The sequence below is a fragment of the Schistocerca nitens genome, chromosome 9 (assembly GCF_023898315.1).
Source record: "Schistocerca nitens isolate TAMUIC-IGC-003100 chromosome 9, iqSchNite1.1, whole genome shotgun sequence".
Lineage (NCBI taxonomy): Eukaryota > Metazoa > Arthropoda > Insecta > Orthoptera > Acrididae > Schistocerca > Schistocerca nitens.
In genome coordinates this window covers 390,780,843-390,925,021 of record NC_064622.1, presented here as the reverse complement: position 1 = coordinate 390,925,021, position 144,179 = coordinate 390,780,843, and the positions used below count along the sequence as shown (strand labels likewise).

The 144,179-nt window shown below is 42.1% G+C and overlaps 2 protein-coding genes across 2 annotated transcripts; both read left to right on the top strand.

The window, feature by feature from the left end:
* Nucleotides 1-7,076: 7,076 nt before the first annotated feature.
* On the top strand, nt 7,077-18,380 carry LOC126203772 (prisilkin-39-like). The gene is made up of 3 exons (XM_049938140.1): nt 7,077-7,186; nt 14,104-14,284; nt 18,200-18,380. Exons 1-3 carry the CDS (start codon nt 7,154-7,156, stop codon nt 18,250-18,252), a joined length of 267 nt encoding a protein of 88 aa, XP_049794097.1. The 5' UTR covers nt 7,077-7,153; the 3' UTR covers nt 18,253-18,380.
* Nucleotides 18,381-75,787: 57,407 nt separating this feature from the next.
* On the top strand, nt 75,788-104,047 carry LOC126204259 (spore coat protein YeeK-like). Its single transcript, XM_049938649.1, has 3 exons — nt 75,788-75,844; nt 91,260-91,461; nt 103,890-104,047. The coding sequence occupies exons 1-3, from the start codon at nt 75,827-75,829 to the stop codon at nt 104,045-104,047; spliced, it is 378 nt and encodes a 125-aa protein (XP_049794606.1). The 5' UTR covers nt 75,788-75,826.
* Nucleotides 104,048-144,179: the final 40,132 nt, after the last annotated feature.

Sequence of the window (144,179 nt, the reverse complement as noted above, 5' to 3'; positions counted from 1 at the left end):
TTTTAGAGATGTCCATTCCTCTTGAACTGCACTACCTGCTGAGCTATTCCTCGTTGCTATATCTATAGCCTTAGAGAACTTGTATCGCACTTCTCTGTGTCTTGATCCTTCTTGTGGAGTCTCTTGAACTTCAGCATACTGTTCATCACTACTACGTTGTGATTTTAGTCTATATCTGCTTTCGCCTTACAATCCAGTATCTGATTTCGGAATCTCAGTCTGACCATCATGTAATATAACTGAGATCTTTCCTGCCGGCCGAAGTGGCCGTGCGGTTAAAGGCGCTGCAGTCTGGAACCGCAAGACCGCTACGGTCGCAGGTTCGAATCCTGCCTCGGGCATGGATGTTTGTGATGTCCTTAAGTTAGTTAGGTTTAACTAGTTCTAAGTTCTAGGGGACTAATGACCTCAGCAGTTGAGTCCCATAGTGCTCAGAGCCATTTTTTTTTTTTTTTTGAGATCTTTCCTTATCTCTAGGACTATTCCAAATACAATCCCTCTCTCGTGATTCTCGAACAAGTGTAATCGCTATTAGTAGCTGAAATTTATTATAGAACTAAAATAGTCTTCCTCCTCTCTCATTCCTATCACCAAGCCTATAATCGCTCGTAACCCTACCTTATAGTCCTTCGTCTAAAAGCGCATTCCAGTCCCCTATGACTATTCGATTTTCAGCACCCTTTACTTGTTACCTGTTCAGTATTCTCATATACTTTCTGTGTATTTTCATCTTCAGCTTGCGACTACATGTACACCTGAACTGTCGTTGTCGATATTGATTCATTGTCTCTCCTGATGAAACCAACGCTATCACAGAACTGCTCACAGTAACATACTTTCCGCTCTACTTTCCTATTCATAATAATTCATAATGCATACCATTTACTGCTGTTGTTGATATAACCGTATACTCATCCGACGAGCAATTCTCCTCTTCTTCCCATTTCACTTCACTGACAGCCCTTATATCTAGTCTGAGGCTTTGTGTTTCCCTTTTCAGATTTTCTAGCTTCAGTGCCACTTTCAAAATAAATATAATTATAATGAAACTTTAAATTGAAAGTATTTTTCCCGGTGGTTACTTTTATGATTTGTATCACTTCTTCTGCGGTGGTTTTTGGAATTTCTGGATCCCTCTTCAGTAGTTCTTTCATGATGTTAAATGTATCACCAAGTGGGATGGAAGTGTCAATGTCGTTACCATCAAGGGATATCAGTTTTGCAGTTGGTTGGGTTGGTTCAAAATGGTTCAAATGGCTCTGAGCACTATGGGACTTAACAGCTATGGTCATCAGTCCCCTAGAACTTAGAACTACTTAAACCTAACTAACTTAAGGACATCACACAACACCCAGTCATCACGAGGCAGAGAAAATCCCTGACCCCGCCGGGAATCGAACCCGGGAACCCGGGCGTGGGAAGCGAGAACGCTACCGCACGACCACGAGCTGCGGAACGGTTGGGTTGGTGTATCTTTTATTTGTTAGATTATACAAACATCTAATAAAATAAAATCATCATTATCCTGGGATAAAGATATATACACTATGTGATCTAAAGTATCTGTACACCCCCAAAAACATACGTTTTTCATATTAGGTACATTGTTCTGCCACCTACCGCCAGGTACTCCATATTAGCGGCCTCAGTAGCCATTAGATATCGTGAGACATCAGAATGGGGCGCTCCGCGGAACTCATGGACTCCGAACGTGGTCAGGTGATTGTGTGTCACCTGTGTCATATGTCTGATGAGACAGTGAAGTGGAAACGTGAAGGGACACGTACAGCACAAAAGCGTACACGCCGACCTCGTCTCTTGACTCACTGAGGCCTCTGACAGTTGAAGAGGGTCGTAATGTGGAAAGGCAGATATCAATCCAGACCATCACACAGGAATTCCAAACTACATCAGAATCCACTGCAAGTACTATGACAGTTAGTCGGAAAGTGAGAAAACTTGAATTTGATGGTCGAGCGGCTGCTCATAAACCACATATCACGCCGGTAAATGCCAAACGACGCCTCGCTTGGTGTAAGGAGTGTAAACATCGGACGATGAACAGTGGAAAAATGTTGTGTGGAGTGACGAATAGCAGTGCACAATGTCGCGATCCGATGACAGGGTGTTTGTATGGCGAATACCCGGTGAACGTCATCTGCTAGCGTGTGTAGTGGCAACAGTAAAATTCGGAGACAGTGTGTGTTATGGTGTGATCGTGCTTTTCATGGAGGGGCTTGCACCCCTTGTTGTTTTGCGTGTGACTATCATAGCACAGGCCTACATTGATGTTGTAAGCGCGTTCTTGCTTTCCACTGTTGAAGAGCAATTCGGGGATGGCGATTGCATCTTTCAACACGATCGAGCACCTGTTCACAATGCACGGCCTGTGGCGGAGTGGTTACACGACAATAACATCCCTGTAATGGGCTGGCCTGAACAGAGCCCTGACCTGAATCCTATAGAACACCTTGGGGAAAGTCTGGAACGCCGACTTCGTGCCAGGCCTCACCAACCCACGTTGAGACCTCTCCTCAGTGCAGCACTCCGTGAAGAAGAGCTGTTTGAACATATGCCTGGAAGAGTGGAAGTTGTTATCAAGGCTAATGTGGTTCAAATGGCTCTGAGCACTATGGGACTTAACATCTATGGTCATCAGTCAACTAGAACTTAGAACTACTTAAACCTAACTAACCTAAGGACATCACACAACACCCGGTCATCACGAGGTAGAGAAAATCCATGACCCCGCCGGGAATCGAACCCGGGAACCCGGGCGCGGGAAGCGAGAACGCTACCGCACGACCACGAGCTGCCGACGGCTAATGTGGGCCAACGCCATACTGAATTCCAGCATTACCAATGGAGGGCGCCACCAACTTGTAAGTCACTTTCAGCCAGGTGTCCGGATCCTTTTGATCACATAGTGTATGACATTCTAATGCCACAACAACAAGGTAATGGGAATGTTCTGTCTGTAGGAAGAATGTTTCATGCACAACGCCACAAGTAAAATTAAAAATATGCTAAATGACATGAAAATCAACAGCAGAAGGACAATGTTCTCACTGATTCATAAGTTACCGTAAACACACACACACACACACACACACAGTACCGAATCACCCAACCTCCCTCCAGCCGCAGTCCAATACCCAACCCTATTCTCACTCTCTGGTGGTGGCAAAATTCACAGTAACTCATACAGAATTTGAACAAGATTATGTACAGTGTCAACTGGAAAGCAGTGAAACCTTTAAATATGACTTATCAATTGTAAACCTGTAGTATGTGCACTTAGTGCCCACAGAGCAACGCATGGTTTCGTGAAAATGACATAAAAATGAAAGATATTGTATAGAGTCACAACCACTTATTTGTAAATAGGTAGATGATTTAAATGATACACCAAGCATCACTAAAAATAACAAAAAGTATAATTGTGTAATGTTCTTTATTTTATAAATCACTGAAGATGTCCAGCATGTATAGGCGAAGTGTATTTGGCAGAAGCAAAAAAAAAAAAAAAAATATTTAGTTGCAAAAGGCGGATTTTTTATGTATGCGATTATGCATAACTGAAGTAACTATTGCGGAAAACGGCTGCAAATACTGTATTAACAATAGTCAGTGAAATAGACTGGGATTCGGAGGAGAAGGTTAGTAACAGCAATTTAGTGAACAAGTATCGCCGTTACGAATAGAGTCTTAAGTATACATTTCTCCCCTACAAGCAGCTCATCACGTCCGTGTCACCCTCTCCCCTATTTTGTGATAATACAAGACGAGCTGCCTTTTTTGTACCTTTTCGATGTCCGCTATCAATCCTATATGCCAAGGATATGCTACTGTGTAGAAATACTGCAGAAGACAACGGAGAAGCTTAGAGTGGGTAGAAATATTTGAATATTTTTTCCACCTTCTGTTCTGCCAATTCAACGCAGTCTTCGGTTCAGTTCCCTCGCAAAATTTTCCATAATTCTAATTTAAATTTTTCATGTTTTTAAACTCTATGTGTTTGGTTGAACGCTCATGTGTAAAAATTCAAGAGTCTTATTGTTCAACGTCAACGGACACTTTTCACACCCTGCAGGTATCTTGTCTGAATCATTCTGCAATTTGTTTTGATTAAAACTTACAGACAGAAAACCACGAATCCCGTTGTACAGCTGACTTACTCCATAAGCACGCTGTTCAGTTAGAATCGCTTGTGAGGAAGTGTGTCAACAGCCCTCTGGAGGTACAGCAATACAGAATTACTTTCATATCACTTGTTGTTAGCACTCATTACTTCGTGTGGATTCCCATCCTGGGAATATGTCATTAAACCCTTACCTTCGAAGTGTTTCATAATCTTCGAGGAGAGTATATGTTCCAAAATCCTACTACAAATTGACGCTGATGGTATGGATCGATAAATCAGCAGACGACTTTTACTTCCTTTCTCGTGTACTGGTGTGACCTTCGCAGCTTTAGACACTGATGTTTCGTCGAGCGAACAGTTGTGTATGATTGCTATAAATTGAAATATTTCATCAGCGTACTCTGATTGGAACCTAAGAAGTATACATTCAGGACCAGAGAACTTGTCTTTGACTCAAGTTGCTTTACTACACAGAGGGTATCTACTTCCAAATGAGTCAAGACGACAGCTGTTCTTGAATCGAATTCTGGAATACTGTACATGCTTCCAAATTACTCATGCTGGCAGCTGCTCTTGGTTCTAAATCCGGAATATGGCAATCAAATAACTCTCAAATTAAATCACTCGAATCATAAGTTTACACATACTCATGAACACATTTCTGTCGCTGGAGTCCAGTACTGCTGCAAGTACCTTATGTCATAATACTCAATTATGGACATTCCGCCACCTATATACTATGGGTATGGCAAACCCTATACGTAGATTACAGAATCATGATTCCCTCTAAAACGCGACAGCTGAATGTCTTTGGAGGAATAGCTTCCGATCCTTCGCCAAGAGCAGAAACCAGAGAAGGTAGTGATGTTGGGATTTGGGGTCCAGAGGGAAGTCGACGTTCTAAGTCATCTCAAAGGCTTTTTATTGGGTGCAGGTCGAGACTATGGGCCATACAGTGTATTTCAGAAATGTTGCTGTCCACAAACAATAGCGTCACAGATGCTACTTTATGTGAGGGTGCATTGTCATGCTGACAGTCACCGTCTGCTGACTGTTCCACTACTGTACGCAGTACACAATACTGTAAAATATGTTAATGTCTTTCTGTATTTAGTGTTTTCTTAAGCAAAAACGACGAAAATCAGTACTGTAACGGAACACCACCTTCTCCGTCGATCACTTTTCGCACTACACATGACGGCGGGTAACATTCGCCATAAATTCGTCAAACTCAAACGCACCCACCAAACTGCTGCACGGTGCGTGATTCATCACTCCAACGCTTCCAGTCGTCCACCGTCGGCCCCTGATAGCAGAGTGGTTATTGTGACAGAATGTCTATACTAAGGGCCCGGGTTCGATTCCCGGCTGGGTCGGAGATTTTCTCCGCTCAGGGACAGGTTGTTGTGTTGTCGTAATCATCATCATTTCACCCCCATCGATGTGCAATTCACCGAAATGGTGTCAAATCGAAAGACTTGCACCCGGCGGACGGTCTGCTCGAGGGGAGGCCCTAGTCACATGACGACAACGACAACAACAACAATTGTCAACTGAGTGGCAGCTTAGCATTGACTACTGAAATGGGTGCCTTATGACGATCTGCTCGACCGTTGTGCGCACTGGTTAGCTTACTGGACTCTAATTCGGGAGGACTGCGGTTCGAATCCGCTTTGCATTCTCTAAATCACTTAAGTGGAATGCTGGTATCATCCCTTTGAAAGAGCGCGGCCAATTTGCTTCTCCTTACTTAACCAATGTGATCTCGTGTTCTGCCTCGAATGCCCTCGTTGTCGACGGTAGGTTGAACACCCATCTTCCTTCACTCCTTTTGCAACTACTGTACCCCAGGCTTTGTACCTCCCTATGCACATTGTGCTAGCTGGACTGCTGGTTGCGCTTTAGAATTCACAAGTGACTCTCACAGCTGATTTGGTTCAAATGGCTCTGAGCACTATGGGACTTAACATCTATGGTCATCAGTCCCCTAGAACTTAGAACTACTTAAACCTAACTAACCTAAGGACAGCACACAACACCCAGCCATCACGAGGCAGAGAAAATCCCTGACCCCGCCGGGAATCGAACCCGGGAACCCGGGCGTGGGAAGCGAGAACGCTACCGCACGACCACGAGATGCGGGCCCCAGCTGATTTCCGAGCTCTATTGGACTTAACGTCTGAGGTCATCAGCCCCGTAGAACTTAGAACTACTTAAACCTAACTAACCTAAGCACATCACACACATCCATGACCGAGGCAGGTTTCGAACCTGCGACCGTAGCAGTCGCGCGTTTCCAGACTGCAGCGCCTAGAACCGCTCGGCCACAGCGGCCGGCTCCACTTCACAATCATATCACCAGTAACCGACCTCGGCAGCTTTAGAAGAGTTGGAAAGTCCTGGATGTCTTGATTAGTCAGATGACTTCCAACGACTAGTCCAAGTTGAAAGTCGCTGAGCTCTTATCAGAGACCCATTCTGCTCCTACCGCTCGTCTACTGACGACACAATACACCGGCGGGACCGTTTACGTAGGGCTGTCCGAATACTTATGATCCGATGTCACAGGTCTTCCTCAGCATGCCGACGTCCCGCCGCACACGCAAGATTCATGTGCACCTGCTTCGCGATTTCTCCGGATCGCAGCGAGCGCCGCCTGTCATCTGCAGAGCCGGGCCATATCACTGTCAGCGGACTGCGCAACCGAGGCGGCACGCATGCAAAGCGGCTTCCTCCCCGTTCGCCGGCCCGGTAGAACAATGCGTGACGGCACACCACACCCACAGCCGCAGGGCCACAGGCGCGTGACGGGGACACGGACGCCGTCGCCGTAATTAGGAGAGGAGGGACGCGGCCGGCGCCGGCAGCGGCGTCCACCGCGTTGCGGCGTCCTTGTCCGGTCCGCCGGCGCGGCTATATAGCGGGCCGCCCTCTGTCGGGAGCCACACGCCAGCCGGGACGCCGCGGACCTGCCAGCTACCTGCTACTTGCTACCTGCTGCCCGCAGCCATGGTTACTGTCGTCGCCGCACTCCGACGCGCCGTGAGTACACACACACGATACTGTCTGGCTGTCCAATGATCACTTGTGTCATCCTCATGTGCAGTATTTTGGAGAAACTTACAGTTTACGGTTTTCAAGTTACACTGAGTTACGACATACTCTCCCTGCGTAACTGACACATATGCGAGCGTCTTGTGAAGTGGAAATTTTTCTTCGAGAAACGTCTACACTGCCGGAATGAAAAAAAAAAAAAAATGAACACCCTCAAGGACAAGATCATCCTATTGACAAGTGAGGTGACAGCTAGTTCATCATTATAGGAGTATACTGAGGTGACAAATGTCATAGGTTAGCAATATGCACATATACAGACGGCGGATTTACAGCGTACATAATGCGTAAATGAGCAGTGCATCGACGGAGCTGTCATTTGTACTCAGGTGACAAACAGACTTTGAACACGGAATGGTTGTTGGAGATAGGAGGACATTCCATTTCGGAAAGAGTTAGGGAATTTATTTCTCCGAGACTTCTTAAGTAATAGAACCCAGTACGTTGTCCTCGGTGGTGAGTGTTCATCGGAGGTGAGGGTATCATCTGGAGTGCCCCAGGGAAGTGTGGTAAGTCCGCTGTCCTTTTCTATCTACATAAATGATCTTTCGGATAGGGTGGATAGGAATTTGCGGCTGTTTGCTGGTGATGCTGTGGTGTACGGGAAGGTGTTGTCGTTGAGTGACTGTAGGAGGATACAAGAGGACTTGGACAGGATTTTTGATTGGTGTAAGGAATGGCAGCTCACTCTAAATATAGATAAATGTAAATTAATGCAGATGAATAGGAAAAAGAATCCCGTAATGTTTGAATACTCCATTAGTAGTGTACCGCTTCACACAGTCACGTCGATTAAATACTTGGGCGTAACATTGCAGAGCGATATGAAGTGGGACAAGCATGTAATGGCATTTGTGGGGAAGGCGGACAATCGTCTTTTGGGAAGATGTGGTTCATCTGTAAAGGATACCGCTTATAAAACACTAATACGACCTATTCTTGAGTACTGCTCGAGCGTTTGGGATCCCTATCAGGTCGGACTCAGGGAGGACATAGAAGCAATTCAGAGGCGGGCTGCTAGATTTGTTACTGGTAGGTTTGATCATCGCGCGAGTGTTGCGGAAATGCTTCAGGAACTCGTGTGGGAGTCTCTGGAGGAGAGGAGGCGTTCTTTTCGTGAATCGCTACTGAGTAAATTTAGAGAACCAGCATTTGAGGCTGACTGCAGTACAATTTTACTGCCGCAAACTTATATTTCGCGGAAAGGCCACAAAGATAAGAGAGATTAGGGCACGTACAGAGGCATATAGGCAGTCATTTTTCCCTCGTTCTGTTTGGGAGTGGAACAGGGAGAGAAGATGCTAGTTGTGGTATGAGGTACCCTCTGCCACGCACCGTATGGTGGATTGCGACGTATGTAGATGTAGATGTAGAGATCCACAGTATCAAGAGCGTGCCAAGGATACGAAATTTCAGCATTACCTCCCGCCACGGACAACGCAGTATCCGAGCGCCTTCATTTAACGACAGGGAGCAGCGACGTTTGCGTGTAGCTGTCAGTGCTAACACACACGCAGTACTGCTTGAAACGACCGCACAAGTCGTACATACAGCGAACGTATCCGTTTGGATAGTGCGGCAAAATCTGGTGTTAATGGACTGTGGGACAGTCGACCGTCGCGACTGCCTTTACTAACAGCACGACATCGCCTGCAGCACCTTTTCTGGGCTCGTCACCGTGTCGGTAGGACCCTAGACGACTGGAAAACCGCGACGTGGTCAGATCAGTCCCTGTTTCAGTCGGTAACAGCTGATGTTAGGGTTCGAGACCGACACAGATCCCACGAATCCATGTACCCAGGCTGTCAACGAGACACTGTGCAAGCTGGTGGTGGCTGCACAATGCTACGGACTGTGTTACACGAAATAGACTGTGCCTCTGTTCTAACTGAAGTGATCATTGGCTGAAAATGATTATATTCAGCTGCTCTGAGACCATTTGCAGTCATTCGTGGGCTTCATAGTCCCAAACGATGCAATTCTTATAAATGACAATTTCATATGTCACTGGGCCAAAACTGTTCGCGATTTGTTTGAAAATATTCTGGACAATTCGACCAAATTATTTGGCCACCCAGATCGTACGACGCGAATCCCAATGACCATTTATAGGACATAATCGAGAGGTCACTTCTACACGAAGTCCTGCTCCGGCAACACTTCTGCAGTTACGGACAGCTAAAGAGACAGCATGCACAGTATTTCCGCAGGAGACTTCCAACGACTTTTCGAGTCCGTACCACGTCGAGGTGCTGCGCTACGCCGGGCAAAAGGATGCCAATTTGATATTTGGATGTATCCTTTGACTTTTGTCTCCTCAGTGTAAAGTGGACCTTTCCTTTAGAGAAACACCTTGTTTATCGATTTTGAGTTCAGTAGTTCATTTCATATGCTACAGATATGATGCAACGGATCATGTTACACATCCGCGTCCGACCATCCTGATTTAGGCTAATTTCCCTAAATTGCTTCAGACAAATACCGGCATGATTCCTTTGAAATCGCACGGCCGATTTTCTTCCCATCCTTCCCTAATGCTATGGAACCAATGACGTCACTGTTTGCTCCCCTCCCCCAAATCAACCAACCAACGAACCATGTTACACAGCTCGTGTAGCTCTCATGATGATATCTTCTGAGTTGGGACAAGTTACGTTTGGCGTTCCACAGGGCTCGATTCAGGGACCACACCTTTTTTATAATCAGTATGACTTTCGCAACGGATTTGTTGCACAAAAGTTTTTTAGGGCACTTGTCGCGTTAACTTTCAGCGAAAATCCATTAGTTCGCCAAAGAACCTGCACTGTTGTCAGGTAAGCAACGAGTGTCGAAGAAGTAACGGAATCACACAGATCCAACAGATGAGGTAGAGCCCAATCCGAGCAGAGATTAGACTGTCGCCTTTAAATCCAACTGCATTCATTTCGTTCCATTATATGATAAACATTCAAAATATGTGCGTTTTGTAGTTGTAATCCAGGAAGGCTACATAGATTGCTTTCTTGGGAAATTTTAATCAAACAGAAATGAAAGAGACATTGGCTTTTCTCAAATCCTCGTGTGTCTCTGGTGAAGTGGTTGCAACTCAGTAATCGCTCTTCATTGTTTCCCATCACAATTTTTCAATCATTTCAATAACATTCTAACGCTGAATAAAGAAACTGTCAATAACCGCGCAGATTCTTTATGAGTCTTCTCTCTTACGTCCGTTAATTAAAGTTAGTAGTGGAAGCAAAACGTCGAATAATAATAAACAAACTGTAGAACGAGAGTTCTATAAGTCACATATCTTTGGGATTCTTATAGCAGTCTCTTCTTTACTCCAACCTTCACAAGGCAAGATTTATACGATCGCTCAGTTTAAAATTGGTTCAGACAGATGTTCCAAGATATGTTTGTTGGTTGTGACTGACTTTAGTGCACGTGTAGTATTCGCATTTTCATCTGTTTTCGTGCACGAAATTACATTTACGGGGGTTGTGATTGTGTTGAGTGTTAGTTACCACTGTTTTCATCAAGATCTGGTCATCTTAAAGTCATCCTGCAACTTTTAACAGCACGTGACCTCCCTTTACACAACAAATTCGTATGCGAGTAGCCTCTGAGATTTAAAAACGTTGTTAACATACCGTTTATAATATTGTCAACAGCAAGGGCCAACCACATTTTCTTGAGGTGTTCCGGAGACTACTTTCGCTTCTGTCGAAGTCTCTCTTTTCACAAGATGTTCAGGACTCAATTTTTTGTTTTTTTTTTTCTCTCTCTCTCTCTCTCCTTTTTATTTATTTATTTATTTATTTAATGTTACACCCGTTCCGATATTCCTTAAGTACATATTTTGTTTATTAGATGGCGATGCGAAGCAGTGTAAAAGGCATTTAGGAAGTCAAGGAACACGGAATTAACCTGTACTCCAGATATTCCGGAAGAGCCAGATTACACCAAGAGTCAAACATCTGGTGGTTACTGATTCTTGTTCATTCCCACAGAGTAGCCTACAGAAAGATGTAGGCACGGGCATACTACGTTACATGATTTTTTAATAGAGCTAACATCTTTTTTGTCAGATGTTCATTTTTCCAAACACCTAAGTCTGATTGTCACTAGGGTACACCTGAAGTCCAAAGATCTCCGTCGGGTGCCTTCAAATGGTTATCAGTTTCACACAAAGTGTTTTTTACGTGTGTTTCTTTGGCAGACGTACTAGGTTCAGACACTGAGACTGCGCTGTGATCAGCGATGCAATTCCGGAAGGTACAAACGTTGTATCAACTACCGGTTTATCACCTTTTGTACCGGTACCGTCATGAAGCAAATGCATAGACGATTTTCATCAAGTGATTTCACTAAACTTGTTAAGGTAAATGTAGGGGTGGCGAGTTTGAAAAGGACACGGCTGACTTCCTTTCTCATCGCTCTCCAGTCGATGTTTGCGTTCTGTCTCTAATAATTTCGTCACCGTTGGGACGTTAAGCCCTAATCTGCCTTCCTTCTTTTCCGATTCAGATCCGCTGACCCATTGTACGTATGTTTTAGAGAACAGTTATGAACTTTCTTAATTCAGCCCTTATCCTTATGCTTGTGTCCGCTCTGTACATCATTCATTATTAGCAATGTGACAGATTCATTTGAAGGTGGTAGGTAGTTGTCTGCGTATAACGACGGCTTGATGAAGACAAATGCCTCCGAATTTTTTGTGTTAAAAACCTTACACCTTTTTCAATAACATCATCTCACGTTCAATGTCGGATAATTCGCGACGTGGTTGTTAGTTTGTTAAACACCTGTCTGTAACACAAGCTGTTCGGATATCTTGTCTACATTCGAGCCATACCCAACAAAATGGTTCAAATGGCTCTGAGCACTATGGGACTCAACTGCTGAGGTCATTAGTCCCCTAGAACTTAGAACTAGTTAAACCGAACTAACCTAAGGACATCACAAACATCCATGCCCGAGGCAGGATTCGAACCTGCGACCGTAGCGGTCTTGCGGTTCCAGACTGCAGCGCCTTTAACCGCACGGCCACTTCGGCCGGCCATACCCAACATTCGGGCGTTCGAACACCTTGAAGTGAATGAACCCTCATCGCGACTTTTGATCACTCAGTTTATTATTATTCTTACTGAACCACAGATCTCCGTAAATTTTTTGTTTAGTAACAAGCGATTCGATTTTTGGAGAGTTTATATATTGTATCTACCAAAACGTATAGTTTTTGTTTTCTCCTCTGTAGCGCTTTTCGTCCTCCTGAACCGTTGCCAACGTTCTACACACATCAACAAAAATTCTGCATCACCCTGATATGTCGTGCATGTGTGCTTCTGTTTTCACAGTTTCTGTACAGATCGGAAAGTCACCCCTGGGGTTGTTTGTAAACTTACACACTGAGATACCGTGACGCTATACATGCTTGTAGAACGCCGCTCTCGAATGGACTGAAGCACTTCAGTTGAAACAAAAGCACCAGTAGGCATGCATTAGAGGCGTCTGTGGAACAGCAGAGTGAACATCCATCATGCGATGACGGACAATCGCAACCAATAACTGGCTCTGCGTCATCATATTACGCGCAGAGGACTTGTCAACTAAGGGTATTGCTAGAAGTGTGCCCCAGAGTCAAAATGATGTGGTGCAGACATGGAGTCGGTTCCAACAGACAGGCTACGTTGAGGACTTACACCGCACATACCATCCACATTCGATACGGATTATCGATATATACGACTTTTGACTATACGGGACACTGGGTTTAGTGCTGAAGAACTGAAGCCGGCATCCGAAGAAGCTGCAGAATGTCACGAATCGTATCAAACTGTTAGCAGACGATTTAATATGCGATTCTCAATGCGCTGCTATCATGATGACCATCAAGCAGTACACAATACCATGGACTCCGTTACAAATGGGCAAGTAACCATGCAAAATGGACCCCCCCGTATGGCGCCAGATGTTGTTTATGGACGAAACTTGGATCTGTTTACAGTCTGCTAACTGCAGACACCGTGTTTGGAGGCAATCAGGTGATATCGAAAGACTTCAACACTATGTGCAGCATGTTCAACAAACGGATAGTGCAGTAATGTTCTGGGGTGCAACTTCATGGGGCCACCGTACAATTCTCGTGCCTGTTGAGGATTATCTCATTGCTCTGTGGTACAGAGACGAGACTAAGCTACCAATAATGTGGCTGCATCATCAACACACTTTGTGTAAAATTTCATCTTGGTAGATAATAACTCCGGTTCTCAACATGCGGTTCTCATGTACATGTTCCTTCGGCGTGCTAGGATCACCAGAACAGAGTGCCTTACCTGTACCTTGGACATGAACCCAAACGAACATTTGTGAGAACCATTTAAATACGTTGTTTTTTGGCACAGACAATGATCACATACTCTGTGCGACTTACGCAGAATAGCCATTGAAGAGTGCGGCAATCTGGACCAGGAGTGACTTGATGATCTCATCGGTGGTATGCTAAGACGGACTCAGGCCTCCATCCGAACAACGGGAAGCTCCACCACGTACTGACTTTGCTCAGGAATGCTATAGAGCCCCCGTCGTCCCACCCCCCTCCGCCTCACCCTTGCCCAAAGGTAAACAGATGATTTTGTTAATACTTCTTTTTTATAGTGATCTGGGCACATTCATTGCAGATTAATGTATACGCAGGCCTGACAGCCAGCTTTTGTTTTGCTACGCGATTAATTTCGGAACAAATGCGTGATGCAAAACTTTTGTTGATGTATGTTCGTCTTGTTTTTTGAATCTGTAATTCCTTGTGCCCATCCATTTGTGTACTCTCTTGTGTCAGTTATGATGACTCCTCCTGCCTGTTGCAGGTGCTGGCCGTGGCGGTGCTGTGGCTGGTGTCGGTAGCGTACGCCGCCCCCGCTCCCGCCCCCGCAGCCAAGGGCGACCTGCAGACGGACAGCTCGTACGGCTTCGGCTACTACGGGTATCCTGGCTTCTATGGTTACGGATACGGCTTTCCCTACCGTTACGGATACGGTTACGGATACGGTAAGTTCAGCGAGAGTTAACAGCAAGCAAAATGTGAGCCACCTCCTACTGTGTATTTTACGACCTCAGGTAGCGATCATCGAGAGAAGTAACATGATCCCAAATAGTTTTTATAGGCAACATTCTACCTCAGGTGATTTGACGGTGTGTTAATAAACTAAGAAGGTGCTCCGCAGGAAATTAAACACACCGACTGGGTGACTGTAATGTGTGTGTCTGCGCTTTTGTGTTACCTTTATGTTGATATGGATTAGCGTGCAGTACAAGAAACGGTGAGAGCGATATCAGTTGCCAAAACACTGAAAATTCCTTTCAAACAGCAAGAAGGGAGCTGCCGGTCATCAACATCCAGTGGATCCATGAGTGGCAACAATATCACATACCTCAATCTTATGAAGTTGTGCAGTGTTTAGGATTGAACCTAGGACATTGCAGCAACATCTTGTGATATTCTCCTTTCTATTTCCTGTAAATGCCACTACGATCGCATAACCGTATATTACAAGTGATCACACAGACACCCACACACGCAAGCACACACACAGAGTCAAGTTTTTAAGCCATATGAGTCAGTAATTCCTAAACATAACTCTTCCTTCTCCTACTACTAAAACGATAAAAGTGAATATTTCACGTAACAGTTTCGTAATAGTCACATCGATAAGAGACTAATAATTGGAATTGATTTACCGTATTATTCGCAACTCGAGTTCTTATTAACCCAATAGAAAGCAAATACGTTGATGTGATAGCAACTACAAAAACCTTACGTAAACGGATTAAAATAAAATTTACCGAAGTAACTTTGCTCTTGTCTGGCACGTTACGTTTAAATTCATGCAGACGTATGAGGTCTCATTGCTTAGTGTAAATCAACAAACGATAACGAAAACGTGATGCATAAATCCGAGTGAGACGTAGAACAGCAACAGAACCTGTCGCACTGAACACTGCCCACGCTTTGACGAACACTAGGGAGCGGTGTCGGACGTTGTGCTAGTCTCGGAATCCCCAGCAGAACGTCTAAATGCTACTTATGTGCCCGTGGACACATAAATATGTAATCCCAACCCTGTAGCAGAGATTCCAACCGTAAATCAACGAAGTATGATAGTCTAAGTGAGGTAATTCTAATAACTGATGCCCGAAAGATGACGTAGCTTTAATTAATGCTGTGCCTCTGTCGAGTTGTTGTTATCATTTTATGCCCATTTTTTCGACGACCGACCTAGGTGTTGCGAGGTTTGCTGTTAATGTGTGCTCGTCGCAGAGACTCCGAGCAGACGTCTGGTTCGGTAGTCGAAATTTTGTTCGTAAGGTAAAAAGTAACTCTGCAGCACCTGGGAGCACAGTGTTAACCAATCGCGCCAAGGAAACATGACCGACTGTGTAACAATGGTTTCAAGGAGGCAGGAGTGGGAACGACAAGGCTTGACCAATATTTATTGCATCTCTTTGTAGTGAAATCAGAAATCGCGATAACAAGTCTTTTCACGGAATTATCTGAGCGTGATCTCAACCTATGGATACGAGGGTAATTAGCCAGCTTCACTGACATTTTTCCTGTCAACATTAGCCAACTGAGGGAATCGAATGAACTCGAATCAAGCATGACTGTATGGGTCTACATGATAGATTATTCCGTCAGATGGATGTAGAAGGACTCACATGCACTCACGTCAACTTTGAGCGATTTTGTGTGAAGTACAGACGTCAGGGAAACATTTCAACCAATTATCCCTCAGAAAGGGGCAAGAAACTAACTTACAGGGAGAACCTAGTTTTTTCCGGTCGTGGAATCTTGTTGCAGCATTGTCCTAGGCACCACTGGTCAAATAATCTCTTTAGTGGCGACATGACACGCTCATTATGGTCGTGCTACTGTGCAGAAGACACACAAAAAACTAACTTTTCGATCTCTTTAATACTAGTAAAAAAACTCCTGAGTTCGCCTATGGATATATTGGACGCGATATTGTCGAGTACTGGATGTGACAGCCGCAAGGGTTTGAGATAACGTGCGGTGGTGGTGGTAGTGTTTATCTGTTAGTGTTGCGAAGACGATAAAATTCGGTGGAGATGGTGTAACGCTCTAGAAATAATTTTTCTGCTCCAAATTTTTCTGTATGTAGACGGTGGAAATAGTTAGTGGTAAATATTTCTATTGCGTACCAAAATAACTGTAAGATGTGTACACTCTACTAGAAACTCTCGTTACTATCTTTTGTGTAATGGATGATTCATTTATAAGTGAAAAGATATCTTAAAATGTGTACTTACGTAAAACGTCAATGCAAGGCTCATGGAAAATATGTTAAGCTACTGGTTTCTGTGTCCCAAAAGTAGGCTGTAATTCTCAAGGCAAATTTTAGCTGGACTTGCATGGGTTTTTCCGGTGCACATTTTCATCATTACATAGGATGAACTGTAAAACAAACGATAAAATTTCGAAAGTTCTTCAGCGATATTTTCTGAGTATTTTGATAAGAAGTTACTATGATTTCCGAAAGGCCTTGCAGCATTGGTAACACCGGTTTCGGTCAGATAACCGACGTCAAGCGCCGTCGGGCTTGGCTAGCCCCTGGATGGGTGACCGTACTAGTGTGCCGAGCTCTTTTGGCAATTGGGGAGCACTCAGCCCTTGTAAGGCCAGTTTAGGAGGTACTTCTTCGAGAAGCAGCTACTCTGGTCACGAAAAATGAGAACGGCCGGGAGAGACATCTGTTGACCACATGCCCCTCCCTATCCGCATCCAGTGACGCGCCATCGGGTAAAGATGACACCGTGGTCGCTCGATGCTATTGGCCCTTCCGAGGCTTGTTCGGATGGAGTAGACTTGATTCCGGTGTGTCTCTACAGAGTAATTGTAGTTCGCTTCGTTTCTTTATATTCGTATAACTATTGCATGGAAACCGTCTGTAGAACAGTAGAAACTTCGACAATATAGACTGCGTGCCTTGATTGGAAATAAGCTTGTTCCATTCACTCACTGACTTGCTTTTAGGACTGTAATGCCTACAATTTTCGTCTTCAAACCTGCACTTATTACTGCTAGCTTCTGTCTGGGATTTCGTTTCTGCAGCAGTATTACCTTTGCGTTAGCAGTGATACACAGCCGTCCGGATGGATTTGCTGATCAAGAGGCGACCCATATTCGTCTCGTGCATTGTTTCACTGAATGCAGTGAAAGACCGGTAAGAAGATGCTGCGCTGGTGTGTCTCCGCAGCGACGATAGCCACAGCACAACACTTCTACATCCGAGGGTTGTTGCACTGCTCTGTGTAATTGTGTTGCACTTTTCGGTTATTATTCGATATTACAGAGATTTTACTGTTGAAACGGTAGTTTCGTCGAAGCAAAGGTTACTCGGCTAACGCCGCTAGCCTCTTATCAATCGGAAGACTGGATTGAACGCTATTGAGTTCTACTAGGCACGATTCTGTTGCAGACGGTACAAGCCGAATAAATCATTACTAATCGCTCCGTAACAAGTCACCGGCGACCATGGATATCTCATACCAAAATACCCAGAGGAAATCCCTGAAGATTATCCAAAACTTTGTTTGTGGCGCTTGGGTTCACCCTGACTAAAATCAAGAGTTTACGGTTCACTACCGTCTTCACTGTTGGTTACTCGCATACTAGATGAGTTTATTTTCTTGAGAGCTTTAAAGCAAGCCAATCTGAGTAAAACCAGTTGTTAATAACATTCACAGTGTCATTATTTTTATGCTTCCACATGTTGACGACTCTTGTGTAACGAATAGCGATTGAGCCACATAATTATACCAAGTAAATGTGTAGAAGGTACTTGTGACACGTTCGGCGTTTCGTACGCCGATGCAAGGATCGGCTAACAGCGTTACTCTTTGCAGTGTTTAATATGACAGCTAATTGCACTTTTTATTTTGCAGGCTTCCCCTACTACGGTGGTTACTACGGATTTTATGGACATCCCTTCTTCTAATTGTCCTGACTTCAAGTTGGTGTCATTCCAAGCAGCGAGTGTCTCGTATGCACGTGACGTGTCAAATAAGTTAATGTAAATCTACAACAATGTACAAACGTATTTATAATTAAAAATCTCTAAATTAATGTCAGATTTGTCCTGCTTTATGGTTCAGAAATATTCCCTTATGAATTTTCAACTGTCTTCATTGATCGTGGATATATAGAAAATTATAAAGTCCAGCCACATTAATGTGAGCATCGCCTTTGCTAGACAACAACGAGCATCAGCCACTCACAGATGGAAGGTGGTAGCACTAACAGTGGATGGTATATTAAGCATGTCAGGGGTTGCGGAAAACAGTGTAACCGTTGACGCAAAGTTATCTGACGTCCGAAAGAGCATGATCATTGACTTTCGTGTCAAGTAGGGAAGTGTTTTCTAAATGACTACGTTTATGAACTGTTCGCCTGCCACCGTGGTTAAAGTTTACCTTCCATGGAAAAATGACGAAACCGTCGTGAAGGCAACTGTGGTGCAACACAGGTCATAGATCAACTGGATTAACGTCGACTGCGGAGATGTGCACAGGCGAATAGACGTGTTTGGAACTGTTCAGCAAATGACCACCCATATGAACCAGGGGGCTACCAACAGTGTCCCCTCAACAACCGGCCAGCGAACGTTGCTGCGTGTGAGCCTCCGCATTGGCTTCGTTCATCCATGCTGACCGCTGCTCGTCGGCAGCGAAGGTTGGAATTTGTACAACTGGACATTTACTGAATGGTGAGAAGTGGCCTTTCCAGATGAATCACGTTTTATGCTCCATTGGACAGATGGTCGTTGGCGTGTATGGTCCTGCAACAATCGTCCTATGGATCCACGCAGGAGCAGAGAGCATTATGGTCTGGGGGTATGTTTTCGTGGCATTCCCTGGGTGATCTCGCGTTTCCTAAAGTCACAGTGGATCAACACAAATATGGCTCTATTCCTGCGGGCCATGTCCACTCCTACATGCAGTTTGATTTCTCCTGGGCACAACTGCATCTACCAGCAGGACAAAGCAATGTGTCACACAGCTTGTAGTGGACGTGCATGTTTTAAAGAGCAGCAGGAGGAGTTTACCGTACTCTCCTGACCCCAAAAAACCTCTTATTTAACCCCAATCGAGGATTTGTATGACCCCCTCGATCGGGATGTTTGCATGATGGATCCTGAACCGAGAAACCTAGCACAACTGGAACGGGACTGGAGTCGTCATGGCTCCACAGCTCCGTCAGAAAGTTTCAGACCCTCACTGACTCTCTTCCTGTACGTTCGAGCTGGGAAAGGTTGTTACTGAGACTTTTGACAGACGGTCACATTAATAGGACAGGACGGTGTGTTAGAGAAATTTTATATATATAAGGCACACCGGCCATTTGACCATCTTCTTCTTTGCGGATGCACAAACAGTGCCCGAACTCTTACGGGGATCGGCAAAAAGCCGCGAGTAATGATTATAATGGGCAGGGCCATTATGAATATAGTGCGGGACAATAATTTGGGAATGTGGGTCTCACGGGAGGCGTGCCAGAGATAAGTCCCTGCAGTCGCATTATCCTCTGTGTCCTCGGTGGCTCAGCTGGATCAGCTGGCACGATAGCTCAGACTGTTCGGTCAGAGAGATGGTTGGCCTCTGTAGTAAAAAACTGAGTGAAAGTATCAACAACGAACTTGAACGGATATCACGTGACGTCCGCAACGGCCAAACACAACGATCAACAACGAACAAAATTATAAAAGGAAAGATGGATAGAGCGTCTGCCATGTAAGCAGGAGATCGCGGGTTCGAGTCCCGGTCGGGGCACACATTTTCAACTGTCCCCGTTGACTTATATCAACGCCTTTATGCAGCTAGGGGTATTCATTTCATCGTAATTTTTTTTCTCTAACGGAACGGCTATCTCGGAAACAACACCAAGGCAGGCGGCACAATTGTAAGACGCTGGACTCAGAGAGGGTGTTGGTTCAAACGCACTTTCCGCCATCCCGATTTAGGTTTCTCGTGAAATCGTTAAATGTCTTATGGTGGATTCCGGGATGTTTCGTTTGAAAGGACACGACCGATTTCCTCCTCCATTCTTCTCCAATTAGAGCTTATGCTCCGTTTCTAATGACCTCGTCGTCGACGGAACGTTGGATCTTAATCACACTTCTTCTCCAGAAAAAAATAAAAATAAAAAGTAACTACGTTTCCTCAGTTCTGATCGGTTCGATGTAAACACAATAACTAGTGGTAGCATTTAGCAAGTTGATGGGAACGCAAGAGAGAGAGAGAGAGTGAAAACTGACTGAGAAGAGACAGAGAGAGAGGAATCTGCAACGTGAGAACGGAGGGAAACATGGAGTTAAGGAAAGAGATCCGTCTCTTCGCCGCTTGAACAATCGAACTTTTCAGAACATGTTCCAGGCCAAATTTACCAGACGGTCTGCATAGATGGCTATTTGCGGTGTCGAGGCACGTGAAACTGATGCAAGAGGATAGGAGGCGAAACCTTCAACGACATTTGTTCTTCATAAACTGCGACAACAGTCACAGTGACCCGTTCAGTATCCGAATTAAGAGTCTTTCCTGATAGCCTACCAGAACATGGAAATTACTTGGTACGTGAAAAAAAAAACTGTAGAGAAATACACGTAATATAAAATATTTACAAGAACCAAGAGGGAAAAATGAAAATCGATGATCAAGAGAGAAGTACTGTGATTACCTAAGTGGTAATGCATGGATCCATTATTTCAGCCTTACTGTTCACTCTGTACATCGAAGAAGGAACGACGAAAATAAAATAAAGGTCGTGGGGTGAGATTAACATTCAGGTTGAAGGGACATCACTGAAAATATTCGCTGATGACATTGCTTTCCTCGTGGAAAGTGAGGAAGAATTACAGGATCTGTTGAAGAGAATGGAACAATCTATTAGCATATTCTATACAGGGCGTAACTAAATTCTGTGTACAGACATAGGGGGCTTGCAGTGGGAGCCAAGACAGTTAAATTCAGCGTAGGAACGTTTGACTGGAAACGTGTCGTATTCTGGTGCCAGCAGAGACAATTTGGACCAATGATTTGGGCGAAATTGGATTTCTTGACCAGTCCGATTGCTTCACCAGTACATTCTCCGGACATGTACCTGCTAGACTGCTACCTATGGGGTACACGAAATCCTTGATTTACGAGCCCCCTGCGGTATTGGAGGAAGACGTGCTGTCGCGGGTTGTGGCTGCGGCGGATGATGCAGGACCAGGGACTGGAGAGCGTGTGAGCCGGACCATGGTACGGAGGCGCCGTATCGGTGCTGATGTAGGTTGGTCGTCAGATCGTGCCCTGTTTATGAGTGGACCCAGACGACAAATAGCAGAAATCAGAGGGCAACTTGTGTTGTGGTATTCTGCATATAGTAGGCAAACAGTACTCGTAAGTTACTGTGCTAAAGTTAACCGTCTTGGTCCCCACTTCAAATCCCCAACGCCTGTGAACGGAATTTAGTTACAACTTGTAGATTTAGAGTAAACCGTAAATAATGAGAAGTAGCAAAAATGAGATTAGCGATAAAATTAACTTCAGAATTAGGAACTTCGAATCAGAAGAAGGAATTCTGCTACCTTAAAAGCAGAATAACAAATTACAGCCGGCCGGGGTGGCCGAGCGGTTCTAGACGCTACAGTCTGGAACCGCGCGACCTCTACGGTCGCAGGTTCGAATCCTGCCTCGGGCATGGATGTGTGTGATGTCCTTAGGTTAGTTAGGTTTAAGTAATTCCAAGCTGTAGGGGACTGATGAACTCAGAAGTTAAGTCCCACAGTGCTCAGAGCCATTTGAACCATTTTTTAACAAATTACAGATAAGGCAACGAGGGTATAGGAACAGGGTAACACAGGCGAAGGGGGGCATTCCTCGAGAAAAGGAGTCTACTGACATCAAACATAGGTCTTAAATTTGTGAGAAAATACTCCTGGAGCGAGTCAATGTATGAAAATGAAACATGTGCTATGGGAGAACCGGCCAAGGAGAAAATCGGAGCGTTTGACATTATGTGATACAGACAGATGATTAAAATTAAGTGAACTGGTCAGATAATAAATGCGATGGGCCTATGCAGAATCAGTGGGGGCAGAATATGTGTAATAACTGACCACACGAAGGTACAGGTGAAGGTACATTTGTTACATGAAGGACTAATTTCGTTGATACTACAAAACCTGTAGGGAACAAAAACTGTAGAGAAATACAGAGACTGGACTATATCCAACAAATACTCGATGTCCGCCTGTCCAGTAAGGAGCTCGGCGCGGACTACGAATTGTTCAAATGGCTCTGAGCACTATGGGACATAACATCTGAGGTTATCAGTCCCCTAGAACTTAGAACTACATAAACCTAACTAACCTAACGACATCACACACAGCCATGCCCGTGGCAGGATTCGAACCTGCGACCGTAGCGATCGCGCGGTTCCAGACTGAAGCGCCTAGAACCGCTCGGCCACAGCGGCCGGCGGCGCTGACTACGGCTGCTTGTCTGCTGCCCGACTCAGCGCTAGTGTGGCGCGATCTACATTTCCCGTATTGTCTTTTCACTCGTCATCTTAATATCTAATATGTCCTGCATCGCAGGTTGTTTAGGAAGGAGGTGATAGCTTGGAACGGCATCCCAAAAACGGCAGCTTCCGCCTGAGTGTCACTGCAGTAGTGTGGTCTTAAACCTACAAAATGTGTCGATAATTCCGACGAGTACTGCCGTTCACCGCTGTATCACAGTTGCATCGTTTTAAAAGTGGCTGAACACTTTAGCTCATTACAGGTCAGCCAGCCTATGTGTACAAAAAGGCAACGGCCTTGCCGCAGAGGATACACCGGTTCCCGTGAGATAACCGCAGTTAAGCGCTGTCGGGCGTGGTCTGCACTTTGATGGGTGACCATCCAGGCCGCCATGCGGTTTTGCCATTTTTCGGGGTGCACTCAGCCCAGTGATGCCAATTGAGGAGCTACTCGACCGAATAGTAGCGGCTTCGGTCAAGAATACCATCATAACGACCGAGAGAGCGGTGTGCTGACCCCATGCCCCACCTATCCGCATCCTCTGAGGATGACACGGCGGTCGGATGGTCCCGGTAGGCCACTCGTGGCCTGAAGAAGGAGTGCTATTTGTACAAAATATTTATTTACATACTGTCTGCCACGTGAGACAATATTGGCTCACAGTTACACGGGTTGTGACGCCACGTGGGCCATATTTGGTTGACCTATACAGTGTACTGTGGGCCGCCTGAGCCATAACTTGCTCACATGCAGAGTTGTGTTTAGAGGCCTCGTGAGCCTCATAGGGCTCACAGATAATGCCTTTCAACTACAGGTTTAAAAATGGTGGCTCCGCTGAATACTCTCTTGTTCGTAGCACTCAAATATTTTTGCAGTTGGTAGCCAAGGTGATCCCTAACTGCAACCGTCGGAGATATGCTTAACAACGACTCAGTGCATCATTGACTACAGAACTAATCAGTACCTGTACCCACCGTGTTGGCACTCATGCTACGGTCGCAGGTTCGAATCCTGCCTCGGGCATGGATGTGTGTGATGTCCTTAGGTTAGTTAGGTTTAACTAGTTCTAAGTTCTAGGGGACTGATGACCACAGATGTTAAGTCCCATAGTGCTCAGAGCCATTTGAACCATTTTTTTTGGCACTCATAGCAGTAACAGAAAATGTAACCCACAAACTGTAATATCTGCAAAACTGAAAAAAGGGCAAACAGTAGGTTCACAGAGCAACACAAAAATCTCTGTGATCAAATGGAAAGATAAACTGGATGTTTTGATGATTTCTATCAAACATAACGATGATATCGCTCCTGTAAAACGTAAAAATGGCTTAGAAGTTTTGATATCCAAAGCAGTCGTGGACTGCAATGCCGCCAAGTCATTTATTCATGTATCCGATCAGATGAGCTCATACTCAACGACACTTCGGCGTACAGCTAAGTGGTACACAAAGATCGTGTCTGAAGTCCTTTTTGAAACATCTGTTGTAAATCCTCAAGTGCTGTACAAGTTTTCAAACAAGGGATCCAAGTCTCGCATACAAATAATTCCTTTTAGGCAGCGCTTGACTATTGCTATTGAATGCCATAGATACACAACCACGACCAAGGCTATAACCGTTCCACGAACATTAACAGTCATCGTCTTGTGACAGTAGAGGGACCAAAGCAGAGCAGTCGAAGAAGCTGTTCGGGCTGATGTAAGGGCCTGCGAAGAACAGAAAATGAGTGTTTAATGACATTCATAATGCTGTGTCGAAGAAGTAGAATATTCTAAGATCTTTATTAATGAACATTGTCAGAGCAAGTAAAAAAATTGTAAATACTATTATATGTAGATAATAAAATCAAATAAACTGAGTGTTTAAATCATGTCTTGAAAAACGAGCCGGCCGTTGTGGCCGAGCGGTTCTAGTCGCTACAGTCTGGAACCGCGCAACCGCAACGCTCGCAGGTTCGAATCCTGCCAAGGGCATGGATGTGTGTGCTGTCTTTAGGTTAGTTAGGTTTAAGTAGTTCTAAGTTTTAGGGGACTGATGACCTCAAAAGTTAAGTCCCATAGTGCTCAGAGCCATTTGAACCATTTGAAAAAATGTTTTTTTTAGATCCATTGTGGCCACAGATCATAACTGTGTTAAAATGTTACTATGTCGCGTGAGCCATATATGGCTCAAGCTTATTATCAGTCCAGATCAGACATAAATTGACATTTTATCAAGTGCCTTAATTCTACATGTTCGAAAGAAGATATCTGATGCAAAAAATCGATTTGGCTTCAGACGTAATACTCGTGATTTCAAAATGGCATAGCAACACGTGGTCTAAATTTTATCACGGCAGTCAATATTTTAATTATTGTTTCAAAAATGACCGGTATATTTGAAACGGCAATAAAAACTAAACGAGCAGCGATAGAAATACACCGTTTGTTGCAATATTCTTGGGACAACAGTACATTTTCAGGCAGACAAACTTTCGAAATTACAGTAGTTACAATTTTCAACAACGGATGGCGCTGCGGTCTGGGAAACTCTATAGTACGATATTTTCCACATATCCACCATGCGTAGCAATAATATGGCGTAGTCTCTGAATGAAATTACCCGAAACCTTTGACAACGTGTCTGGCGGAATGGCTTCACATGCAGATGTGATGTACTGCTTCAGCTGTTCAATTGTTTCTGGATTCTGGCGGTACACCTGGTCTTTCAAGTGTCCCCACAGAAAGAAGTCACAGGGTTTCATGTCTGGCGAATAGGGAGGCCAATCCACGCCGCCTCCTGTATGTTTCGCATAGCCCAAAGCAATCACACGATCATCGAAATATTCATTCAGGAAATTAAAGACGTCGGCCGTGCGATGTGGCCGGGCACCATCTTGCATAAACCACGAGGTGTTCGCAGTGTCGTCTAAGGCAGTTTGTACCGCCACAAATTCACGAAGAATGTCCAGATAGCGTGATGCAGTAATCATTTCGGATCTGAAAAATGGGCCAATGATTCCTTTGGAAGAAATGGCGGCCCAGACCAGTACTTTTTGAGGATGCAGGGACGATGGGACTGCAACATGGGGCTTTTCGGTTCCCCATATGCGCCAGTTCTGTTTATTGACGAAGCCGTCCAGGTAAAAATAAGCTTCGTCAGTAAACCAAATGCTGCCCACATGCATATCGCCGTCATCAATCCTGTGCACTATATCGTTACCGAAGGTCTCTCGTGCAGCAATGGTAGCGGCGCTGAGGGGTTGCCGCGTTTGAATTTTGTATGGATAGAGGTGTAAACTCTGGCGCATGAGACGATACGTGGACGTTGGCGTCATTTGGACCGCAGCTGCAAAACGGCAAACGGAAACCCGAGGCCGCTGTTGGATCACCTGCTGCACTAGCTGCGCGTTGCCCTCTGTGGTTGCCGTACGCGCTCGCCCTACCTTTCTAGCACGTTCATCCGTCACGTTCCCAGTCCGTTGAAATTTTTCGAACAGATCCTTTATTGTACCGCTTTTCGGTCCTTTGGTTACATTAAACCTCCGTTGAAAACTTCGTCTTGTTGCAACAACACTGTGTTCTAGGCGGTGGAATTCCAACACCAGAAAAATCCTCTGTTCTAAGGAATAAACCATGTTGTCTACAGCACACTTGCACGTTGTAAACAGCACACGCTTACAGCAGAAAGACGACGTACAGAATGGCGCACCCACAGACTGCGTTGTCTTCTATATCTTTCACATCACTTGCAGCGCCATCTGTTGTTGAAAATTGTAACTACTGTAATTTCGAAAGTTTGTCCGCCTGAAAATGTACAGTTGTCCCAAGCATATTGCAACAAACGGTGTATTTCTATCGCTGCTCGTTTAGTTTTTATTGCCGTTTCAAATATACCGGTCATTTTTGAAACACCCTGTATGTACGCGCTCTGCTGGTAAAGCTCTTTTACAAGAACAATGATTACGCACCAACAGCCTTGCAGAAATTCCGGACATTCAACGGTATGAAAAAGGGCATAGGTCCCATGTCTGCTAAGGGTCTGGATAAAAGGACAGGTTCTTTTGAAGTGCAATGCGACAGTGGGAGAAGAGCAATTGGTCTGACGTCTGTCAAAGATGTGGACATAGCATTGTAGGAGGGGTCGAGCTGTAGTGTGCAAACATGCAGTGTGCGGGGAATTGCCTGAACACTGGGCATGCCTGTGTGCAGGGTGTATAAAATCCTACGAAACATCCTGCTTTGCCATCCTTAGGAAATCATCCATGTTCAAGAGTTGCATCCTACTGACCTGCCAGCAAGACAATCGTTCGCTCTGGAAATGGACAATAAATGGTCATCGAACATTCGCTCTGGAAATGGATAACGAATGTCCATGGAACATTCAGTTGACAGGCGAAGTCCATTCCCGTTTTCAAGGACATGTCAATACGCAGAATTGCAGAATATGGACAACGGCAAAATTGCATGGCATCGTTTATTGAAGGGGCGTGGATTTTCAAGGAGGTGAGTCCTATGGGCCCTGTTACCTGTATCGCCACTGGTAAACGCTATGAGAGCCTTTCGCTCACCAACGTCATTCCAACCCTTCAATAGCGTGGATGTGTGGGTAGGATCACTTTTATGCAAGACGGCTTTCCTCCACACATTGAACAGCCAGTGAAGCGGCAGCTGCAGAAACATCTCCGAAATGCTATAGCTATCAGCCGTTTTCCCCACAGCCTGTCCATCCAGATCACCTGATATTAATCCGTGTGTTACGTTAAGACGATTACGGTGCTATATATCGACAAAATTTCCGTTACTGTTTTTTCGTGACGTCCCCACTGCGTCCATAATATGTTGTTCGAATCTGACGTCATTCTGAGCAGTGGTTCTCTTTCTACAGAGTTTTGAAACTGGACACCCTGCATCTATTCTCTATATGACTAATCTTTGCCGGCCGTGGTGGCAGAGCGGTTCTAGGCGCTACAGTCTGGAACCGCGCGACCGCTACGGTCGCAGGTTCGAATCCTGCCTCGGGCATGGATGTATGTGATGTCCTTAGGTTAGTTAGGTTTAAGTAGTTCTAAGTTCTAGGGGACTGATGACCTCAGAAGTTAAGTCCCATAGTGATCAGAGCAATTTTTTTTAAGTAACCCTTTATGAGGTTCACTAAGTCTCGTGCCAGCACAATCCTGTACGGTTTTCTGACATTTAATACTATAGTTATAATTACAAAATTATTTCGAGCAGTTAGTTCATGAACCCACGCGAATAGTAAACGGTTGTGAAAACACTCTTGACCTCTTAGCAACAAATAATCCTGAGCTAATAGCGAGCATCAAAACGGATACTGGGAACACAGGGTTGTCGTAGCGAGACTGCATATTGTAACCCTAAAATCCGCCAAAAATAAACGAAAAATACACCTGTTCAAAAAAGCAGATAAAAATGCACTTGACACCGTCCTGAGAGACAATCTCCACTCCTTCTAAATTAACGATATAAGTGTAGACAAGATGTGGCTTGAATTGAAAGAAATAGTATCGGCAGAAATTGATTTATACCAAATAAATTAACAAACAACGGAGCTGATCCTCCTTGGTACACAAAACGGGTCGGAACACTGTTGCAGAAACAACGAAGAAAAACATGCCCAATATAAACGGACTCAAAATCTCCAATATTGGCGATCTTTTACAGAAGCTCGAAATTTAGCTCGGACTTCAATGCGAGATGCTAACAGTAGTTTCCACAGTGTAACCTTGTCTCGAAAACTGGCAGAAAATCCAAAGAAATTCTCCTCCTATGTAAAGTTTCCCAGCGGCAATCAGTGCCTTCTCTGTGCGATAGCAATGGAGATACTGTCGACGACAGTGCTGCCAAAGCAGACACAGTCTATCGAAATTCTCCCACCAAAGAAGACTAAATATTCCAGAATTCGAATCAAGAACAGGTCCCAACATGAGTAGCGTAGGAGTAGATATCCTTGGAGTAGTGAAGCAACTTAAATCACTTAACAAAAGCAAGTCTTCCGGTCCAGACGGTATACCAATTACATTCCTTTCAGAGTATTCTGATGCAATAGCTCCATACAAACGTTCGCTCGACGAAAGATCCGTACCCAAAGACTGGAAAGCTGCACAGGGCACACCAATATCTGAGAAAGGTAGTAGTAGTAATCCACTAAATTACAAGTCCATATCATTAACGTTGATATGCAGCAGGATTTTGGAATGTATATTGTGTTCGAACATTATGAATTATCTCGAAAAAACTGTCTATTGACACACAGTCAACACGGATTTAGAAAACATCGTTCTTGTAAAACACAACTAGCTCTTTACCCACACGAAGTGTTGAGTGCTATTGCCAAGAGATTTCAAATTGATTCCGTATTTATGAATTTACGGAAGGCTTTTGACAGTGTGCCACACCAGCGGCTTGTAGTGAAATTGCGTGCTTATGGAATATCGTCTCAGTTATGTGACGGGAGTCCTGATTTCCGGTCAGAGAGGTCACAGTTCATAGCAACTGTCGGAAAGTCATCGAGTAAAATAGAATTGATTTCAGACGTTCCCCAAGGTAGTGTTATCGACCTTTTCTGTTCCTCACTTATATGAACGATTTAGGAGACAGTCTGATCAGCGGTCTTAGATTTTTTGCAGATGACAGTGTCGTTTATCGATTAGTAAAGTCATCAGAAGATTAAAATGAATTGCACAACTATTTGGAAAAGATACCTGTATGGTATGCAATTTCGCAATTGACCTTGAATAACGAAAAATGTTACGTCATCCACATGAGTTCTAAAAGAAATCCATTAAACTTCGGTTACACGATAAATCATTCAAATCTAAGGTCCGTAAATTCAACTAAATATCCAGGAATTACAGTTACGAACAACAGAAATTGGAAGGAAGACGTAGAAAATGTTGTGGGGAAGTCTAACCAAAGACTGCGTTTTATTGGCAGGACACTTAGAAATTGTAACAGATCTACTAAAGAGACTGCCTACACTGCTCGGTGTGGGATTCTTACCAGATAGGATTAACGGAGTACATCGAGAAAGTTTAAAGAAGGGCAGCACGTTTCGCATTATTGCCAAATAGGGGAGAGAATGTCACTGAAATGATACAGGATGTGGGGTGAACATCATAAAAACAAGGCGTTTTTTCGTTACAGCGGAATCTTCTCACGAAATTTAAATCATCAACTTCCTCTTCCGAATGCGAAAATTTTTTGTTGACGCCGAAATACATAGGCAGAAACGATCACCGTAGTACAATACGGGATATCAGAGCTCGCACCGGAAGATGTAGGTGCTCGTTTTTACCGCGCGCTGTACGAAATTGGAATAATACTGAACTCCTTTTAAATTATCGAAACATCAAAATTCTTTGCAGCTAAACATACTCTTTTGTAATGACTTACTAAATTATTTGTATTAAATGAAATAAATTGTAATGACGTATGCTACTATAAAGCAAGCACAACGCTTCACTCAACTCAGAGGGCATTTACGCTACTTCTTAAATTATATTTTCAAGTATTTTTTTCATGATGACTCTTTTACCTGCATATCACATTGCGACACTCATTCTCTCTCGGTCGGCAATACTGACATCTATTCACACTAAATTTGATAATGTCAGGCCTGTATTTCTGTCTGTAATACTTACTCTGAACTTGTTTAGTTCTTTCCTAGATATATTGTTTGTTACAAGGCTCAGTAGCTTAAATGAGTTTCAGATTAACAATGATGATAATAATAATAAGCCTGAACAATAACCGAACCGGATTTCAGTTCTGTATCCACGCTATTCTCATGCGCATCGCCACTAATCGGGCCTACCAAAAATACCTCCGCTTCGAAGTATATGTCCGCTTCTTCTTTCTTCACAAACATTACAGTCTAGCCCCCTTAATGCTGCGAAATTAGCACATCTGAGGGAAAGAATATAGTGAGGATTTTGACTTATTCACAGCTTTAAAGTCGTTTCTGAGTTTAGTTCTTTACTGAATGCATTTTTCCCTCTGCGGTGGAGAATTCTTTGTTTCCAAACTTAATGTCAAATTAAAGTAGTGAGCTCTGCAGTAGAATCTGGGAACTAGGGAAGAGGTACTGAAAAAAATGAGGCTATGAGGGAGTGTTGTGAGTCGTGCTTGTGTAGCTCAGCCTGTGGGAGTCTTTCCCGCGAAAGACTAGATTCCGGGTTCGATGGTGAGGACGCTGGTATCAGGATGCTTAACGACATGCTTACCACTGTCCTTGTAGAAACGAATGTGCACCTCTTGTGAGACTAGCAAAGTCTTTTCTCGTAATCTGTCTGCTTGGGGCCATGGCCATGGCCACATATTTCTCAGTTAAAAGACAATAAGTGACAACACACACAATAGCTGCTCACCGGATTAGATTAAATTATATTCAGTTTTCGTTCCAAATATCCAAAAATGAGATTATGCTCGTTGGTGTGGAACATGTCAGAAAGTATAACATAAGAAATTCACAATATTTGAATATAATACTCACTTATCTGGTCGTTTGTCAGGTGATTGTCAAGATAGTGATTATATTACATTAACGTGGAACTGCTAATATTTACAGAATTAATACACAGACAGAATGAAACATATGTACGCACTTTTAATAAATTAATCATACACAAAATACCTAATCTTGACTGTTGTGACCAACTGCTATCAAAACTGAAACCTAACAGATATATTTTCCTACGCTGCGTAATGGGCACTAAGATATTCATCTATAGAGCAGAAGGACTTGCCTACCAAAATGTCTTCCAAACTCTGTTTAAACAGTGCTTTATCTGAAACCAAGTTTTTAATGATTGCTGGAAATTTATTGAAAATGTGTCTTCCTGAATATTGGACCGCTATTTGTACCAAGGTAAGTGGTTTTAGGCCTTTATGTGGATTGTTCTTGTTCCAAGTACTGGTACTATGTAATGAGTTATTGGTTGGAAATAAAGCCATATCATTTGGAAAAAATTTCATGAAGCAGTAAATGCACTGGCAATGGAAACTCCACGTCTCATCCCTTTCAGATTTAGTGGTGACATGGCCCATAGAATAGCCCGTCAAAAACTGAACACAGATCAAGCACGGAAACAGAAAGAAGGTGCACTGAACTGTGAAAAAAAAGATGCAAATTCGAAATAATGAACGGGCCAAACTCAAGATGTGCAACACCAATCGTATTTCACGAGTTACGGCTTCGTGGTTGTGTGGTCACGGTGTTGGTCTACTAAATAGAAGGTCCGTGTTCAAATCCCCCCAGTTTTTTTTCCACAAAATTATGAACTTTCCGTCCGGTCATTGACGTGTCTGTTCTCCTTCTGTAGTCTTGGCGATTATCGTACTATACACAGTTATAGAATATGTAACTGTCGCAGGTCATTTATTACTAGCGATGCATTTCGGAACCTTAGCCGGCCAGAGTGGCCGAGCGGTTCTGGGCGCTACAGTCTGGAACCGCGCGACCGCTGGGGTCGCAGGTTTGAATCCTGCCTCGGGCATGGACGTGTGTGATGTCCTTAGGCTAGTTAGGTTTAAGTAGTTCTAAGTTCTAGGGGACTGGTGACGTCAGATGTTAAGTCCCATAGTGCTCAGAGCCATTTGAAGTATTATCTAAATAAAGCTGTATAAAACTCGGGGCTTAATAATTTTGGAAATTTGTGGTAAGTTCCTATGGAACAAACCTGTTATTTCGCTGGCAAGCCGGCCAAGGTGGCCGAGCGGTTCTAGGGGCTTCAGTCCGGAACCGCGTGACCGCTACGGTCGCAGGTTCGAATCCTGCCTCGGGCATGGATGTGTGTGATGTCCTTAGGTTAGCTGGGTTTAAGTAGTTCTAAATTCTAGGGGACTGATGACCTCAGAAGTTAAGTACCATAGTGCCTACAGCCATTTTCGGAACCTTACACTTATTTACGTGTAACGCAGTATAAGTAAGTCTTTCTAACACTGTACTTAGAAATTACCCAGCGGAGACCGTGAGACCGCTTACCTCATTATATACACATTATTGTCTAACAAAATGCAAAAAATACTGCCGACCAGACGCAAGACTCGAGCTCTGAGCCTGACGAGCTCAACTCGTGCAAATTTGATTCTAAATTTAAACTCAACGTTACACTCGATTATGAACGTGTTTTTATTTACAAACTTTTTTAGTATATATAATATATAAAAAATGTAGTATATAGAAGGGAAACGTTATCACCGAAAACCTCGAAAAGTTGTTGACCGATTTCCTTCAAAACTTTCACACAATTTTCAAATGAAAATTCAAGTGGATGTGGGCTATATATTTTAACATATATAATATATAGCTGTATAAAGTAAATGATTGTGAAACGTAGATAGCAAGCAGGTAAGCTGTAGTTTTGGTTTATTGGCTTATACTCTGAATACTATAAAAGAATCTGAATTAGCAATAACAATAAAAAAGACTCAAACCAAAAAGAGAAGGGAAGAGGAGATAGACAGAGGGGTGAGTGGGAATGGGTATAAAAAGCGGAAAAGAGGAGATGGACAGAGAGAGGGAGTAGGAGGAGATAGAGAGGGTGAGAAGAAGTTGCATGTGGGAAGTGGTAGACAGAGGGAGGAAGAGACAAAGGGAGTAGGAGGAGATGGATAGAGAGACGGGGAGGAGGTCATGGACAAAGAGATGGGGAAAGAGAGGGATAGGAGGAGATGGAGGAGGGGGTGGATAAGGTATACAGAGAGGGGGGAGGACGTGACGGACACAGACGGGGAAGGAGGGGACATGGGCAAAGAGAGGGGGAGGAGGAGATGGACAGAGACAGGGGAGATCAGGAGATTAGAAAGTACATCCAATTCTCACACGTATAAGAAACGTGTGCTTTCTCTTTTCTCTCTTTTCCATTTAACCAGACTGAGCCACAGCAATGCCTGCCCCGGCACAACTAGTATATGATGAGACCCAATCTACTTTCCAAATATTTCAATTCACATTTAACGTTAAACTCGGACGTTTCTCTGTTTGAAAGTCGACAGGAAAACAATGTTCCGCTATGTAGAGTATGAGTTATTAAGGAATCTGTTCAAAATATTTCCAGGATATCGCACATGTGGAAAAATAGAACAGCATACGACATTTCACAATAAAAATCTGCCCAACTTCCTTATATCTTTTAACATATGATGTATTTATGTTGTCATAGTTTTTTAGGCATTACATGAGATTTACGACCGTCAACTAACACTGTTCAACGTCGAAGTCACAGTTACAAATAATTAACGCTCCATTCTTGACTATCGACGAGTTCCGTAGATCGTATGACTTCCAGGTACGTAAAATAAATGATAGCATGCATTAACATGGAAAGGCTATAAGAAACAAATTCGGAACTCTGTACTACCAATGAAATATCACTAAACTGCTATACACTATTTGTGTCTGCGTAGTTTGATAAGAATGAGGTACGAACAGAATGAAAGCAGCTACTTTGTCAAAAGCTCTTGTGTCCGCAGTTAAATCAAGCAGTTACCACTTATCTAGTAGTACAAGTAATACGTAAATCACTGATATTTATCGAGGAATAACAACTGTCTACATGGCGTAGAACAGTTACCTATTTCGTGCGGTAGCGTTCTCGCTTCCCACGCCCGGTTTCCCGGGTTCGATTCCCGGCGGGGCCAGGGATTTTCTCTGCCTCGTGATGACTGGGTGTTGTGTGATGTCCTTAGGGTAGTTAGGTTTAAGTAGTTCTAAGTTCTAGGGGACTGATGACCACAGCTGTTAAGTCCCATAGTGCTCAGAGCCATATGAACCATCTTTTTCTTGAGTTACCTATTTATTACGCACGCTGTTAGTAGCCGTGCTTTCCAGAGCAGTTTCTATTCTTCACCTATATTCAATATGACTAACAGTTTCGTGATTTCGATATGCACTTTAACCAAATCCCTTATAACATCAGCGATTCCGTTAAAGGATCTACTGAGCTACGAAGCTAGCACGTTCTGTCAGAAACTGCATCTTTTTTATGTATTTTGGTGCTTTCCCAGCCTTCACATACAATTTCATTTCGCAGGTATTTGTTTTGCTCTCACATAATAAACACTAAATACAGATTTCGGTAATTTCCAAGAATGAAGTCTTGGGGTCCAAACGATAAATATCGAACGTGCGATCGTAAATCGATCATGCGACTCTGGCGGGCGTTGAGTATGTTTACGTTGGTCACTACAGCAACGACAAAAGAAGAGAGTTACAAAAATACTTGTAATTGCAAAGGAGTCGACTTACCTTACTCGTCGTCGGTGTTGTCGTCATGTGAAAGTCCATTACGGTGGTGTGGATGGATAATTTGGAAGAGACGAACCATGTATTCTTCCTGATACTCGTTCGTTTTTCGCACTGTCCGCAATGAAATTGTAACGGTTTTTCAGCGTCGAAACTGTTCTTATGATGTTTTACGTATTTCGCATCACCACTGTCTATACAGTCCCTTCTTTCCTCCTCCGGTAGTACTCCATATTTGCTACAAAAAGTCAAACAATTTTCTACGCTGCATAATCGTGGAATTAGATTCTTCCATGTGAGAGAATCCGCCGAGGAAACATCAAGAACACCAGACATCCTACTCACAAATAATTCGCGGAGGTATGTAATTTAGAGCAAGTAAGGGAACAACGGAAAACAGATGGAAATGACGATCACAACGCCCGCCACCAGGGGTCACATGATCGAATTCGATCGCACGTTCGATATGTATCGTTTGGACCCCTCGACTTCGATAGGCAATCATTCTTGGACATTACCCAGATTTCCATCACTCATTACAGCAGCAAGGTTGACATTAAATGTACGTAAATCTTTTAACCAACTTAAAGACAGCTAACTTTCCATTTGCTTCACTATAAGAATGCATAGATGATCACGCCATTGGCGTAACGCGGTGAACTAAAAAAATTACAGGTGTTGAAACTCAGTCTGTGTTGGAAAGAAAACAACGCGAACTTGTTTTCCTCGATTTAACTTTTTAAAATTCTATTCAATTCTCTAAGATTATGTTCCCTGGAATAGCGGCGAACGGAGTAGAGTCATTTGTTTTAGTTTCAACATACATACCATACTATTTTATGATGTTTCTCGTCACTGATTTAAAAAACACCATAATAATGATATTACTTGTGACAAGTAAAAAATGTTTGCGACTCTAAGTAGATCAAAATCTCTTACGAAACAATATGAAGACGTACTTACGTTTAATCCGCGACTGCTGTTCCTGAAAGACGTAACGCAGGTCATTGCTAAGCAACGAACTTACTTCCAAACATTTGGTGGCGGATGCGACAACCATTGTTGCAGATAACGGCTCACACAGCTTAGTTACACTGCGTACGTTAACATCTAAGACATCCACAAACAAACTGAAATCAAACGATTTTCATTCGCTCGATTGTACCATGTTAATGAAATGCGGACAAACGGGAGGTGGTTAAACAGATTTCTAGGCTTGATATTGCCTATGGAATTTTTTTATCTGTCTTTGGATTACAGTTTAGAACAAAGTTCTCTTTCATGTGTGACAAATATCGAACTTGCACTGTACTAGAAACTTTTAAATTAATTTCGTTCTAGGCCTTACGTAAATAATAAAGAAATGAAATTAAAGAAGAAAAGATAAACCATACATTTCGTTACTTACACCTCTGCTGATTAATCATTGCTTGGAACAAGATCGGTAAGATGAGGACCCAGGGATGGGAGGGTTTGAATTTGATACAACAAGAGTGTTTCACCCTCCATATGGGTTTTTCTTTCATACATATACCGCGGCTTCTTCCGCAGTGATGTGTGTATCTGGTGATGCTGTTGGAATAAACTCCAAGCAACGTCGTTAAAACGAAGTACTACTGAACCACTTGGACGACACACAGAAAAATTTCGGTACTTCGTTATTTACACATAGTGTGTCATTTCTGTAGGATACGTGACTATAAAGAGACTAATAAAGAACAGTAAACCAATTTGCAGCCGTATGATGCTTGTTGGACGCTGTAATGTTTTCTAAAAGCTTGCACATTTTTACCTCTGCTGAAAGTAACCAGTCTGCTACGAAGGAGAGTCGAATAAAAATCGGAAACATTATTTTGAAATATTTTTAGCGTGAACATGTTACACAAAGCTGTCTCACTTTCTGACATAATATTCCTCAAGCTCAATCCACGAACATCGGAGTTCACGAGGTGTCTGAATCCCATAGAAATGAATTCTCTTGGATGTCTACATAGCCACTCTTGCGCCGGGGGAGCCCCTTTATAACAGCGGAACGTCTTGCCGCGTTCTGATGTGTGTAGTGGAACCGGCAGAAGTTCTGAAGTCAGGTCCATGGTCGTCTGAGCTGTTGTTCGAACCATGTGAGTCATACATGCTCATACTGAACACCTATAGACATCAGTTCACGTCTCTTAGATATAATTGTACACCGAAGACGATGTTATTGGTCTGAGTATGATCCGCTAAGTGTCGCTCTCCATGATGAGTTCTCTTTTCGGCCAGAAAGAGAGTCAGCATAAGCGCCCTTAATGATGGCTGTATTCGGAGATACTCATGTTTAACGTGTTATACTCAAGTGTTTCAGTCTGCTGGACAGTGTAAACCGCTATTTCGCATATATATTTGTAACAATAATTAGCCTACGGTATACAGATCATTTTTGTTTTTGTATGCCGGTTGACGACGCAGTGCAGCAAAACTCCATATAATCACAAGAATAGCGGAGAAATGTAATAAAAATTATAAGTTTTTTATGACTCTCTTTGTAACCGTGCAGAAACAATTGACAAAACTACTAGAAGAGCAAACTAACACAACAGAAAAGGTTCTAGATCGTGGAAGTCCACGCCTATTTAAAGCGTTGGAATAACAAAGGATAGAGCAGTGAATGATGTTTTTATATGTTGAACTATAGTTAATGCTTCCATGTATTTAAGAGAAAATTAGACCAGAAAATAAGACCGTTTCAGTCATGTCACGAATTGCTGTCTCTCCACCAACTGTTGTTCCACAGCACCTAGAAACTTTAGCAAGTAAACTCAAACAAATGTTGGTAATAAAATACAGAACGAGAATGGCATAAACGTATTAATCCATTGAGAACGACCAGACTGCATATTTTGAACAGCAAATACTGTTTCTGTTATTTCATCACTGTACTTAAACCACATAATGGGTTGGTTCAAATGGCTCTGAGCACTATGGGACTCAACTGCTGAGGTCATTAGTCCCCTAGAACTTAGAACTAGTTAAACCTAACTAACCTAAGGACATCACAAACATCCATGCCCGAGGCAGGATTCGAACCTGCGACCGCAGCGGTCTTGCCACATAATGGGTCTTACAAAGATGAATAATATTATGCCACTAACCACCAGCGTTCCAACAGCGATTACTAGCGATAATGAGTTTGGTTAAAAGCACTAAAGTATTCATTCACAACATATAACTAGGCGTCCTAAAGGAACTGGTCTTCACAAAGTTACTTTTTTTCACATATCTGTGCCCTCCTACTGCATACATTTCACAACAAGAGATCGCCATTTCGCGTCCGTTTCTCTCTCTTGTCCTCTCATTGTCCATAAACATAGTCTGCTGGTGACAGATTGCTACCGACTTGTAATTATGGCACTGCATTGCGCTTCAGCGATACTATTACAGCGACCTTCGCGTTCACCTAATGAACTCAATACCAGTTATCGCAAATACCACACTGTTACATCACGTAAGTAGCGGACCAGGGGGTTTAGTTTAAAAATGTTCAAATGTGTGTGAAATCTTATGGGACTTAACTGCTAAGGTCATCAGTCCCTAAGCTTACACACTACTTAACCTAAATTATCCTAAGGACAAACACACACACCCATGCCCGAGGGAGGACTCGAACCTCCGCCGGGATCAGCCGCTCAGTCCATGACTACAGCGCCATAGACCACTCGGCTAATCCCGCGCGGCGGGGGTTTAGTGACACAGCGCATGCCTGCAGATCGAAAGGTCGCGGTGTGGAATTCCAGTTGGTCAGAGGAATATTTCAGCCTGCCATTAACCAAGGCTGTACCTTCAATGATCTGAAGATTCGCCAGGAGTACCACGTCTCCTTTCTCCTGTAGTATTACTGAGATGTGTTATGGACACGCAACTCGTAGATCCGGAGTCCAATTTAAAGACTTACGTCAGGTAGTTAGGTCAAACGGAATTATTCTTGCAGTATCAGATAAGTATTAGAGACGTCATATTGAAAGCTCTGTATTATAAAAATAATTTTAATAGAAAATATTATAATATTACGCAAACTTGTTTCATTCGTAGTACAGTGTGTCTCAAAAGGTACGGTACAACTTTAATGTGTTACAGCTTCCAAACTAATTAAGATATTCACATCATGTCTGGCTTACGTGACACACTATCTGACAGAGTTTCTACGCCATTCAATCAGTTTCGATATGTGCACCTTTTAGTGGCAAGCACAACGTCCAGTCTGCATTCAAGATGTATCCACACTCGGAGCAACATGTCCGCATCAGCTGCGGCAATGGAAGCAGTGATTCGGTTCCTTAAGTCACTGATGTTGTTCAAGGGCTGACCTTGACATTCATCCTAGAAAGCAGTGCAGTGCAGTGTCAGGCGCAGTAGGAGGCCAGGGAACAGGACCAGCCCTGCCAATGCAGCGATCCGGAACCACCTAGTCTAAAACACTTAGCACAATCTGAGCCCAACGTGGCCGTGGACCATCTTGTTGGAACACACAGAAAAAAATCTTTGTGAGTTTTTCTGTCACATAAGGTGAACGTGGCGTGAATATCTTAATTACTTTGAGTGCTATAACAGACTGAAGTTGTACCGTACATGCTGAGACACTGTGCCTTTACTCCTGCCATGCGAACGAGTCTGTATTGGTTTGCGACGCACATTCAGTTTAAATAAAGCGTAATATTTGTGTCTCAAAAGTAGGAAAAAAATAGTCTAACATTGGTCATCGAACTATGTTACTACAGGTTTGCTGTTGTACAGGGTGCGGCGCGGGAACTTTCTTATTTAAAAAAAAATCATAAATCAGAAAGTATTAGACACATCGATTTAATTCTTTTTTCTTTACAAAGAGTAACACTTTTTCCAACATTTTTCTGTCGACGTTGGTAGTAGCAACACGAATATTATTCCGTAGCTCAGCCAGGTTCTGCGGACGACTGGTATACACCAAGGATTTGAGATACCCCATAAGAGAAAGTCGCATGGCGCTAAATCTGGCGAGCGTGCTAGCTTCTCAAAGAGATGTGACAATCGGGGAAGTGTTTGCGCAACATGGTCATCGATGTTTGTACCGTGTGAGCTGTGGCGCCATCTTGTTGGAACCAGACATCTCCCACATTCATTTCTTCAAGTTCTGGCAGAAAAAAACTGTTCAGTCATCTGAACATAACGCTCAGAAGTGACCGTCACTGCCTTATCGTTCTTTTCGAAAAACCATGGAGGAATAATTCCGACTTTATGTAGTGCACACCAGTCACACGTTCTGTATGCAAGGCCTGCTCATGAAGTTCTCGGTGATTCGTGCCACTCCAGTACCGCAACTTTGTTTATTCACGCAGCCAGACAAATCACAACGTGCATCGTCGCTGAAGAACACAAAGACGTCGTGAGGCAGCTCATCGATCAAGGCTTCAAAGCATTTTTTTTCGTGAACCAAAATCACGTGGATGAAGTGTGTGCACCACTGATAGATTATATGGATGAAATTCGAACTCTTCATGAGGAATTCGTCTGACTGTGCGTTCAGAAATTGCAAGGCCAGCTGCATGTTTGCGTGCAGATCGCTTGGGGAAATTCAAAATCGACATCCTTACCCTCTCAATGTTTTCAGGCGTTCTGGTGGTTCTTGGAGATCCAGGTTTCTTTTTATGCACACTTCCAGTATCAATAAAGGTGTCTACACACATAACAATTGATTTCCCATCAGGCACATGAGCTGCAGGAGCGATGTTGAAGTGTTTCCTGAATGCACGCTGAGTTCCGATGACCGAAAGTCCATTCGGAAAGAAAGCCACGCGCGCTCCTCTCTTGCCCACTGCATGATTGCTACTAAACTAACCTCAAAAACCTCTCGCACTTTTGATTGCACTAAAACCCCGGCAACAATGAGTAACAGCCGCCGTGTGCCGCGAGTTTCAAATAAGGAAGTTTCCACCCCGCATCATGTACTTCCCAGCTGAAGGTTTGTCACACAGTTAAAGCAACACATATGTACAGCACCATGAATGTAGGTGTCCACAGTACGTATGCAAAATCTGAATGCAGACCACCGAAATTAAACAAAATAATTTTAATGAAAGTCAAAACAGTCTCTTACCCAGGGAATGAGTGTAGTGGAGCAGATGCAGGAATCCTGTACCGCCGTTCTAGCAGGTGGTCTGCCATTGCCTTCCTCTGAGTTGTTACGAAGTGTCAGCTGTGTATCTGTGTCGTGTGGATGAATGTGGTGAGTGGAGTGCTTGTGTGGTGTTCTGTGGGGTTTCTGTTTTTATAGACCAAAGAAAGAGAGAGAGTGAAACCAGGTGGGGGACATATTGCCTATTCCTGTCGAATAGTGCCAAGGGTGGGGGCAGGGGGAGGGGGCAGGTCAACGAGCTTAACGTCTCCACCTGACGGACGGATCACTATCAACTGCTCCACATGCCCTACTTGATGAGATACTGAGGAGAGGTTTGGAGTTTAATCTAGGGTATTGGCGCAAAGACGGGTGATCAACAACAATACGCCACCACTCCTGTTTCACTTGCCAGCCAAATAGTGGAAGTGAAAATTTTGTAGCAGTGGGAATTGAAACAGCTTACCTCCAAGTAGAGCGCCACCGCATAAGCGTGCGTTAGTGACCTCGGCTATTGAGGGGGCCAAATAACAATAATATAATAACAAATATACAGTAAGAGAATACGTTTCCAATGGTTCCAAGGAAATAAGGAACGACATAGCTGAAGAAATAAAAATAATCCACGGAGAGAGAATGAGAACAATATGTAAGATGGTAAAATCGAATCCTCAAAACACCTAGTGATCCCACGGAGTACACACACAAATAATATTAATAATAACAGGGCAATAATGATAGTGGTAGGAAAAGATACAAAATGTGTTGATATGTTTACGAAAGTGATATTTTCTGACATAGCGAATTCTGAGAAAAAGGAATTTATTTCGATCGCAACAGTTATGGGCACTGAGAAACGTAGATGGTATGAAGCGTACTTAGCTGGGGTACGAGTATGTACAGGAACAAAGGCAGATTATTGTTGCTTTAGTAGATACGCCATTAACAGTCTCTTGGAGCTATGGACGTTATTAGTTCTGTGATATAATGACGGACTTCATTCCAGAGTCAGGTTGCTGGTAGGGGCTGTACACGTTGATATGACGGTAGAAGAGACAGAGTGTATAGACAGGCAGGGTTGTTGTTGTTGTTGTGGTCTTCAGTCCTGAGACTGGTTTGATGCAGCTCTCCATGCTACTCTATCCTGTGCAAGCTTCTTCATCTCCCAGTACCTACTGCAACCTACATCCTTCTGAATCTGCTTAGTGTATTCATCTCTTGCTCTCCCTCTACGATTTTTACCCTCCACGCTGCCCTCCAATGCTAAATTTGTGATCCCTTGATGCCTCAAAACATGTCCTACCAACCGATACCTTCTTCTAGTCAAGTTGTACCACAAACTTCTCTTCTACCCAATCCTATTCAATACCTCCTCATTAGTTACGTGATCTACCCACCTTATCTTCAGCATTCTTCTGTAGCACCACATTTCGAAAGCTTCTATTCTCTTCTTGTCCAAACTAGTTATAGTCCATGTTTCATATCCATACATGGCTACACTCCATACAAATACTTTCAGAAACGACTTCCTGACACTTAAATCTATACTCGACGTTAACAAATTTCTCTTCTTCAGAAACGATTTCCTTGCCATTGCCAGTCTACATTTTATATCCTCTCTACTTCGACCATCATCAGTTATTTTACTCCCTAAATATCAAAACTCCTTTACTACTTTAAGTGTCTCATTTCGTAATTTAATTCCCTCAGCATCACCCGATTTAATTCGACTACATTACATTATCCTCGTTTTGCTGTTGTTGAAGTTCATCTTATATCCTCCTTTCAAGACACTGTCATTCCGTTCAACTGCTCTTCCAAGTCCTTTGATGTCTCTGACAGAATTACAATGTCATCGGCGAACCTCAAAGTTTTTACTTCTTCTCCATGAATTTTAATACCTACTCCAAATTTTTCTCTTGTTTCCTTTACTGCTTGCTCAATATACAGATTGAATAACATCGGGGAGAGGCTACAACCCTGTCTAACTCCTTTCCCAACCACTGCTTCCCTTTCATGCCCCTCGACTCTTATAACTGCCACCTGGTTTCTGTACAAATTGTAAATAGCCTTTCGCTGCCTGTATTTTCCCCCTGCCACCTTCAGAATCTGAAAGAGAGTATTCCAGTTAACATTGTCAAAAGCTTTCTATAAGTCTACAAATGCTAGAAACGTAGGTTTGGCTTTTCTTAATCTTTCTTCTAAGATAAGTCGTAAGGTTAGTATTGCTTCAACAGGCAGGGTAACTGATCATAAATGTTATAAAAAAGCCGAATGTCAAAGGTGTACCGTATGTTGGCCTTCATAACCAGTTCAACGATTCTTGAGCTATGCAGAGAAAGACTTTGCAGGATAACGTCTCTGTAATTAACAACTGAATATGCATATGAATTGCTTGTCATATTTCAGTAGTACATGAAGAGATGCTGTTGCCATCTTGCATATTGCTCCTTTGTGCTCACGACAGTTTAAGTATTCCGCTATTATTATTCCTGGATTTTTGCTGAGGAGAGAAAGTTAGGTTTGTCCCGTTTAGATGGCAACGATTCCCGATATTTCGTAGATAATGAGACCGTCGGTATTTTAAGGAAAAGTTAAGCAAGAAAATAGCTACATCGGGGGTTTCTTCAGATGTGCGGTAGATTCATGAAGAGAAGACGGACTACGTCGTGTTAAGTAAAAAAAACTTGAACAACTGAATTGATGATGGAATACTGTAAAAACTGTTCCTGAAAACGCAACAGTTAGGTGAGAAGAACCTAGTAATGCTCAACAAACAAACGGAAAATATTCTCACAAAGGAAGGAGGGGATAATGCAGTAAACTTTTGGCAGACAATGATGAGAAAGAGTCTGCAGTCTCGCCAGTGTGGACACCGCACGAGGCAGAACGCTGCTTCCGGACCTCCGACGGTTACGCAAGACGGCTACTGGCGCGTGACGCGTGCCAGGTTTCGGCTTGCGTGGCGAGGCATCTTCCGTTCTGCACAGGAATCCGTGCAGTCAGCAGTCTGCTGTGTGGCGTGTTTCTGGCTCTTCGAGGTCGATGCCCAGCGACCATCGGCTTAGCCGTTGGCGCGGCTCTGCAAATATCACTGGGGGGTCCAGAGTAGCCGCTGGCCCTCAAGACTGGAAAAGTTGGAACTTCAATTATTGATTATTTTAACTTTCGGTCTGTGTCTTATGTCAAGTGTTTCTTAACCATGGCAACCAGCGTTGGATAAGCTATTAACCATTAGTGCCTGTATTACTTTTCATTAACTTTTTTACATGTGTTACCTTTACATTGTTTGTTAAACTGGAAAAGAAACATTTGAGGTAAAAAAGGCATTTTTACCTTTCTCCTTTTCATACAGAGTGTACATAAAGTCCGGGAACACATTCAGTTATTTATTGCACAGGAACCAAACATTGTGCAGATATCTTACATACGTCATTTTGAAGAGAAACCCTGAAAGTTTCTTTTCATGTATACCACCACAGCGTAGTTTGGTAATTTGCAGATAGTCAGCGCTAGTCGCAAACGTGGCGAGTTCAGGTGCTGTAACGTCTCTCAGCAAAACACATATTATATGTGGTAAAAAAGGAGAAAAGAATAACTGAACTGGATGATTGTAATTGCGTGGAGAAAGATTGTGTGAACTTTATGTAATAAAGAGAAACCATTATGTGCCATATTTCATACTTGTTTAGAATTATGTACCGATTTTTTTTAAGGATAATATCTGTGTCAACGAGTACTGAAACCGCCACAGACGATGCTTATTAAATATCAAACAAAGATGAGAATATATCACAACGAGTATAAATAGTAGTAACCGAGCATTACTTTCTCTGTCGTCTTCTTGGAGTTACGTGAGTAGGAAGAGCCTGTGACGTTATATTGTATGCTTGTGTAGTACTCTTTTGTCAAGAATGAGAGAAGGACGCCATTAGGTACTGATTTGCAAAGTTGTGTAATAATTTAATCTGTCTAAATGTTTTGAATAGAGTTACCGTGTGAAAACTTGCATTATGATTTGTAATAAGCTTCCCTGGTATTTTATCCCATCCTTTTATGACGTTTTCAGCTATTTAAATATTATTCGTGGTGCAGAGATGCGCTACGAACGAACGAGCCGCTGCCGCGGCGCATTCAAATTGCATTAAATGAAACCAATCATACCGCAAAAAAACGGACAGGTAATAGTGAACTAAAATGATTTCTTTCAGCTTTCGGAATTGCAGGGCACAGCAGCAGATTTTATGATGTGTTTTACAGGTGGACGCGGGCTGCGGGTGATATATTATTTACGCGCCGCTCTATCCCTTGTATCAGTCCTAACTAGTAAGGATCCTAGATAGTTGAACAACACTCAACAATCGGTTGAACAATGGCCTTGCAAGCCACCTCCTTCGTGGACGAGTTACATTTCCTTGAAATTCTTAGTACGAATCTCTGTTTGGCATCTGCATTTCCTACTAATTACTGTATGTTGTAATGGCACTTAAGGTCGCTCAGGATAGTTATTACTACGTGTTTTACTGTAGATGCTGTTTTCAGCAGTTTTTCATCCATAGTGTAGTTGTATAGTAGTGGATTTCTTCCCTACGTATGCGCAATATGCTACATTTATTTACGTTCAAGGTCAACTGACAGAGCCAGCACCATTCATCTGTCTGCAGGTCATTCTGCAAATCGATAGTGTCTTCCGGAGTTTCTGCTTTGTTACAGACAACCGCATCATCTCTGAACAACATTAGACAGCTTCCGACGTTTTCTACTAGATCGTTTACACACATTGTGAACAGTAACGGTCCTTGGGGTACTCCGGAAATTATATTCACATCTGTCGATTTTTTTTTCCGTTAAGAGCTACGTGTTAAGTTCTATCTGCAAGGAAATCTTTAATCCAGTAGCAAATGTAGCCCGATACTCTGTAAGGTAGCATTTTTTCGCTAATCGTCAGTGCTGTACTGTGTCAAATGCCTTCGTGAAGTCAAGCAACACGGTATGAACCTGGCCCCGTTGTCTATAGCGCTATGGATCTCACGGAGCAAAGAAGCGAGTTGAGCTTCGGCAGATCTCTGCGGAATCCATATGGATTTTTATACTGGACAAATGGTTCAAATGGCTCTGAGCACTATGGGACTCAACTGCTGTGGTTATAAGTCCCCTAGAACCTAGAACTACTTAAACCTAACTAACCTAAGGACAGCACACAACACCCAGCCATCATGAGGCAGAGAAAATCCCTGACCCCGCCGGGAATCGAACCCGGGAACCCGGCCGTGGGAAGCGAGAACGCTACCGCACGACCACGAGATGCGGGCTATACTGGACATTTTCGTTCTTTAAAAACTTCACAATTCTTGAGCATAAAACATGTTCTATAATTCTTCAACATACTGACGTTAACGATATGGTCCTATAGTTATGTGAAAGTCGTATAATTATGATCATCCGTCCTACGACCCTTCTTGAAATCGGGAATGACCTCCTCGTTTCTCCAATCGCTAGGTACCCTTCGTTGCGCCAGCGATGTACGATAAACTGCTACTAGGACAGCGAGTTCGTTCGCATTTATTAACAAGGGTGTGAGAGAGCAGATCTTCTACAGGAATAACAAGATAATAGAATTTCATAGTTATCCAAAAAACTATTTCAAATGTTCAAATGTGTGTGAAATCCTAAGGGTCCAAACTGCTGAGGTCATCGGTCCCTGCACTTACACACTACTTAACCTAACTTACGCTACGAACAACACACACACCCCTGCCCGAGGGAGGACTCGAACCTCCGGCGAGAGGCAAAAAACTAGTACAAGGCTAGTCGTGTCAGGTATACCGTTAATGTAAAGCTGGGCAATAAAGAACTGTATAATATAGGGGGCAACCCCGAATACCAACGACAAAATTTCAGAGTATTTTGGTATTGGGGATCCGGGGTCTCCTGTGTCTACAGAGAGATATAGGTGTTCATTCTTTCCACGCGCTATACGAGATTAGAATAATAGAGAATTGAGAAGGTGGTTCGAGGAACCCTCTGCCAGGCACTTGAATGTGATTTGCAGAGTATCCATGTAGATGTAGATGTAGATGTAACAGATGAACTGCATTTTGTTTAATTTCTTTATCCCATTTCTCTTTCAAATTCTGAAGGTGGCAGGGGGAAAATACAGGCAGCGAAAGGCTATTTACAATTTGTACAGAAACCAGATGGCAGTTATAAGAGTCGAGGGGCATGAAAGGGAAGCAGTGGTTGGGAAAGGAGTGAGACAGGGTTGTAGCCTCTCCCCGATGTTATTCAATCTGTATATTGAGCAAGCAGTAAAGGAAACAAAAGAAAAATTCGGAGTAGGTATTAAAATCCATGGAGAAGAAATAAAAACTTTGAGGTTCGCCGATGACATTGTAATTCTGTCAGAGACAGCAAAGGACTTGGAAGAGCAGTTGAATGGAATGGACAGTGTCTTGAAAGGAGGATATAAGATGAACATCAACAAAAGCAAAACGAGGATAATGGAATGTAGTCAAATTAAATCAGGTGATGCTGAGGGGATTAGATTAGGAAATGAGACACTTAAAGTAGTAAAGGTGTTTTGCTATTTAGGGAGTAAAATAACTGATGATGGTCGAAGTAGAGAGGATATAAAATGTAGACTGGCAATGGCAAGGAAATCGTTTCTGAAGAAGAGAAATTTGTTAACGTCGAGTATAGATTTAAGTGTCAGGAAGTCGTTTCTGAAAGTATTTGTATGGAGTGTAGCCATGTATGGAAGTGAAACATGGACGATAACCAGTTTGGACAAGAAGAGAATAGAAGCTTTCGAAATGTGGTGCTACAGAAGAATGCTGAAGATAAGGTGGGTAGATCACGTAACTAATGAGGAGGTATTGAATAGGATTGGGGAGAAGAGAAGTTTGTGGTACAACTTGACTAGAAGAAGGGATCGGTTGGTAGGACATGTTTTGAGGCATCAAGGGATCACAAATTTAGCATTGGAGGGTAGCGTGGAGGGTAAAAATCGTAGAGGGAGACCAAGAGATCAATACACTAAGCAGTTTCAGAAGGATGTAGGTTGCAGTAGGTACTGGGAGATGAAGAAGCTCGCACCGGATAGAGTAGCATGGAGAGCTGCATCAAACCAGTCTCAGGACTGAAGACCACAACAACAACAACCCCATTTATCATTACATCTGTGTTATAACGAAAGTTCCTACACAACGGCGCATATTTCGACAGTATGTACCATGTGTTTGTTGTCTGGGAATGTAACTGTTTCATTCACTAACGGTACTTGCTGTTGATAACTGTAATAACCACATATCTCTTCGCTGTCAATCTTCCATTCCCTTCTGCTGCGCGGTTCTGCCATGGGTTTGTTTTTCCGGAAGTTTTAGTTTAATTTAGGAGTAACACACAGTAGTATGGATAAGTTTGCTGATGAAAAGTTGGCTGTTATGCCTCACGTTTTTGGGTTCACTGAACGGAATGGAGGATCGGCACTACAGGTGCTGAGCGGTTTCTCCAGCTGTGCCAACCACATCATAGTACTTTGGCATCTAACGGTCGTTGCATTACTTTGTGTTTTGTGTTGTACGTTTCCCTGGTTTCCTATTACAGATTTTTCGCTACTGTGAAGATATTTTCACAAAAATGAAGGTAATTGGCGTAACCAACAGTATTACATAATAACTCAGTAACGATCCACCGAAAGCTAAACGTAACTTAAACTAAAGTAGAAAATCTGACTAAATACGCTGCTGAGCGGAAATTAAGCACAAAAGCAACTTTCGCGTGATGTGTCGCGGCCAAATATGACGAGAGGTGTGAAAACATAATGCACCCAGGAACAATGTTTAAAATGATGGTTTAGGTGGTTCAGGTGTTACGGTGTGGGGAGGCATAATGGTGCAAGGGCGCGCACTGCCGTCTACATCTTGGAACACGTTACACTCTCTTAAGGTCTTGTGACACTGCGCTCTTCCCCATGTGCGTCTTTTAAGGGGCGCGTTCGACCGTGACTTCACTTTTATGGATGACAATGCGCGACCATATCAAACAGCGCAGGTGGGCAGGTAGAGGCGCTCTTATGAGAGGATATTCGGCGTATGGACTAAGTTGCCAGTACCTCAGATTTAATCCCGATCGAGGATCTGTGGAATACCTTCGGGAGACGAACTGCAGTCCACATGCACTAACGACAATACAGCAATAATGATCGAAGGAGACGAAATCAATTAATGTTTGTGCTGGAGCCGGGAGTCAAACTCGAGTCTTCTTGCTTGCTAGGCAGAAATGCTAAGCAATACACAGCACGATGGTCAACATTGCTGCACGAAATACCTAACCTGAGTGCCCACCCAAACACAAACTTCAATTCATTTTTCCCTTATATATTGTCAATGCTGCCAGTGCTCTCCTATATTGACAAGCACCCCAGCATTGGACGTAGTGACAATATATAAGGGAAAAATGAATGGAAGTTTGTGTTAGGGAGGCGACTCAGCTTAAATAGTTCGTGCAGCAATGTTAACAGTTATGGTGTCGTAGTGTAATGGTTAGCATTTCCGCCTAGTTGGCTAGAAGACCCGGGTTCGAGTCCCGGCTGCAGCACAAATTTTAATTCATTTCGTCTGCTTAAATATCTCAGGGAAACATTTAATTATAAGACAATACAGCAGTTGTTAACCCCACTGGTGTAGGAATGGAACGCCCTACCAGAAGAACTGTTTGCCAACCATATGGCAGCACGCTGCAGAGCACGCACTGTAGCGAAGGATTAACCGACTAGCCGGCCAGAGTGGCCGAGCGGTTCTAGGCGCTTCAGTGTGGAACCGCGCGACCGCTACGGTCGCAGGTTCGAATCCTGCCTCGGTCATGGATGTGTGTGATGTCCTGAGGTTAGTTAGGTTTAAGTAGTTGTCAGTTCTAGGGGACCCATTGTGCTCAGAGCCATTTGAACCATTTGATTAACCGACTAGCTATAACGACCGATTGGTCTGTCAATTGTTCTTTCCTTCAGTCGGCATTATCAGTCGAATGAAACCAATCTCTACGGCCACGTCAGCCATGTGAATCTTTGCCACTCACTCTCAGGGTTTGCGTGATTTCACTTACATACTTTTTCGAATTTTCAGTTATACAAGAACCATGGCTACGGATGCCAACTTTTGGGAAGATAAATAACGTACGTTGTTTCAAAGAGAGGTGAATAAAAAGTATATTTCTAAATGTGAAATATTTTCGAAAGTTACGCATTTATTTACTTAAATACGAACTTTTTGTATTTCCGCATTAAATGTGAATTTTTTTAATGTTGATATCTGGTGCTACATAATGGCTTTAAGTTTAAATAAATGAACAATCACTTTTTCCATTCAGATTTACTGCAGATCTGTTTCTGTCTTTTTTCTGGGAAATGATGAAACGACATGAACAGAAAGCATATAAGATACAACTGTTTGGTGACTTAAATCACTTGGTTCTTAAGGATATGCTGTCACTTACCGGAAGTACCTTTTTCGCGAGGAATATTTGTCGTCATTCGTTAATTTCTCTGTATTTCTTTTATTAACACAGTTTCACAATTTGAATCATTCTTGCAGATACAGTATATTGTATTGAATTTATCTTGAGATCCACTTGTTATTGAGCTAAATGATTCCTCACAACTGAACATTTCAGCATTATGATAGAGACACTGTTAAGTAGTCTCCTATATATAGATCTCGACGGAAAACTCGACTAAAAGCTACTAGTTGCCACTCAATGAAAGTCAAATGAAGGAACAGTAGTATCAGTAACGACAGGCTATAACGGAGTGTAGTCAACAATAAAAATCTAACAATGCTAAAACGACGGAATGTTTTCCTTCGGTTGCTCCCACAGACTGATTTCAGTCTAAATAACTAATGAATAATTCAATCAATACATAGAACTACAACCGAATGAGTCGATTGTTTACTTTCGATTGTTCCCATCACTAATGCACTGCTGTGCGTGGTGATTAGACATCCTATTAAGAAACATGTCCCGTCTTTAGTAATGTTCATGAATCGCGGGGACTTCATGTAACTGTTGTCTTTGGATAAAAGCGTCATTTCTGTTCGTCTCTATGCGTATTTCTTTCAGATGCCTTCCATACTATACAGTAGCATTTTTTTCTATGTACGACTGAAAATTCACCGAGCTACGTTATTTCGGGGTGATATGTCACATGGAATTTACTTTCGTCCAGCGCACCCTCCGAAACTTTCTCGCTGGTGGTTGGACTGACTCTGTGTGCAGATTGAAGTAGTTAGGGCAGACCATCTCAAATATGTCCAGAACAAGTAAATATATCGATTTGTGGTTTTCGTTAACTTATACCGGACAATGTCTCATATTTTCTAATGAACGAAACAAATTTGTAACGTTCATAGTCGATTCTGTTTTATAAAAAACTTGTTTCATGGAAAACAGACTTTTTGTCGTGCAGAGGAATAAAAAAACTTGAGAACTGTATGTATCACAAGGAACCGTTCACCAGTCAGCCATGAACTAAATACAGAACGGAGAATTGAGCTGAATGACCACCTTGATTAGAAGTTACTGAGAGTACTCTTGATTTAGTTTCAACTGATCGGTACTAACAGTCCTTGAGAAACTAAGAACTGATGCAGCATATGTTAAGATCCTGAAGAATTTGTACATTAGAGCTACAATTTCCATTACACTTCCCAACTACACTTAACAAAACCAGAGTTTAGGGAAGAATCAATGAAAAACATTGGCTAGAGGAAATACTGAGATACATCAATTGCAAAAAAGGAGAATGAATGGAACATACCTCAACCACCTTCGTTTAGATACTGACACTGCTCGACTGTGCCGTTTGTGTAGATAAACTTCAACAAGTAATGGTAGAAATTAATAGACAAAGTATCGAAACATCACCACAGATCAATTATAAACTGTCGAAAATAATCTAATAACAACACACAGAGAATAAAACATTACTAATTAACTTATATGCCCTAAAAACATTTTATGGGTTTGTGTATTTAAGTCAATTGAAGACAACGGTTCGAGGGATAGCAGAAGATTAAACAGAAGAGTAGGAACGTAGTGGAGTGGTATACCCGAGAGAGGCAAAATAGTGTGAACAGTGGTGGTACTGGGATGGTTGTGTTTGACGGGCAATAACGCAGGTAAGACACGTGCACTGTGCGTGTTCAGTGCGGACTAGGCATCAGCGCAGGTTCTTTACAAATAGTGCACACCCCATATCTGCGTTCAGAGGCTGAGGTCGACGTAACTAACAGAGTTACAAAGAGGGCAGATTTTGGGGGGCTGATCAGCTGGAGCATCAGTAACCAAGACAGCAAACTTATTCAATATATCAAAGGAAAATTTGGAAATTTGTGGTAAGAGACTATGGAACCAAACTGCTGAGTTCATCGGTCCATAGCCTTACTCACTACTCAATCTGACAACAAGGACAACACACACACCCATGCCCGAGGGAGGACGAACATCCGACGCGCGGAGCCGCCTGAACCACGGCAAGGCGCCTCACACCGTACGGCTGCTTCCTGCGCAGCGAAGGTTTCAAGAGCAACTTTTTCAACAGTCAGCCAGCCTACACAAAACATGGAAAGACATCACTGTGTAAACGTGATAGTGAGCCCAAATCAAAATTAAATGACAGAGATCGTCGAACGCTAACATGAATAGTGTCAAAACAACACAAAATTACAGTGGCTAAAGTGACTGCACAGTTCAATAGCCATCTTCGAGATCCCGTACCTATCGATACTGTATGCCGAGAACTCAATAAAGCGAATTTTCATGGACGAGCTGCTGTACCGAAACCATTAGTGACGACAACCAACGTAAAGAAGCGTAAACCATAGTTTCAGAAGCATAAATCATGGACGGCTGGTCAGTGGAAACACGTCATATGGTCTGACGAGTCAACGTTTTCGTTATTTCCAACATAGGGCCGGGACTACGTCTGGAGAACCAAAAAGAAGCCTACAGTCCTGATTACTTGATTCCAACAGTTAAGCATGGAGGTGAAAGTGTGATGGTGTGAGCAGCCATATCATAGCATTTTGCTGGTCCCATCATTACCTTCAAATATCGTATCACAGTCAACGATTATGTGAACATTTTAGGTGATCAGCTGCACTCCATGATTTAAATGTTGTTTCCAAAAATGATGTCACATTTCAGGACGATATTGCACCCATTCACACAGTCAGGACAATGCAGTCGTGCAAGAGGAGCATTCCACTGAACTGCTGCGTCTATCCTGGCCGGCACCGTCCCCGGACTTCTACATTATAGAACTCTTGTGGGCGGTATTGTAACGCAGATTCCAGAGCAGATTTCGGCCTCCCCCGTCACTACAGGAGCTGGAAGACGTTCCGATAAAAGAGTGGCATAACATTTCACCGGACACTATACAATCACTATATGCTAGCATTCCAAGAAGAATCGCAGCTGTACTACAGGCAAATGGGGGTCCAACCCATTATTAATAAACCCAAGTAAGTAAAGCTCTTCACATTATTTTGCCTTCCCCTGTACGTTATTATGACGAGTGTAATCGTAGTTAAATGGATACGGGCGAGGCGTATAGCAGGTCGAATTGATAATGGATTTGCAGGAGATTTATATAGACCGACATATTGTACTAGCAGGTAGGTAAATGATGTCACAAAAGTTGGTTGTGTCTAACTGACCACACTAGTGCTCCTAATGATAATGATTCTTTGTAATATGACATGCTTGAAACTGGTTCAGTAACTGGCACCGTTCAAGAATATAATGTATTTTTTACTCTAGAACAGAGTCATTGGCAATGCCTTAAACCAACTAACGAAGGCAGTCAGTTGCATTCTATAAAAGTCAGTGAAACGCACTGTGCGTTCGGTAATCGTTAGATATAAAGTGCAAAATTGAGATAAGCTTAAATGCTGGATTGTAAAGGTCATATTTAAATACGAACAGTATAATTCATGAATAAACGTGAGTTACCAATAAGATTTGAAAGGTACTGAATTTCCTATTTAACGGAAGAATATAATAAAAAATGTTTGCATAGCATTTCTGACAGAGAGTCCCCTTCTGATAAGATAAGCTGTGGGTGCATATCTTTTGATTTTATGCCACTTGGTGACTTGTGAGAATATAATAGGGAAGTTTAAGTCGGAAACTAAATGTAATTCAATAAATATGGAAATACCACCCATCTGTTTTCACCTATAACGTCATCAAAATACGTAACATACATCATTCACCGAAGCCCAATGTGCGTAAAACGTAACTCTACCTTTCCTCACGATATGATATGTCTTGGCTTCGCCTACTTCCAACCAAACTGTCACTTGGACGATTGATAAATCTGTCACCACAACTGAAACTGCAAGCCTGTCGTAACTGTGACTCCTAAACGCTGTGAAACATTGTTTCCTGTATGGAAGCCTCTACTAAGTACTGGAATTTTTCTAAACCACACATCAGTTGGAACACCAGTGTTATGCAATAATATGTCACAAATTACGGTGCTAGTGACCACTCTGCCATGGTATTTCTTCCCTCCCCTCTCTCTGTCAGTTACGAGTTCCTTTACTTCGAAGATGTGGTCGGATGCACTGATATATGGGATAGGTAAGTGTCTGTTGTGCCCCTCTCTTGCTTCCATGAATAACAAAGATCTGTCTTGCTTTAACATCAAAGATGCAGTGGGATAAATTGAAATCGAGGATAAATAAGTGTCCATCGTACATTGCACTTTCTTTATGAGGTGTACATATTCATTTTGTTGGAGGCTTCGGTGCGTTGAACTCCAGAGAAACTTCACAGAAGCTTAACGTCGAAAATCAGCCATTTTCCTGGACGTACACTGTGTATGGGTTAACGCAAAGGGTTTCGAAAAGAGTGCCACTGAATGAATGGGTATTCAGACTAGGTAAATCCAGCACTGGACTCGTGGAACGTTCAGATGACACCGCCTCGATACAAAAGCCAGGTTATAATATATTCTATTCTGACACACCACAGGGACAAGAGGCGGCACTTGCCGTCTATGCCCCTCCTCCCCCCCCCCCCCCGCCCGCCTCCCTCCCTTTCGAAATCTTGAGTACAGAAATTCTCGTACACTCGTAGCGGTGATTTCATAGATTCCGCCAAACCTCCCATTTAGCCAATTGTAGCATTACGTCGCTGCTCACAGTGAGACAGTGCTATGGCTTTATCAGCTGCTGCATGATGTGTCATTCAATGGCAATTTTAGAGTCTTTCTCCCGCCCCCATCCCAGGACATTACAATTGACTACTGCCGACGCCCTTGGCGACGCAACTCCTGAAAGACGAAAATCGGATTTTGAAAATCGATTTCTATGGCGAGTTTACGTTAGCGCTAAATTAATTTTACTAACTCGATCGAATATCAGTGTGAATTATTTTAAGTGAATTGTGCCTGTCAGCTGCTCCGTTTTTCTCAACACGATGAAGTTAGGTGTTAAGGAGGAAGTAGAGAAGGTTATTCGAGATCAGATGTTTAAAAATCTTATCCACACCTTCTAGTGTGTGCGAGACTGATGTACAGCTTCATTCAAAAAGTGAGAACAGCTTTCAGATGTTTGCTATACGAAGGCTACGAAAGACAGAAACACATTGCGCATGTCATTGGATTTAGGAACCTTGCAAGTTGCATGTTCGCACAAACACTGTACTATGCTCTCAACATGTGCACCATGCGTTGCTCGAGAAATATCGAAGCGGTAGTCCGTTTCATTCCACATACGAAGTAACAGGTCCGTGATTATTAAACCGACAGCTTGAAAAATTCAGTTTCTCAGCTCTTGAAGAGTAGCTGCTATAGGTGGGAGAAAGACTCTGTCTTTTGTGTACTCCCACTGAAAAAAAAATCCCTAGATGTGAGGTCTGGTGTCACGGGAGGTCAAAGCAGTGAACAAGATCTTGTTGTCCACCTCTTGCATTCCAGCGTTGTGGAATGGCGTTGTTAAGATAACACCGCATCTCAAAGTGCAAGTGAGACGGGGTGGCGTAATGGGTAAAAATGAAATCACAGGAACCTCCGTGAAGTCGAGAAAACAACCAATGTCCAGGTGTGACATTTCTGTCACAATCCGCAAAAAAACAAAGGTCCATAAACTTTGTAACAGAAACGGCACTAAACACATCCAGTTTCAGTGAGTCTCTTTCGACGACAATGCCAGGATTTTGTGACCTCTAAATTCTTACATTATGACGGTTTAGTTTACTTGATAGATGACACATCGATCCGTCCGAAAACATGAATCGTTCGGAGAAAATGTCCCCTGACATATCCTGGAAAACTGAAATGCAAAATTCGTACATTCTGTTAGAGTCGCCTGGACGCAGTTGCTGCAGTAACTGCAACTTGTAATGCTCCATATGCAGGCGTCGTTTCAGAACATGCCATGCCGTTGTTTTGAGAAAGTTGAAGTTCCTGGCCTGGCCGTCTTGTGGACTTCCGAGAATTTCCTGTGAACACATTTCGCATACATTTTCATCATACGTGCGTGGCCGACGAGTGCTGTTCCCTTTGCATATGCAACTGACTTCTAAGAATTTTTTCTTCCAGTCGCCGGCCGCGGTGGTCTAGCGGTTCTAGGCGCTCAGTCAGGAACCGCGCGACTGCTACGGTCGCAGGTTCGAATCCTGCCTCGGGCATGGATGTGTGTGATGTCCTTAGGTTAGTTAGGTTTAAGTAGTTCTAAGTTCTAGGGGACTTATGTTCACAGATGTTGAGTCCCATAGTGCTCAGAGCCATTTGAACCATTTCTTCCAGTCATAAATCTGCTTGTGCAAGAGTGACTTCTTGCTGAATCGATGGCGGAATGCACGTTGCACTTGGACAATGGATTGACTTCTCTTGTGGTGTAGTCGCCATGATGCTACAAAGAAACAACAGTGCACCTATGTGAAAACTGTGAACCTTCCTCTGTCCGTTGACATGCCAAAATTCTTCTACCTTTATTGTCTGTAATAAATAAATGAATGAAATCTGTTCTTTCTTTTTCGATCACCCGATATTAGACCCCCCTAGATCTCACGTGGTGTCGAAATGGTGTGAAGTGAACACTGGTGTAATGTATTGATTCCAAGACTTGGAGCACTTTGAATGGCCAGAAAAATTTGCGATGAGGAAAACTTGTTAATACAGCTGAGGAGAGTGTTGGCTTAGCAGGCTAAAAATAAAAGTTGATAATGAAATTAAAATTAAATCAATACACTTAATTGCATACAGATGTTGATACACGTCAACGGGGACAGGTGAAAATGTGTGTCCCGACCGAGACTCGAACGCAGGATCTCCTGCTTGCATGGCAGACACTCTACCCATCTGAGCCACCGATGGTCACCGAGGATAGTGCAACTGCAGGGACTTATCTCTGACACGCCTCCCGTGAGACCCACATTTTCAACTTACCGTCCCGCACTGTATATAGTGCTCGCCGCTTTTTGCCGATTCCCGTAAGAGTTCGGGCACTATTTGTGCATCCGCACAGAAGAAGATTGTCAAATGGACGTTGAACCTTAACTATATAATTTTAATTTCATTCTAAAACAATGGGCTGTATGGTCACCGAATGTATCTGTTCTTTCGGACATGTCCGAAAGAACAGATGCCATCTTCATATAAGGCTCACCGGCCATTTGACCATCTACTTATGTGCGGACGCACAAATAGTTCCCGAACTCTTACGGAAATCGGCATAAAGCAGCGAGTAATGAGTATAATGGGCAGAGGCACTATGAATATAGTGTGGGATAATAAGTTGAGAACGTGTCTCACTGGAGGCTTTCCAGAGATATGTCACTGCAGTCGCACTATATTCCGTGTCCTCGGTGACTCAGATGGAAAGAGCGTCTGCCATGTAAGCAGGAGATCCCGGGTTCGAGTCCCGGTCGAGGCACAGATTTTCACCCTTCCCCGTTGACATATATCAACGCCTTTATGCAGCTAAGCTTAGTGATTTAATTGTAATTTCATTCTAAAACAATCGGCTGTAAGGTCACAAGTCCGAAAGAACAGAAACCATCTTCATATATATGAAGTTAGTAAGTAAATAACCTACTGGTGAGGGCAGCACTTATTTTCATTCACCTCAAAGAAAATCACTTCGTTCACAGTAACCAATATTTCAAAATGCAGGTAGCATCTTGATAATTCAGTCACGGCTCAAATCCGTAGAAGATTTAGAGGGAACGAAAGCCGATTGTGTATAAGCTTCCAATACCTCCCTCTATAATTCGACCTTTATTACTGGTCGCAAATTTAATTAAAACCAATTCGCTGTCGCTTGGTTTGAAGGAAGAACTCTCATACACGGAAGTAAGACAGGGTTAAGAACTATGAGCGTGTGCTGCCTAGTACCAACTCCGACTTCGTATTTCGACTGTAACACGGCTAGATGATTTTTGCAGTTTCATAAATGGTAGGATGAACACGGTTTGCATTCAGTACATCTGGTGTTGTTTGCTCGTTACACAACAATTTCAATCTAAGAGTACTTCAGTCTGCCCTCGCACTCAGTATTACGAGGAGCATTCAGATTAATGCAAGACATTTTTCTCCGTCAATTTCGGTTGAAAGAATGAAGAATTTTTTGTGAGCTATTAGGGAATGTTCTTGCTTCAGCCCCTATAGTTTCACGGATTTCCGATAGGTGGTTTCACGGATTTGCGTAGGTGGCGGCGGCCTACGTTGCTTTCAAAATGGCATCTGTAACGGAGAAGCGTCACAAGCAAAGAGCTGTCATTGAGTTTCTTTTGGCGGGAAACAAGAGCATCACAGATATTCCTAAGAGCCTACAGAAAGTCTACGGAGACCTGGCAGTGAACAAAAGCACGTTGAGCCGTTGGGCGAGACGTCTGCCCTCATCGCATCAAGGTAGCACAAAACTCTCCATCTCCCCTGTGTCGGCCGGCCGTACACAGCTTCGGATCCTGCAATGTTGTAACGTGCGTATACTCTTATTTGAGATGATCAACGAATCACAATCAAATACCTCGCTGCTCAACTGGACGTCTTTGTCAGTAGTTGTGACACACTCGCCCACCTGTTGGGGCACTCAAAAGTGGGTGGCGGCTGTGTTCCTCTTCACCTAACAGAGGGCCATAAAGAACAACAAAGGACCATCTGTGAGGAATTGCTTGCGCCTTACGAAACTTATCGAGACCATTTTTTTCTCGAACATCATCACAGACGATGAAACATGGGACATCACTTCGAACAGGAAACAAAGCGGCAATCCGTAGAATGGCGCTGCATCACATTTCTTCCGAAGACAAATTTCAAAGCGACACACTCAGCTGGTAAAGTCTGGTGACGGTCTTCTGGGACTCTGCGTAACGGCGCAAGCAAGGCCTCACGCAAATCTGTGCGCTCGCGAGGAACTCAGGATACATCACTGGACTGTCCTTCCTCATAAACCTTTCAGCCCTGATCTCGACCTTCCGACTGCCATCTTTTGGCCCAATGAAGGATGCACTGTACGAGAATCAGTACGTGGATGATGGGAAGCTTATTGATGCAGTGAGATGTTCTCTCCGACGTCGTCCAGTACGGTGGTACCATTAGGGCATACAGGGCGTCCCAGTTACGTCGCATAATGCCGTCACGTTGGAGATTATGTTGAGGAATACAGTATTATAATCAAAAGTGTGGTAATAATACGATGTATTGGAATCCACAATAAAACCAATCTGCTTTACAAAAGTTTTTTATTACTTATTGAAAGCCTCTCGTCCTTTTACAAAACTACTGTTTCATTTATCTTGGCGCCATTATGGACATTTCCTCGTCAAAATTATTAAGGCTTATATCGAAGCACGTGTAGAATCGTTACTGCTCATGAGATTCTTAAACACCTGCACGACTTAAATCCAAAGGAAAACTTTGAAAGATGCCTCTTTACGCAGCAATTTCATTTAGTCTTTTTGAGAACCGGGATGCTTATATTTACTATGTCCAATGAGAACTTGCTCTAAACAGTTTCGATCTTCGATCGTTTTCAACCTCTTTGCTTGATCCCTCTCACAAACTTAAGTCTTTACCGAGTCGATTAGCTTTCGACCAACACTATCCCTTCGCGGATATTTGCATGTGCAGTCATTTTCGTTTAAAAGTAGTACGCCATAATTTTTTGTCACTTGTTCAGACTTGGTATGGGAAGCTGAATAGGCACTTTTCGCTGTGTTCTTATTTGAGAAGTAAGTTGCCTGGGTCTGGCCAAGGTCCAAGCTGTTGAGCAGACATTTCAATGCGTAAGGAATCGCAAATACTAGAAAAACTTCGCACGATAACTCTGACTACGAAACGAAAGCCCAAACGTCAAATATTGATTCGATTTATTAACCTCAAAATAACAAAGCGGCGTTGGACTTCACAGTCAGGTAGCTTGTAAGTAGGCTGTTTAGGTTTTTATGTTGGTAACGCCACATAGCCCTCTATATGAAAATCATTGACAGCGCTGTGTGAAGTCTGTGGCTGGTCTGCATTGTTGCAATAATGCTATTGTAGTGTTGGGCAGTTGGATGTGAACAGCGCGTAGCGTTGCGCAGTTGAAGGTGAGCCGCCAGCAGTGGTGGATGTGGGGAGAGAGATGGCGGAGTTTTGAGAGCGGATGATCTTGACGTGTGTTCATCAGAGAGTGAATTTGTAATACTGGATATCATGAACTGATATATATATGATGACTTTTGAACATTATTAAGGTAAATACATTGTTTGTTCTCTATCAAAATCTTTCATTTGCTAACTATACCTATTAGTAGTTAGTGCCTTCAGTAGTTAGAATCTTTTACTTAGCTGGCAGTAGTGGCGCCCGCTGTATTGCAGTAGTTCGAGTAACGAAGATTTTTGTGAGGTAAGTGATTCATGAAAGGTATAGGTTATTGTTAGCCAGGGCCATTCTTTTGTAGGGATTATTGAAAGTCAGACTGCGTTGCGCTAAAAATATTGTGTGTCTTTAGTGTTGATCAGAATAAGTAAAGAGAGAAATGTCTGAGTACGGTCAGTTCTTCTTAGCTGTTTGAAAATCAAATAACGTAAGAGGTTTGTCAGCACAGTAATTCATTAAATTTCTAAAGGGGTTTTTCAAGCTTTGTACAGAATTCCACTGTAGACCGTCTTATATCTTGGGATTTACGTCAAACACGTGTCGACTATTGTTGGGAAGCCCAAACCACTGGGCACCACATTGTCAGGGGCTCCATGCCGAGGCGGTCGGAGTTGCAGACTCTAAGGAAGTACTGGTGATGACGAAATCACGTCGAATGAAGACCTTGTGTCGCAGCAGGACGCCCATGGAATACATCAAACACAAAAAGTACATCTAACCGAAACCAGAATCTTACACTAATTCAAGTAACTTCATTTTTGGGAACCCTAATTTGAACTGATCCTTTTTGCTCTGTTACAAAATCCGTTTTGGGTACTAATGAGACTCAAACTGTCGTTCATTTCAAATAATACCCTTTTACCCCCACATCTGCCGCCACTGTAACAGAGGAACCGTGAGAATTCTTAAACTATTTACTAACATAAATAACTTGAAAGTATGCTGTTTTTGTTTTATTCGCCATGACAATTTTCAGGTAGTTTTGGCCATAAATGTGAATGAAACAGTGAATTTGATAAATTACACAACATCCGTAGTTTCAATATAATCATATTTTTGTAAGTCTCTTCCTGAGAACACAGATCATGGTCAGAGTAGCATTCAGTGTGTGTTAGATAGTCTGGTCATGTACTTGCTTTGAGAAGGATGGAATCTGGCCTGCTTGTTGTAGAGACAGCATTATTTGTAAAGCAACTTGTCTTCATTTATTCTGGGGAACAATTTTGTGGAACTGAGACGATATGAATGGAAGAATGTCAGAAGGTAAGTTTTCTAAGGCAAGCTATTTTATATATATGTATGAGCCATGCACAGCTCGTGTTCATGCCCTTTAGTGCTTATCATCTTGCATTTAGGGTACTGCCGCCTCGTTTCTTATTCGATTTACTGGCGTCACTAAGTTGCTGGCTTGCCTGCCCATGAGTGGCTGCAGCAGCACTTATCGATAAGAGCACTGTCGTATTATCTTTGGAGTGACAGCAAGTATTTCCGGGTCATCGTGTGTCGGGAGTTGAGTCGGGACGGAGCTGCAGTGAAGTCCAGACAGCCATGACTCGCCTGACTGTTGTAGACACACATGACTTGTGTGGGGACGACCTGGGTTGGGCGTTCGGTCGGTCGTCTCATCTGCTTCTGGGTTCTCCGTGTGTGTCGACTTGTGATTCATCCTTAGTTCCAGTCACTGATTTTAGTATTGTTCGAGTTGTTTGTGGAAGTGTTTCGGGGATCGTGTGTAGCTTGTGTGGTTTTGATTGAGCAGCTATTTTAATGTCATCTGCATGCTGCATGTGGGAGTCGTTGGTTGGGACAGAGAAGCAAGGAGGTCTCCACAGCGTGAGGTCGGGCCGGGACAGCTGGCGGCGATGGGATTGTGAGGCGCTAGCTGTGAGAGCTACGAAGTTCGTTGCCCACTGAACCTGGACACTGAAGTTGAGTGATCAGTTAACCTGTTATTAAACCTCAACTGCTGTGACATCTCTTCATTAATTGCCGGTTCTTGCTTCCTGGTCCATTCTGGCTAGCAGCAACATATGGTGTGTTGGAGTCGGCGAAATTTTGAAAGCGTCTTCCTGTATGGTCCTTAACTATTAAATAGGTTGTTACTTACCAGTGAAATTTCATTTTACTTGCAATGTGCTATGCATGAGCCTATCTTATAACTTTTCCTAAACATGCCTCTTCAGTACACAACTCGTGATGTGCAATGCCAGTATACAAGACACGTTCATACTTGTAAAGACTGGAAGATGAGGAACTAAACATAACGACTAATAAATGAGAACAAAGACTCCAAGTATAACGATACATCCTTTCATAAGTTTCTCACAACTAGACAAGTTAGCATAAATCTTTCTCAATAATTTTCATATGAGACTTATTTCAATTATAAGACAAATCCATGTGCTTCACTATAAGACCTCTTACAGTAAACTTTGACCATACACAATGTTCTAACAATAAGAAACTGTAAATTACAAAAAACTAGATTACATTCTTGATTTTATATCATTTCAGTTCCACAAAACATTTCCTCAGAATAAATTAATACAAAATGCTTTTTAAACAATGCTGCCTCCCAAATGCAGCAGCGGAAGCTTCCACCCTTCTCAAATAAAGTTCATAGCCAGACTGTCTAACTCACATTGAATGCTACTCTAAGTAAAACTAACCTCTCTGACCAAGATCTGTGGTCGCAAAACAGACGTACAAAGAATATGGTTATATCGATACAACGAAGGTTGAGTAATTTATCAAATTCACAATTTCATTCACATTTATGTGAAAATTGCGATGCCAAATAAACCGTCGCAGTGATGGTGCGACAAAGAAATTGCTTCGCGATTGAAAACTACAGGCCCATCAGGAGACCTCTCCAAGAGTGTAAAACTGCTGCAGTGGCCGCACGGAACCTATCCTGGGATTCCAGTAGCTCGTATCCGATGCACCACTGCACGTTTATTGTAACCCTCGCATCGTCCCAATGAGGATGCGACACGTAAATTGCGTCACGAATGAAAATTACAAGTTCCATGCCAATTACTCTCTAAGAGACTAAAACGGCTACCGTCGCCCCAAGGACCCTCTCCTCGGACTCCAGTAGCTATTATCCGATGCACCACTGCCTGTTTACTGTAACTCTGGCACTCTCCCATTGAAGATGCGACAGAAATCGCGCTGCGATTGAAAACTACAGAATCCATGCCGATTACTCTCCAATAGACTGAAACGGTTGGGGCTGCCGGACGGAAGCTCTCCTGGGAGTCCAGTAGCCTGAATCCGATAGCACTGTCAGTTTACTGCAACCCTCGCCCCCTCCCATTGATGATGCGACACAGAAATTGCGTCCTGATTGAATCCTACAGGCTCCATGCCGACTTGTTTCCGATAGACTAACACGGCTTCAGTCGCCGCATTAAAACTCTCATAGGAGCAAAGAAGTTTGAATTCCTTACACGACTGCCCATTTACTGTAACCCTCGCACCCTTTCAGTGACGATGAACCCCCGGAATTCCGTCGCGATTGAAAACTACAGGATCCATTCCGACTTCCCTCCAAGAGACTAACAAGACTGCGTTCGCCCTATGTAACCTCTCCTCGGAGAGCAGTAGGTTGAATCATATGCACCACTGCCCGTTTAATGTAACCCTCGCACATTCTCGTTGCCGATGCGATAGAGAAATTGTGTCGCCATTGAAAACAACAGTCTCCATGCCGACTTCACTCCAAGAGTCTACCACAGCCGCGCGGTCGCCCCATGGATCCTCTCCTGGGAGCGAAGCAGCTTGAATCCGATGCACCACTTCCCATTTACTGTAACCCTCGCACACTCCCATTGAAGATGCGACACAGAAATTCCATTGCGATTGGAAACTAAACGTTCCATGTCGACTTCTCTCCAAGAGACAATCACATCTGTGTTCCCCGCGTGCATCCTCTCCATGGAGTCCATCAGCTGGAATCCGAAGCACAAATGCCCATTTACTGTAAACGTCGCGCCATCCCAGTGAGGATGTGACACGGTAATTGCATCGTTATTGAAAACTGGTGCTCCATGCCGTCTTCTCTCCAAAAGACTTAACGCGGGTGTGGTCCCCGCATGGAACCTCCCCTGGGAGTCCAGTAGCTTGTATCCGATGCACCACTGTTCGTTGGCTGTAACCCTCAGTACCTCCCATTGACTATGCGACAGAGAAGTTTCGTCGTCATTGAAAACTACAAGCTCCATGCCCATTGTTCTGCAACAGACAAACACGATAGCTGTCACGACATCTAAAATCCCCTAGGAGTGTAGTAGATGTACTTGATGAACCACTGCAAGTTACTGTAACAATCGCACCCTCCTAGTGAGGATGCGACACAGAAATTGGGTCGCAAGTGCAACTACTGGCTCGATGCCGACTTCAAGAGACAAACACGATAGCGGATACCGCGTCGAAAATCCCATAAGAGTCCAGTAGATGTACCCGATGCGCCACTTCTCGTTTACTGTAACCGTAGCATTCCCCTAGTGACGATGCGACAGAGAAATTACGTTGTGATTGAAAACTTCAAGTTCTATGACGACTTCTCTCCAAGAGACAAATACGGCTGCGGTTGCGGCATGGGACCTCTCCTAGGTGTCCAGTAGCTTGTATGCGAAGCACCAATGGCCGTTTACTGTAACCCTCGCACCCTTCAAGTGCGGAAACGACGCAGAAATTTGGTCGCGAGTGAAAACTACAGGCTCCATGCTGACTTTTTTCAAGAGGCTACCACGGATGCGATCGCCGCATGGAACTTTTAATGGGGGTCCAGTAGCTTGTATCCGATGCTCCACGGCCCGTTTACTGTAACTCTTTTCATTACCTCTCCCCTAGTAAACAAGAATATTTCAGAGTGGTTTCTGCTGATATAATAGCAGGAAGCACTCAAAAAATTCTCCGAAAGAAACAATCATAAAAGCATGGTATAAAATGTGTGGTTACGAATTCCTGAAGTAGGTGACAATGTATACAATATGTCAGTGAGACAAGTACGGTACGTAACTTGAAATACAAATAACAGTACATACATGCAAACAATTCTACATGGGTTCCCGTAATAAGTCACCGTACATATTTGTCATGATACAGAAGACATATCATAACAAGATGGCAAATCAGTAATTTAGTGCACCCAAATACAGAGGCGTAAATACATTCAGTAATGTGCTAACTTGCGAATTTTAAGCAGTTTTATTACACAGTGCAATGCGTTAACTTTTATCTTCATTTGCTCTGTAATTACGATAGCAATTATGGTGTTGTAGTTGTTTAAAAGATTAAGAGAAGCACTAGCCATTATCAGGACCAACGTTTTAATTGGGATCATTTTGTTTTGCGGTCAGATAGCGTATGTAAATTCTACTGAAAATGGATTTCTGTCTCGAAAGTGAATTGTTTGTTGCACTGGCTATCGATGATTTCTCATAGTGTAACGCGTATTTCACAAACTTTCTTTCAGAATTTAACTTTAACACTGTTCTGTTGCGCTGCACTAAGATTTACGCAATTTACGCATATATATATATATATATATATATATATATATATATATATATATATATATATATATATATAACAAGGTAAGTTTTCTCAGGTACCAACCAGACACGTACAAAGACGAGATTAGGAAAACTTGCTTCAAGAACAGGAGATTATAGTGTTTTACGTACTCGACGAAGACTTTAATACCCTCTCACAGTTTGTTGTAAATCCTTAACTAGTAGGTGTCATTCACATTTTATACTCTTACGTTACTTGAACTCCGTTTTATGAGAACTCGACGTGCACTATAGCATTACAGTTTAATAACAAGAAGAAGGGAGAAGATGATATGACTCTGTTAAGATATCAGGGAATGACGTCTATGATTCTAAAGGGGCTACAGAGGATAAAAGCTCTAGGGGAAGACAGAGACTGGAATTCATCCAACAAAAAGTTGACGACGTAGGTTGCAAGTGCTATTATGGAATGAAGAAGTTTTCCAGGAGTCGAATTCATGGCAGGCCAAATGAAAACAATGTGAAGCCCTTCTAAAATTTAGGTATCGTTTTCTTTCAGTTTACCGGTAAATACTACTGCATTAAGTTTTTAGTGTTCGAATTTGCCAGTCACAGTTGTTGGTATACACTACCCTGGATGATGTTATCACAACACTTATTATATAATATATAACGCTTCCTGTGTGTCATTTATGGTCTACTAATAGATACACTTAAGTAATTCATCCAGGGCAATATTTAGTCAGAGACAAATATGTAGTGTTCTTTGCTTGATAAAGAGGCCAAATCTTTCTCTCTCCCTCTTAGCTATGAATGTTAGACAACTTACTGTTTCAATGACAGGCAAGCGTAAGCTAGCTGCAAACGTTCATTAACATTACATTAGCATTTATGTACTATTCACTACACTAACACTGTCGAAACCTTTTTTGGATCGGTACTGCCTCGGACAATCCCGAGAAATCAGTTTAAGATAAACAGAGGAAAAAGAAGGGCTCTCACAATGGAACTCTTGAATAATGGACAGAGAGAAAGATAGATCAATACCCCTCGCAGGAAAAGTAAAAAAAGAAAAGGAGGTTAGGAAAGTTAAGACGAAGAAAAAGACAACAGCCCAATATACAGCTACCCTTATGATTCTCCACCCCAATGTCCCACATTCGGAGGTAGGACACTAAACTGGTGGACTGGTGAACAGTGATGACCGTCAATTCTATAGAACGGATCCCAACAGAACCACCCCCACAGACCCTGGAAAGGTTGGTCCTAGCACCCTAAAATGGAGAGTCCATGGAGATTATAGTGAACAGTCCTAGAACTTCCGACAGTTTATGAGTTTCCTACTGGGACTCTTCTGATTTTGTTGATGCTTCAAAAAAATTTGAAGATGAATTGCCAGTTGCTGTTTAATACCAACAAATATAACCAACTATTCTACGTGTAACTATCTTCCCGTAGAAAAATCATGCAACCCGAAACCCAGAAACCAAACTTCTTCAAAGAGGCAGGAACTATTCACCCCATAATGAATAACTTACTACTATAGAAATAACAGCTGTAGTTCTTTTCTATACATTATTGCTACTGCTTTGTTACAACCGCCACTGAAATTTTGTTAGCAGATTTCAGCACAAGTTCAAACATGACTCTCATAGTGGACGTTCAATCCAGTACTGTAAAACTTATCAACATGTAGAGCCGTAAGTACAAATAATTGTGGCTGTTCCACAGCAAAATTCTAACTAGGAAGAGAAAATCTCCACCGTGAGGAGTAACCCTATATTCTTCACACAGAGTAAATCAGATTAGACAACAGAACATACGCAAACAGCCTGATGGTTTTTCAGAGAGCCAGGCGCAGAGCGAATCTGATTGGAATTTTAATGCAGACGCAGGATGACAGGCTGTTATTACAGAGTGATTCATGATCGCGACGGGACGTCAATGAACGTGTCGCGGCGTGAGGTGTAAGATCCCCGCGGATGAGTTATAAAGGTATGCAGGAGAACTTCTGTAAAGTTTGGAAAGTGGGAGTCGAGGTACTGGCGGAATTAAAGCTGTGAGGTCGGATTGTGAGTCGTGCTTGGGTAGCTCAGCTGGTAGAACATTTGCCCGCGACAGCCAAAGGTCCCGAGTTCGATTCTCGGTCCGGCACACAGTTTTAACCTGCCAGGAAGTTTCATATCAGTGTACACTCCGTTGCAGAGTGAAAATTTCATATTGGATAAATGGTCACCAGTGAAGTTAAAATGCAAGGTCTACCAATGTTAAGGTGTGAACCACTTAAGCTGCATGTTATTATGCTGCAAGGTACTGGAAGTTTGTCTGGGTGAATGTCGGACTGGAATTATCTGTTAATGCATTTTGCTTCATAGGACTGCTGGCAGAAGATGGTGTGTTAGACTAATCATGTTGCTTTGTAAGGAAGGTAGTTTTTTTGAATTTAGGTAATTTTGGTGCCAATGGAATACAGCTCACGAATCACTGTACAAGTAGCACCAACAATCTACTCTGAGGCGACGAAGTCGTGGGATAGCTATACGCGTACATATAAATGGAGGTAGTATCGCGTACATGGGGTATGAAAGGGCAGTGCACTGGCGCAGCTGTCATTTCTTCCCAAGTGATTCATGTGATAAGGTTTCCGACGTGATGATGTCCGCACGATGGCAATTAACAGACTCCGAACGCGGCATTGTAGTAGGAACTAGACCCATGGCACATTCTACTTCGGAAATCGGTAGGGAATCCAGTATTCCGAGATCCACGGCGTCAAGATTTCAGGCATTACTTCCCGTCGCTGAGAATGCGCTGACCGGCGGCCTTCACTTAACGACCGAGAGCAGCGGCGTTTGTGTAGTGTTTTCAGAGCTAACAGAGAGGCAACACTGCGTGAAATAACCACAGAAATCTATTCGTTAGGAATTCAGCGAAATTTGGCGTTAATGGGCTATGGCGGTAGAAGACCGACGCGAATGTCTCTGCTAACAACACGAAATCGCCAGCAGTGCCTCTCCTAGGCCCGTGACCGTGTCGTTTGGACGCTAGGCGACTGGAAAACCGTGGTATGGTCAGATGAATCCTGCTATCACTTGATAATAGCTTACCTGGAGACCATTTATACTCACGACTTCATGTTTCCAAACAACGATGTCACAGAGGCACAACTGTTCGCGATTGGTTTGAAGACCAGTCCGGAGAATTAGAGCGGGTGGTTTGGCCACCCAGATCTACCGACATGAATCCCAATGAACATAAACGACCCATTCAAGCATTTATCTGAAATGTGAAATCGTACATTTTCCCTTCCATTTTTAAAAGCCTGTTATTCATTTGCCCTTCTAAATTTGTGAATTTGCTATTTACTTGTTAAAATTGATCAAATACTGTTTGCATGAATCCTTCCACAGTCATATTTTCTTCTGAGAAAGGCATCTCTGCTGAGTAAATTGCCGGCACTTTGTAAATGATAATATATAATTATTTATACCAATATTAGTTAAAAACAGTCTTGGTTGCAATTTTAGTTTTTTATTTTTCAACTACGCGTTTCGCCTTATTTAGGCATCTTCAGGTTATCTTAATTTGATATTTCTTAAAAGGATCCTTTAGTCAGTGTAGCCAAAGGGCATCGTCGAAAATATCAGGCCAACATCGCCTTCGCTAAACTCCGTAAAAACTTTTCTAAAATTGCAACCAAATCAGTTTTTAACCAACACTGTTAAGCACTGGTTTGCTATACGCCACATATGGATTGGAAGTATTTATATCAATTATTAATCAATGTATGTTATGATTTGCGGGCGTTTTCTTCATCAAATATCTACGTAGCTTGTCAAATATCACAAAACAATGGACTTTACGTTACCATTCACAATGCAATTTAATTGACCCACCGTATAGCTTTATGTGAATTATTCTGGTTATCGTACCTGTCAACGACGCCACCTCGCGTCACGGTGCGCGTCGTTGTGGTGTGAGGTGCTGGAAGTCGTGGAACATTACCAACTGTGTGTCAGATGCTCGCTGACGGCGGTAGCAGGCGGACGCACTCGATGTTACCGAATCCCCTATGATGATCTCACCTGATAATCTTCTGCTCCCTAGACCGTGGAGACACCAGACAACTTTTCTGACAGCAGGCAATTCTGTTGCCGAGGCAATTAACTTGATTAATGAACGAAACAGGGGTGAGACTACAGACCAGCAGTAGATAGAGAACTGCAATTAATAAGTAATACAAGGCCGTTTTTTCACAAAATACCACAATTTTGGTCTATACGGCGACTTGCATGCTTGACGATGGTCAAGCCAAATGTACATAAAAAATAGAAACACATGAGAAACAACGATAATTTTGTCCAGTGCCTATATACAGTGGTGGTCAGAAAAGTAGAGATGATTTTTTGGAGTTCAGAATCATGAATAAAATAATTGTCCATGAGTCTGTCCCATCAATTCTGGATCTAGAACGCTGATTTCTTGAAGAGGAAATTACATGTCTGCATGTTAATCACGAATGCAATTCTCTCGAGCATACTACTGACAAAATCATGTCTATATTTGAGTGTACTTATGCAAGGCTGTTTCCAAGATGGTGGGAGCCAACACATGTATCACGGAAGTGGAGCCCACTGCCACATTACTGCCAGTCACGAAGTGAAAGCTAGTAACAACTGCAATCAACTGAGATTGATAGAGTGTCTCTCAGTAGTTTTGTTTCCTAGTATGCCACACAGTAACGTGTTTCCTCTGATATAAAGAGGTTCGTATAGCTGGCTTGATTCGGGGTGGCAATGCAGACGGTCGCTACCGCTTTCTGCTGAGAAAGCTGTTCGATATCCCGATCTGCAGGTTGGTGAACCTGTGGCGGCGCTGTTTCTACAACCATGGCCGGCGTCAGTGTCCATACATGCTGCCATTGTCGTTACTCGAATTTTGAAAGCAGCAGACTCTGAAATTACTGCCGAGTTTTGGTATGTTTATGAATTAGGTGATTGAAGCTCGTGCTTCGCCTCCACCATTCGATAGTCCTCTACTTAGGCAAGCTGTCGGTGGTTTCAACTGGTTGGGAAAATACATGTGAATAAATAAATAAGCAGATTAAATTCGTTGATTTTAACTAACTGATTAGTAAGTACATGCTTGCTACCACTGGACTCTTTTCTGTCCAAGTAACACGAATCTGACATTGAAAACTTGGACATAATTTTATTTAACTCATTTTGTTTGTAGCGGGACTGGACTAAATACCAGCAGCTTCGCAGCATACTGTATAAATTTCCGACAAGACTTTGAGTTAGAGATGGCGCTTATGGCTTAAACATTCTATTTTCGGTTATACCAGTTTAATCTGAATCGGTTTCCGAAACAACCGATTTTCGATTTTTTGTTGCTGTTATTTCCAGTTGTAAACGTGGACGTCGTATAAAAATTTAAAAATTCCAAGGCTCCAGTCTTTTGCATTACATATTTCAAGATATATTGATTCACAATATCATGCTATACAAGTAAATAAAAGAAAAATTTGTCTGTACACGGTTCGCTATTTTCGCGGAAAGTGAGGAGAGGCAGAATACTACAAAACATTACCAGAAAGCTATTTTTCTAATTATTGGTGGATCTTTGCTCAAAAATCATGTTGTAATCGAAGATCGTACCGTTATTTGGACATAAAGAATAGTTTGTGCTAAAATATGAAAACTGCGGTTGCAGGACTGTGCTCTTCCTATTACGTTTTCCGTTCCCTAGGACTACGTCCACACAGAAGCATATTATGTAGACACAGGCAACGCAATCTATGGTTCTCATAATCTACGAAATAATTATTCTCTGTTCAATGACAGACCAAGTGCGGAGAAGCTATGTACACTACAGGTGCACGCGCACCTACTAGCACAACACTCCACACGGCAACAGGGATATTATCGTCTCAGGAATGCTGTGTCGATTCTTACATCATATGTTTGTTGTACGTTTCCAAGTTTCGGAGTTATTATGAAAATAGCACTGCTCGCTTTTCACGTTTTCTGTAATAAGCCAGTAGCCTATTTCAAAGCAATGGAAATTTTACATATTGACATCACTCGGGTTTGAACAAAGTTTTACTTAAAAACCAAAACTTTTTCCACCCAGAGCATGGTAAATTAATACACTGGCTTTATATCAGGTTATTAGTAAAAAATTGAAAAAAAGAGCCATCGTAACCGAGACCAAACAAATACCGAAAACCTATGGTTATTCAGAACTAAAGTATCGCTATCACTCTGTCATAAAAATTTACTACTCAGGACTTCATTTTACTGGGAACCGTATTAAACCTTCACCGTAATATACCTGAAAGTGCCACGTTGGCTTTCCGCTATTCTGTTGTCTTACATGAACTAACCACATGAGTCACAGTTATTTTGAAAAGTAGATATGTTGGATTGAAGACTGATGCCATGATACATCGTGTAGCGACGCTTCATTTATCTGGTACAAAGAAGGGAAGTAGGATACTTACATCATCTTTATTCTAATTAACTGTTTTCTGAATTTTGAATTTATGTGTACACAGACAAGGAGACTGCGTCTTAGCGCAGCTGGACCCTACAAGCGCAAGGCTAGCAAACCAGAGCCCTCGTATGCGGATTATAACTATTAGATTTCCAGGCTTCCATTTCCTTTTGCTGTACTGATAATGTGGGTTGTGTGACTACATCCTATTTCATTTAGGAGTCAAATCGCGTTACTAAGTTTGTTCTCTCAGGTAGCATACACTAGTGGCCACTAAAATTGCTACACCATGAAGATGACGTGCTACAGACTCGAAATTTAACTAACAGGAAGGAGATGCTGTGATATGCGAATGATTAGATTTTCAGAACATTCACACAAGGTTGGCGCTGGTGGTGACACCTACAACGTGCTGACATGAGGAAAGTTTCCAACCGATTTCTCATACACAAACAGCAGTTGACCGGCGTTGCCTGGTCAAACGTTGTTGTGATGCCTCGTGTAAGGAGAAGAAATGCGTACCATCACGTTTCCGACTTTGATAAAAGTCGGATTGTAGCCTATTGCGATTGCGGTTCATCGTATCGAGACATTGCTGCTCGCGTTGGTCTAGATCCAATGACTGTTAGCAGAATATGGAATCGGTGGGTTCAGGAGGGTAAAACGGAACGCCGTGCTGAATCCCAACGGCCTCGTATCACTAACAGTCGAGATGACAGGCATCTTATCGGCATGGCTGTTGTATCCAAATGTTTCCTGTTCCTCCATTAAATCAGTTGTATGTGATTTCTAGAAATTCTTAACATCTTCTTCAAAATTTTTGAATGGGTATCCAGTATTTTCATGCGTGTTACGAACGCTAATTTCGTAAACTGGTTATGTGTGTAACACTTGTTGTGTTAGTGTATCCAGTACGAAAGTTCCTGCCAGTCTATGTAGTAGCTTCAGCGATATTTAAATGTGGTTTTGTGTGTTCCTGAGTTAGATACTTTATTTTTTTATTGTATAAGGCGTGCACTAATTTCTGTTGTAGTTTACTCTCTGTGGAGAAAGCTGCTATCACTTTATGTGACGTAAATAGGATTTCTATTTTTGCAGAAATGTTACCTACCACATACTGTCTTGTTTGAAATTTGTTTGCGTAATTTGTCTGGCGTTGAACTGGGGAAGTCATTAATCATTGTAGTCTGCATATTGATGTCAAATTACTTCTTCATGTCGTGCGTGTACCATCGTTTTGTATGCGGGTTTCTTGTGCATATCTGAAATGATGTGGCAGGAAATGTGATGCTCGAAGCTGCAATTCTTCTTAATATCTCGAAATTCTGCCTGTTGTCATTTTCTGTGCACAAATGTAGGAAACTAAAGCTATCATTTTCTGGTATTCAGCGGCGAATTTTTTTTTTTTTTTTTTTTTTTTTTTTACGTACAGTACTGACAAATTTATGATGTTAGTGGTGTCACAGGTGTCACGTTTCACTAAAATAAAAAATGACACACGTTTTTTATAGTGAACGTTTTTGCAAGTAAGGTCCCTGGTTAGTAAATATTTCGTGTTTTAGATGGTTTACGAAAATGTCTGCTATTGTTCCGGTTATCGATAAGCCCATGACGGCACGACTCGGTTTTGAAAACAGCTCATAGTGGTAACAATGAATGCAACAGATGCTACAAAACTGGATAACTATGAAGGGGAGACAGTACCAGTAGGCAGCCATAAAAAAATACTAGTTCCTAACATTAACAGGTAAAAAAGTTTCAAGATTTATTTTGTAATTGCAGTATAGCCTCAAAAAGACGCATATTGTGCAATATAGGCGTAGCAGCGCACATGCAAACATAAGAGAAAAAATTTTAAATAAATATTTACATTTGACAGTGAGAATAAATTTTCGAAATGCGTCGTGCTATGGATTAAAAAATACATAAATCGTGCAGGGCTTCATTATTTACATCATATAGTACTTGCTTCTTCACCTCCCCCCCTCCCCCTCCCCCCCCCCCCCCCCGTCTTATTAGACACCTTTCGTTTTTCTTGATGACATATTATTGCTGTCTTTCCCATAAATTCTTTGAGTAATTGGTTAACATTCTTCCTCCTATAGCACTTCCACTTCTTACCACCCGTTAACAGTTACCTCACTTTTAATATTGACCAGTATTCAATAACATTTTCTTTCGTCCAATATTCTGCTTATCTACCTTGTAACGAAAATTGGTGGCACATTCTCTGGAACTCGACCCTCTGGGCCGGCCGGAGTGGCCGTGCGGTTCTGGGCGCTACAGTCTGGAACCGAGCGACCGCTACGGTCGCAGGTTCGAATCCTGCCTCGGGCCTGGATGTGTGTGATGTCCTTAGGTTAGTTAGGTTTGATTAGTTCTAAGTTCTAGGCGACTGATGACCTCAGAAGTTAAGTCGCATAGTGCTCAGAGCCATTTGAACCATTTCGACCCTCTGGAAAACGTACGAGCACTGGAATTAGACATGCTCTGAGAGTGAGAAAGGGCAACGAATGTCCGCCTGATTCAGAACTTGGTCCTCGGTGGATCTGGTAACCCTTACATGCGGAGCTCAAATCTGGCTGTGGGAATCGTATTTATAGAATCTATGATCGAGTTTTTATGTGACCAAATAGAAGCGGTATATGGCAATCGTTTACAGAAACCGTATTTTGGAGCTCCTGTAAACTGGTGACTGTCTGGTTCCTTTGCAGGGCCGTCATCATAAGCGTGTACGTGGATTTACGTACTGCCTTGTGCTGTTACGTTGGCAGCATCCCAGTGGAGCGACCGTGTGCAAGCGTTCCCTGGTAGCTGCTGTTCTACGTGGAAGGCCGCCCCCAGCGCGTGGCGGTTCGCATCCGGTCGCTGTAAACAAGTCGCTATAAAACGCCATCAAGGGCGCGCTACCGTGACCCATATATAGGCTGCTGCCCGCCTCCTTCGCGAAAGAATTCTCTTGTGGTCGTCATGGCTTCAGGGGTTCTCGTGAGTATCGTATCGCTTACAGTCAGAGTGTGATGGTCAGTATGGAAGAATTTTGTTGCTAGATGAAGTAGACTAGTACAAGTGATCGGCCACATAATTAATTCACGCAAATATTTAACTGAATTGTCTACTTACGGTAAGGAAATTTTGCGGTCTGCTCTGCTGTTTATCTAAGAGGCTCAGAGAATAGAAACTGTGGAACCTGTGGCTACACGAATGACCTCATATTCTAGTGACACTTAGTCGTATGTGGCCGCCATTCAGTCCAAATAATCGCTCCCCCTCCCTCCCCTCGCCACCACCCCTGCCGTGATAACAGGATGCTAACGTCCCCTCTGTGTTATTTTCTGCGCTGTCTTACACAATAAGAACATGCCACGGCTCACGTCAGGGCCCAAGTTGCAGTTTCTAGACTTCTTCTTAGATACAGGCCTTAATCTCACATGTAGTGAGTGGCACCTGCTTTACACGCAGGTGAATGTGCATCCAATACAACTTTTCCCAGAGTCACCCCTGAACCAGCTAAGAACTTGTTGTAGCTTGGGGTAGTTAAGTTTTGCCAACAGGCACATTTTGTGATGTCTCAGGTTGTTTTAGCACCATGGCAGTACTCATGTTCATTCGAGTGTTCAGATGAGCTATCGATTCCGTGTCTCTGTAGCACCTAAAAAATGAAATCAACAACTCGGTTGATTACCACAACTCTGTACCTACATTAGTATCAGCTTCGCTGTATGCAGGTCTTTCAGAGGTGACTCGTTGTGGTTCCTTTCGGGTACAACTGTTTCGGTTTACTACTGGTAACTCCCTTCTCTCTGGAGTGTCACTCCTAGGGTATGTCAAGTAGCAGATAGACCTCTTCTTCGAATATGCAAGATGACTTACAATTCCTATTCCAGGCCTCTAAGGGTTTTAGATGAGGTTTTGATCAGGAATTCATGTCCGTAAGTGTACTGTTTTAATGTAAAATAAGTCTGAAGATTGAATCTGTTGTGTCTAGACCATACAGCCTAGACACAATGCTGTAGCCGATAGGGCACGCAAGGCTAACGCAGACGGGCGTGAAGTCTGGAACATGAGACTTATAAATGAATAAGAAGAAAAGTACGTAGATGCTTGTTACTTAACTTTTAATTAGTCCTTGGAATACATCTCTCTTGAATATTAGTAAGCTATAGGCACTGATACAAATGGCGCCTTGCTAGGTGGTCGCCAGTTAACTTAGCAGAGGGCTATTCTACTGTCTATCTCTCGGCAAATGAGAGCAAGGCTTAGCACGTCCAATCGCTAGCTATGTTGTCCGTACAACTGGGGCTGAGGTCTCCTCAGTCTCTCGAGACCTGCCTTGTGGTGGCGCTAGGTTTGCGATCCCACAGTGGCGACACGCGGGTCCGACATGTACTACAGGACCGCGGCCGATTTAAGTTACCACCTAGCAAGTGTGGTGTCTAGCGGTGACACCACAGAATCCCTTTCAAATCCTCCCCTTTACGGTACACGTAAAAGCTGAGAGGCGCTGTTGTCAGTCCCTGTTGTAATGAAGACATCACGTTACACCTTCGTCCGACTACAACAACGGCTGCGAGAAACTGGAACGTTCACCACTAGGAGGATTGCCTGTGCTGCTCCATGGACGCGCTGCATTCTCGACTTTGACGAGGATATCGTTCTTCACGCAGAAGAGAACCCGAGGAGAAGTAGACCTGCTCGAAACACTGCCCACGCTGTGCACTCCTGCGGGACGCTGGTCACAGCTATTATTCTCTGCTGTGTACGTACCGTGAAGGGGGAGATTTGACAGTGACCGGCCCCAAGACTTATTACATTTCCGGACATGGGTTCCTTATCAAATCTTCATCTATTAAGTCCCCTCTACAACCCCTAGTCGTCTGTAATAGGAATTCTGAATAATTCTGTATTTACTGCAAGAGGAAAAAAGTGGAACATCCAAAAGGAGAGGCAGAAGTGGAATGAAACTTCACGGATTGTGGAGATATGTGATGTTACTTCAGTCAATACAAATGCGAGTCAAATTCACCAAAAATGATCTCAGTATCAGTTTGCTTATCTGTATGACGTTCCACCCCTTCTGGTCTAGATACAAGCACTGATTCTGTCGGGAATGGTGTTATGAAGCCGTTATGTCCTCTGCTGAGGCAAGCTGGCCCAGAGTTATTGTGACTTGTCCTTGACGTACTGGATAATGAGAATAGTGAGACAGGGCCGATGCTTCGGGTGGTCCCATATATGTTCTATCGGGGCCAGATCTGCGTGTCCTGCTGGTCACAGAAGAAACCCTACATCATGCAGACAATTCATAGAGACACTCCTCATGTGTGGAGCAGCGTTGTCCTGTTCAGCATGAGAGGTAACACGTGAGGCCCAGGATATCAATGACGTACAGTTATGAGTATCCGTAACCACTACCAACCGCGACTTCAATTCGTTACCTATTGATCCACACACGATGACGTCAGGAGTAGCACTGCTGTGTCCCTCCAAAACATAGGAAGGAGGGACCTCTCCCCAAGTCGCCGCCATATTCGCTGACAATTGTTCTCCGGGGTAATGTAGAGCCACGATTCGCTGCTGAACACAGTTTGGTGTTATTCGTCAGCAGTCCATGCTACCCTATCACTGCACCACTCCAGACTCCGTTTGTCTTGTGGTTTTAACGGCAGCCTACACACGGGTCAGTAATTCACTGTCCAGTTGCTGCTAGCCTCCGCACAGTAGTGTGGAATGAGACAGATTGTTGCAGGGAGTCAGTTACCTGTTCCCCTGTGATGGGCGCTCACATTGCATTGTATGGCGATCGTCCTTCGTGGTGGTCAGACACGACCAGACCAGAATCTCGACAATGAGTATTTCTGCTCTCAAGTTCCCATGCTGTCCAAATCAGGCCACTGTCGTATCCAAATGCTCCACAGATCGGGATCTTGCAAGATTCGACTTGGCGGCCGAATGGAATCCCAAATGAAGTCCGTTCCAGACTCATGCTTGTAACACTGTCTCATATGAGTACCTTAGGAGCCCTAGTCATTTTCATTTAACAGTTCGAGTTTCCCGGGTACTGGTAATGAGACTCTCCACTTCATCCTGTCCAAATACACCTGTTCACGAAGAAGATCATCCTCCACTGCCCACCCTCCGGTCACTAGACCAGTCTTAATCAAGTCCATCCATCGGGTTCGAAGTCTTCCTTGTTTTCCCATCCACCTGTCTTTCCAAATTTATTTTGTCTGTTCTAGTTGCCTCCATTCTCATCACATGCCCGTACCATCGAAGTCTAGATGCGCCAATTCGATCTAATAGGGATGTCTTTATTCTGGCTTCTTTTCTCACCTCCTCATTCTTTAACTTGTCCATCTTGGTCTTCTGCATGGTTGACCTAAGAAATTTCATCTCTGATGCTTACAGCCTTGGTGATTCTCTTTTTGAGCGTACGTGTTTCAGTACCATAGGTATTAGTAAAAACACTAAACACTAACAACACTATAGTACAATCATGGCCATTCTAAATGTCGCAGATGGCTGTGCCACTGATCATTTACATTATATATCATAAAAGTACCATTTGCCATTTGTGTCTGTGTAGAAGGCTGTTTGTAAGTGGCACTTGGTTCACCGGTTTAGCAGAGACCGTAATCCGATACTTTCGTTCTAAATTGATTTATCTGCATCGTCTTTCCATTTGTTTTGAAGCTGTGATGCAACGCCGATTAACTTACGAAGTGTGCATAAAAGTTTCCCTTGGCTTGAAGAACAAAACGAAAAATCTTGTCGTAAAGTAAAGAAGGAGGATTTTGGTTAGGCGTTCCGAATTAGAAGACAAGGTAAAAAAGCATGGATGAGAAGAAATCGGCCGTTTCCTTTTCAGAGGAACAGAAGCTTGATTGTGTTATTGTGTTCTTCACGTTCTGTTCGCTCGTCTTCTCCAAACTGAAATGTACTTAAGTCTTCAGTTTAAATTCAGTTTATATGACAGGCTAAATCAGATTTTTTAAAAAATTCGCTGTTGTTATTCTATTTCGTTTAATTTAATCCTCCTTTGGACGTTACATTCTTTTTCTTTGTCGTCGGAAAGGAATGGGTCCTAAGTTACGAAACAGTTTGGAAACGAAGAATCTAGAATTAGCGTCAGTAACCACTGGAGTGTTTACATTCTCTTCATCAGTATTACTGTCTTATTTATTAATGAGTATGCATGATTAGCGGAAGCGGGTGAAATAAGACTATCAGAAAAACATTTATGTAGGCGAGAAAAATCTTTCTTCAAAGGAAGACCACTGTTGATAACAAATGATAACAAGAAACTGAGGGAAACATTTCGGATTGTGCTGACCTGGAACACTATGTTGTACGGAAGTGTAATGTGCGAAAGCCAAAGAGGGAGAAAGTGGTAGCATTCCAATGGAGAAATTGGAATAGAAACTGAAGAGATACTAGATCTGTAATAGAAAAAAGAAGTCTATTTCAAACCATTATCGGAATGATGACATGTCAGTGGAACGTCTCCTATGGTAGCTAGGAATGTTTTCGTACTAGAAGGAGCACGCATCACCATCTGCCACAGTCCGCTTAATCAAAGAGGTTTCCTTCTGTTCTAGGGATGCTAGAGTTGTGCTTGTACTATGTCTGACGTTCTTGTCTTTAATCACTAGTCAACATTCCAACATCGTATCGATATTTACGTGACTTTGAGCTCAGAGAAAGGAATATAAATATCCTGTTAAATGGATACGAAAAGTTACATTGTGAAAACATATAAGACGGCAAGTTACCCACGTTTTTGAATTTACATATTTCAAGAGCAGTTTTACAAAAAGCTGACACTATGTTCATCAGTTCTATGTATAGAAGCAGTTGGCTATCAGCATGTCCTTATTTTTGGAGTCTATACAACTGACACTTCTCCTTCACTTTTGAGGACAGAGCACTGAATACTTGTGCAGGGAACTCTTTTCATATGAGAGTCACAAATGGGTGAAATACACTCCTGGAAATGGAAAAAAGAACACATTGACACCGGTGTGTCAGACCCACCATACTTGCTCCGGACACTGCGAGAGGGGTGTACAAGCAATGATCACACGCACGGCACAGCGGACACACCAGGAACCGCGGTGTTGGCCGTCGAATGGCGCTAGCTGCGCAGCATTTGTGCACCGCCGCCGTCAGTGTCAGCCAGTTTGCCGTGGCATACGGAGCTCCATCGCAGTCTTTAACACTGGTAGCATGCCGCGACAGCGTGGACGTGAACCGTATGTGCAGTTGACGGACTTTGAGCGAGGGCGTATAGTGGGCATGCGGGAGGCCGGGTGGACGTACCGCCGAATTGCTCAACACATGGGGCGTGAGGTCTCCACAGTACATCGATGTTGTCGCCAGTGGTCGGCGGAAGGTGCACGTGCCCGTCGACCTGGGACCGGACCGCAGCGACGCACGGATGCACGCCAAGACCGTAGGATCCTACGCAGTGCCGTAGGGGACCGCACCGCCACTTCCCAGCAAATTAGGGACACTGTTGCTCCTGGGGTATCGGCGAGGACCATTCGCAACCGTCTCCATGAAGCTGGGCTACGGTCCCGCACACCGTTAGGCCGTCTTCCGCTCACGCCCCAACATCGTGCAGCCCGCCTCCAGTGGTGTCGCGACAGGCGTGAATGGAGGGACGAATGGAGACGTGTCGTCTTCAGCGATGAGAGTCGCTTCTGCCTTGGTGCCAATGATGGTCGAATGCGTGTTTGGCGCCGTGCAGGTGAGCGCCACAATCAGACTGCATACGACCGAGGCACACAGGGCCAACACCCGGCATCATGGTGTGGGGAGCGATCTCCTACACTGGCCGTACACTACTGGTGATCGTCGAGGGGACACTGAATAGTGCACGGTACATCCAAACCGTCATCGAACCCATCGTTCTACCATTCCTAGACCGGCAAGGGAACTTGCTGTTCCAACAGGACAATGCACGTCCGCATGTATCCCGTGCCACCCAACGTGCTCTAGAAGGTGTAAGTCAACTACCCTGGCCAGCAAGATCTCCGGATCTGTCCCCCATTGAGCATGTTTGGGACTGGATGAAGCGTCGTCTCACGCGGTCTGCACGTCCAGCACGAACGCTGGTCCAACTGAGGCGCCAGGTGGAAATGGCATGGCAAGCCGTTCCACAGGACTACATCCAGCATCACTACGATCGTCTCCATGGGAGAATAGCAGCCTGCATTGCTGCGAAAGGTGGATATACACTGTACTAGTGCCGACATTGTGCATGCTCTGTTGCCTGTGTCTATGTGCCTGTGGTTCTGTCAGTGTGATCATGTGATGTATCTGACCCCAGGAATGTGTCAATAAAGTTTCCCCTTCCTGGGACAATGAATTCACGGTGTTCTTATTTCAATTTCCAGGAGTGTATGACTATTGTTTATTAGTTTCATAATTGCGAATACGTCTCTTTAGTAGTGAATAGTCCACACGTTAACTAAGTAAAATCTTGTGTTAATAAACATATCCAGCAATCATTACAGGATTTTTAGTTCTTTTGAAAATCTCCAGCAGGAACGCATTTTGTTAACACATTTCGTCATTCCTACAAGCCTCTTCTCGAGGTTGAATGTACACTACTGGCCATTAAAATTGCTACAACAAGAAGAAATGTAGATCATAAACGGGTATTCATTGGACAAATATATTATACTAGAACTGACATGTGGTTACATTTTCACGCAGTTGGGGTGCATAGATCCTGAGAAATCAGTACCCAGAACAACCACCTCTGGCTGCAATAATGGCCTTGATACACCTGGGCATTGAGTCAAACAGAGCTTGGCTGGCGTGTACAGGTACAGCTGCCCATGCAGCTTCAACGATACCACAGTTCGACAAGAGTAGCGACTGGCGTATTGTGACCACACGTTTTCAGTTGGTGAGAGATCTGGAGAATGTGCTGGCGAGGGCAGCAGTCGAACATTTTCTGTATCCGGAAAGGCCCGTACAGGACCTGCAACATGCGGTCATGCATTATCCTGCTGAAATGTAGGGTTTCGCAGGGATCGAATGAAGGGTAGAGCCACGGGTCGTAACATATCTGAAATGTAACGTACACTGTTCAACGTGCCGTCAATGCGAAAAAGAGGTGACCGAGATGTGTAACCAATGGCACCGCATACCATCACGCCGGGTGATACGCCAGTATGGCGATGACGAATACACGCTTCCAATGTGCGGATGCGACCACTATGATGTTGAAAAAATGACGTTTTGCCATTCGTGCATCCAGGTTCGTCGTTGAGTGCACCATCGCAGGCGCCCCTGTCTGTGATGCATAGCCAAGGGCAACCCCAGCCATGGTATCCGAGCTAATAGTCCATGCTGCTGCAAACGTCGTCGTACTGTTCGTGCACATGGTTGTTGTCTTGCAAACGTCCTCATCTGTTGACTCAGGAATCGAGACGTGGCTACACGATCCGTTAAAGCCATGAGGATAAGATGCCTGTCATCTCGACTGCTAATGATACGAGGCCGTTGGGATCCAGCACGGCGTTCCGTATTACCCTCCTGACCCCACCGATTCTATATTCTGCTAACAGTCATTGGATCTCGACCAACGCGAGCATCAATGTCGCGATACGATAAACCGCAATCACGATAGGCTACAATCCGACCTTTATCAAAGTCGGATACGTGATGCTACGCATTTCTCCTCCTTACACGAGGCATCACAAAAACGTTTCACCAAGCAACGCCAGTCAATTGCTGTTTGTGTATGAGAAATCGGTTGGAAACTTTCCTCATGTCAGCACGTTGTAGGTGTCGCCACCGGCGCCAACCTTGTGTGAATGCTATGAAAAGCTAATCGTTTGCATATCACAGCATCTCCTTCCTGTCACTTAAATTTATTTCCTGTCTGTAGCACGTCATCTTCGTGGTGTAGCAATTTTAATGGCTAGTAGTGTATATTTTGTTAGGAGAGCCTACAATTTTGTTATATATTGTAATCAATGATGGTCTGATAATAGTCATACAGCAATGTTTCACATGTACAACATTTTAAGAGATGTTTGGCCCCGTGATTCCCAAACCAGCTATCTGTTGAATAATTTACTGTTTTATGAAGTTTTAAGTCCTTTGGGATACAGAGTAGTCTGTTTGGGTTTGGTTTCAGCAGCATTCAATTATCTATGCCACCCTCCTTATTCTTTTCCTTTCCGTTATATCTATTAACGCTGCCTTCCCCATAGAACTCATATTCTTAAAAAGAAATACAGTTCCACGCCAGTCCAAGAAAATGGTACTTTTTATGTTTTATGACCCACAGGACAGGATGGCAAGCTGGTAACAGAGAAGGCAAAGTTGAATTCTGCAACTTACATTTCACACTATGTAGCCCGTCAGCCCAAGACTGGATTAATGAAAAATATAAAAAAAAAATGTTAATATGATGGTTTTAATGTTTCAGGTGTTCTACACAGTCTACCATCACTTGAGTGCAATGAACAGAACGTTGATATAACCTTGGAAACCTGCCAGAAAAATCTTTCTTCCAATGTTCAACTCTCGCGTCAAATTATTTTCAATGTCTGTTATGTCATTAAACATTTGACATTTAGCCGGCCGGGGTGACCGAGCGGTTCTAGGCGCTACAGTCTGGAACCGCGCGACTGCTACGGTCGCAGGTTCGAATCCTGCCTCGGGCATGGGTGTGTGTGACGTCCTTAGGTTAGTTAGGTTTAAGTAGTTCTAAGTTCTAGGGGACTGATGACCTCAGAAGTTAAGTCCCATAGTGCTCAGAGCCATTTGACATTTCATTCGAATTTCTGGACTTTGTCGTTCTGCGGTAGATTTAGTTTGATAACAACTGGTATCGCCACTCGTCATGATTTTACCCAGAAAAGTCCCGATCTGTACTTCTGTGAAGTAGCAACAGTCGTTTTTGTTCGGTAGTCAAGACGTGGCGGACAGACATTGCACTTATCTTGAAAACGTTCTGGAGAATGATGAAAGAGAACTACCGATTTCAGCCGCATGAGTGCACGGAAGTAATTCAGTGTTGAGAAGTGAAAATTTGTGCCGGACCGCGAATGGAACCCGGATTTCCTGCTTAACGCGAGCGAACACCTTAACCGCTTCGGTAATCCGAGCACGCTGCCCGTCCAGCCAAAATTCCCAAGTTAAAGCAGACTGCTTCGGCGTGGAATCTCACTGAGTAGAATTGTCTTTAGTGATGAGTCACGCGTCGAACAGAGCCCCAGTGACCAGTAAAGACGTGTCTGTAGATCCCCGGATGGTGGTGGGATACCAACCTGACTGTTGCAGGCCATACGGCCGGACAGCCAGGAGTGATGGGTCTGGGGTGCCATCTCTTTTCATTGCGGGACCCTTTGGTTTTCAGGCGCGGCACACGTACGGCACAGAGGTACGTCGATGATATGCTACGCTCCGTTTGTTTTCGTTCGTGGGAAGCCATCCTGGGCTTACATGTCAGCAAGATAATCCCCGTCCGCACACAGCGAGAGTTTCTGCTGCTTGCTTCGTGCTTGCCAAACTCTACCTGGGCGAGCTAGGTCGTTGGATCTCTCCTCAACTGAGAAAGTTTAGAGCACTGTGGGTAAAGCCATCCAACGATATCTGTATATTGATGATAAAACGCGCCAGTTGGGTAGAATTTCGTACGATATCCTTCAGGAGGACGTCCAACAACCCTATCAATCAATGCCAAGCAGAATAACTCCTTGCTTAAGGGTCAGATGTGAAACAAAGCGTTTTTGACTTGCTCTGTTTGTGAAGCTCTTCCTCTTGAGTAAATCTTCCGCTTTTTTTCTCAAATTCTAATCATTTGTTTGTCTGTACATGTGCATCACATCTACCGGTTTTCGTCCCTTTGGGATAATACCTTCGTGGTGATTTCCTTTTTCCTGTTTTACAACGTGTTGGTGTTATACATCTGGTGTCTCTTCTTCCGGACATGCCATTTATGACAAAACAACGTTGCTATACTACATTCGCACGTCCACTATTTAGTACTGTCAGCTCACAACCGAATGGTCGAATGTACATCCCTTGTTGACACATGTCAGTTAAAACTGCTACAGTAGTTTCGGGGCAGACGTCGCTTATATGCCAAGAATTTTGCAATTTTATAGACGGACGGTGCACCTATCTCATCAGCGGTATGAGTTTCTCGGATTTTTCAAGTGAATAATTTGACGGTACTTTCTAAATCTCATTTTATTCAAGTTAGTTAGAAGACGAAGTCATACCGTGTCGTCGTCCAGTCGACTTCCAAAGAAACGAATTTTCACAGTGTCTGTCGCAGAAGTTCATAGCACAAAGTTAATACACCTGTTCCTCTCATTATCGTTTATCCATTATATATTCAGAATATTGAGAAAATATACTTTTGCGATTAAAATATAAGCTTATAAGGTACACCTGTTCCTCTCATTATCGTTTATCCATTATATATTCAGAATATTGAGAAAATATACTTTTGCGATTAAAATATAAGCTTATAAGGTCCTCAGACTTCTAGAGAACTTTATAATTAATATGGGATTTGTACCATCTTTCGATACTGTTTAAAATCTTATTTGGACTCAACACGTTTTGCTTTATTTAGAGGATAACACAGGCCAACGATGAAAACTCTTTTTTGCTGAAAATATTCTTTTGTTTTTAGGGTTATGTGTGTGTTGAAGATCTGAGAAAATGGTCCAAAAAGGAGAAAAAAGCCTTTACATTTGCTGTTCCTATGATATGGAGGGAGCCACGAAATCATTCCGATCATTGCTATTTTTGCAGTGTTGATATTACTGGTCGTAAGTCTAAAAACAAGAAGGTAATAAACTATCCTAACCTTCCGTCCGCCATCCGACCAATAGGACATGGTGTAGATTGGCATTTCCATGTTTCTTGTCTTAATAGGACAGCAGGACTAGGAATGAATACTGATGCAGAAAGAACTGGCCTGTGAGGGAGTATTTAGAAACCTGGTGAGAAGAACACTCTACTCAAAAACCTTGTAGATCCAAAAAACGTACTCCTACTACCTCTACATATAAAGTTAGACCTAATGAAACAGTTTGTAAAGGCTTTGCCTAAACATGGACCATACTTTAAGTATCTCTGCCAAACGTTTCCGCCCCTTTCAGAAGCTAAACTAAAAGAAGGCGTCTTTGTAGGACCTGACATTAGAAAATTGATGTTTGATATTAACTTTGAATCCACAATGACCTTAAATGAGAAAGAAGCATGGGTATCATTCAAACAAGTCGTTACAAATTTCTTAGGACATGAAAAAGCCCCAGAATATGTTTCTGTTATAGCAACAATGTTAAAGAAATTTAAAAAAAGGATGTTTAATGAGCCTGAAAGTTCACGTTTTGAACAGTCACCTTAATTGCTTGCTGGAAAATATGGGAGATGTCAGTGAGGAGCAAGGAGAGCGTTTTCGCTAGGACATTAAAGTGATGAAAAAACGCTAGCAGGTCTCTGGAACACTAACAACATAAGGAACTACCGTTGGTCATTTCACTGAGAAGTTCTGCAAGCGACTCATCGTAGAAAAAGCTATACAAGAAGCTTCAAAGAAAAAAGAGAAAGAAAATACAAGCCAATTCCAGCTGACAAGTGAAACCCTTATTAACACATATCATTGTTTTAAGTAGCTTACTGTAAATACAAACCAAACTTATGTTGTAACACAGTGATTAATTACCCAGATTACCATATAGCATGGGATTTTTACGCAATATAATAGAAAGAATATTACTCGGAAACTATGGGTGATACAAAAAAACTAAGGCTAGATTTGGATTCAGCTCACAAAAATCTATAAAGATCAGATATCAAAGTAAAAAAAGTTTTTTAAAAAAATTTTCGTTGGCCTGTGTATCTGTCATCACTGTAACATCTGTGGTTTTTTTTTAGAAATCGCTTCAACGAGATCACAATTAGTTCCTTTTCTTAATACTCATCAGTTTTGACTGTCACAAAATTACCATGTTTTCTGATAAGCTTTCGATGTTTGTCAGATTGCATTCCAACCGCACTATTTTCTCGTTTACTTTTTTTATGTATCCGTTTTCAACTCATGGTTAAGTGTACTTACTTGTTTCGACTGAGAGGAATGACACAGTCTTGCGGCTTTGGCTGTAAGTTGATTGTCGGATCTATTACGTATCGGTGTGTTCCTGTGTAATTTCCCCCCCCCCCCCTCTCTCTCCCTCTCTCTCCCTCTCTCTCTCTCTCTCTCTGTGTGTGTGTGTGTGAATGGGTGAGTGTATTTTTTATTTTTACTTTTAGGGTATCACACTTTCATCCTTAGAGGATCACTTCGTTGTTCGTCTCTTTGTCTGCCTACCCGCCTGTTATAAACCCTTTCTCTCAGGAACGGTAGACATATCAAAGTGAAATTTATGTCACATTCCACGGTTTACGATTCCTTGGCGATGTAATAAAAATAAGATTCTAAATGGTATATATCTTGATACTCGCAAACTCACTCATTAAAACCTATATGGTACTTCTCGTTGACCTAGAATCATGAAATTGGAAGAAGCAAGGTTTCACAGTAGAAGTAAAGGGGAAAAAACCAGAACTTATTAATTTGTAATTACATCAGACGAAAAAATATCTCTATTGTCTTTCGTTGTTCGACTTCAAACTTAAAACATTCTCAAAAGTCTTGCAGTTCCCTGGACCAATGTGTTGCCATATCAATGTCGATAACAGGCAAAAATCAAGATACTAGGTTCCAGGATGAATCAATTGTATACATACGTAATTAAGTTTGTACTATACTCTCAGCGAGTGAGTCCTACTCAAAGCTGGCCAGTTTTTCATTTTTTTATTTATACCGTATGTGGAAGTTTGGAAAAGGGGTAATGGGGGATTTGTTATATGCTAACTTCTGTGTGTCTGTGGGTCGGTGTGAACACATACATCTTTTTCTTTCTGGGACTGTGTGTGGAGGGGAAAGGACATGTTCAACTTGTATTTGTGTGTTTCTGCATGTGCGTATTTGCGTGTATGACTGTGCTGCAGTTATTAATTAATAAAAGCTTATTATGTTAGTGGGGGGAATGTTCGTGAGTAGATATGTCTGCCTAACTTACTGTAGGCGATAACTAACAGTTTTTTGGTGGCTAGAAGGGATTTTTGCTGTTTATCTACTGTGTTTTTTACCATCTTAATGTTGTTCGGTTACTAATGTCTATTTCGCCTTTTACTATATGACTGCCTATGAATTTGGAAATGTTCTAGTAATTTTGTTTTTTTGTTATTGAATCTGGTTATTTTCATGTCAGTTACTGTTTCGATAGAATGGTGATTTCCTTATTGGAAGTGTTCTGAGAATGTGAAGTGGCTGGTGTCATAATGTCATGGCATTTTTTACTGTTTACACCCTACATCAAATTTTCTACTTGTCTGTTGTAAACACAGTTGTTCCATTGTTGAAAGTAAACGTGGGATTTTTTTATGTGTATCAGTCTCATCATCTTTCTTTACATAGTCATGTACGGAATTATTGCTTTGGTAGACTAGTATTATTTCTTATTTCTTCAGGATGTTATCAGTTTTGTTAGATTCTTTGCATATGTAAGTGTGTATTAGTTTGTCTGTGGTCCTTTGGTGTTGTGTTCTTGCTGTGTGGCTGCAGTATTTTTGGTTGGCGTGCCTGGGGTAAGTGTTGTGGGATCCTAGTTATACGTGTTGTTTAGCTTTACACTGCTGGTTTTATTTTAATATCTTCAAGGATTCTGTTATTCAATTTTTAACCTCAGTTCATGGTATCCTTTGTTGTTTTCTGTCAGACTTATTTTGTCTAACTCCGTATTGTAATTGTGCTCATCATTGTAATTTTGCTCATCTACTGGTACAATGTTTAATGTGTAGAGCTTCTGACAGCTGCTTACTTAGTTTTTGTTATTTCATTCTGTGTAATGAATTATTCTCTGCTTTTTATAAATGTACCGTTGTTTATCCTCGAGAACCACCATACTGTGTGTTTTTTATGGATGTTTTTTTCTCTATTGCTTTGTAGAGTTTTACATATTGTGGATATCTTTTGGTTTAATGTGTTCGTAACTTACATCTATGGCGATTTAAATAACTTTGCCTATTAATTCCAGTGTTAGATTTATGTTAATGGTGTTTGGACCATTCCTCTGTTCCTGAGACGGTACTTTCTCACTTTCAATAATTAGATTTTCTAGGCAATGCAATCTTCATTTACTGTTGAGTTTAGACTTTGTTTTAAATCGCTCTCTAATAACTGTGTTTGGTCGTCTGCCGTCTGTGAACTTTGTGTGGTGTTGGTAGAATTGGTGCATGTGTTTCGGCTTGTTTTGTGTCTGAGTGTATTTGTTAGTTTCTAAGTGCTTTGGTTTTCTTTTTATGTCTCCTATGACAGTGGAAAAGCTGTGACTGTGGAATACAGGTCTCAAAAACCAAAAAACAGGAATGTAACAGTTTCAAAGAATGGAACTGTTAATAAGTAGGAATATTATCGCACGATGATTTAAGTAAGTTATGGTTGGAAAATACTGGTATGAACTATTTATAGAATAAAGAAGAGATTGGTATAAGCCGACCTCTGGGAAGGTCACTTTGGTTTCCCGAGATAACGAGGAACATGTGGTGCAGTACTGACCCTCTGATGTCTTAGTAGAAGGTAAGTCTATATTTAGCAACTGTAGCTTCAGAAAAAGCTTTTAGCAATTATGACTGATTTACACTCGTTAAAATTATGAAGGTAGCACGAATAACAGATACAGGCCACATTATCTACCAATTGTAAAGTCACTAGACTGTAATCATAAGAGAGATGAAAGGGAAGGAATGATTGAGAAGAGAGTGACTCTAGGTTATATTCTATCCCTGGTGATATTCTGTTCATACATTAAGCAAGCTGTCAAGAAACACAAGGAGAAATTTGGAAAGGAGATTAAAGTTGAGAGAGAAGTAATTGAGACTTAGGGCTTTGCCAATGACTTATTATTTTGGCAGAGACAGAAAAGGACGTATTGAAAAGAAGTAATAAGTAAGAGAGTTAGATTAGTTAATAAGTCACTAAAGTAATAAATGAGTGTTGTTATTTTGGCTTCAAAATAATTGATAATATCCCAAGAAGAAAGGGTATAAAAAGAAGTGAGGATGAGCACTACCTGGTTGAAACCAGTTACACCATTAAGATATTTTCGTAAGATGGGGCATAAAAGTTTAAAAAGTAATAGAACTTGCGATTTTATTTTGATGCAATTCGATCATACTGTTGTCTCACTGCACTTAACACATGTAATAAACTTGGACATTTAATGCCGCTCTAATTTTCTCGGCAATGATGTGTGCTCTGGTGGTGGCAGCGATGTGGTGGATGGTGATTCCCACTTTCCCGTCTGTATCTCTGTAGTGCACGGCTGTGCTGCTGGCGTGGCTGGCCACGGGCGCGGCCGCCTCGCTGGCGCCCAGGCCGTACTACGACAGCTACGACTACGACTACGACTACACGTACCGCCAGCCCGCTCGCTACGTCTACCGCCGTCCACTCTACGCTCACTCCTTCAGCTCCGTCTACAGATACCCGTACGCGTCGCAGCCGTACCTTCCAACAGGTGAGTTACTGACCAGTGTATTTCTAAAGCAAGAATACCGGCCTGGTCTGTATGTTAGCAGCTAGCTTCCAAAATCACCGCATTGAGTTAAGATTACATGTTCCCGGTCGGGCGGCAATAGCTGTCAAGACGTCTTCTTTCTCTGCTCTCTGCTGTCAGGTATAGACAACCTCCCATGAGGTGGTCTACAATATCGGAGTGTTTGTCTGTTGCCATTTACTCCACAAATTTAAGATAAAATTAATTGACTGGGATTAAAAGGATTAGCTAAAATTAATCTCAGTTCGACAGAATAAAATACTGTGGGTGCTAGGAGACTAGCAGTGCGAGGAAGAGGAATGTTTGTTCTTGTTCTTCTGCTTAACTCTTGGAATAGCAGCCATTATTCGTTGCCAGTCATGCTCGGTAAAGACTGGGAAGCGGTTTATGAGGTCCAAGTCCCTCTTAGGAACGATGACAGATTTGCAGTTGCCCAACCGAAGACATAAGGCTTGTGGGGTAGAGGTGGTTTAGGAACATTGGAACCGGTAAAAGGGTAGGGGGTATTGTGATGCGCGTACGTCCTGTCGCGAAATGATTTTCTATGCTGGCGGCGTATTGACTACCTCTTCTGTGTCTTTTTCTTGGATGGGCGCAGCAGTTGTGTCTTCATCTTCAAGCAGCGGCCGTTCCGCCTTGTTCTCGGGAGGACGGGCGGGCGGTTCAATGTCTTTGTCCACGTCACCCCGTGTTCCTGGTGGAGCTACCTGGGAATCTTGTTTCCGCAGGCCCTCCATTTTCGAGGAGGGAGCAGACTTCTCTATCTGCGTTGCCTCAGGAGCCGGGAGAGCATCCGTGTGCGTGGCGATGGTGGCAGTCGTAACGTTTCGCCCCTTGCGAGACTTGCAGGCCAGCAACTCGCGGAATTGTGCGAACTGAAGGCGCACCTCGTCCACCTCAGCCCTCTCCTCTGCCATGGCAGACTTGAGAGCGGCAGCTGCGTTGGCGACAGCATCATCGATCTTGTGAATGCTGTCAGGACTGCAGCAGCACGGCCCTCCACTCACGCCAACAGCGGCATAAGTGCCGATGGCATGATATGCGGGCGGGGCGTCTTGATCCATTGCGCGGTGATTCGGCGTCGGCGTGTGTGCCACCCCTTCCCGCTGCCACAGCTCTTGAGATAACTGCAGCCACGGTAGTTGGCTTCGTGCACTGGCGTGTGAGGTGCGGCTTTGCACACTTTAAACACGCGAGCATGCCTGTGCAGTCAACGGCGGAAAGCCGCAGCTTCTGACAGCGGAAGCCCTGTACAGGCTTCTTCCTCTTCTGCTTGCTGTCCAGCCCGAAAGCTTGCTCCAGGAGACTGACGATCGCGGCAACTTGTTGTCTTCTCCTCGGGCGTCCAGGCATATTTGCGTGGCGAGCGAGAGCAGCAGCGATGTGACCCGCTGTGAGTCAGCAACAGAAGTCCGAAGACGTCTTCTTGGTAACGTCTTATACAAATATCTAACCGCTTTGGACAAAATATTCGTCATCCGCTCAAAAGAGCACACTGCTCGCATTAGACCGCCGTACACGGGGTAGAACTGGTGCTCGAGCGGTTATGCGAGTCATTGCAGTGAAGTGTTACGTGTGTTACAGTCATTTGAATGGAACCAGTGCAGAAAGACCGGTAGACTTCGAGACGTGACATAATAGTAGCAAAGAGCTATTGTGTTTGGGTATGCCTAACAGCAAACCGTGAATGAAATTGCCCGATTTATTGGTGTATCAATGCGGTCTTTCCAACAAGGAACGGCGACTTATTCGCAGAAATTAACGGGGTAGAGGTTAGTGTTCCTTAAAACATCCTAACCGAAAGGCACTGAAAGCGAGTGTCACGCTTTGACAATCCCAGTCAGTCTGAAATGCAGCTGTGAACTCTGCCTTCAATGAACTCAAGTCCAACTCAGTCAGTTTCCCAGCGAACTGCAGGAAGAATAGTAGATGCGACAAGCATTTGGAGTCGGAGTATTTCTGGCTGACTGGAAATGTATAGTGTCGTTCGACAAGTAGTTTTCATATGACGCAATGTGTCTGAAGTGCCGGCCGCGGTGGTCTCGCGGTTCTAGGCGCGCAGTCCGGAACCGTGCGACTGCTACGGTCGCAGGTTCGAATCCTGCCTCGGGCATGGATGTGTGTGATGTCCTTAGTTAGGTTTAAGTAGTTCTAAGTTCTAGGGGACTAATGACCACAGCAGTTGAGTCCCATAGTGCTCAGAGCCATTTGAACCATTTTTTTGTCTCAAGTACACCGAAGGGCCAGTGAAGTGTTTAACCCGCTATGGGTGGAGGTTGCAGATCAGGCCGGATTTGGTTCTATATGTTTCGTACCATGGCTCTGGTACATGCTGCTCACCCTGAACCTGAACCAGGATGTTTATTACCACATTCTCAGCGACAACGTGTTGCTCTACCCTGTGCTGTTTCATGATGAGTAAGATATGCGCACTAACTTCTTCCAAAATGAGAACAGGCATATTCGCAGGACGGTACACATAGGTTTCTGGTTTGACGAACACTCAGGCACCCTACCGCCCCTCTAAATCATCCGATCTCCGTCCCAAAGAATATCTGTGGGACCATTTGGCACAGCCGGTGAAACTTAGGCGTAAACACACGTGCAACTTGGCAGCTGTGTAGCCTATGGGAAGTAATTTTGAATGAGTGGCTTCAATTGGATGTGACATACCTGATGAAATTTCTAGATTATCTAGCTCGCCGAACTGAGGCTAGAGTTGGAGTTACCCGGTATTATCGTGATGTTTTCTGTGGGTCACCAATCTTTTGTCCAATGTGCACTTAGTGTCGGATTATACAGCCATTTTTAATAGTCATGCACGTTAATAAATCGTGTGAGCTCGATTTTCACGTTAGTGCCAGTTGCTGTTAGATTTGCTGTCACATGCTGTTTCATAATACTGTAACAACTGAGCTTAACCGTCATTCATGTTCTAGAACAATCACATTGGCGTCAAAATATGTAAACCGCTCAAAATGGCTGTATAGGCAGAAACTAATTGTGTATCTGATGTAACGAAGAAGAGTTCTTAATAAATATTACAACCTTAGTGTAAAAATATCTTTATAAAATAAATTTATGGCTTTCGTAGCAAGTTTGCCAAGTATGTGGAATTTCAGGTAGATGAATAAGGGATCAAGGGATAACAATGGCCTATAATGATCACAATTTTTACTGTCGATCGCAAAAACAAAACAGAAACGCTGAATTATTGTAACGCTAACTGTCGGATGCATTCAGCTTATAGTTTGTGCGAATTTACTCGTATTAATGTCTGCTTCAGTAGTCATCAAAAGAAAGCATATTGTCATGCCGGCCGTGATGTCTTCTTTCTGGTAGGTAATTATGAATGTAATAACGAAAAAAACAAAAATGATTCCAGAAATTCCATTAATACATCAGTATTATCGTTACTTTTGTGATCAAGAATAATAATCAAAATTGTTAATACAGAAGTAAATATGATGAGCATAGACAGGACAAGAGTCCCTACGGTGTTCGGTTGCGTTACTTACCAATCGCTGGAATCAGTGCGAGAAAGGAAAATTAAATTGTGGCACCCATCAAAAGCTACAAAAGATGAACGACGAGATAAATCTGGTTTTAGGGATTGTAAACGCTAGACGTAGGTTAATAGGCTCTTTCTGAATTGTTCTGTAACTCTCCTTGAGCAGTGGTCGTCATTCGGGAACCCTTACGAAGAAGCAATAATTATGAAAAATTGAAAGTCCGAGAGACGTGTTTGTTTGTTTAGCGTGAGAGTGCTACAGAGACGCTCCAGAATATCGAGCGCTTGATACTACGTCCGTGGAAGCAAGTATGCCCTCTCCTTCCTCGATATCTGATATTAACAAGGCGCTCTGCATTTGATCCTCGCCACCGAAAGGTTTTGATTAGGAGAAAAAGTACCGCCGAAAGGTTTTCATTGCGAGAAAAAGTACTGCTTCGTACCGTCCATGGTTAGTGCAGCAGCACGACTTTATCTTCACTGCGCAATGATTCAACAGTATTAACAGTTAGTTTTATTGTAACATTACTGTCACTAAGGTGTGAAACATACAAAAAAAAATTGGCAGATTTTCAAGAAATTGAAATAATTTTTACTAGAATTATTACTTTTCGAGGGACAGAAAATAAAGACAGAGCGTTCAAAGTTGGCACAAACCTGTAATCAGACATTCAAAATAAGTATTTCCTGTTTTTAATAATCAATGACTAATTTCGATAAAAACCAATGCTACCTGAAATTCAGGAGAATCTATCTATGGTGTTTCACTGACGGTGAAATTAATAATGTAGCTTGTGCTTACTTTATTATAAATTCAGCTGGAATTCACATCTGAACGATACTTTCAAAAGTTATTTATTTACTGTATTTTTGGTAAGTTTGTGTTCGTTTTACGTTACAAGAATAGGACTACTTTTTACTGTCTTTCTCTCATGAAAATATCTACTTTAAGTAGAAAATCGTTACGTTACTACAAAATCTCAAATGAGACGGCAATTACCAGTTTTAAGAATTAGATTCGGTATGATTACTAGAGTCAGCTGTGAGCACTTACTGGGAAGAGCAGGGTATCCCCTATGCCATCTGAATCTGTGAACGATATCTGCTCTTGAGGAACTCACAAGAAGGAGTCTGGTTTGTAAGTCGGCGCAGTATCCATGTATTTCCACCGTGTGCCTCAGATGGGACATTACTTCGCCATTTTCTCGTTGTTATTAGTACAGGACTTGGTTTTCTGAACAAGGTTGTAAGAGTCGTGTGTTGTTTTTGAAATGCATACTGATGGTTTTCCGAAAAGGTGCCTGTCTTAAATACTTTGTGGCAAGAGGAGTATTTTGGTATGGTGACTTGATCTACGTTAATATGGCAGTTTGCTCGACTCCAAAGCAAAAATTGATATTTATCCGCGGCAATTTACTAAGCAACGTATCCAAGTTATCAAAACCAGAAGTTTACGAGCTCTGAAATACCATTCTTAGGAAGAAACCGTTATGTTGTTACAAGTTTTAACCATTTACAGAAAGTAAAGGACATACTCATGGCAAATGTGACTGAATCGTTTGCCGAATACAAGAAACTTTATCCAATAAATGTGACAGGATCTCTGATAGTAGTTTTCCCTTCCTTGTATGAACTTACAATATAGATTCATTCCAGATTTGCAGCGACGGAGAAGTTTCGATTTTTAGGTACGATTTTCCAAAGAGTCTAAATAGGTAATCATACAGGGATATCATTCACTCCAGTATTTTGCTGGAAGGCGGAATAATAGTCAGTTTGGCAGAAGACTAAGTACAGACAGAAAGAGAACTACGAACATCACTAGGCTGGAGAACTGTACGTGAACAATTCCATCCAATAACAAATATTCCGGATAATACAATAATTTCATTTTCATCATTGTCAACGTGCATACGCGAAAGGCATTGTGCATCACGTAAGAAATCACTCTTAACATTTCAACAGAGTACCCTCTAAGTCAAGACAAGAAACTTATTAGTTCCTCCCACTGGCACCCTTCGTTAGGGCATTCGATAAAATCAGATAAATTTTGGATGACATCACTTGCACACATCATAAACTGTACAAATGGAGTAAAAAAAATGGTAAAATAATAGACTATAGATATGTTCTGTTCGTTTAACTACACTCAGTTCTTTGTTTTGCGGAGTAAAGGTACAGATATGTAGTTGAAATAAAATACAGGCTGAACGAGTACCAAAAAAGAATATTGATTACATAATTATACTGAAAACCTCTACTGTGAAAAGAGATCTGTTCAAAAATAAAAAAGGGAATAGAGGCGTGTAGAATTGGAAAGCATACATCTGTAAGCAGTTCGACAGAGCACTGAATCATCTGACCTCAAACAGCTCAATAAGAGTTGACGGTGTATCTCCCGAGACACTATAATCATGGAAGGTATTGGAACTAGCAACCTGTGTAACTTACTGTAAAAACCCACAGAAAAGGATACTTATTGTCTCAGGAAACTACAATTACAATACTGATGAAGGCATATACTGACAAATGCGGAAGGTAACGAGTTATTAGACTAAATGTAATAACTAAATATTTGCTTGCACAGGAGTAATTTGATTTCAGAAACAAACAAGGTCTCAGATGAGGTATTCTTACACTATGAAAGCAATGGAAGGAACAATAAAGAAAAGTAATGATACCCCAGTGCGAGGACCCAGAGAAAGTCTTCGCAAAATGTATGGTAGTATAAGACGAACCAGACCACTACTAAATGGGGGGGGGGGGGGGGGTATGAAGAAATAGCTTCATAATCTACAAACCTACTGGAGTTATGAAATTATAAAATTAATGCCACTTTTGCAGGTAATGCACGATCTCACTACGCCGAATGTTATTTAAGTTATACTTCGAAGTTGCGACGAAGAATGGGAAAGAATTTCAGAAGAATTATGAAAGTGGAATGGGAACATAGGTGGTCCATGATCAAAGTTCCAATTAAAAAACACTATTGAAAGAGAACCACTGCTCAGGGGGACGTCAAATTTGAACAGCATATTTTTGATGCAGGAAGAAAGGTCATAGAATAAGAAACATAGTAAAATAAATTTTACAAGTAGCCGGTAATATAAGCGTCTTAATGTAAATGGGGTCGGCTACAGATGACAGATGAATCGCAATACGACAGCTATGGTTTGAATTCCACGTTACACCATCTGTATTGTTCAATGTGCATGACTGCACAAGTTCGGCAGTCAACAGTTGTGACACTATTAGTCAGGTAATCCCTCCCATCACGGCATGGTCGTACCACATCCGACGCGAAAAATTGGTTTCTTACTGTCCCGAGTCTGAATACAGCATAAAAAGCAAAATGATATCGGTTTGTAATTGGCCAGGGACCAAAACCACATAAAAGGAAAATGACATCGGTTTCTAACTGTCGTGAGACGGGTGGAAGACATGTCCAACATTCTGTCCACCGTTTCCTTATACATGTCCCATGACACGTAGGAGTGTGTCGGGAGTCACGTCCGAAATGCGTTGTGTATTGCGTGCCTCTGTTAAGCTCGTAACCGGAGCAGTGAACACACCTTTCAGATAAGCCAACGGCGAGAAATCGGAGGGATGAAAATCAGGTGATCTGGACAGTAAGGCTCTAGGGAAATGGCGGTTTATTATTCTAGCGTTATCGAAATGCCTCTCTGGCCAGTAAAACAGCTGTGCAATGTGCGGAGGAGCGTGATCTTGCATGAAAAGTATCCTACCCATGCATGAAGTTGGCGCGCTTTTTCGTTTACGGGTAACAGGAGCCGCAGGACACATCTCCTCGAAAATTATACGGCACTACGATAAACGATGGCATCAACCCGCACCAAACAGTCACCTTTGCAGAATGAAGTGGTACCGCATGATGTACGCGCGGATTTTCCGTGACCCACGTTGTGCAGTTCTGGCTGTTGACATGTACGAGGGCAGTTCAATAAGTAATGCAACACATTTTTTTTCTGAAACAGGGGTTGTTTTATTCAGCATTGAAATACACCAGATTATTCCCCAACCTTTTAGCTACACAACACTATTTTTCAACGTAATCTCCATTCAATGCTACGGCCTTACGCCACCTTGAAATGAGGCCCTGTGTGCCTGCACGGTACCATTCCACTGGTCGATGTCGGAGCCAACGTCGTACTGCATCAATAACTTCTTCATCATCCGCGTAGTGCCTCCCACGGATTGCGTCCTTCATTGGGCCAAACATATGGAAATCCGACGGTGCGAGATCGGGGCTGTAGGGTGCATGAGGAAGAACAGTCCACTGAAGTTTTGTGAGCTCCTCTCGGGTGCAAAGACTTGTGTGAGGTCTTGCGTTGTCATGAGGAAGGAGAAGTTCGTTCAGATTTTTGTGCCTACGAACACGCTGAAGTCGTTTCTTCAATTTCTGAAGAGTAGCACAATACACTTCAGAGTTGATCGTTTGACCATGGGGAAGGATATCGAACAGAATAACCCCTTCAGCGTCCCAGAAGACTGTAACCATGACTTTACCGGCTGAGGGTATGGCTTTAAACTTTTTCTTGGTAGGGGAGTGGGTGTGGCGCCACTCCATTGATTGCCGTTTTGTTTCAGGTTCGAAGTGATGAACCCATGTTTCATCGCCTGTAACAATCTTTGACAAGAAATTGTCACCCTCAGCCACATGACGAGCAAGCAATTCCGCACAGATGGTTCTCCTTTGCTCTTTATGGTGTTCGGTTAGACAACGTGGGACCCAGCGGGAACAAACCTTTGAATATCCCAACTGGTGAACAATTGTGACAGCACTACCAACAGAGATGTCAAGTTGAGCACTGAGTTGTTTGATGGTGATCCGTCGATCATCTCGAACGAGTGTGTTCGCACACTTCGCCATTGCAGGAGTCATAGCTGTGCACGGCCGGCCCGCACGCGGGAGATCAGACAGTCTTGCTTGACCTTGCGGCGATGATGACACACGCTTTGCCCAACGACTCACCGTGCTTTTGTCCACTGCCAGATCACCGTAGACATTCTGCAAGCGCCTATGAATATCTGAGATGCCCTGGTTTTCCGCCAAAAGAAACTCGATCACTGCCCGTTGTTTGCAACGCACATCCGTTACAGACGCCATTTTAACAGCTCCGTACAGCGCTGCCACCTGTCGGAAGTCAATGAAACTATACGAGACGAAGCGGGAATGTTTGAAAATATTCCACAAGAAATTTCCGTTTTTTTCAACCAAAATTGGCCGAGAAAAAAAATGTGTTGCATTACTTATTGAACTGCCCTCGTACTTGGAGATGGAAATTGGCCTCGCCTGTCCACAGAGACTCCATGGTCATTCATTGTTCACTTCCTTGTGAGCCGGAATTTCCAGAGCGAACGTTTGGCTAGCTGGCAGGCCAGCAGGAAACAACTCCTGAACATGAATGATTTTCTGTGGTTAGCAGTGAAAAATGTTTCGCAGGATTTTATGCAGCGTGATCGCACACATGTACAACTTTCGGGCAATTACCCGTGCTCTGCATGTTCACACACCACCTCTTCACCCATCCTGCAGTGCTGTACCCATATCTTCAGCAGATGTCAGATCGACTGCTTTTCTCCCTCTGCCACATTCCGCTTCCAAAGAATCCGTCTATTCGAATTTTGCAATCATTTTCTCCAGACCCTTACGACACGTCAGATCAATGCCTTTTTCATACCTGTGAGTGGTAGGAGAATCTGTAGCTGATGATGATGTTTGGTTCATGGGGCGCTCAACTGCGCGTCATCAGCGCCCAGACAAAGTCCCAGTTTTCACACAGCCCCAATTTCTGTTACACAGTCCAATCTAGCCACTGTCACGAATGATAATGATGGTGATGAAGATAACACAAACACCCAGTCTCCGGGCAGCGAAAATCCCCAACCCGGCCGAGAATCGAAACCGGGAACCCATGATCCCGGTTCAGAAAGGCTAGCCACTAGACCACGAGATGCGGACAACATCTGTGGGGCTACTGGCGCACAGTCACCATTCTTGTAAGAGAGCTTTACCAGTAGCATGGGATCCTTCATGGAGACAGTCATATTGAGCATCTCAGATGCAAATAGAGAAACACCCGTGTGTCTTTTGGTATGCGCATTCTGACGCAGGGGTGGTTCTAGAAGTCGGTCAAGGTGGGGGTGGGGGACTAATAGTGGAGGAGAAGGTAGTTACTGTTTTGGAGTTCAGGGAAAACGTGTCTACAGAATGTTTGTACCCGGGAAAATAATACGATTTGACGCAGATGGCCGGTGATTTCGAAGTTTTTGTCTGGGCTCAGCAATTCAAGTGTTGTTAGGCATACCCGGAATATTCAACTTTCTTGGTTCAAATGGTTCAAATGGCTCTGAGCACTATGGGACTCAACTTCTGAGGTCATTAGTCCCCTAGAACTTAGAACTAGTTAAACCTAACTAACCTAAGGACATCACACACATCCATGCCCGAGGCAGGATTCGAACCTCCGACCGTAGCGGTCTCGTGGTTCCAGACTGCAGCGCCTAGAACCGCACGGCCACTTCGGCCGGCCAGCTTTCTTGATTATTGTAAGTGGTACTCGTACATTACTGTACATCCAGTGTATATTAATAAATAATAAGACGCCCACTTTAAGTTAAATGATATTTATTGGTTTAGATTTACCGCTCTTATTCTTTCGTTAAAACGTGTTTGAAATACATTGCAGCCTATATTGCCACATAATAATGAAAAAATGATTGAATCTGTTGAAGTAATACATTCGCTGATTTCTGAAATAATTTTATCCAGTGTAATATGACACTCGATTGCGGGGTGGGAGCTATAGCACCCATAGCCCACCCCTTGCCACCGCCCCTGTTCTGACGCTTACAGCACCATCCATCGTAAAATATTTTTTTTTTTTTCGATGACGTTTCCTCCTGCGTCAGTAATATGATGTTCAAACTTGACACCATTCTCAGCAGTGATTCTGTGTCTACAGCGTTTTGCCACTGGAACTTTAATTCTGGGCAACCATTAAAGTTCGCTGAAGACCCAGGCCTTCAGACAAAAAGTATTACGCTGACAACCTCGTCGTTGAGCGCCCCTCATCTACACAGCGAGTAGAAAGTATCTATATGAACTGTTTCTTGAAATGAGTGGGCTATTTAGGTCAGTAGTTGAGCCAATAGTGAACAAACAAATCCGAAAGTCCTCGTGATCGTTGTGGGTGGTAGTTACATGAGCAGGTAAATTCTAGAAATCAAAACTGTCAGATACAATGATAGAAGTGAAACACTTTTGCCATTTAGGAATCAATACAATACAAAATTATCTTAGTGCATCATACGTTGGCATAGGCAAAAAATAAACAAAACGTGGACGACGAGGAAACTGCAGAAAAGAACATTTCATCTGTTGTGCTAATGAAGGATGTTACAAATTAAGTGAGCGAACTGAAAACTAAGAAGCAGACGCCAAAAAAGAACATACTCTACCAGTTAACTTGCTAACGGATGAGTGACTGGAGATAGGAAGTGTGCTGGAATTCAAGTATGAAAATAACAACAACGGATTATGGTTTTTGTTGACTATAGTAAATATCTAAAGATCTTTGTTGATTTCAAAACAGAAAATGAAAACTTAATTACCTATAAACATCAAGACGTAGCTAAATAAATAAGAAACCAAAAATTTTTTCATGGAGGTATGTTCCATTTATGTAAGTAAATGAAAGGCAGTTTGGGTTTTGGCTATAAGCGTTTCGCTTCTTTAATTTATGAAGCATTTTCAGTGGCCTGTAAAACAGGTTTCTTTTGATACATATAATAAATGTATTATGTAGTAGTTATAATGTGTTATTATGTTATGTTCTTGACGTATAGGAGGTTGATTAAAATTATAGCACTCGTATGCCAGTAGGTAAATTTTGAATTTACATAAAATAGCTGGCAACAATTACTGTTGTTTTTGTAGTGGACTGTTAAGGCAGCCAGTCCACAGTGAAGTAGCCGAAAGGGCACGCGTCAACTCACGCCGTCTGGCGTTAAGTCTGGAACAGGATTCGTAATGAATGTGATAAAGAAAAGAACGTAGCTACTAGAACACTTAACTTTTATATTGTCCTTTGGTATACAGCATTCTGGATGATACAAGTGAGACTCTATCTTGAGGTACATGCAACGTTACAAATGGTTAATGGCGCCTTGCTAGGTCGTAGCCATTAACTTAGCTGAAGGATATTCTAACTGTCTCTCGGCAAATGAGAGAAAGGCTTCGATCAGTGTAGTCGCTAGCAATGTCGTCGTACAACTGGGGCGAGTGCTAGTACGTCTCTCCAGACCTGCCTTGTGGTGGCGCTCGGTCTGCGATCCTGACAGTGGCGACACGCGGGTCCGACATGTACTAATGGACCGCGGCCGATTTAAGCTACCACCTAGCAAGTGTGGTGTCTGGCGGTGACACCACAGTTTTTTTATGTTTGTGCTTAAATCTTATATTATAACTAAACGAGTAGTAGACGTGTCATGCCATCAACTGACTGATAACTGTTAACACATTATTGCAGTAATAACATAAATAATAATACTAGTAACAATAATCATAATAATAATAGTAATAACAATAAAGGGATAGAGTATGTTGTTAATACCAAATTACAAACACTGCATGGCAAAAGCAACAAATTGTGGCCATTTGTTTGGACCCAAACCAGGGTTTGACTAAAACGATAGAGGGCTATGGAAAACTTAGATCCTGCAAACTTCATGTCCTCCAACTTATAACAAATGTGTAACAGTCAACTTCTGTTCCTCTGGTCCATAACCAAAGGGAACATGATTTTCGTTACCTTATGAACGCCTTCCGCTCTCCAGTGTCATGTTTGTGTTGCAGACTATCCGAGGTACTATGGGCGCTATGATGGACTGAGAGACTACGACTATGGTGTTTACGGTGGCTATGGGCCCTACGGTGTCTATGGTGGTTATGATGGATATGGTGGGTACGGTGGCTACCGTGGCTATGGTGGCTATGGTAGATATTACTTGTGAACTGACCACTTGAGGGTTACTGTGCCTGTATAGTGCTTACACTTGTCAGCCAACTGCAGCCTCTTAACGAGGGAAATGTTATACAGGCCATCTGTGTAATACTGTAGATCATTAAACTACATTACAGAATCTGATATTTGTTTCACTTAAAATATGAGAATTAACCTGTTATTGTTAGCTATGACAGCAGTTAAAGTAGGATAAAGAAAAGTACGTTTCGTTTAAATATGAACTATTACAAAATTTATCTAGTTTAGCAAATTATACTTCGCATGAAGAGAGGCAGAGCTACATTTTAAACAAACGAAAGGTTACTTTCATACCATAATCACCGTGTAAGACCATTAAATACACTGCACAGGCTCCAACTATTTACAGCAACTGTCAATAACAATTGGCTTTTCCCGGTTCTTGGGCTGTTATTTTCCTCTTGTATTTCCTTTTCGATTCATCATTTCTCCACTGTTTTGAGGTCTTTTACAACTGTTCTTCAGAACGGTGAATGCGAAGCAGTATCATTTTGCTATGTAACAGAAGGCATTTTCTAAATAAACGGAAATACTCAATAACGCCAGTGAGGTTTGCAATGCCTCCCTGACGTCACTGGTTAAAATCTGGTATCTAATAAGTCAGTCAGGAAGAAAATAGGAAGGAGCCTTAAGTGAAATGGAATATTTTGATAATTTCTGAGGCGACTGCTTGTGAGAACTGAATACACAGTTTCAAATATTTCTCAGGCAGTAGAATTTCATTTATCACGTCGAATTTATATGTTTTTCTGTTCATAGGTTTTTCCATTGTATTATCGACTCTGATTTTAAGTTATTGGTTTCTGATTATTTTTTCATTTACATACTTAGGAGTTTTCTGTTTCTTTTCCTTTTCTTTCCTCTTTCTTTTTCCCCATTATTCTTTTATAGGCGCTCTTTCTTTCTAGTGTTTATGCGCTGTTTTCATGATTGGAAGATTTGTTTCAGTTTAACTAGATGGCTGGATTCTCGTCTGTTAACGCAGGGGGATGGAAGCTGTATGCCCTAACTGCCAGCGAATCATTTAAACTTTTCACTACTTTGGACATAAAGTCTTTCATTGGACCTGCGACCATATTTGGCTCAATAATATTGTCTTGATCGCGAAATTATTTCCATTATGCTCCTTATGATGAGTATTAATGTTACGGCATCACCAGATTGATGTATGGTACAAGGAACAAACATTAGAATGGATGAAATAATGATTTTGATAGTAATGGTGGTGACTCGTAAGTTGAATTTCACACGTTATGGATTCGAGGTGTCTTGTCAAAGTTAGCATCTTACACAACGTTAGAGGCCAAACGGGCTCTAGCCATTCTGCGCGTTATAAGATAAACATGTTCGGCCATCAGATGACTGAAGTGAATATGATTTCGCTTATTATTTTAACATGGAGCAAGTATACTATTGTAAGTATTATATTTACAGCCTATACATATTACATTATAGTCATTGTTGTGCTGTTGTTGTCTTCAGTCCAGAGACTCGTTTGATGCAGCTCCCCATGCTACTCTATCCTGTGCAAGCTTCTTCATCTCCGAATACCTACTGCAACCTACATCCTTCTAAATCTGCTTACTGTATTCATCTCTTGGTCTCCCTCTACGATTTTTACCCTCCATACTTCCCTCCAATACTAAATTGGTGAACCTCGGACCTCAGAAAGTGTCCTACCAAACGATCCCTTCTTCTAGTCAAGTTGTGCCACAAATATCTCTTTTCTGCAATTCTATTCACTACCTCCTAATTACTTACGTGATCTGCCCATCTAATTTTCAGCGTTCTTGTGTAGGACCACATTTCGAAAGCTTCTATTCTCGTCTTGTCTCAACTATGTTTCGTCTATGTTTCACTTCTGTACATGGCTGCACTCCGTACAAACACTATCTGAAAGTACTTCCTGACACTTAAATCTACACTCGATGTTAAGAAATTTCTCTTCTTCAGAAACGCTTTCCTTGCCATACCCAGTCTAAATTTTATATCCTCCCTACTTCGACAGTCATCAGTTATTTTGCTTTCCAAATAGGAAAACTCGTTTACTACTTTAAGTGTGCCATTTCCTAGTCAGATTCCCTCAGCATCACGTGATTTAGTTTGACTATAACCCATTATCCTTGTTTTGCTTTTTTTGGTGTTCATCTTATATCCTCCTTTCAAGATATTGTACATTCCGTTCAGTTGCTCTTCCAGATCCTTTGTTGTCTCTGACAGAACTACAGTGTCGTCCGCAAACCTCTAAGTTTTTATTTCTTCTCCATGGATTTTAATACCCATTCCAAATTTTCTTTTGTTTCCTTTACTGCTTGCTCAGCTATCTGGTTTCTGTACAAGTTGTAAATAGCCTCTGACTCTCTGTATTTTACCCCTGCCACCTTCAGAATTTGAAAGAGAGTATTCCAGTCAACACTGTCAAAAGCTTTCTCTAAGTCTACAAATGCTAGAAATGTAGGTTTGCCTTTCCTTAATCTTTCTTCTAAGATAAGTCGTAGGGTCACTATTGCCTCGCGTGTTCCAACATTTCTACGGAATCCGAACTGATCTTCTCCGAGGTCAGCTTTTACCAGTTTTTCCATTCATCTTCATAGTATTTTGCAACCGCGACTTATTAAATTGATAGTTCGGTAATTTTAACATCTGACAGCACCTGCTTTCTTTGGGTTTGTAACTATTATATTCTTCTTCACACGGGAGGTTATTTCGCTAGTCCCATTCATCTTTCTCATCAGATGGAAGAGTTTTGTCATGGCTGGCTCTCCCAAGGCTATCAGTGGTTTTCGAATGTTGTCTACTACCTGAGCCTAGTCTCGACTTAGGTCTTTCACTGCTCTATCCAATTCTTCAGGCAGTGTCATATCTCCCATTTCATCTTCATCTACATCCTCTCCCATTTCCATAATATTTCCCGCAAGTGCATCTCCCTTGTATAGACCCTCTATATACTCCTTCCATCTTTCTCCTTTCCTTCTTTGCTTAGGACTGGTTTTCCATATGATCTCCTGATATTCATACAGGGGGCTCTCTTTTCTTCAAAGGTCTGCAATTTTCTTGTAGGCAGTATCTATCTTACCCCTAGTGATATATGCTTTTACTTACATTTGTCCTCTAGCCATCCTTGCTTAGCCATTTTGCATTTCCTGTCGATCTAATTTTTTAGACATTTGCATTCATTTTCGCCTGTATTTTTATAATATTTCCTTTCATCAATTAAATTCAATATCTCTCTATTACCCATGGATTTCTACTAACCCTTGTGTTTTTACCTACTCTGCTGCCTTCACTACTTCATCTCTCAAAGCTAACCATTCTTTCTCTTCTGTATATCTTTCCTGTGTTCTTCTCAGTCGTTCCCTAATACGCTTTCTGAAACACTCTACAGCCTCCAGGTCTCATCTACTTAAATTCGTAGCTTTTTGCGGTTTCTTCAGTTTTAGTATACATAACGAATAAATTGTGGTCAGAGTCCACATCTGCACAGGGAAATGTTTTACAATTTAAAAACTGTCTTACCATTATATAATCTATCTGATATAACCTATCCAGTGTATCCAGACCTCCTCCACGTACACAACCTTCTTCCATGATTCTGAAACCACGTGTTAGCTATGATTATGTTATGTTCTGTGGAAAATTCTACCAGGCGGCTTCCTCTTTCATTCCTTATCCCCAGTCCCTATTCACCTACTACTTTTCCTTCTCTTCCTTTTCCTACTATCGAATTTCAGTCCCTCATGACTATTAAATTTTCGTCTCCCTTCACTGTCTGAATAATTTCTTTCATCGCATCATACATTTCTTCAGTGTCTTCTTCATCTGCTGAGCTACTTGGCATATAAACTTGTACTACTATAGCCGGCCGCTGTGACCGAGCGGTTCTAGGTGCTTCAGTCTGGAACCACGTGACTGCTACAGTCGCAGGTTCGAATCCTGCCTCGGATGTGTGTGATGTTGTTAAGTTAGTTAGGTTTAAGTAGTTCTAAGTTCTATGGGATTGATGACCTAATATTTTAAGTCCCCTAGTGCTCAGAGCCATTCGAACTATTTTTTGTACTACTGTAGTAGGTGGGGGCTTCGTGTCTACCTTGGCTACAATAATGCGTTCACTATGCTGTTCGTAGTAGCTTATACGCGTTCCCATTTTTATTCATTATTAAAACTACTCCTGTATCACCCCTAACTGATGTTGTATTTATAACCCTGTATTCACCTGACCAGAAGTCTTCTTCCTCCTGCCACCGATCCTCAGTAATTCACACTATTTAACTGCAACGCATGCATTTCCCTTTTTAAATTTGCTAACCTACCTGCCAGATTAAAGTATCTGACATTCACGCTCCGTTCCGTAGAAGGCCAGTTTTGTCTCTGCTGATAACGACGTCCTCTTGAGTAGTCCCCGCCCGGAGATCACCCAGATTGCTGCTCCGGAAATTACTGAAAAGGCTGCTGCCCTTCCTCAGGAACCACATATTTGTCTGCCTCTCAAGAGATACCTCTCAGTTTTGATTGCAGCTACGGTACGGCTATCTGTATCGCTCAGGCACGCAAGCCTTCCCATCAAAGCCAAGGTCCATGGTGCTTGGAGGGCCAAGTTACTACTTTACTATAAATGTTATTGTGCTTCAAAAAACTGTTTTGCTTGAATCATATTACGTTATTTTTAAAGTAAAATTCCTGAAAAATTACTAAAAATAGCAAATGATGCATCTGCTGTAGGGAACACATTACAACAGTATTAATAACATACAATAACTAAGGATGTTACACATATAAATGAGAATGAACCCTTTGTGTTGGATAAGGGAGAGGAAAGAAACCCTTAATATGACAACCTAAATACAGGATTTTACAAATACAATAATGACAGTACTAACAGAATTTACACTGAACGCTGTTGACAATGACTACACACAACGAGGCACGGCTGCAGATACTGTTCTAAATGTAATATACTTCTGGAATTTATGTAGAATAATCCAGTTGCTAATATTTTACATAAAGATATGGGTAATATATGTATCTTTGCCCAGATATTCAGCGAAAAGGTAAACATAGCATCAACAACATATATGGTAATCCACAACATATGCGGCATGATATGCACTTACACCATTAAGTATACTTTGTACTAGATGATATCTCATTCTTTGTTTGAGTATCGTATTACACGACGCGGGGACTGAGAAGCAGCCCATCATTTGCCTAACAGATGGGTATTCAACAGCGTAACAGGAATATGAGCTAGAGAGGCAACTCATGTTTCACCGTGAATGACCAAATAATTTTGATAATTTTGCCATGGTTTGGGGCACAGTCTGGTAATATTTTTTAAATAATGATTCTGCCATTCATCTATACAGATCATTTACTCTTATGCACAATTACTTTACACATATGACCATCTTCAAGTACCACAATGCTGGGTGCCTTCCAGTTACGTTAAACTTGCTTATATAGTTCAGGTGTGACAGCATAAAAACGAAAACACATGCACAAAATGAAACTTCCTGGCAGATTAAAACTGTGTGCCCGACCGAGACTCGAACTCGGGACCTTTGCCTTTCGCGGGCAAGTGCTCTACCAACTGAGCTACCGAAGCACGACTCACGCCCGGTACTCACAGTACCGAGTTCGAGTCTCGGTCGGGCACACAGTTTTAATCTGCCAGGAAGTTTCATATCAGCGCACACTCCGCTGCAGAGTGAAAATCTCATTCTGGAAACATGCACAAAATGTCTGGCAGAAATAAAACAAACACGCGTGACACATATTGAATAACTGTGCTACAAAATGGTCACCAAATACAGTCGTTACATGTGCAGGCACCATTATATCAAGCAAAAATTACAGTAACGTAACATTGATATTCACATGGGTTTTGTCGATCAAAAGGACCTTACAGCCTACGTGGATGCACAATCATCAGTGTCTCGAAAAAGCTTCCGTTTCGAAAAAAGTTAACAAAGCTAGTACAGATGTGTTTAGAGGAAACCTATTGCATAGTAAAGGTCACCACACGAATGTCAGAGTATTCTGAAGTCAGAACTGGTCTTAGAGGAGAAGACGACTTATTTTTTAAATTTAATTTCAGAAAAGATAGACAGGAGATCTCAAAAATTAAACCAAGCTGAAATGAAAGTGGACTTTCATATGCAGACGATGTTCTAATGAGTGGTAGCAAAGAGACATGTAGCTCATGAGAAGTTCTTCAGTTGCAGACACATAGCAAGGAAAAGAAGGTTTACAAATTAATGAGGAGAAAACTGAGCACATGGTCGTGAGAAAGGCACCGAATGATGGTACCCCACTGACAGTTGATGAAGAAGCTTTTAAAATATTAGATATATTTAAATATTAGGTACGCATTGTTAGCGAGTGAATTAGAATGGAAATTGAGATCAAGGCAAGGATCGCGGCGAAAACAAGATGATACACTACGAACTAGGAACGAAGGGCAAGAGGCAGACTTCATATTTCTAGATTTTCGAAAAGCATTGGACATGGTATCCCACTGCCGATTGTTAACGAAGGTACGTGGATATGGTATAGGCTCCCCGATAAATTACCATAAGTAATTGTACTCAGTTGTTGACCTCGACTGCGAGTGTTCATTAGAGACAGGGGTAACATCAGGATTACCCCAGGGAAGTGTGATAGGACCATTACTATTCTCTATGCACATAAATGATCTGACATAGTGGGCAGCGATCTGCAGTTCTTTCCTGATGATGGTCTTGTATACAGGAAGGTGTCGAAGGTAAGTGACTGTAGGTTGGTACAAGATGATCTAGACAAAATTTCTAGTTGGTGTGATAAATGGCAGCTGGCTCTTTATGTAGAAAAATGTAAGTTAATGCGGATAAGTAGGAAAAACAAACTTGTAGCGTTCGAATACAGCATTACTAGTGCCCTTTTTGACACGGTCAGGTCGTTCCCAAATCTTGGCGTAACGTTGCGAAGCCTTATTAAATGGAATGTGGATGGTAGTGGGGAAAGCGATTGGTCGACTTCAATTTATTTAGAAAATTTTAGGAAATTGTAGTTACTCTGTAAAGGAGACCGCATATAGGACGCTAGTACGACCTAATCTTGAGTACTCCTCGAGTGTCTGGGATCCGGACCTGGTCAGGTTGAAAGAAGACGTCGAAGCAATTCAGAAGCGAGCTGCTAGATTTGTTACTGGCAGGTTCGATCAGCATGCAAGTGTTACTAATATGGTTCGGGAGCTCTAGTGGAAGATGACATTCATTTCGAAGAACACTTCTGAGAACGTTTAGAGAACCTTCATTTGAAGCTGACTGCAGATCAATCCTGCAGCCGCCAACATACATTTCGTTTTTGGACCACGAAGATAAGACTAATTGTGGTAAAGGTTACCCTCGGTCACGTCCCGTACGGTGACTTGCGGAATGTTAGTGGTCCAGGTGTTATCATATCGGAAGGCGTACCGACATCCAAATTCATGATCCCGGAACACTCACCGGTCAAAGCTATTGTGTCACTATACTCGTTCATCACGGGCTTCTTCTTAGGGGTGCATTCAGCCCTGACTTCAGTTCTATAGATGACAATGTGCGACCGAATCGAATATTGCAGGTGTAGGAGCTCATCGAACGAGAGGATATTCCGAGAATGGACTGACCTGCCAGTTACCCCGACTTAAATCCCAAAGAGCACGTATGGGATGCGTTGGGATGAAGTATTATACCTCGTCCACATGCACCGACGACCGTCCAGCACTTGTCAACCGCTCTATGGAGGAATAGATGGCCCCACCACAAGAAATCCTCACTGTGGCCAGCGTGGAGCAAGTTGTACAGTATGCTTTTTCGTCCCTGGTGATCGCACACCATCTTAAAAAAAGATGTTCGGTATATTGTAATGTTAAGGAGACAATCAATAACAGTGATGAGTTCAGTCGCACACCATCTTAAGAAAGATGTCCGGTATATTGTAATGTTAAGGAGACAATCACTAACAGTGAGGAGTTCAGTGCAATTACTGTCTTTCAACAAATGTGCAATTTCTTTTCGTCTCATTGCGTATTTCTTTCAGTTACCTTCTGTGCTACATTGTAGCAGTTCTTTTTATATATTCTCCAAATTTCATCGAGTTATGATACTTGGCAGGACGAAAGTTTCGCCCTTAAGTTTTGCACACCAGTGTTTTTCAGTGGATAATTTCAGTCGCTCGTACGAAAACAGCTAGTTTACTAGAAGAACGTCTTTCATGTTCACTTGGAGCAATCCAGAAGCTCGGATTCAAAGCAAAAATGGGTCAAATGGCTCTGAGCACTATGCGACTTAACTTCTGAGGTCATCAGTCGCCTAGAACTTAGAACTACTTAAACCTAACTAACCTAAGGACATAACACACATCCATGCCCGATGCAGGATTCGAACCTGCGACCGTAGCGGTCGCTCGGTTCCAGACTGTAGCGCCTAGAACCGCACGGATTCAAAGCATTTCGAAGTACCTGGAGTTAAGGTTCATTTTGTAAAAGTATTTCTCGTACTGCTTACAGCTCTGTTAAGACACAAAGATTTCATTCCACTACATACTAAGGCACATGGAAGAGGTTTCATTGTGAGATTCTGTGCCAAATGTTTTAAACTAATTAAAAGATTAATCCATCACTTTCACCATTTGTTTTCAGTCATGATTGCTATTCAGAATTTGTAGATGTGACTGACATTTAAGAACACGTAAGTGAAATATCAGAATACGTCTATCGTTCCTTCTACGAATTTTAGGCCACTAACACGTGTTATGCCACTTGTGGTAGCAATTCTTTGTTGATCAGTAATATTCGAAGCAGCACCAAGAAGAAGATTCCACTTTTAAAAACAGGACGGAACAGGATCTGACAAGATCTCAAGCAACTGATTATGATAACAAGAATCACATCAAGCCCAACCCATACAAAATTGGCAGATCAGTTAAGTATGCAGGAGAATATATGAGGCCTTTTTATGTAGGAAAGAAATACTCCAGAAATGAAGATACTTAACGGGGAGTGAGGTAACTGGATACCACAGTGGATAAGAGCATTTTCTGTTGAAATATAATGATTTGCGTTCTACTCTGGGATCGGCAGGATTGTAGTATTCCAGGATGTTTGAAGGGCTTATTGCTTCACTTTTGACTTGAACATTATTACCGGACGAGGCTAGACACCTGTGCAGCCGAATTTCAAGCAAAAAGTCGCTCAGTGAATTATGGAAATTTTGGAAATTTGGAAATTTGTGGTAAGGTCTTATGGGGCCAAACTACTGACGTCATCGGTCCCTAAGCTTACACACTACTTAATCTAACTTAAAGTGACTTACGCTAAGGACGACACACACACCCAAGCCCGAGGGAGAACTCGAACCTCCGACGCTGGTAGCCGCGCGGACCGTGACGAGACGCCAAGACCGCGCGGCTACCCCGCGCGGCAGCGAATTCTGTCACTACTACCTAGATACGTATACATAACGCCGTAGATGTGCACTGCTCACCCGTGCATGTGCTCAATCCATTTACCACTTTATCGGCTCTTCCAGTTGAATTATTCCTCCTAAATCAGCCTTAGGAGAAATTCCGTAGCGTTTCAAAGAGCAGGAGGCAGGCGATTGCGGAGCCATAACGTTCGACTCCTTTCATGAAATGTGTTCACAAACCTGAAGTGGAAAAGCACTGCTATCTAAAAGTAAAATCCTGAATCGACTTCAGCTTGAAAACCACTTTTTTTATAAGTAAGGGGTTTTATTCCTGTGTGCTCCTAGCTAAGACTAATTATTCAGAAGGCTGTCATAGAAGTCGCATATGATAACTACATGGCATAATAATTTTGGTACTGGACTCACAATCGATTGCGACAGCTCTGTTTCAGTTTAATTCCTTCAGATGAAAAATCTTTTATAAATTAGAATTTAAAATTCTACGTTAGCAAAATTAGAGCTGTTGCAACATGAGAGACACTTTCGGTCACTACGAAAAATGCCTGAAATTATCCGTCCACCTCCATATCGATCTTTTTACTTGTAATTGATTTATCACCTTTTACATGTAGTAAAAGTTTTCGTTTTTAGTTTCTCTTGTAGAAAATATACCCAAATGTACTAACATGTATTGGGAGCCAGAATCGCATCTTATTGGTTGTGGTAGATTCCTTTCATGACTTCATCCTGAGTAGTCCGATATAAGAGAACTGTTCCCTTTTCTTATAAAAGCCTTTTGAGGCAATTGTAGTATTTGAAATAAAGTACTAGATCAAAATACCTTGTTTCGACAACTAATTTTATTTAAAACACGATTTTTTAATTATCATTAATTAATTTAAACACCGATCAAGATACTTTGACTAGACAAAATCCAATTTCAGTTTCGTAATCCGGTGATCAAATGAAATCGTTTGATATTCATCACAGTAACATTTTCTTTGATTTTTGTTTTCAGATTTTTGCTTTTTTATGTTTCTATTCTACCACAACCCTTTCCAGCCCGATTCAGTCAATATATTGTAAACAAAACTGGCAGTTTGCGAAGGGTTTTGAGTATCATTTAGATGTGCTGAATAGTCTAAGTAATTGGCAATCATATGACAATTTGATTCATAAGAGACTTCGTAATTCCGATGCAGAGCTAATTTGACGCCATGCGAATGAAGAAGTAGCAACAATAGAAGGTGGACAGCAGTAGAAGCTGTGTGGGCAGTTTTGGAGACCATCCAGTTAGATAGGCCACTGACTCTCATTATTCCCTTTTTATTACCACACGCTGAACCCAGCGTTCCTCAGGTATGTACTTATTCTATTCTTCTAGGAATCCATCTTCTCCTTGCCCCTTTGTTCATATCCTCCTCCTCTCCCCTCTACCGAGCGAGGTGGCGCAGTGGTTAGCACACTGGACTCGCATTCGGGAGGACGACGGTTCAATCCCGTCTCCAGCCATCCTGATTTAGGTTTTCCGTGATTTCCCTAAATCGTTTCAGGCAAATGCCGGGATGGTTCCTTTGAAAAGGGCACGGCCGATTTCCTTCCCAATCCTTCCCTAACCCGAACTTGCACTCCGTCTCTAATGACCTAGTTGTCGACGGGACGTTAAACACTAACCACCACCACCATCTCCCCTCTATCAGTCTCCCTCCGCCCCCCCCCCCCCCCTGTCTCCGACCATCTGCTCCTCCCTGTGTCCAACTGGTACTTCTCCATATCCTCCTCCACCGAAGTCAATATGCTCCTCCCCCTCCATATCCTCCTCACCTCCTTTAAGAGCATCTCCTCACGCCTCCTCTCTTTTCAATATCCTCCTCCCCGTTTCTCTATTCATCTCCTCTCCCAATAGGCTCCTCCTATCTCCTCTTCCTTCTCTGTCTGTCCATTTCCTCCTCTTGTGTTTCTCTGTCCATGTACGTCTCTCTTCTCTCCCCATTTGTCTCCTCCCCTTTCCCTGTCCATTTCCTTTCTCTGTCCTTCCTTTCCTCCACCCTGTCTCTCACCTCCTCCTGCCTTTTTCTGTTCATCCGCTCCTCTCCCCTTGTCCATCAGCTTCTTTCCCCTCCTTCTCTTTCCTTTCTATGTCAATCTCCTCCTCTTCCCTTTCTGTTTATCGCTCTTCTCCCTCTTTCCCTTCACCTCTTTCATGAGTCCATCTCCTCCTACCCCCTCTCTTTCCATCTCTTCCTACCCCCTTCTGTCTCCACGTTATCAACCCTATCCCAGTAGAAGGTCGCTGGTTCATACCCCAGCAGTATTTATTTCCAGGTTGTAAATAGTAATTGCGCACGTTTCATTGAAATCGATGTGCTCTTTACTTGTGGTTTTGTCCGCCTACGCACATGTCACATGTATTTATACACATAGTTCATCAATAGCTCTGGCAAATTTCGCCCTGCAGCTTCGTCATCATGCAGCTCAATGTTTATGAAGTAATATATCCTGAAATGGGTGTCAATCAGTGATACACTTTTGTAGGTACCGGTAAATTCAACGCCATGTGCGAATACCGTCTGCACATGTCACACGTAGTTCATCAATAGCTGTAGCGAATTTCGCCCTGCAGCTTCGTTGGCACGCATCTCAATGTTTATGATGTAATATATCCTGAAATGGGTGTCGTTCAGTGATAAAATTTTGTAGATACTAGTAAATTCAGCGCCATATGTGAATACCGTCTGCGAAATATGTTGGGTATAGTGTTAGCAGCAAAGAGGTAATAAATGTAGAAGTTATGCATGCTGCGGCAGTTTTTCACGCATTTCAGTACTTATGATGTCATACTTCCTGGACTAAGTGTCGAGCCATGATGTACTCATGTAGGTATATTCCATATTATATGTAAGTACTATATGAAAAATGTGGCATCAACACAGTTATTAGTAAAGAATCAACAAATTAAAACGTCGTATGTGACGTGTAAATTTTGCTGCATGAACATTGGATATGTAGTAAGAGATAAACCTTTTCCTTTTATCATTTTGTGGGATCGTCAGCGAGAGAAAGTTTCGTATATGTTTGATATTTTCTGTAAAGTTTCTTCTAGGGCACAATGGCTCTCACTCTCGAATACTGGATGAATAAGGTCTGGGTATTCTCGCTTCATGAATCGCACTTCTGTTTCACCCTCACCCTCACACACACACACCCCAACGCCACCCCCACCCGACAACCCTTTGAGAGGTAGGTGGTTCTTACCCCACAGCGATTCTTTCCAGATAGCATGTGTACCAAGTTGGGTTGAAATCGGCCCAAAGGTTTAGGATGAGTTGTGAAACACACATAACGTAGGTCTACATATGTACATCCACTTTTATAATCTGTATGAATAGATTTGCAATACTGTCACCAGATGCACGAGGGGACTTATGACCACAGCAGTTGAGTCCCATAGTGCTCAGAGCCATTTGAACCAGATGCACGATGTCTTAGTTTGGATCGAATCTCACTGCCGGTACATCTTTTTTTTTTAATTCACACATAGTTATAACTACAAATTTGTTAATTCTGGGCAAATCATCAATATTTAATGACTAATTTATTATTTTAATAACCTTTATCTTGAAAAAAAACGAAATAAATATTCGAAGAAGACTAGATACAAAAACAGGATACACAACAACTTACAGTCAGATCAAATATTTATATTATTGTATCTACATTATGAAAAGTACAATGTGTAGCCTGTGGAGCACTGCACGAATCAGGTCGATACTGATCACAGAAAGGTGGAAATCAATAATTATTACGACACATAGCACATGTAATGAAAGCCGATTTCTTGCATGTGCATAGTTTCTTCAACGTTTCCAAGGCAAAGCAAACTTGGTGTACATTCATTAATAGTTCTCTATGAGCAAAAAATTTTGTTGCGTACTACGCAGGTTTATCTTCAACATTGCGGGAAATGAAACTAAAAAGTGCCGGCCGGTGTGGCCGAGCGGTTGTAGGCGCTCCAGTATGGAACCGCGCGACCGGTACGGTCGCAGGTTCGAATCCTGCCTCGGGCACTGATGTGTGTGCTGTCCTTAGGTTAGTTAGGTTTAAGTAGTTCTATGTTCTAGGGGACTGATGACCTCAGATGTTAAGTCCCATAGTGCTCAGAGCCATTTGAACCATTTTGAAACTAAAAAGTACCAGCAGCGAGATTCGATACAGAGACCTCCAGATTATTTATCTAAGGCTTACCCAATCGGTGCCGATCACTTTGAATACTACCAACCATACCAACTACATAAGCACGCATAAAACTTTCATACTCGATTTTCTCGAAAACAGTTGAGTGGGGAGTGTCTGTTTGCATATGTTCAAGTCGTGGTCGCGGCCTACACACAGGATCAATATGAAGCAAATCGTACGGTCACCTTGTGAACAATAATAAACAACCACTACTAGAAGTTTCCTTTCTCATCGATAAATCAATGATCATCTCAGTTACGAAAATGGATCCCTCTACAGTCATCGAACAAAAGATAAGTGTATCTACTGGAGATGTGAATTTGAGCATCTGCTGATGGGTCCTCGTGTTTTTGTAAACTGATCAACGAAAAATAAGTAGATCTCATCTGTTCCTCGGCGGAAGACAAAATCCTATTCTTCCTTCCTTTTCCATTTCAGTTGTAGCTCTTTGGCCAGAAACTGTCAGACGATGAACAAAGTGATGACTATGGTCCGGAGCGATGCTAGCTACAATTCTGATTCCCTCAGCCCTTCTGCAGATCAGTCGTTCGTCAACCCTGTCATTGTTCTCCAGCAGACAATGGCCTGTGTAACTTGATGTTTCAGGCACTTCAGTGTTCTACACATTTCTCTCGTGAGAGCTGCGTAATAAATGAATTCAAAATTTATGCATATTCGTCTACTATTACTTGTTCATGACAAACAAAGAAAAATACTGGTATTTATTACATTAAAATATGACAGAATAACGACTGTATTTATAGCTGGACCTAGTGTTACTAAAGTACTCAGGTAGGTGTGAGGAAGCCGGCCGCTGTGGCCGAACTGTCCTAGTAGCTTCAGTCCTGAACCGGTCGTAGGTTCGAATCCTGCCTCGGGCATTGATCTGTGTGATGTCCTTAGGTTAATTAGGTTTAAGTAGTTCTAAGTCTAGGAGACTGATGACCTCAGATGTTAAGTGCCATAGTGCTTAGAGCCATCTAAACCATTAGTTGTGGGGAATTTACATATGGGCACTGCATACTGAACCTGGGTGCAGAGTAGTTATTTCTATTGTGAGTGAAGAACGTCTGCTTGAAATCATAGAACTTACCTGCATTTGCCGGCCGGGGTGGCCGAGCGGTTCTAGGCGCTACAGTCTGGAACCGCGCGATCACTACGGTCGCAGGTTCGAATCCTGCCTCGGCCATGGATGTGTAAGATGGACTGATGACCTCAGCAGTTAAGTCTCATAGTGCTCAGAGCCATTTGAACCATTTACCTGCATTTAAAAGCAATTTGGTTCGACTAAGCTGCTTCTTCATATATAGTTGATGAAAAGTCAAGTATCACTAATTTTATGAGTTGAGTAAGATCTTTTTACCAGTTTCTTCAGAGTGTATTCCAGCAAGAATGATAAAAACTTAGGTACCTGTAATTTCATTACCTGAAATCCGCTTGTACTTCACTACGTTAGATTGCCTAAAATTTTGATGTTGATTTTGAAATTTAGGAAAATGTTTTCTGTAAACTACGGATCAAAATTCTGTCTCACATGGAAACATTTAGAGAGTTTGAAGCTCATGTGGTAGTTCTGGTAATGACATCATACCTTAGATTCGGCGAACAGAATTTACAATGCAGTGTCATTCCGTCATTGTAAAATCCATTGCATCTGCAAAGGGAATAAGAGCAAAGTATTTTCTATATTTTTATAATCAGAAAAGCATACCCTACAACTTTAAAAGCCCTGTTCTAAATATATTACACATTTTTTACCATTATCTATAGAATGTAATTTGAACACTGCTCTTTTTGTGGAAATGTTGCAGCCATATAGAACTGAGACTATGAAAATTTTGCATAGATTTGCAGCAGCATATTGAATGTCCTCTGCAGCTTAGTGTTCTGACATCAGTGAAGTACCACTGGCGATACAGCTGTCCCCTAGTTCGAGTCATGAATGACCAGCATAAGTTACGCCTTCCTCCTAGCCCAAGAATTATTTACAATTCAATGCATCTCTTGTGAATCTTTTAAAATGGATTTAGCGATTCCCCCATCTTCCAGTTAAGTTATGTACACCGTTAATGCGGAATAAGTACAACACTGCATAAAAGATAACGATACTTCCGACCTCTAGATTACTTTGAAACATATTCTTCCCAAAAACGCCGTTTAGATGGAAATGGCACACTACGACTGGCACACTACGACACAAACAGGCTATAAATGTCGCTTCAGTGAAATTGTGATGAATAATGACGAACCCAGTGGTAACTTTGATGTTTTGCTGTAGAGTATTTCTAATTAAAGAAGTCTTAATTACCCTCTGTTTCACTAACATCGATGTAGGCAATGCTTTAAACGGCCTGCAGTCGATCGTTTCACAGCTTTACAGAATGCAGCTTATCGCGGAAATGTGTTTGAGGCATCTGGTTTATGCCATGTCATCTGACAATTTTTGTCTTTCCGGGTTGAAATATTCACTCTGTTGCTCGAATATCTTGTCATACGAGTACGTTCTTGATAATAAATTATCTTTGTGACTTTCACATAACGTTTTATGTAAACATAAAAATGTCTGCCGGACCATGACTTGAACCCGAGATCTCTTCCGTACTAGACAGTTGAACTAACCCCTAAACCACCCAAACATAGCGTCCAGCAAAAACGCGAGGACTACTTCTACACACTTCCTGGTCGACTCATATTCCCACCTAACACCACCTATCTGCAGTCCCTGTGCTTGTCCTCCATGCTCGCTAATTTTAGTTTTCCACAGGAGGTCAATGTGCATTCACACTGAAGGTTGCAGATTCATTGGTCATCGAGGCGAATCAGTTACATGGATACGTGGCGTCTGTTCTCTCGGACATGTCCGAAAGAATAGACGCCACGTATCCATATAACACATAACGTTTAGCCTGTCAAAAAGTTTTCGTTGCTGTTGGGCCACAGCCACGCAGTACTTTAGAACAGTAAACCGCCGTTGGACTGTGTATTACTATATTTATCTTCTGTACTACCTATATTTCGGATTTTATGCTATTGTCAAGTACCATACAAAAAGTGGTCAGACCATTATAATGTCGTATTTCTTAAGGCAGTCCAAAGAAAATAAACAAGACTTTTACCATTGTTCTAGATAATGGCATAAAAACCGAAATCTAGATAATACAGAATATAATTATAGTAATACACAACTAAATGGCAGATTACACTTTTAACGAGTGTTGCCTATTTATTGTCTTCTTGACACGACTGGATAAGCCTTGGAAATTATACGAAACTTTCTAAAGACACTGTTACTTTTTGCAGTACTGAGGTAAGTTGTGGGAACTGAAACCATTTTTTGAAATATGTGTGCAATGATAATAAAGTCATAATTGTCTATAGGCGCAAAAGGTTAGACCATCCCTCTCCACAGCAAATAAATAACGCTGTTTACGGTAATTTGCTAGAACTTTAGAGATATGTGCAGGTGTTCATCTATGGACGTAACGGTTTACTGTTAGGGGTCCGGAAAGGTTCAAAGTCATGGAATGTTCAATTCCTACATTTTCGAGTTTTAAAAATCTGCAGACTTTCCCCTTTCAATTGATGTATAATTTATTCAATTCAAAAGACTAAACCCATTTTAAAAATATTTTTGAAATATTTTCTGCATGGGCGTGACTATTGGTGGCGCTGTTAAACTGCTGTCAAATGTTGTACTCACGAATCTACATGCTCATCATGTAAATTTTAATGACGTGAGAGAAAATAAGTGCTACAAAATAAGTATTGTGGTTAATCTGTGATAGTTCCATATATATGTCACTCCTTCGATTGTCGTGTGTTTCACATTTATTTAGTCTTACGTAATCCTGAAAATATTCGTCGTGAATTCAGTTCACTGAAGTCTCTATTTTATTGAAGTAAATTCAAGGGTAAACGTAAGGTGACTAGAAATCCCCTAAAAACTTTTAGGAAAAGTAGAAATGTTGGAAAGTCGAAGGTAGGTGTTATTACCGTAATTAATAAAGACGATAACCAAGTGTGTGAACTTAACCTTGCTGGTACACCTGCCCATTGCAGTGACGTGAGAAAGTAAGTACTTCGCAGAGGAATCTTGGTTCAGTTAGTGAAAAGTATGAATGCTTTATGGGCGAATCGGATGTGAATGAGATATTTGATGTGTCAGTTCTCAACAGAATTTTTGCAAATTATGTAAGATGTATTCAGTGTAGTGAATCCGGTCTGGAACTTTCTATAAGAATCACGTAGGATTTGCCAATGAAGTCGAACTGAAGTATGGTAAGTGTTCATACACGATCACCTGCTGGAAAAGTGTTGCAGTAACCCCAACGAAGAAAATTGTATAAAAATTTATGAGCACAACATTAGATTTATTTATGCCTTGCAAACAGTTGGTAAGGGTGCTACTGCAGGTGCAATTTTCTGTGGCATGATGAATCTTCCAAATCCCACAACCAAGTTTATGAACTATAACAGATTTATAAGGTCTAAAGTAGAAGATGTCTATATAGAATGTAAGAAGAAAGCTGTGCAGAGGCAGTAATAGAAAACAGAGGTAATAGAGGCTTGCCTACAGCATTCGATGATGCCTGGTATACACGGGACACACATATTTTCGTGGTGTAGTATCTGCCACTAGTATGCGTACAGGCAAAGATTTAGATGTAGCAGTAATATCTAAATCTTCTGGGTGTTCACAAAAAAATAAAGGTAGGCCTACACATGAAAATAGTTGCACAGCTAACTACAGTGGCAGTAGCGGAGGAATGGAAGTTGCTGGTGTTGCTAGTATATTTCAACGTTTTGTTGCGAGTGATAAAGTGTGATATGTGAATTACTTGGTGACGGTGATTCTAAAAGTTTCAAACATATTCAACAACTGAAGTCCTAATGTGATGACGTAATAGTGCTGAAATTTGAGAGTAATGGACACGTACGGAAAGGAATGGAATCATGATTTCGCCGACTGACATCTGCGTACAAAAAACAAAAACTCTGTGATGATAAAGGATTGGATGGGAAGGGAGGGTTAACTGACAGTATTATTCACAAAATACAAAACTATTCTGGAATGGCTATTAAGCACAGTGTCGATGGAATGAAGAAGGCTGTTTGGGCTCTTTTTTTCTCATACTTTTTCAACTGATGAAATTCCCCATTCTTACTTATATCCCAAACGAGAAAAAATGGCTCAAATGCCTCTGAGCACTATGGAACTTAACATCTGATGTCATCAGTCCCCTAGAACTTAGAACTACTTAAACCTAACTAACCTAAGGACATCACACACATCCATGCCCGAGGCAGGATTCTAACCAGCGACCGTAGCGGTCGCGCGGTTCCAGACTGAAGCGCCTAGAACCGCTCGGTCACCCCGGCCGGCCCCAAACGAGAAAACAGTTGGTGTAAGTACAACAAGGAACTGATAACTGGTGAAATGTACACTCATAAACTTAGTCTGCCTGAATCGGTAATGGAGTCCATTAAACATATTTTCAGAGACAGTAACATCTGAACTGTTGAAGAAGGGTGTTCGTGGAAAACCTCAAAACCCCAATGAAAGTATAAATAGTGTTATGTGTCAAGAATCCCCAGGACTGTGTTTGTTGGAATAGAAACACTTCACTTTGGTGTGTATGATGCTCTTGCTACTTTCAGTGATGGCAACGTTGTAAGGTACAAAGCATTTCGAAACATGGGAATGGAGGTTTCAACACGGTACGAACGATGCTTGCGTTAGATAAGGTACGTCTTCGTGCTGCTGACAGGGTTGTAAACAATCTAGAAATACAAGCCAGAGTGAATAGGAGGAGAACAAAGAGGAAGATGGAGGAGGAGCTTGCAGAAGAGGAAGATAATTCAACCATCCATGCACTAAAAAGGTAATCCAAACTTTGTCGCTCAATTCCCAAAAGTTTTATTTTCTCATACGAATTATTGTTTCCTCAGGATCTACGAAACCAATTTGGCTCAAATTTTCTGGAAGCGCTACACAGTCTCTTCTGAGTAACCTAACACAGCGTTTGGCAAAAAATCCTTATAATGTTGAATTTATAAACAAAAATGGCACAAACAGTAGTGACTTTTCATTACAATAGAAAAAATTAATCTCTAACAACCGATTTAAAATTTTTAAAAACTTCCTAGCTCAAATACTTTCTGAGAGAACGTGTAATTTGGAAAGACAGGCATTTCGGAGCCCTATTAGACTGGTAAACAGTACGTTCAGCACTTAACATACCATCGACTAAGAGATCATTAGAGACGGACACGTTGCATTAGAAGAAAGGTGTGGTACAAATGGGCTGTGACATTTTCAACGGCAACCCCTCCGCCCCGAATTTGCGTTAAATAACTAAGGAAAACAACGTAAACCTTTATGACCCGATGGTGATTTAAGCCATTTCATTCATGAAATTTTTCGTGTTCTTTTTTTCACCAGGCGTTGATCTGTATCTACCATGTAATGTGCACATGTCACTTTCATTCCCAGATCATCAGAGAAATGATCAGATCATACGGTACACAAAAAAAACTGAATTGAAATGCAAGTTCATAAGTGGAGGTAATTGCGTCTTTCAAGCGGTAATCACATGAGAGGACACAGAAATCGTCAGGACAGCCAGGAAATAACTCTAAGTACCATTTTATTTATGTACTGCAGTGAAGATGTTAACTGTTTTAAATTTATCATTAAAATTTATAAAGACAAAATTCTGTATCCTGTTCATAAACATGTATTCAAGATGTCTTCCCTATAAAAAAAAGTGTCCCGAAATTTAAATATCAATATCGCAATGCGAAATTGTCGTTTTCATCTACATCTACATGTACATGATTAATCTACAACTGACATTTGCGTACTTGACTTTATCTACATGTACATGTACGTAACTATTCTGCAATTCACACGTAAGTGCTTGGCAGATGGGTCATCCAACCACCTTCACACTGTTTTTCTAACGTTCCACTCTCGAACAGCGCGTGAGAAAAACGAACACTTAAATCTTTCTGTGCAATCTGTTTTCTTGTTTTGTTACGATGACTATTTCTGCCTATGTAGGTGGGAGTCAACAAAATATTTCCTCATTCGCAGACGAAACCTGGTGATTGGAACTTCATTTAAAGATCTCGGTGCAACGAAAAAATCTTTGTTTTAAATATAGCCATCCGTGACAATTTCTCCACGATTTCGCGATAACATAAAACGCGCTGTCCTTCTCTGAACTTTTTCGGTGTTCTCTGTCAATCACATCTGGTAAGGACCCCACACCGCACTGCAGTACTACAGAACAGGACGGACAAGAGTAATGTAGAATGTCTGTTTGGCAGATCTGCGGCATCTTCTAAGGGTTCTGCCAATAAAACGCAGTCTTTGGTTCGCGTCACCCACGACAATTTCTAAATGAACTTGTAATAATTCATATCTTTAATCCCTAGGTATTTAATAGAATTGACAGTCTTTAGATTTGTGTCATTTATCGTGTAACGGAGATTTAACGGATTCCTTTTAGCATTCATGTGGATGACCTTAAACTTTTCATTGTTTAAAATCATTTGCCATTTCCGCACTATACAGCTATACAGATATCTTTCCTGAATCATTTTGCAACTGATTTTCATTTTCTTATCAGTTTACGTCATGGTAAACAACAGTATCATCTGCAAGCAATCTTAGAAGGCAGACCAGATTGTCTCTTACATTGTTTATATACAAACAGCATAGGGCCTGTAACAGTTCCTTGGGGGACGCAAGTATTTTGTAAGAGAATACTTATATAGCTGCTGCGTTCAAGCGCCACTTCAGCGCAAATATCAGTTAGCTTAAAAATTTTATATATTTTTTTCAACGATTATAAGGAACAGTATAAGAATTTTTGGCTTAAGTGTTTTATGTCTTACTGAGACACATGGCCCGCATCTCGTGGTCGTGCGGTAGCGTTCTCGCTTCCCACGCCCGGGTTCCCGGGTTCGATTCCCGGCGGGGTCGGGGATTTTCTCTGCCTCGTGATGGCTGGGTGTTGTGTGCTGTCCTTAGGTTAGTTAGGTTTAAGTAGTTCTAAGTTCTAGGGGACTTATGACCACAACAGTTGAGTCCCATAGTGCTCAGAGCCATTTGACCCATTTGAGACACATGAGAGAGAAACGGAGTAAGGGTGAATGCTGCAGAAGGACAGACAGATGTTCAGGTGCCTTGTGACAACTTTAAACCAACCCCGACAGAGCAGTTGCCTTGTGCCAGTGGGGCTCGCCAGCTGTGTGCAGATTTGGGACGCGGAACAATGACCTGCAGCGTTGGGCAATTCCTGTAGCCGACCGCCAGTCCGGCAGGCTATAAAGGCGCGAGCGACGGCAGCATCAGCACTGACTGCTTCGCGCCAGACAGCTGAAAGAAGAAACCGCCATGGCGCGATCCCTCGCACTGGTGAGTACTGCCTCAGGCGCTGACGACCTGCGCGTAGGTTGTAGGTAGCACTGCGGTACGTTATCAATACGGCAAACAGACTTCCTGAAAGAGTACGCGATTATTGTGAATATCTTGTGGGTAAAACCCCGTTGATCACTCCGTTTCGGCTATTCACATCAACAGATCTAAACTTAAAACTTGCAAAACAAGATTCAGCGGCCGTACCAATAACATCTGTGCGTAATTGAAAGAGTCGGTTAAAGAAACGACTAACCCTCAGTTTCGTAATGGTTAATCTGGTCACATAATATGTTGTGATTTCGAAAGCACCCGTTCTGGTAACAAGTAGTTGCCTATGTAGCGCTAGAAAACACTGTCTGCTACACATATGGGTTATCTTGTTGTTTATGTCTTGTGTTTATGTCTCTAATCAAACTTATAATACTTAATACCTCAAAAAGTAATCTCGATGATTAGCACTTTCTTCTACCAACCCCTTGAAGTGGAGCGTCAGCTATTCAAAGGACGCCCCTTTAGGCATAGATTTGTTTGGTACTGACACTGAACCTTGTCTTGTAAGTTCTAAGTTTGGATCATAAATGGGTGTAGCCGGAGCGACATTACGTAAAAGGCACACACTAAGCGATCTAGAAGGTTTTAATCACAGAATAATGCGGCATGTTGCCCAGCGAACCAGAGTTTCTGGCAGAGTGAATTTAGATGATTTAAATAACCACTTCTTCAATATGATTTAGGTTACTTGAGGTTTTTCTAAACATTTTCAGACGAATATCTCGAAAAACATGAAGCGCAACTAGTGCCGCCTCTGGTGATTTCGATGTAGATAAAAATGTTAAAAAGTACAGTCTATTTCTCTCTACAGATTATTGTTGCATTATTACTTCTTCGGCCTCAAGTGAAGCAGGTTTTGATGTTTGCGCACTTTTTTCCTTTCTTGCTTCACTACGACGGCCTCCGTAACCGAGGTCACTTTCGATTCCATGTCCTGGGTTCAATTTCAAATCACCTCATAGTACCCCGTGAAGTGAAGGTATATTGAAATATTGATGGTGGTCCGTCAGCCGGATAGGGACGTTAATCTCGGAATGGAAAAACGGACCTGTTAAAACGATAACTGTATTTTAGTTCTGAATAACCGGTATTTTTCGGAAATTGTTTGGTCTCGGTTACTATTTTTTTAAAATTTTCTACTACTACGAAGTAAAAAACAGTAATATCAATTAGCCATAACAGTAGTGCTGTTTAAAATACGAGTAAATTTTATTTGTAAAATTTGCATTGGTTTGAAATATTGCGTCATTAAGACAATGGGAAAAGCCATCAGTGCTGTTTTAAAAACAATGCCGATGTAAATGAGCAGCAAACACAGAATAAGAATTGGTACAGCATTGAAGAAGCAATTATGTCCCCGCTGCCGTATGTCCTCTCGTAAGGTACGTGTGTACGTTTAGTGTACAGGACTTGTCTCATCTGGTCTATTCAGTAGTTTCTTGCTTTCGTTGTACTGGAGAATGTCACTAACCCTAGTATGGAAATATGGAAGTAACATAGCAATGAATTACAATTCTAAATTCGCTTTAAAAAATAGAAAGATTTGTCTGTCATTTCTACAAAACAATAAAAGACGAAGAAAATTATGGTAACGGTACTAAATTAAAAACTTAACAATACATTCACAGTATGCAATAAAACTAGAAGGTACCTGATAACTAGAAGGTACCTGATCTGCTGCCTCTGTGTGTACATAATATGCCTTTATCTGCGGTAGCCCTTGAAAACGGACGAATTAACACTACCTCCATGTTCCTTTTTAGTACTGACTATTCGTAATGATCCCAGATTATAACACGATTTTTGAGCAGAGTTTCAAAAAATTAGTATCAATAGCAGAATACTGTTTTTTTCTAGAGTTCAACCCCTTATCACTTTTTCGATAAATGCAGCAAACCGTGAACGGACTAAGTTTTCTTGTATTTGCTTGTTTAATTTAATATTTTCATTGTATGAACTTATAACTTAGTCAAAATTTTTCAATCTTTTGTTCGGTTTCTACGTCTATTACAGGAAATAATAGGAATGGGAAACCGAAAATCCGTTACTTCAGAAAAGGTTTTAACAATCAGGTTAGACTAGCATAAAAAAAACGATATAAGCAAAAACCGGCTGTTCACTTTGTAACTTCTTTACTTAAACGAGTGCGTCTGTACTTAAATTGATTAATGACTCAGAAGATGAAACGTCTACGTTATTTGATTCTGAAACAGCTGAGTAAAACTGAACGTACTGAGCCTGCTTTATCTTTACTTTTTCTTATCATGTCAACGCTGACCCACAGTAATCTAGCGTAACGCAATCTAACTGCTCAAAAAAAAACTACTACTTTACTTCAAATAATTAATTCAAAAGAATGGCCCTGACCAAAAGGAAATCTTAAAAATAACCTATACATTTCATTAAGCACTTACAAAAATCTTCATTACGCTAACTACTGCAATACAGCGAGCGTCAATACTGCCAGCTAAATAGATTCTAACTAGTAAAGTCACTAACTACTAATAGGCACGTGGTTAGCAAAGGATAGATTTTGTTGCAAACCAAATAATGTATTATTTTACCTTAATAATGTGACATCCAGTTCAAACACGGATATAAATCGTCATTGACATCCAGTACAAAGATATATAATCATGAATAATTTTCAGTCTCCAAGTCGGATACCTTCAGATCGTAGCCTTCGTTAACACTTCAGACCTCTACCCTCCATCAATGCTAAATTCTCACATCTAACCTTCATCGCTGCTGGCTGTTCACCTCGAACTGCCCAACAGTACTTCCGTCACTGCTGGCGACTAACTTCCAACTGGCCAACACTAGTGGCGATTAACTTTCAACAAAGAAAGCGTAGTCAGAGATCCAATGCAAAGCACTTCACAGCGCTGCCAACACAGAAGCAGCCCACTCACAAGTTATACCCGCCCACCCTACGCCAACCTCGGCGCCTTCCTTAGTGCTAATGGGCTGCGTGCTGGCCTTCATACATTCAACACAAAACAATGCTGTACGTATTCTCCGTATTCTCATTCATGCTGCACCCATACGCACTCGAATCTTCGTAGCAGGCGAGAGAAAGGTGACGTCAAATCCATCTCAACAGAGCAAAGAACTGAAGTATACCCGTCTCTGCCCCAATGCTCATTTCCTGATTATACGGATAACTAGGACATTTCTTCGTTAGAACACATTATTGCATATTAGCTTCCTTCCATTTGGAAACAGAGTTCCCAACCGGTATTCTAACCTCGATGCTTCCCTTTCACGGACAATAATATTATCATATTATCTTCGGTATATGACCTCGACCTATGGCCTGTCTCACAGGATCCGTCTTTCCTATTGTTTGTCGAACTCCTCAGGGGCGCATACCTCTTGGAAGGGAAGATTTGGTGGAAAGTTCTTTAGACAGAACAGTGTTTCCAGAATCAGTTTTTCTCTCTGCAGTGTAGTGCGTGCTTTGTTAAAGACCCCAATAGATAAAAACTACGCAGTAAGCTATGCAGGAGTCGGAGAACGAGCGAGAGGCGTCAGAAAGCGCGCCCAGAGAATTCTGTCGCTTATAACATTGCCCATGGGCATATGTTGGCTGTTACAGAACTGCCCATGAGGATTCAAGTTCAATTCCACTCTAGTACACGTGTACATAACGAATTTTCATAACAACATTCGCTTAGCTCCATAACGAGTAACTCATTTTGTACATCAAACGTCATGCTTTGCTTGCACTACAGAGTTTCATCTTCTAGCATTTCCTTCTATCATTGTTTCTAATCGTGATTCCTTAAAGGGTCTCTATATTCTGGTAAACGTTTATGACAACTGTTTCACCCATTATTCACAGCCACACAAGCGGAACGGTGGGGCTACAAGCGTAAGTTGACAACGTCGTTATAGGTTCATAACTGTTAGTAAATTCAGTATTTTCTTTTCTTTTCGCTTATTAATAGAACGTTAATAGAACGTACTGTACTTACTTATATAAGTTTTTCCCAATTTGAGAATTTATGGCGAAGTGTTTTGTTCCTTCTGCACTGAAAATAGTTGAATACATGTATATTCGTAGAAACTATTACACATACACCAATATATTAATCATTGCTATTATTTCCTATTTATTGTCATTTCAACTTATTATTATGATTATTTAGTAATTTGAAATGACAGGATTTCTGTGCTACAGATTAATGCAGCTCACAATCAATGCTTTTCCTTAATAAAAATGGTACACAATGTTTTCTCCTCCGAAGTTCGAGCAACTCTCATGACACCATGTGGCATTCGCAACGTCTTATGTAGTCTTCTGTTCTCAGGGTAGACGTACAGGAAGATTATCCACTATACTTCCTTTTTCAGTTTTTCGTTGTTGCTACGAACGTTCTTCTTCCAGTATTTAAGTTACTTGGTCAATTAGTATCTGTTTCACAAATAAGATTGTTATCATCCTCGCACTTCACACAATGTGAGTTTTCCGATTTCGCATAGGTTCTTTCACTATCAACATTTACGCACTGTGCAAGAACCATATGTTGCATGTACCCTTTATTGTTTCTACGTGATGTTCAGCAGGCGATTCGTCAGGAGTTTCTGTGGTTTACCTTTAAGTGCTGCTGCCAGAGCACGAGAATGGTTCAAATGGCTCTGAGCACTATGGGACTTAACTTCTGAGGTCATCAGTCCCCTAGAACTTAGAACTACAAAAAACCTAACTAACCTAAGGACATCGCACACATCCATGCACGAGGCAGAATTCGAACCTGCGACCGTAGCGGTCGCGCAGTTTCAGACTGAAGCGCCTAGAACTGCTCGGCCACAGCGGCCGGCATTTAATAGTTTCGGCAAGGTCCATAATATGATCACAACCTGCCGTTTTCGGCGAAGCGAAATTAAGCTCGCTAAATACAAATGAATTACAAGGTTCGAATCCTTAATATGATCACAACCTGCCGTTTTCGGCGAAGCGAAATTAAGCTCGCTAAATACAAATGAATTACAAGGTTCGAATCCTCATTCTTTACACCCAAGAATCGCTTTACCGTTTCTTCACTTTGAAATAGTTGTGTCGATAACTAGTTAACAGTCAAGTTGTCCCAGTCATCTACGTCAAAACTCATTTGTTGTACAATTAACAGGACTGAGATACGAATAAGTAGTGTCCTTCCAGCTCACATTGTCTACAAATGGGAATAAAATGCCTTACCTGTTCAATGTCTAGAAAATTGTAAGATATCAGACTAGAAAAAACACTAATTACTTACCTCACGCGGGACTGTCAGCAAGAGCTTCACTGTAAGACTTTTCAGACTTTCACGCAATGGAGTAGTGTGAGTATGGTGGTGCTACCTAGAAGTACGAAGTTCAGCTGAGTAATTCAGTCCTTGCACCGTTCGTCAAATGCCACGATCCACCCTATGTCTCTGGCCATTTAGCGTCCTCTACAGTGGGCATCAATATCTAGCTTCCAAAGGATTAACGAACCCACCGTCATCGCAGTTGGCAATCAAACCAGGCATCCTCTCACTGCTTCCCTCCCTTCGCTAATATGCAGAGTAATTATACCTTGTAACTATACCTTCGAATGTTAGAAGTTCCTCAAATATTCCTCATCTTACATCCCACTCATACAAACATCAGCACAAACCTTTACTTTCCTAATTCTAGACAACGAAGAAAGATGGACTAGCGGTAGACTAGTGGACAGCAAATGCGATGGGTGACAGATTATGTAGTAGCAAACTTTTTAATTTCGATTTTACATTATTCTCCTAAATAACTCTACGAAACACTAGCATAAGTACTTCAAATTTGCTCAGGTATACTTCTAGTCCGGCATGATAAGCCAATCATCTAGAAAAGCTGTACTTTATTCAGTTGCCGTCCACTCCCTCACCCCTTCCCACACTCTTGAAAGCGTCCTTTGTTGCCTAAGCTATCTGCTTCTTCTGATATTATACTTCCGTTTTTCGTTTTGTGTCATCTTGTTTTCCTAGATGACAGACGGGCTACATCGCAAACCTTAGAATTGGTATTTCCTTGGTCTTTCATTTTTTTTAAATTTTTCGTTCACCTTTTTATTTATTTATTTGTTCTTTATTGATTTTCAATTCCCCCCGAAGGGGGCGGGCTGGCAGCAGCTTACTACGCTGCTCTACAGCCTACAGACTTTTTTTTAAAAAAAAAGGAAGAAGAAAGAAATAAGGAAAAACAGGCGATATAATGGTGATGTAAAGTGTAAAATGGCGTAAAAATGCGGACAGTTAAAACAGAAAGCAAAAGGGGTTGCCATGTTGTTAAAATACACAGGAATCAGACAAGTAACATAGTAGACACACAATTAAAAAACATGGCGACAGTCTGGTTTCTGTTCGGAAGAGATAAAAAAAGCACACCCAGCGACAGTATGATGGCTGTTCGCTACACTTCCCAAAAGACACAACACGGAGCACTCACTGGAAAAACACACCGTAAAACACTGCACGAAAATGGCGGCACAAAGATGGCACTCCCGATCCGTGGCAGAAGGGGGGGGGGGACCTGGAGTAGGGGGAAAAACAAGGAGGGAGGAGAGGAAAAAATGAAAAAGGGGGGGGGGTTCACCTTTTTAATTCCTCACTGATATAAATATTGAGCCTTAACACCAACTCATCGCCGGTCTATGTCGCAAATGGTTCAAATGGCTCTGAGCACTATGGGACTCAACTGCTGTGGTCATCAGTCCCCTAGAACTTAGAACTACTTAAACCTAACTAACCTAAGGACATCACACACATCCATGCCCGAGGCAGGATTCGAACCTGCGACCGTAGCAGTCGCACGGTTCCGGACTGCGCGCCTAGAACCGCGAGACCACCGCGGCCGGCTATGTCGCAAATGTATCTTCCTTAATGTTATACTCTTAACACTGCAACATGGTTTTATAAGTAATCTTCCTTTTTTATTTGTGTGGTGCTGTGGCTCTATGCTTTTTAGGATTTCAATGGCCTTATTTTCCACACACTATCTCTAACAGGCTCATCCAAGAATTGTGAACGGCGGGCGCAGCCGTGCTCCCCAGGCGCAAGGCAGTGTAGTTCATCGCCCCGTACGCGACCGTGTGTTGCTAGTGTCGGCACAGGAGCGAGAGAGATAGCTGCGGAGCGAGTGAGACCACACAGCACTGCTCTGCGCTGGACTGTCCCGCGGTCAGATGCAACGTAAACAAAATAACAGATGAAGCGCAAATGTGGTCGTTGAGCTGTAAAACAAGCAAACCATTTACTGTTTAGGTGACAATTAGTGTTCGTGTGGCAGAATTACTAGGCAAGGCTTTAAAAACCAAAACAAGAATCGAAGAAGAACTTATTGACCCACAGGTTGATTCTATTAGTATTGAACATGCACGCTCGTCAGTAGGCGTCTTCTGAAAGATATATCAATTTCTTAAATGAAATATTGTCATAAATATTCTATCTTAGAAATAATTTTACGTCAAGGATATAAAGTCTCATTCTTTCTGTTAGCAGTTACAAGTAAATATTTTTTGTTGCGCTTCGTGCTACAGCTTTTTGTATCCCTTTTCAGAGTTTAGACATCGGATCTTTAGTTTGTTGTTTTGTACGCAATAATTTTAATTGATCAAACTTATTAAAAAATAGAATTAAGGTTAACATTGTTAAGGAAGACAGTGAATATTTTACACGGTTTTCTTTCTCAAGGAAATGATTTGGTACAATATTCCTGGAGAATGCTAACCTCAAAGAATTAGTCAAATTTTTATCGCTAAGAAGTGATCAGTTCTCATTTTCAGCAAGCTTTAAAAGGGAGAAAAAGCGCTCACAAATATACGTGGAACCAAACATTGAGAGAACTTTGAGCGCGTGCTTGTGCAAAAGAGAATACTTCTCTCGTCGAAAACAACTGTAAAATTTATCCAAAGTTTTACACGTAAGAAAGCGGTACGTCAGGCCTATATCGCACTGCGGGTAAACCTGCTGTAGTTGAAACACTTGTGAGACGTTCTCTGCCTGAAGAGAAAAGGGGCAAACAAATATATCTAAGGCCGGTTGAAGCTCACTCATCTCCAAAAATTTGTTTTCAAATTTTTCTTGTAATTCGCTAATGATTTGAACATAATTTGAAAAACCCACTTCCTCTTTAACGCTGTCTAATGCATGGAAGTATCCACAATTCTCCTCGCTTCCCGCATAATAAGTTTTTTTTTTTTTTAATGCTTGAATGGTCTTCTCAAAATCAACAACAGAGTGTTTTTCACCTTGGAGTGAAATGTTAAAAGTATTTAAATGACCAGTTAGGTCAATCTAAAAAGCCAAATTCGCCACCCATTCGGGATCACGAAGTAATTCCAAAACGGTATTGATTTCTTCCGTCAAAGAGAAAAATCCATGAAGCACCTTCCCTGAGCTCAGGCATCTTACTTCGGCATGGTAGGGGATGTCCGGGAATTCCGCTTCGATATCAGCCAGAAATTCTTTAAATTGGTGATGTGTGAGTCAATGCGAGGGAAGATAATTAACCATTCGAACAAGTGTGTCCATAACATTTTTCTGTTGGCAAAACTGGTTCAAATGGCTCTGAGCAGTATGGGACTTAACTTCTGAGGTCATCAGTCCCCTAGAACTTAGAACTACTTAAACCTAAGTAACCTAAGGACATCACACACATCCATGCCCGAGGCAGGATTCGAACCTGCGACCGTAGCGGTCTCGCGGTTCCAGACTGTAGCGCCTAGAACCGGCTTTTTGTTGACAATCTTCGCACAAAGTACCTCCTGGTGTATCAGACAATGGACTGCCGCGAATAAGTAACAGCTGAGTTCAGCCGTTTTTAACCCGACGTATCCCACGTATCCAATGCGTATCTCTCGTAGCGCAAGGGCTCCATCCGTTGTTACACTGGTCAGGCGTTCCCAATTTAAACCCACTGACTCGAACACGTTTTGAATGGTAGAAATATATCCATACCCGTGGTTGTGTCTTTTAATGGTATTAGGTCGAAAAATTCTTCGGTGACACGCGGTTTGTCGTCGACACCCCGAATGAATATGACGAGCTGAGATATGTCCGCAACGTTCGTGACGACCTACTTTTTCTAATTATCCCGTGGGATCTGCTGGACAAATACAACCCGCCGAGTCGACCTGGCAATCCTTGATGAGATCCCCATCCAAGGTTTTTTCCCTGCTTTCGGAATTCTCAGTGAGCATTTGTAACTTGCGTGCAAACTTTTCCCACCTGTATCCTACTCCTACCACGACAAAAACAATTAATTTTATACAATCCTGTTTTTAAAACACTTTTATCATTTTAACAATTGATTGTTTCATTCGTTGAAACCCTAATAAAAAAATAACAAAAAATATTTGTTTTAGGTGCGTTTTCCCCCAGTTCCTGTGAAAAGCGGTGATAGACGCTAGAAAGGAGAGCGAAATGTGGTCGCAAAATACATTTTTATGTATTGGAGTATTTGCGTTTTAATTAATTGAAAACATAGACCAAACTACAACATATGTTTCCCCATCTATCAGAACACAAGCACTCTTAATGGCCCTTTGCTGTCGGAGACAGCGTTTTTGACGCCTTTTCAGAAAATGGCAGTAACGCACCTGATACTTATGTCTATGCGACGCGATTTAATGCAACCCCAATATGAATATTAACAGAAAATAAATGTTCTTTGTTGCTGACAATCTGATATTAGATAACTGGCACATTGCTGAATGACACATCAGATTATAAAATATAGATTTATTTATCATCTTTATAAATAATAAAGAGTCATACGATAGGAAACACATACTTCACTGTAATGCTGCATGAAATTTTCTTTCAGTTCTTCAAATTTTCGAATTGATCTTTGTGACAGGTATTAAAGTGCCGTTCAATCGAGTACTTTTTTTAAATACATGAGGTTCCGATAACATACTAAACATTTGGCAAGATTCTCGAGAGCAGTAAAAAAAGAAATTAATTTCCGACTCGGGTTTAAATAGTGCGGAAGCGCGGTTTCTTCTTTGTTTTGTCTGCTGCTGTTGACCCTCCATCTCGATCAACTGTAGCCTTACGTCTGTTGATGAACGGTGTTGTGTCGTATCAATGCTTTTGACCGCTGCTGGCGCGGCGGTCTGTCTTCCGTACGAAACGGCATGGCGTGTCGCGGCGGACGGACCGCAGGGTCAACTAAGCGACACGGATAGCCACACACACACACACACACACACACACACACAAAAGTCGGCCACTGCAACAACATACGAATTCGACCGGGGCGTGTCTAGAGACGTGATTATCATCGAGTTGTATGTCCTCATTGCTATTTTCTTCCGCATTATATTATAATTATTATTAGCCGTTACCTTTAATGATCCGTAATTTATTTCATTTAATACGAAAGAAGGCTTTACGTTTTCTTTTACTAGTTACGATTCTACCCGTCGTTGTTACGTATAAGCTTGTATTTTCCATTCGATTGTCTTTTATACTGATTCTTCCATCAGTAGATTACCTACTACAGCACTGGTTTTGAGATCTGAACACCTTTTCTACCCTTCTGATATGAAAAGGGAACCCATAGAAATCTTTTCTATCCCCATATGTTCAAATGTCTTTCGATTGTGTTTTATATTTCTATCTAAAAATTTAATATTTCTATTCAAAACTTTAAGATCATTCTCTGGTGTATCCTAAAGGACTTCAGATTCTTCTGTTTCTGCATCTGTGGGTGTTGTATTGTATACCGGAGCGGAATCTTGCCAACGATTAGTATCTATCTAATCAACAACCACCAGTTTAGAGGGAAAAAGTTGCACCTATACTTCACCATGTACAATACAGTATTGTTTTTGTGCCATATACACGCAGAGAAATAAGATGTATTGCTGTCGACATGTACCAGCATTATATCATAGTGTAAAATGAAGCTGGAAGTTTAAGATAAGTGCTTGAAAACAAACCAAATTTAGAAACTCACCAAACGCTTAGATAATAAAAAGAATATAGGCTTCCAGGACCATCTTTCCAATCTCAAAAACAGTTACACCAAGGTTGAAACTGCGCACGTCAGCACACGAAATTCGTGAAATTTGGAACATTCCAGTATTGCACCTTCAGCAGCAATATTAATATGTAGATTTATTGAAAAACTAATCCCTATAATGCATTATTCGCAAATCAAAGTAATACGTGTACTTTCATAGACATCTTTTAACAGTTACTTCGCCAGTTAATGAGCACTGATACCGGAAGAAATTACCTTCCTTAAAACCGTCGTGAGCGAAATCAGTATTGCCTTCCGAAAGTCCACCAACACGCTATGAAGCAGTTCCCAACAGTTGTTCGATACAGTTCCCCACAGTCGTTTAATGAACAAAGCCAGAGCATATGGACTATCAGACCAATTGTGTGATTGGATTGAAGAGTTCCTAGATAACAGAACGCAGCATGTCATTCTCAATGGAGAGAAGTCTTCCGAAGTAAGAGTGATTTCAGGTGTGCCGCAGGGGAGTGTCACAGGACCGTTGCTATTCACAATATACATAAATGACCTTGTGGATGACATCGGAAGTTCACTGAGGCTTTCTGCAGATGATGCTGTGGTGTATCGAGAGGTTGTAACAATGGAAAATTGTACTGAAATGCAGGAGGATCTGCAGCGAATTGACGCATGGTGCCGGGAATTGCAATTGAATCTCAATGTAGGCGAATACATAGAAAGATAGTTTCCTTATCATTTAGCTACAAAATAGCAGGGCAGCAACTGGAAGCAGTTAATTCCATAAATTATCTGGGAGTACGCCTTAGGAGTGATTTAAAATGGAATGATCATATAAAGTTGATCGTCGGTAAAGCAGATGCCAGACTGAGATTCATTGGAAGAATCCTAAGGAAATGCAATCCGAAAACAAAGGAAGTAGGTTACAGTACGTTTGTTCGCCCACTGCTTGAATACTGCTCAACAGTGTGGGATCCGTACCAGATAGGGTTGATAGAAGAGATAGATAAGATCCAACGGAGTGCAGCGCGCTTCGTTACAGGATCATTTAGTAATCGCGAAAGCGTTACGGAGATGATAGATAAACTCCAGTGGAAGACTCTGCAGGAAAAACGCTCAGTAGCTCGGTACGGGCTTTTGTTAAAGTTTCGAGAACATACCTTCACCGAAGAGTCAAGCAGTATATTGCTCCCTCCTACGTATATCTCGCGAAGAGACCATGAGGATAAAATCAGAGAGATTAGGGCCCACACAGAAGCATACCGGCAATCCTTCTTTCCACAAACAATACGAGACTGGAATAGAAGGGAGAACAGACAGAGGTACTCAGGGTATCCTCTGCCACACACCGTCAGGTGGCTTGCGGAGTATGGATGTAAATGGAGATGTAGAATCAGGTGACCTCAATACCTTGGCTCTTCAGCGTCTATTTACAGGTCCAATGTGACAAAGATGGGACACTCAGTCGTCCAGTGCGACCTTGTAGTAGGAACCATTCTGGAACTTGTCTGACGTAAGTAAGGGAAACCACGGAAAACTTAAATCAGGATGATCTCGCTTCTTTTTCCTTAATGACCAGGTTTCTTTGTTTATGCGTCTTGAGAAGAAGTTATTTCATAATGTAAAAGATAATGCTACATTATTCTTCAACTTCTTAGCACCAATTGCGCAACACAGTGCGCGCAAAATACCAGCTGGCATTATAATCATGATAATAATATCTGCTTTCCATTTTCTGTACCGTAACATCTCATTAGCCTGCCTCTGAAATCGCATCCCTTCCTAATGAGTGAGATGTTGACCTGAGAGAAAGGTACCAGAAAATCTGGAATGTAAGTGGAGGTAATCAATATATATTAGAAACTATAAGCAAGAAAATAAGTCTTTAGAAAGTCCTCGACATCATGACAGTACGACATAAAAGTTTTCTGGGTGTGGTACCGCGTCATAATGTATAAAACTACTCCTGATAGAGAAAAACCAACGTTTTCGCCACGGTTGCAGAGGCCTTCTTCTGGCCCAGAAGAAAGCCACTGCAACCATGGCCAAAACATTGGTTTTTCTCCAGCAGCTTTAGTTTTATACATTATGACGCGGTACCATACCCAGAAAACTTTTATGCTGACTGACTCTGGCCACGGAAGCCGACTCAGTTATTATAGAATGAGAGTAATTTTAAGAGGGCGACTGTTAAGATATTTAGGAATAATTGACCAGGTATTGGAAAGGGTCGAAACAGTGTAGGCAGAGTTGGATTATTGAAATACTGAGAGGAATATTTTCCTGTCATCCTTTACATGGATTTTTTTAACTTGTCCAGATATTTGTGCTATTCTTGTCTGAAAATCAGCAGCGTAAGAGTAATATCCAGAGTAAGCAAGGATTTCTGGTCGCACTGATATCATGTCGCATGTTGCAGGTTTTTCTCCTTGCTATGGCCTGCCTGGCACTATTGGTGGTTACTGAGACGTGTGCGACACCGGATGGCTACCCATACAAGGGATACCCGTATCCCTATCCGTACCCTGGGTACTACCCACCTTGGGGGCACAAATACCCCGGCTGGGGTGTTCCTGGTAAGTAACAGACTCGTGACACATAGACAAGATCAGCAACGGCTGTCCATATTCACAAAGCCAAACGTCCGAGGTGTAATGTATAACTGTTTAGGAAGTCCCACTATGGTGTAGGGCAAGAGAAGACCAAAAAAATTGATACTGGACACTTGTGGTCTACCAAGCCGGAATACAGTCTCAAATTTCCCACAAAAGCCACCTATATCAAATGTTTCGTTTCGGTTTCATCTTTGTCACTGTTATATGTTGTAAACGGTTGTCTTTTACAACCGGTATATTTCTAACTATTGAAATCTAGTTTTCCTTCTTCGCAGTTGATTTTAAACAGTTGAGTAACAGGATTGGTTTAGAAGTATATGCTCAGTAGTGGACTATTTTAAATACGAAAATGAGTATCACTTACTACTGTGTCAGAAATCACAAGATTTTGAGAACGTTTTTGGCTGTGTGAACAAAGACTGCTGTGAGAGCGTTTCAGAAAGAAGCCACAAGTGTTCTAAAGAATATTTATGTCAGTTTTACAGCTTCAATTAGAATACACCAGTATAGTGAAAAGCTCGAAATTAAAAGAGGACTCAGAAAAGGAAAGTCCTCAAATTTTTCATATATTTGATTTTCAGGAACCGGAAGACATCTTAGTTTGCAGGTGACAGTGTAATGTTTATTGACACTGCATACAAATTTCACTACGAGATGGCAAATGTAATCGAGCAATTTAGACAGTAAGGCTGAAAATAAATTATAGTAACAGTATAGTATGGTATAAATGACATATCACAAAAGAAAAAGTGCAAATTAAAAATGTAAAAAAGTTTTCAAAAATAGAAGTTTTATTGCCCAGATCGCAGTTGATACCTGTCCCGGTTAGTAGTTTCGACAAATTATATTCCCAAATTCATGTCACTGATACGTGAATTATAAGGCATTAAATGTAGTACATTGCTATCTTTATTGGCTTTATAATTCACGTATCCTTTGATCTGAAGATGGCAATATAACTTTCCTTAAATTAGTAACCAGAATATGTATCAACTGCAATCCGGACAATTAAATTTTTGAAAGCTTTTTGACACTGATATATGGATCGTCCTCCTTTTGATAATGTCAGGTAATTGCGATTTAAAAAGGAAGACTAATATCCAGTTCAATATATTTTGTGATTTGGACATAAGAAGCTCCTTTTAGTTGTTCTTACAAAATGTAATATTTTTTTATAAACTGAATTAACGGTATAGAACTGTCTGTGGTATGTCGAACTTCACAGCCAGTTCAACATTGGCGATGCCTGTGAAATGAAGATAAATGGATCAGAGCCCTGGATTTCATTTTTCTTATTTAATATGTGTAGCGTACATAACTTAGTGAGTAGTAGATGACTATCGTCTCTCAACCTGAGTGACAAACTTCCGTAATGGAAATATTGGGGTACACAGTTTTCTGACATATAAACTTTCAAAATCTGTGTACATAATAGTACATGTGTCGTGAAACAACTTAAAGTTCACCTGTGGTCAGCAAGCAAGACTTCTGATGTATCAATTCATAATTACGGTAAAGGGAAAGAAACTCAGATAATCAGATTGGTAAGAAGTGTAATTAAAGTTCACCTGTATGCACAAGACAGTTGAGAATTAGCCATTACAAAACGAAAAAAGGTATAGTTCACTCATAGTTCTCTGATACGAAAATCGAATGACATTATTGCCTTCCTCCACTCAATGTAATGTGACTTGAGGAATACAGATCTAGACATAGCTGTAGATATAAAGAAGGGGCAAGAGTGGATCAGAAATTGAACCCACTGACACTTCATTCGTGATTTTTCCTGAATCACCAATTTTTTTTCTTTTTCGTGAATCATTGTTTGAATTAGTTTGCACTACTTTCCATTTTTATTTTTCGTTCAGCACTCCAACAGGAAAAAGACGCACACCACGAAGGAATTATCCGAATGGGACAGAACTCGATCGATGTGAAGTACATGTACAGATAAACATACGATTAAAATTTAAGAAAGATTGATTGATTTGTTCAAGAGAAAGAGCTTCACTAACTGAGCAAGTCAATAACGCGTTGGTTTGCCTCTGTCACTCATGCAAGCAGTTATTCTGCTTAACATTGTTTGACAGTATTTTTGGAAGTCGCCTTGAGGGATATCATGCCAAATTATGTTCAACTGGTGCGTTAGATGGTCAAAGTACCGAGATGGTTGTAGGTGCGCGACCCATAATGCTCCAAACATTCTCAATTTGGGATAAATCCGGTGACTTTGCTGCAGAGGTAAGGTTTGTCAAGCACGAAGACAAGCAATAGAAATTCTCGCCGTGTGCGGGTGGACATTATCTTGCTGAAATGTAAGTTCAGGACGACTTGCCACGAAGGGCAACGAAACGGGGGATCCCAGACCAGCACTCTTGGCTGTCGGGCCTTATGGCGGACGACAATCAGGTTGGTAACCCAGTGGTGTCTGGGGCGTCTCCACACACTTCATCGCTGGTCATCGGGGCTCAGTTCGAAGCAGAATTCGTCACAGCAGACCATTCTACACCAGTCAGTCACATCCCCCTTACAGCCTTGGGAAACTAAACTGTCTGTCACTCGCCATACGACCCGACAATCAGGAGTGATTGCCTGCAGTATCATTTCTTATCGTAGCATGACCTCTTTGGCTGTCATCCGCTGCACAATCACAGCACAGCGGTATGTCGACGATATTCTAAGCCCTGTTCTGTTGCCCTTCCTGGCAACCCATCATGGCAAACCATACTGGTATTTCAGCCAAGATAATGCCCTCCTGCACACGGCGAGTGTTTCTGCTGCTTGTCTTTATGCTTGCCAAACCCTACCTTGGCCAGAAAATACGCCTGATCTCTCCCCAATCAAGAACGTTATGAGCTTTATGGGAAGGTCCTCCAATCATCTCGGTATTCTGACGATGTGACGCACTAATTGGACAGAATATCGCACGATATCCCTCTGGAGAACGTCCAACAACTCTATCAATCAATGCCAAGCTGATCAACTGCTTGCCACGGATGGACCAATACATTATTGATTTGCTCAATTTATAAAGCTTTTTCTTTTGAAACAATGCTACAATTTTTCTGAAACTGTATGCATTTGTTTGCCTGTACACGTACATCATATTTACCGATTTCTATCCCATTCAGATAATTCCTCCATGAAGAGTCTTTTTTTATCGTAGAGTATATAATATTGTAACCAACATTTACACAACCAGCTTGTCTATGTAGCGTAATTTACTTACTCAAATGCTTAAAATGTTATAGGAAAAGTATATTAGTCTTTCTAACTACTACAGAACAACTAAAATAATTCCATTATTTTGTGTTGGCACGGACCGGAGCGTGGAATGTCAGATCCTTAAAATGGTAGGTTAGAAAATTTTTAAACGGAAATGGATTGGTTAAAGTTACATATATTGGGAATTAGTGAAGTTCGGTGGCTGCAGGAACAAGACTTCTGCTCAGGTGAATACCTGTTATAAATGCAAAATGAAATAGGGGTAATGCAAGAGTAGGTTTAATAATGAATAAAAAATAGGAGTGCGGGTAAGCTACTACAAACAGCATAGTGAACGTATTATAGTGGCCAAGATAGACACGAAGCCCACGCCTACTACAGTAGTATAAGTTTATATGCCAACTAGTTCTGCAGATGATGAAGAACTTGATGAAATGTATGATGAAATAAAAGAAATTATTCAGGTAGTGAAGGGAGACGAAAATTTAATAGTCATGGGTGACTGGAATTCGAGAGTAGGAAAAGGGAGAGAAGGAAACAGAGTAGGTGAATAAGGATTGGGGCTAAGAAATGAAAGAGGAAGCCGCCTGGTAGAATTTTGCACAGAGCATAACTTAATTATAGCTATCACTTGCTTTAAGAATCATGAAAGAAGGCTGTATGAGTGAAAGAGGGCTGCAGACACTGGAAGGTTTCATACAGATTATATAATGGTAAGACAGAGATCAGGTATAAAATCGTAAATATTTCCAGGACCAAATTCTAATAGTTACGAACTGTAGATTAAAACCGAATAAACTGCAAAAAGATGGGAATTTAAGGAGATGAAATAAAAAAACCAAAGGCTGTGGAGAGTTTCAGACAGAGCATTAGGGAACGATTGACAAGAACAGGGGAAACAGAGACAGTAGATGACTTTGTAGCTTTGACAGATGAAATAGTGAAGGCAGCAGAGCATCATATAGATAAAAATACGAGGATTAGTGAAATCCATTGGTAACAGAAAAATATTGAATGTAATTGATGAAAGGAGAAAAGATAAAAATGCAGTAAATGAAGCAGACGAAAAGGAGTACAACATCTCAAACATGAGACTGACAGGAAGTGCAAAAAGGCTCAGCAGGAATGGCTATAGGA

Bases quoted from the DNA above. Each gene is read 5' to 3' on its own strand.
- LOC126204259 (XM_049938649.1), top strand. The intron at 91,462-103,889 runs GTGAGTTACTGA...TTTGTGTTGCAG, and splicing joins GCAGCCGTACCTTCCAACAG to ACTATCCGAGGTACTATGGG.
- LOC126203772 (XM_049938140.1), top strand. From the start codon at position 7,154: ATGGTTACTGTCGTCGCCGCACTCCGACGCGCC. The intron at 7,187-14,103 runs GTGAGTACACAC...TGCCTGTTGCAG, and splicing joins TCGCCGCACTCCGACGCGCC to GTGCTGGCCGTGGCGGTGCT. The intron at 14,285-18,199 runs GTAAGTTCAGCG...TTTATTTTGCAG, and splicing joins CGGATACGGTTACGGATACG to GCTTCCCCTACTACGGTGGT.